Source organism: Lytechinus pictus, chromosome 11, assembly GCF_037042905.1.
Source record: "Lytechinus pictus isolate F3 Inbred chromosome 11, Lp3.0, whole genome shotgun sequence".
Classification (NCBI taxonomy): Eukaryota; Metazoa; Echinodermata; class Echinoidea; order Temnopleuroida; family Toxopneustidae; genus Lytechinus; species Lytechinus pictus.
The window spans coordinates 13,761,536-13,905,714 of NC_087255.1; the positions used below are offsets into that span (position 1 = coordinate 13,761,536).

Here is a 144,179-nt window from a genome sequence, read left to right on the forward strand (position 1 = left end):
AGCGCGAAGCGCGAGCTGAAAATTTTTGACATTCAAACCTAGAAAGGGACATTATAAGCAACTTTCTGTTATCATGTTACATACCTGTCTCGCCAAACAAACAATACGAGCGCGATCGAGTACAAGCTGAAATTTTTGTATATATTGACCCCAAACAGGGACATTTTAAGGACTTTATTTTAGGAATCAATTAAGAGTATACATATCTCACCATATTCATCTAATGCGAGTGACAAGCGCTTGCTGATTTGGTTAGAATTACATCTAAACACATGAAGCACTTTTTGTAGTCATTGTAATCATGATTATCATACGCATCTCACTAATGAAATATTGCGAGCGCGAGCTGAAAATTTTTGATATTCAGATCAGAAAAAGGGACATTTAAGGACTGATTTTAGGAATTCATGAAGAGCAGACATATCTCACCAATCCTTTAATGCAAACGTAAGCACGGACAGGAAATATTTTATATTAAGACCTTAAAATGGGGCGATCAATTTAATTAGTCATGAAAAAGAAGCATATGTCACTACATAAAACAATAATAGCTCGAAGTGCGAGGAAACATATTTGGTGTATAGTGACTTGATTTGACAACGTCACGTCTCTCAAATATACTTGAAAACTATAGTATTCCGAAAAAAATATTTGATCTATTATATCTAGTTAAACAGACAATGCGAGCACCAAGAACAATGAAGACATAGGCCCTGAGCAAATTATGTTTCATAAAGTTATGACAAAAAAAAGTTTATTTATGTAATATACAGTAATATAATATAATTATTATATAAAATTAATAATTTCTTCTTTCCCGCTACGTTTCTCTTCCTTTCTCCCTCCTTTTCTCACTTTCCCCGTTTTTTTAATGGCTAGCCGATGGGGGATGGGGGGGGGGGGGGGGGGGCACGTGCCCCCATTCCCCCCGTAGTTACGCCACTGGTTACCATTATGGTAACTTTGCCATCCAATGGTAACTTGCATGGAATCCTTGATTCTGATTGGCTGTTGATCAGTGTTACCATGGTAGTTACCTGACCCCATAAACATAGGGTTAGACACCACAACCAGGTAAAACAAATCTCAAAATGAAGAAGATATGACTAAAAATGTGATGTACGTACATGATGTGATGTATGTATACATCAAGTACATCACCTGACAAGCAATCAAATTCACAAACTAATTCTAAACCTCAGGAGCTCACTTGTATGACACTATAGATAACATACGGGCCTTGTTATATGTCATGGTGGTTAATGCATGGATATATACAGTGTAGTATGTACAGTACATCAATACCATATAGCACCAATGAATAAATCTCTTTTTTTTAATTTAATAAGATATAATTCGCAAATATCCGTAAACCCCAATTCAGAGGAGTAAAAGCATAAAGCTGTATGAAGCTGCTTGCTACTGTTCAACACGTATTGTCTAATATCCAATAGCCACAAGACGATAAAACCTATTTCCGACTGAAAAAGTGGTCTAAAAATTGGGTAAATTTTGGTAAAATCACCTATGAACTCTACAAATAAATAGTCTAAAAGTGCTACTTCTAGTAAAAACAAATTGCCTACCCCAAAACATAATGAATAGACTCCAAAACCAGGGAAAAGGACCACTAAAAATAGAAGTTGTGGCCAAAACTATGATTACTATTATTATTATTATATTTTTTTTTTGGGGGGGGGGTTGGCAGCCATTTTGGATTTTAGCCTGGCACACTTTTTTCTCGGACCCTAGATAAAAAAATGCCGTTTCATGTTGAGATAAGGTAAAGGAACACACACACACACACAAACTGTTGTCACAGTAAAACCCCAAATCACCCATTTATAGCCCACTCCTAATTCTATATACATATATTTTTAAAAGATGTACTGTATGTGTGGGTGCGTGCGTGTATGCGATAGAACAAAAAAAATCGAGTGAGCCAGAGGGACCGTGATTAAAAGGGATCGATCGAGGTTATTGTGCATGTGGATGGGCAGTGTGTAGGCTATGTGAGGACGTGTTTATTAAAGCTGGGTCTATTGTCTAACTTAGTTTTTTCTTTTAATTCGTTATATTTTTGTCATAACTAATTTTCTCATTTGTCTGATCACGTCGAATGGGCATATTTTTATTAGTATTATTTACTTGGGGCCTCCAATGAACGTCCCGTCCGAGGGACTGAGTGATTCTTTTTTCCTGTACCATACCTTAATTGCGTCTAGAAGAAACAAGGGGACTTCATACACAACACATACTCCAGCAATCCATTCGCTGTCCATGGAGTAAAACCCACGATGTGACTCGATGTTTGATATCGATTTAAATCCAGTCTTGATTGAAAATAGAAAATACAGACTTTACTCCGTCCATGTTTATAAATGACTGAATCTACCATTCCCTGACATTATAAGAAAAATAAAGGAAATATTCTTAGATTTTGTCATTGTCAATAGATGGCCTCCCAAATAACGTGATAGTGATAGCTATATTGCAAACAGGCATGAAAATGTAATTATGTTAGCGTACTGTGTCTTCTCCACGCACCACCAGCCAATGTCGTTTGCTTGATTTTGTAATGAATATTTTGTTTCTCCCCCCCCCCCCCACTAACGTCACTTGTTCCGGATGACAGATTTCATTATATACTTATTTCATCGAAAGACAGAAACAGAATTAGAAACCAGAATGACCCCTTTGTTACACCCACAAATGTAATAATCGCCCACAAATGTAATAACGCCCACAAATGTAATAACACTTTACCCACAAATGTAATAATTTCACCCACAAATGTAATAATGCACTTTACCCACAAATGTTATAATTTTTGATCGCCCACAAATGTAATAATGACTTTACCCACAAATGTAATGAATTTGAAGGGATTTTTGGCGAATCTGTTCTAAACTAAAATCCTATAGTAATGCGTAATAGGTCCATGATATAGCACAACAGTGCAAAGTCTTTTTGCCAGACCCGGTTAATAAAACATTATAGTACAATTCCAAAGTCTTTTTCCAGACCCAGTTGTTTCAAAATTATAATATACGTCCAAAGTCTTTTTTCCAGACCCGGTAAATTCAACAATTATAATGCAAGTCCAAAGTCTTTTTTCAGACCCGGTTGATTAAAAAATTACAATATAAGTCCAAAGTCTTTTTTCCAGACCCAGTTGTTTAAAAAATTATAATAAACGTCCAAAGTCTTTTTTCCAGACCCGGTTAATTCAAAAATTATAATATATGTCCAAAGTCTTTTTTCCAGACCCGGTTAATTCAAAAATTATAATATACGTCCAAAGTCTTTTTTCCGGACCCGGTTAATTCAAAAATTATAATGCAAGTCCAAAGTCTTTTTTTCAGACCCGGTCGTTTCAAACATTTCAATATAAGTCCAAAGTCTTTTTCCAGACCCGATTGTTTCAAAAATTATAATATACGTCCAAAGTCTTTTTTCCAGACCCAGTTGTTTCAAAAATTATAAAATACGTCCAAAGTCTTTTTTCCAGACCAGGTTAATAAAACATTATAGTACAATTCCAAAGTCTTTTTTCCAGACCCGGTTGTTTTAAAAATTATAATATACATCCAAAGTCTTTTTTCCAGACCCGGTCGTTTCAAAATTATAATATAAGTCCAAAGTCTTTTTTCCAGACCTGGTTGAAAAAAACATTATAGTACAACTCCAAAGTCTTTTTTCCAGACCCGGTAGTTTCAAAATTATTATAAGTCTAAACTAAGATACGATAATGATATTCTATTGGAATAAAATGAGAATCGAGCTTAGTCTTTTCTCCAGACCCAGTTAATTAAAATTGGTGGAAAAGTAACAAAGACCCCAACTCTCTTGTAAATGTTAAATAACATGGAAATATAGCGTAGTCTTTTATCCAGACCCAGATCTTTCAAATAACAAATGAATGATAATAATAATAATAAATTAGTAATGAAAAAAAAGCAAACAAAGACCCACGATCCTATTTATGTTGAATAACATGGAAATATATTCTTGTCTTTCCTCCAGACCCAGATCTTTCAAATAACAAATGAATAATAATAATAATAAATTAGTAATAATAAAAAAGCAAACCAAGACCCACGATCCTATTTATGTTGAATAACATGGAAATATAGCGTAGTCTTTCCTCCAGACCCAGATCTTTCAAATAAGAAATGAATAATAATAATAATAATAAATTAGTAATAATAAAAAAGCAAACAAAGGCCCTCGATCCTCTTTGTGTTGAAAAACATGGAAATATAGTGTAGTCTTTCCTCCAGACCCATTTATAAAAGTCATTTAAAACACAACAACAACAACGACAAAACAAAGACCCTGCAATCTTATCAACATTGAATAACATGGAAATATGGTGTAGTTTTTCCTCCAGACCAATTATTTCAAAATAACCGAAATCATTAAAAAGGAATAACAGAATCTAAGGCCCAACTATCCCTCAAACTAAGAACCTTCAATAAATAAAAGTTTAGAGAGTTTTCTTTATTCCAGACCTTGTCATTTCAAAAATAAGATAAATGAAATCCTCATAACTAAGACTCAATCATATTCTTGTGCCTGTTCAACATGAATAAGATGATTGGGGGAGTATTTCATCAACATTTATGTGTGACAAGTTGTCAGATCTGACAACTGTTCTTGCTGTTGATTGGCTAAGCAGTGCTACCAGTGTCGGATAAAACGTCAGTCAACACCTTCTTTCATGAAATGCTCCCCGGGCTCTAAGTTTTGATGCTGTTTTTTATTATAAATTTCTTTGCCTGCAAGAAAAAAATAATGTTTAATTACATCATTTATTACAGGATGTTAGGCTGGAAGAGGGTTAAAAAAAATTGTTCTGTTTTTTTTTATAAATAAACTGGTCTGGTCAAATTACGTATGCGTTATCACAAGGGTTTTATAGTTTGGAAGATGCTGGGGTCTAAGTTTTAAGATTAATGTTTCGCTTAATTTGTATTTTAAAGAGAACTGGTTGACGGGGGGGGGGGGTAAAGACAACACTCTAAGCCCAAGCATTTTAAGTGGGTTTAAGTTTGAAGATTGGTCTTAATTGTGATTTTTTTTTTCAATATTTGTTTATCTTTTAAATAACCAGGTCTAAACGAAAGACTAAGCATGATACTCGTTTTATTCCACAAGAATAAGAATATGACAAAGTCTTTTGTTTTTAAGATTGTTTAAATCATTTTTAAATTACTGGGTCTGGAAAAAGACAACGCTCTAAACATGTGCTTTTCTACATGCATGGTCTTAATTTGAGGATTGTTGGTTCTAAGAATCGTTTTTGGGGGTTGGGTTTTATTGACTTTTTATTCTTGAAATAATTGTGTCTGGAGGAAAGTCGATCTTCGACAATCGGTCTTCATGTTATTCCACAGTAATCAGATTATTGGGTATTCGTTTTAGAATATTTGTAAAAACTATTTTATTTTTTTCAAATAATAACCAAGTCTGGAGAAAGGATGTTTGCTTTACCCATGCATTATAACAATGTTTTGTAGGGGTCGTAGAATTATTTAAAAAAATGGGTGTGGGGTAAAGACATATTTTTTTACTGGGTGAAACTTTGGAAAATTGGTCTTAGATTTGAAGTTTTTTTAATTCATTTTTTAATAGCCGGGTCTGGAGGAAAGACTCTGGACTCATATTTTAATTGTTTAATTATCCAGGTCTGGAAAAAAGACTTTGCACTTTTGTGCTATATGAACGCATTGCTATAGGGTTTAGTTTTTAGTTTTAAGTAACCAGGTCTGGAGAAAAGACTACGCTTGATTCTCAATTTACTCTTAGCGCATATATTCACAATATACGCCGTATAAGTTGAAACAACAACAAACACATTTATTCCAATAGTTTTAATTAACTGGGTCTGGAGAAAAGACTAAGCTCGATTCTCATTTTTATTCAACTAGAATATCATTATCGTATCTTAGTATGGACTTATATTATAATTTTTGAAATAAACGGGTCTGGAAAAAGACTTTGGATTTATATTTAATTTTTTGAAACAACCGGGTCTGGAAAAAAGACTTTGGACTTTATATATTATAATTTTTGAAACAACCGGGTCTGGAAAAAAGACTTTGGACTTATATCATAATTTTTTAAACAACCGGGTCTGGAAAAAAGACTTTGGACTTGTACTATAATGTTTAATTAACCGGGTCTGGAAAAAAGACTTTGCACTTTTGTGCGATACAGTGTATGAACGCATTACTATAGGATTTTAGTTTAGAACGGATTCGCCAAAAATCCCTTCAAATTTATTACATTTGTGGGTAAAGTCATTATTACATTTGTGGGCGATCAAAAATTATTACATTTGTGGGTAAAGTGCATTATTACATTTGTGGGCGTTATTACATTTGTGGGTACAACACTCCTTTCTCAACAAACCCCCTCTCGCATGCAACCTTCAATTCCTTCAAGTTGCAATACTATTCAGGGAACCTGTTTCTTATAATAAACATAATAGATAGGGAATCGTTTTTTTTTTTCTTTCAAAGAACAGATTTAGACTTTGTGACTGTTTTTCGTCTTTATCCATCCTTTGTGGCATATCTTCCATCTTACTAAACAGAATTGTCAGTGATTAGATTCAGTTTAACATTATGTTTAGCTGAGTGTAATCATTAAAATTGAACTATTCCCGAATATCACACTTTATTCTTTTTCTTACTCTAACAGAGAATTTCAGTTGTTCACTATCAAACATGAACGTGTCAATGGCGATGGTTTGTGATGGATATTACGACTGTGATCATTACGAGGATGAATCAAATTGCAGTGAGTTTCAGGTTTTTAATAAGTTTCAAGTTTTTAATTCCATACCTATGAGCGTCAGAATGTTTTTGAAGGTTTGAGGGGGCTAAGTAAAATATGGACGGAGGAGGGGAGGGGTATCGAGCCCCTCCTTCTAAGTTCCGCATTATTATTATTTTTTTTTAAATAATGATTTTACCCCACCAAATCGCATAATCTATGTTAAATTTGTTTCAAATGTTCTCAGTTACTCTATCTAATGTAACTTAATGAGTACTATAATTCTTCATTTTCTAATTTCGTAATTGACCACGTCATGGACAGGCCTACTGCATTCGTTTTGCACAATCACACGAAAACCCAATTCTGCCCAAGAATGTTCTTTCTGAATTTCGTATTCTCACACATATAGTTAGACATTATAGGGACTAAATGTTTATGTCTATGTTATATATATACAACATACATATATAAACATAATGTTTGCTTTGCCCAAATCCTCTTAATTTTCATACCGTAAACATTCCAATGTTGTCAATTTCATTTCTGTCTAAAGTTTCCTCTCCATAAAATTAGGCAATTAGTAGATCACGTAAATAAAAGTTTCAACCCCGAAGAAAATATGAGGGTGACTTCATGCCGACTGTTAAGGAAATATCATGTACTTATTTTGAAACAACTTTCGTTTCTTTAGTCAAAAGATCCAGTTTAGTTACATAACACAACTCATGTTGAAAATCTCAAATTTGGATCTTACCCTGGAAAAAACTGACCCTTTTTCCTTAATTTTTATACCACTTTTTTTCTAATTTCTTCTTTTTTCCCAGATAATCCAGCTATTTATCTAAAGGAAGGGGAATTGCACTCAATCTCCATACCACGCAACTACACAAGACGATTTTACCACCTAACCGTGCTACAAACAAATGATACGAATGGATTTCGAATCGTGTTCCAAGATTTATCTCTCAGTTCTACTAATCAAGTCCAAATAGGGACAGGTACTGATCCAGCTGATCCACAGTCCGTCACCAAAACTATCTCTGGATCTACATCTTGCTGTCCTTGGGATGTCTACATAGAGACCAATAAGATGTGGATTGCTGTCGTAGGCGGACTGACTTACACCAATCTTAAGATTAATGCGGACATCATTGCTTTCAACCTTTCAAGTAAATATGATATCTTACTGACATTTTTAATATCTAGATTGAAATAACTACAAATATTGGTGTAAAAATGATAATACTGTTGAGAATTAAGCCCTTTTCAAGGTAGTGTGAAGAATAACAAGTTGAATGGCTATGAAAAACCCGTCTTCATTACATAATTCAACATAGAAGCGGTGCTTACTTTGAAAAGAGAAAAGAGGCATTCATTTTATATTCATAGTTCATAGACCCCTAAAGACCTTGTTTTTCATTCATTCATTTTGGTTTATTGTACAAAATACTTCCTTGTTAAAACAGTCGGGATATTTATATTATAGTTACATAAGTGAAATGAAATAGTCAAATAATATAAAGTAACAATTAATTAATTGATGTTGGTATATATTGCACTTACAAGGTAATTATAGATGAGAGCACGTTAACAAATAAATTCCAAAAATATTTATAAATAAAAGCTATAATATGGTAATGATAACTGAAATACATGCACTAAATTCAATAAACAAATATATAAGTTGTGAAGAAGGTTGAGATTGGGATATAAAATTAAATCGCAAAGTGGAAGGTTCACATTGAGAAATAAATATGGAATTACGTTTTTTAAATATAATTCTAAGGCTAATGTAAGACATCTGACATACGGAAAATAAGGCATAGAGTACTGTAAATTGTATTATTATAGATTATATCATTATTATCACTGTATATAAAAATATCGTCACTGCATGTATTATTATGTTATATTATTATAATCATTACCATTAACAGTTATCATTTACATAGAGATCAATATCATTATCATAATCATCAAACACATAAGTCATTAATGGCTAGATAAACTACATAACGTAGTATTATATTGCATGTATATCCAATTGGCCTACGTTTGAGTTAGATGTTATTCAAACTGATGGAAAGTGAATCAAAAAGAAATATCTATATTCAATTAAATCCTCAGGAATTAAAGAATTTGTTCTTCTTATTTAATTGTGATATTGTTATACGGTGTTTAATAGCCGTAAGATTTATTTATTTCTTTTTATTTTTTTATTTTATTTTTTTTACGTAAAATGGTTTATGAATACGGAATATATTTTTTTCCTTTTCATTAATAGTTAGAAACATCAAGTGATAACTTATCTAGCAATTAAGCATATGAAAGAAATAAAAAAAATGAGGGTAAAAACGTGTATGATTTCACCAAATACAATTATATACTTTTTAGAGATAAACAGAGATGGGTATTCTTGGCAAACACAACATACTGATTATTAGCATAAAACTACATGGTGTAATTTAGCATTCTAGTTAAGGAGGGAATCGCAGAGTTTTGTATCGTTGGGTTTTGCAACGTGGCAAGTCAAGTGGAGTAGATGAGCATTTCTTAATCCTGAACTACGAATCGAGATGCTTTTTCGAGTGACCTGTAGCGTGACACGATGGCGATCAGATTTCAGGAGACCGCGTCCAAATCGCAGAAGATCATTCCTGCGCTCACACAACATAGGCAACTTAAAAAGAGCAAGCCGTTGTGCATATGAGAGGGGATACGGGTAGCGAAACAAAGCGCACGTTTTTGGATCCGTTCAATTGCATCACTCCGCTTCTTCGTAATTCCTGAGCCCCAAACAGGGACACCAAACTCTACAAGAGGACGGATGTAAGCTCTGTAGATGGTCACAAGATCATGCTTGTCGATTCCGAATTTCTTTAGAACACACAGAATGTAAAGTCTCCGCGCAGCCCGTGATGTCATCTGTTGGACCTGATCGTCCCATTTCAGATCTGAACGAATCGCTACACCGAGTAGGGTCAGAGAATCAACGTTTTTAAGGCGAACATCTGCGATGGTGATATCCAACATGGCAGGAGGATTCTTCAAGAAAGACACCTGCATAACTTGACATTTTTAAAGCTTTGGCGTGACGTCATTTAAGGCGCTCCATTCCCCGAGTTCATCAACGTGATCCTGGATGTTACTTTGCTGATTCGTAGATAATACCTCTACCAAACTCAGGTTGTCGACATACTTCCATCTATATGGTGTAGATAGGGCAGCATCGTTAACAAGAGCAAGGAAAAGAATCGGTCCCAACTTAGTACCTTGAGGCACTCCGCATGACAGGCTCATCGGATTGGATGTCTGTCCCTGGTGTCGGACCACTTGGTGACGGTCGGACAGAAAACTACAAACAATCGGTATTATTGAAGGATCAACTTCTCAATGACCTTCGAATGATTCACAAGGTCAAATGCTTTGGTGAAGACAATAGTGCAAATGTTGGCATACCATCCACGTTGCTCAATATTCTTATAGATGACGACCAGCATAGAGACAAGATAGTGGTTAACAGAACTCCCTCTTATATTGCCAAACTGCGATGAATCAGTGTGGGGTTTAAGGTAATTCATTAACCAGTCGGCAAGGAAACTCTCAAAAACTCCAGCAAGAACAGACGTGATATAATAGGTCTAAGTTGATCCTAACCTGTAACGCGTGTAGACTCGGGGATCGCTGTAACAGATGCACACTTCCACTTCTCCGGAAAATATCCGTTCTTCAGGCATTTATTGAAGATCAAGGAAAGAGGAGTGGCTATTTCCGGCGCAAATTCCTTAAATATGCGAGTAGGGACGTCGTTTGGATGAGGTGCCTTAGACCCCGACTGCGATTTGTTTATTCATTTCATATAATTTGTGATATAAAAAAAGCAATTTCATATAAGACTTATAATATCAGCATTATCTTAAAAATTCAATACCTTAAATTTTGGTTAAGTTCTTTTAAGTTGATCAATTTATTAACCATAAATAATTTTTGACCTTCGCCCATTGACCTGAAATTTCATGCCGATATTTAATAATCGCTCTTACCACAACATGATAAGATTAGATTTACCCTAAATGACCAGAAAAATGTCAAATATTCAGAAATACTTTGTACATCTATGTCCTTAGATTTATGATAAAATTGTAAAGTTAGGATGACAATTCGAAGACTTAACCTTGCGAAACTTAAATTAATGATACTACAACATGGAAAAACTTCATTGACCCTGAATAACCATTGCCCTTAATTATGTGACCTGAAACCCTTGACAAATAATCATTGATACTATTCTTTATAACTCTTGTTTCAAACTATCATTAAATAGATTCATACAATGTCATAGTTATGATGACATTGCAAAAAATGAACTTACGTCCTGCTTTTGTTATACTATGCAGGCGAGATAATATTGAGGTTATCTTATAAATTCAACAGAAACACGGGTAGAATGAAACTAATTGGGAGGGATCAGAACAAGCAAGTAGATCTAGTACGAAGTTGCCTGATCCATAATCCATTTTACTCTCATATGGCCCTATGATTTTTCTTCCCTTTTCCCTTCTTCTTTCCCTTCTTCTACCAGCTCTGTTTAATTGTCCAATGAGCAATATAAACGTGTCATCGGATGTTCTCTGTGATGGAGTGTACCATTGTGATCATTATGAAGACGAATCAACATGCAGTAAGTCAAATAAAGAAAAAAAAATGTTTTTTTGCCCTTTAAGCACCTATGATTTCATTTACAAATTATTTCCATTTTACAGGTCAAGTCCACCCCAGAAAAATGCTGACTTGAATAAATAGAGAACAATCAAACTAGCAAAACGCTAAAAATTTCAGCAAAATCGGATGTAAAATAATAAAGTTATGGCATTTTAAAATTTTGCTTACTTTCACAAAACAGTGATATGCAAAAATCCAATGAGACAGTCGGTGATGTCCGTCACCCACTATTTCTTTCTTTTTTATTTCATTTTTTTTACAGATTTGACAAGTACCAACCCGACTGAATCATATAATAGTAAACAATGCTCATTTATTATGTTCAGGGAAGAATTAATCGTTGTTTCACGTGACAATGAAGAGAAAAATATACCCTATTTAATATAAGAAAATGCAAAAGAAATAATGAGTGGATGACGTCATCAGTCTCCTCATTTGCATAACCACCAGGATGTGCATATAACTGTTTTGTGAAATTGAGGAAAACTTTAAAATTTAATAATTTTCTTATTTTACGTCCGATTTTTATGAAATTTTTAGTGTTATGCTTGTTGGATATTTATAATTTCTATCCAAATCAACTTTTTGTTGGGATGGACTTGTTTTTTAACGATAAATATAGGCCTAGTGATGATCATAAGGAGATAATGATAAAAAAATCCTACATCAATGAAACATCAGCAAAAACCAACAAACAAACAGTAATATGAAAAAAGAGTTTGCTGCACAAAGTAATAATGATTCCATGACATTTGCTCCGATAATTGCTCCGATGGAAAATCTGCACATTAAGTAAAACATAAACCCTATTAGTATCTTTACATTATTATGAACAAAAGCTCTAATACAATCCTGACTCTAACCCTATATGCCCTCTGAGATATTAAGACCGGATCAATTGTCGCAGGAGCAAATGTCGTGTCACCTCAATAATAGGGCTGAAAATAATTATACTAAGAAGGAATGACAATGCTGGTTTAAATGTACATACCTAAGAGTAATAGCGCATCAAAAGTAGTTTGCAAAATATCGGTTATCACAATTACAGGCATAGGCCTATAAATAAGAGAAACATATACCATAACACATACATACATAACAGGTACTTATACTGTATAGCGCTTTACCAAAATATGATCAAAGCAGTTTACAATGAACAATTATGATAATAGTAATATAAAGGTAACACTGAACAGCATTTAAAAGCGCTGCACCGTTTAAGTGTTGTACCATAATCACATTCCCCTACTTGTATCACTAATCTTTGTGATTATCAGCCATTATAAAATGATAGTAATAGTCCAGGATAGAAGGGTTCGAACCTTGTTTTTTTAGATATACAATGTTTTTTTATGGTTTCTTGTCAATTCGAGGGTGCTGATTCCGAATCTGAATGATGCCACTCGTGTAACCTTGAGCATTTTCCGCAAATTGGCAAAATCCAATATGGCCGCCAAATATTCAAATTACCTATGAAAATCATAAAATTGTCCACACATGGCTATAAAGTACATGCAATTGTGCTGCCGGAGTGAAATGATATCTGAAAAAATGATTTTTGACAAAATATTTATTTTCTTAGTATTCAAAATGGCCGCCATAGTCTACTGTACAACATGAATGGGGAAAATTAATTTTCACAAAAGTGAGCACTAAAGTACAAGTAATAATGATCTATGAGTGAAGTAATGTCTGAAAACATGATTGCTAACGATATATATCATGTATGGGATAAATCCTGTATTTTGATATTCAAAATGGCCTCCAAAAGCCCTAACACTATCATGTACAATGTGAATGGTGACAAAAAAAATCACAAGAGTGAGCACTAAAATGCTTTTTGTTAAGATAAACGAGTGGAATGCTGATTAAAAACATTATTGTTAACGAAATTTATTATCTAACATGCCATGTGTGTAATAAATCCTGTATTTTGATATTTAAAATGGCCGTCTAAGGCCCTAAAATTATGATGTAGGCCTACGATGTGCGAGAGGACAAAATATTCACAAGGTGAGCGCTAAAACGCGTGTTTTTGTGATAAATTAGTGGAATACTGTCTTAAAATATAATTTTCAAAGAAATATATTATTCGGGTTTCATGTTTGTGTTAAATATTGTATTTTGACTTTCAAAATTGCCGCCAAAGACATTGAGTGTATTATGTACAATCGTTCTGGGAAAACAATTTTCACAGGAGTCAGCACCATAAAATACATAAATTGTGATTTAAAATTAATTAATTAATTGAAAATTGATTAAAAATATTGTCTGAAAACATAATTTCTAACGAGATATATCATATATTCTGCCAGGTAGGTGATAAATGATTTATTTTGAAAGTCAAAATGGCCGCTATAGACCCTAACGGTAGGCCTATTATGTACTATGCGAACGGGAACATATAATTTTAACAGAATTTGTCTTTGCTTGACTATATGGTGTTGCATGTATATTAGTGAAATATCGTCTGAAAATATGATTTCTAACAAAATAGATCATTTCTTATGTTATTTAGGTGATAAATGCTATATTTTAAAATTCAGAATGGCTGCAATATGCTTCTTTTGTGGAAATTATCTTTCCCGTTTCAAATTTTACATATTAAGATAAGGGACTATTGCGGCCATTTTTCAATTTTAAAATGCAGCATTCATCACCTTTATGACACAAGCTATGATAATTTCGTTAGAAATCGTTGGGTTTAGTCAATACTTAACACTTACATCAAAATTAAGCAATTTTCATAGTAAAAATTCTGTCAAAATTATCTGTCCCCATTTACAATGTACATACATGTACTACTTTGGGTTATGGCAGCCATTTTGAATTTCAAAGTAAGGACTTTATTACCTTCTCGACCAATATGTGATGTATTTAGTTAGAAATCATGTTCAAGACCAAATTTTACCTATACATCACATAGTTACGTGCGATTTTTGGTTCCCATTTGGTGATAATTAGATTCCCTATATGTTACATAATTTAGTAAGGGCTTGTAGCGGCCATTTTGAAAGTCAAAATACAGTATTTATCACTTACATGGGAGAGGAAATACTATATTTCATTAAAAAAATCATTTTTTTGAAGCAATATTTTCCTTATACAACATAATTATATGGATTTCATAGTCAAGGAAATCCTAATTCTTTCAAAAGTATTTGTCCACATTTACATTATAGATAGTACTGTAAGGGCCCTTAGGGGCCATTTTGAATTTTACAATACATCATTTATCTCATGCATGAAAAAAGAAATGATATGTTTCGCTAGAAAACATGTTTTTAGACAATATTTCACTCGTAGATTACAATTACATTCATTTTCTTGTTCTTATACTCTTGTGAAAATTAGTTTCTTCATTCGCTTTGTTCATAATACAGATAGGGCCTATGGCAGCCATTTTGAATGTCAAATTGCAGCATAATTACTGAAATTGCAAGGGAAATTATATGTTTCGTTAGATATCATTGTTGTCAGACAGTGTTACACCAATATTTCGCAGTTATTGGCATTTTGTAGTCAAGCAAATTCAAATGTGAAAAATATTTGCCCCCTTTTATATATTGTACACATACAGTATAAGGGGTCTATGATAGCCATTTTGAATATCATAATACAGCATTATCACATTAGATAGTATACAAATGACATAGTTTTATTAATAATCATGTTTTCAGACAGTAGTCCACTCGTAGGTCACAATCACATGCAATAATAGTGCTCTTGTTTAAAATTTATCTTTCCCCATTCATATTCTACGTAATAAAGTATACAGGGGTTATGGCGGCCATTTTGAATATCAATAAGATAAATATTTTGTCAAATATCACTTTTTCAACGAGTATTTCACTTCTGCACAACAACTACATACATTTTATAGTTGATGTGTGGGCAATTTTGTGATTTTCATGGGTAATTTGCATATTTTGTCGGCCATATTGGATTTTGCCCATTTGCGGAAAATGCTCAAGGTTACAAGAGTGGCATCATTCAGATTCAGAATCAGCACCCTCGAATTGACAAGAAACCATCTAAACATATTGTATATATAAAAAAACAAGGTTCGACCCCTTCTCTATATGGGGCCTATCCTTGACTATAATATCACTTAGCACAGATGAGCGCCATTTTCACATGTTCCAGGAAGATTTCCTTTTAATGTGTTGACTCTAGGCCAGGACCTGGTCTTAAAAAATAAAACATTTGTGAAACATTTCAATCAAACAAAAATCAATAGACGACAAAAATTAGAAGAAATGTTAGTCAAAATGAGCCTTTAACGGGTTGATGTATATGTATCTTCCTCTGCACCATCTTAGATTATCCAGCGACGTATCTGCCATCAGGTGCATCTTATTCAGTCGACATACCACGCAATAGTAATGGAATGTTTTAACACTGCGTATCACAGTGTTGTGATTGTGCGTTCTTTCTGGTAGGTTGGGTCATGCAAACATCTTATTCATAACCTTCCTTTCTCTCGATTTTATAAATAGATTACAGTACTGCGACGTATCTGCAACCAGGTGAATCTCATTCAATCGACATACCACGCAACTACACAAGACGATTTTACCACGCAACCGTGCTACAAACAAATGATACGAATGGATTTCGAATCGTGTTCCAAGATTTCTATATCAGATCTACCAATCAAGTCCAAATTGGGACAGGTACTGATCCATCTGATCCAGAGTCTGTCATCACAACTATCTATGGAACTACATATTGCTGTCCTTGGGATGTCTACATAGAGTCCAATGAGATGTGGATAGCTGTCATAGGAGGACTGGTTGACACCAATCTTTTCATAGATGTTGACATCTTTGCTATTGATCTCTCAAGTAAATAGATTTCATTCTATTTCGCTTTCATGGAGTTTAATGGTGTATAATTGGTAGGACAAAGTTCAAAACATGAAATGTAACCACTTCAATGTTGAATAATGAATCAAATCTTTAAAAATTATCAAAACATTTGGTAGAGGATCAGCAACGTGAATAATGTTTGAATTTGACTTGAAACTATGTTAAATGTCATCACAGCATAGACAAGAGCATTAAAAGTATTTTTATTCAATCTGGTTGGTGATGGGGGAGGAGCACACTCTCAAGGGGAATGTTTCTACTGAACAGGTTAGTCGTCATCCTCAAATGTTGATGACTGAAGAAAAAAAATACACATCTAATTAGTACACTTTTTGAAGTGCATAGTGATACTTTTAAAACGCCCGTCCTACAGGACTTATTATGGTATCACGCTCGGTGTCCGTCCGTCTGGCTGTTTTTTTTTAATACTTTTCCTTGTAAGCGCGATAACTTCAGTTTAACTTAAAGCACTGCAGAAACTCCGGTGTTGATTTAACACCAGCCCGGAATCTACAATTATGTCCACACCAGAGAAGTATTGAAAAACAGTTTGGAATCAAACCGGCGTTGTTTTAATACTAATTGGTGTTGTACAAACACCTAACTGGTGTTATTTAACACTTCTCTGGTGTGGACATATTTAAAGATCCCGGGCTGGTGTTAAATTAACATTAAATAAAAAAAAGAGTTTTTGCAGCGTAATCAAGCAGCATATGTCATGATTTACCGGCTACTTCGACAAATTGGGCAAGTCTGACTTTTCACATTTATGTGATTGGTGACATCACAAGGAACAACTTTCAACTTGGTGACAAATTTTTAATGGTCACCTTGACCATATGTTAGGGGCCAAAATTGGGTCAATATGGATAATTTTTTAGATTGCCCCAATTCTGTCGAGTGACACATCAAAGTGTTTGTCTTGTCATACTGAACAAGAAAATGTACACAATCATATACTCGTGACCTCCCGTTAAAAAGTTATGACCGGAAATATCAAAAGGTCAACAAACTTTCGGTAAATGGCAAATAACACTGAACGTGTTAAGAAAGCTCCTTTTCCGTATTTTTATGCATATGTGTACTTTTCATCTTCGATTTTGATAGGTCCATCGTCAGAAGTCCTTATCCAGAAAATATAAAGGGTAAAGACAAAGTCAGGAAAAGGTCAAAAGGTCAAAAACCTTTCATTCGAAGCCATTAAAGCAGTTAGAATTTTAGAAGTCTTATTTTTAGTGGGTTCTTTATTTTGAAAAGTCTCTATCTATTATAAAGAAGACATTATATATAAAGGGGTCAAATGTGCTTATTTAGGAACAAAATAGATAAACAGAGAGAGATAGGCGTCGAATACATTCAGTGTGGTATCATGGTATTGCATGAATACCTTGAAACGACTTGACAAACCCTTGTACCCTTAAAATCTTATCTTCATGATGTGATAAGTGCAACCAGGTCTTTCCGAGTTTCTTTTATTTAAGAAAGGCAAAAATTAGACTTAGCCAATTTTTCGAAGTAGATGACATATGCTGCCTGGCTATAACCTAGGCTCATATAATTTGGTGTGCATGCCACTAGCATGGATCCCAGGAAGTTTATTGATTTTGAGGTCGAAAGTCAAGGTCGCAGTGACATGTATTCACCTTACCATTCTTCAGTCATTGTAAACGCGATAACTGCAGTTTAACTTAACCTAGGCTCATATATTTTTGTGTGCATGATACTAGCATCGATTCCAGTGATTTTGAGATCAAAAGGTCAAAGGCCACAGTCACAGTGACATGCTTTCATTTTACCCTTCTGCAGCCCTTGTAAACGCGATAACTTCAGTTTAACTTAACCTGGGCTCATAAAATTTGGTGTGTATGATACAGTTGTGCTCAGAAGTATTCATACCCCTTGGAAAATTACAGTTTTTTGCATTTTTAAGAAAAATAAGAGTAGAAATGGAGTCAGTTACAAATCAGTCAAATACATTTTAGGTATCATGTACAAAAGCATGCCATTTTTATTTTCACCTCATTCGCATATCAAAAGAATAGATAACTTTCCTGGATTTTCTGATGTCCAAAAGTATTCATACCCCTGTCATGAACCACAAGTTAATAATCAATTGAATAGCCTTTATTCGCAATGGCTGCCTCCAGACGTCTCCTATAGTTTGTTACTAAGTTCTTGCATGTCTCTACAGGGATTTTGGCCCATTCCTCCTTTGCAATCCTCTCCAAGTCCTTAAGGTTGCTGGGCTTCCTTGTGTTGACCTTCACCTTGAGCTCTTTCCAAAGGTTTTCGATTGGGTTCAAGTCAGGACTTAGGCTCGACCACTCCAGAACGTTGACTGCATGCTCCTGAAACCATGTTTTGACCTTCTTGGCAGTGTGCTTTGGATCGTTGTCCTGTTGGAAGATCCAATTGGGGCCAAGTTGAAGTGCTTCAGCAGACTCTTTCATTTTCTCTTGCAGGATTCCGAGGTACTGCTCCTTCTTCATGATGCCATTGACCTATTAAAAGAAAGAAAGATGTTTTAATTTTACTTCAACATGGCTTAAAAAACTCCAAAGACACTAGGAAAAACATTCATAGGGGCATTTCAATGTAGAACTAAGCATACAAGCTAATTGGCATGTGAGTTAGTACTTAACCAGGAATGTCGTAATTTACCTAAAATGGGAACTTTCAATTCATTTGACTCAAATTTTGGTGTAAGTTAGATATATACTCAAAGATAAGAAAGTCTGTATTATTCTTATTCAATAAAATCATTTCACTACTTGCAAAAAAGAAAAGAAAAAAGAATTGATGCATTGATAATGTAAACTCACGTTTAACAAGATTCCCTGTCCCACTTCCTGAAAAACAGCCCCAGAGCATTATGATCCCTCCACCATGTTTTACTGTGGGCACTGTGTTCTTTGGGTTGAAGGCTTCCCCTTTCTTCCTCACGACGTAGGCGACATCTCTGTGTCCGAAAAGCTCCATCTTCATTTCATCAGACCAAAGAACAGACCTCCAAAACGTTTCATCCTTTCCCAGATGTCTTCTGGCAAAGTCCAAACGTGATCTTGTGTGGTTGGGTTTTAGGAGTGGAGTCTTCCGTGGCCGTCGTCCATTCAATCATGCCTTATTCAAGGTCCTCTCTGGATGGTTTGCCTCGAGATCTTGGTCCCTGAACCATTGAGATCTTTTAGCATCTCATGTGTGGTGATTCTGGGGTTGACAGCAGCAGCTCAAACTAAACATCTCGCTTGCCCTGCAGAGACTTTGGGCTTCCGTCCAGGTCTTTTAAGGTTCTTCACTTTGTTGAAAGTCTTGAACTTCCTGATGATGCTCTGGACAGTAGCCACATGAACCTCAAAACGCTTGGATAATTCCTTGTAGCCCAAACCATCTTTGTGAGCATTCACTATTCGTGATCTCAGATCGTCACTGAGTTCCTTTCGCTTGACCATGATGAAGTTTAAGCCGATTCCGATGAACTGACAAAGATCTTGCCACTTATTCTCAATTTATAGAACCACTGATGTTTCTGGAATTCAAAGACTTTGATTTTCTCAACAAAATTTCATTTCAAAAAGGCGAAACGCCCCCCCCCCCAATCTTGAATTGAATTGATTTTTAATCAATTTCATCAACATGGCAACTAACATCTGGACAAACCTCAGAAAAGGGAAGATTTCTGAGATCTAAGGAATTTCCTCTTCCTGGATACCATGCAACATGGCTTCTTTTGTATTCATGTCTGGCATTATAGGGTCCAGCTTGAAACCATATGGGGGTAGTAAGATATTTGAACTATGAAAAATATGGTGTCTTATACTTGAGAAAGACAGGGGTATGAATACTTTTGAACATTAGAAAATTCAGAAAAGTCATCTTCTCTATTATTATGCAAATGAGATGAAAATAAAATCAGCATGCTTTTGTAGATAATGTCTATTAGTATATAACTACTATGCAAGATATCCAAGTTCAGCTTTCATTTTTAAGAAAAATGCAAAAAAACTCATATTTTCCTAGGGGTATGAATACTTCTGAGCACAACTGTACCAGCATGGATCCCAGGAAGTCTATTGATCTTGAGGTCAAAGGTGAAGTCGCCACCTTCCACTTTTCTTGCTTGACCAATAACTCAATTTTCCGTGTTACAGGCGGGCGTATTATATGCTGGCCCTAGCGACACTCTCGTTTGTTTTATAGGCATGCCTGATGGACGTGGCCTAGTCCCTCTATACATACCTTTATATCTACTGTATTTTCTTAAAATGGCAATTTTGGAATAGTAAATTCATAACATCTCTTCTTGATTGGGCACTATGTTAAATTTCACATTGCTTTTTTGTATTTTCCTTCACATGTACCAGCCCCGTTCAATTGTCCAATTTCCAATATAAATGTATCATCTGATGATCTGTGCGATGGAATATACCACTGCAATTATTATGAGGACGAATCAACTTGTAGTAAGTAAAGAAATATATACCTTGATATTATGACATATCAATATCAATGAAATTATTGTTAAAATTTATAACAATATTATCAATTAATTCTAGAATAATTATTTCTGTCATGGTGTTATTATTATTATTATTTTCAAAACACTATTAACCCTTAATAGACTTGGCTATTTCGATGCCTAAGAAGACTGGGGGGGGGGCTGATTCAGCCCCCCCTCCTTATGATCTCGGCCGTTGATCGCGCGATCGCGACGAAACTTGGCATGCGCGCTACCCATGGCATAATCTACAAAACTACATGATCATTTTCTGTGAAAAATCTCATTGCTAATTAATGCGTAAAATCAAAATTTTGCTTTAATGAACTAAATTATGCCCCTAAAATGCTTATTTTTGGTACACAGACACTTTATATGAATCTGATCAAATGTAAAAAAAAAATCAAAATCACATTTATTCATGTATTTTATTGTTTTCTAAATTTCTTATGTATTTCTTTGTTTTTCGACTTTCTGTTTTTTATTGTTTTTTTCAATGGAAATTGTCGGGGACTTTATTTGGACCATAAATAAGATGGAATTAATTTCAAACAGTAAAAGGAAAAAATAAGGATACATTTATGTATTTTGGCTAAATACTCTATTTGCATTGGATTTTTACACACATGCATTCACGTTTTTGTGCAATTTTGGGTCTGTATGCACTTACAAAATAATGCGTAATTTCTTCCTCTGCACCATCTTAGATTATCCAGCGACGTATCTGCCATCAGGTGCATCTTATTCAGTCGACATACCACGCAATAGTAATGGAATGTTTTAACACTGCGTATCACAGTGTTGTGATTGTGCGTTCTTTCTGGTAGGTTGGGTCATGCAAACATCTTATTCATAACCTTCCTTTCTCTCGATTTTATAAATAGATTACAGTACTGCGACGTATCTGCAACCAGGTGAATCTCATTCAATCGACATACCACGCAACTACACAAGACGATTTTACCACGCAACCGTGCTACAAACAAATGATACGAATGGATTTCGAATCGTGTTCCAAGATTTCTATATCAGATCTACCAATCAAGTCCAAATTGGGACAGGTACTGATCCATCTGATCCAGAGTCTGTCATCACAACTATCTATGGATATACATATTGCTGTCCTTGGGATGTCTACATAGAGTCCAATGAGATGTGGATAGCTGTCATAGGAGGACTGGTTGACACCAATCTTTTCATAGATGTTGACATCTTTGCTATTGATCTCTCAAGTAAATAGATTTCATTCTATTTCGCTTTCATGGAGTTTAATGGTGTATAATTGGTAGGACAAAGTTCAAAACATGAAATGTAACCACTTCAATGTTGAATAATGAATCAAATCTTTAAAAATTATCAAAACATTTGGTAGAGGATCAGCAACGTGAATAATGTTTGAATTTGACTTGAAACTACGTTAAATGTCATCACAGCATAGACAAGAGCATTAAAAGTATTTTTATTCAATCTGGTTGGTGATGGGGGAGGAGCACACTCTCAAGGGGAATGTTTCTACTGAACAGGTTAGTCGTCATCCTCAAATGTTGATGACTGAAGAAAAAAAATACACATCTAATTAGTACACTTTTTGAAGTGCATAGTGATACTTTTAAAACGCCCGTCCTACAGGACTTATTATGGTATCACGCTCGGTGTCCGTCCGTCTGGCTGTTTTTTTTTTTTTTTTTACTTTTCCTTGTAAGCGCGATAACTTCAGTTTAACTTAAAGCACTGCAGAAACTCCGGTGTTGATTTAACACCAGCCCGGAATCTACAATTATGTCCACACCAGAGAAGTATTGAAAAACAGTTTGGAATCAAACCGGCGTTGTTTTAATACTAATTGGTGTTGTACAAACACCTAACTGGTGTTATTTAACACTTCTCTGGTGTGGACATATTTAAAGATCCCGGGCTGGTGTTAAATTAACATTAAATAAAAAAAAGAGTTTTTGCAACGTAATCAAGCAGCATATGTCATGATTTACCGGCTACTTCGACAAATTGGGCAAGTCTGACTTTTCACATTTATGTGATTGGTGACATCACAAGGAACAACTTTCAACTTGGTGACAAATTTTTAATGGTCACCTTGACCATATGTTAGGGGCCAAAATTGGGTCAATATGGATAATTTTTTAGATTGCCCCAATTCTGTCGAGTGACACATCAAAGTGTTTGTCTTGTCATACTGAACAAGAAAATGTACACAATCATATACTCGTGACCTCCCGTTAAAAAGTTATGACCGGAAATATCAAAAGGTCAACAAACTTTCGGTAAATGGCAAATAACACTGAACGTGTTAAGAAAGCTCCTTTTCCGTATTTTTATGCATATGTGTACTTTTCATCTTCGATTTTGAAAGGTCCATCGTCAGAAGTCCTTATCCAGAAAATATAAAGGGTAAAGACAAAGTCAGGAAAAGGTCAAAAGGTCAAAAACCTTTCATTCGAAGCCATTAAAGCAGTTAGAATTTTAGAAGTCTTATTTTTAGTGGGTTCTTTATTTTGAAAAGTCTCTATCTATTATAAAGAAGACATTATATATAAAGGGGTCAAATGTGCTTATTTAGGAACAAAATAGATAAACAGAGAGAGATAGGCGTCGAATACATTCAGTGTGGTATCATGGTATTGCATGAATACCTTGAAACGACTTGACAAACCCTTGTACCCTTAAAATCTTATCTTCATGATGTGATAAGTGCAACCAGGTCTTTCCGAGTTTCTTTTATTTAAGAAAGGCAAAAATTAGACTTAGCCAATTTTTCGAAGTAGATGACATATGCTGCCTGGCTATAACCTAGGCTCATATAATTTGGTGTGCATGCCACTAGCATGGATCCCAGGAAGTTTATTGATTTTGAGGTCGAAAGTCAAGGTCGCAGTGACATGTATTCACCTTACCATTCTTCAGTCATTGTAAACGCGATAACTGCAGTTTAACTTAACCTAGGCTCATATATTTTTGTGTGCATGATACTAGCATCGATTCCAGTGATTTTGAGATCAAAAGGTCAAAGGCCACAGTCACAGTGACATGCTTTCATTTTACCCTTCTGCAGCCCTTGTAAACGCGATAACTTCAGTTTAACTTAACCTGGGCTCATAAAATTTGGTGTGTATGATACAGTTGTGCTCAGAAGTATTCATACCCCTTGGAAAATTACAGTTTTTTGCATTTTTAAGAAAAATAAGAGTAGAAATGGAGTCAGTTACAAATCAGTCAAATACATTTTAGGTATCATGTACAAAAGCATGCCATTTTTATTTTCACCTCATTCGCATATCAAAAGAATAGATAACTTTCCTGGATTTTCTGATGTCCAAAAGTATTCATACCCCTGTCATGAACCACAAGTTAATAATCAATTGAATAGCCTTTATTCGCAATGGCTGCCTCCAGACGTCTCCTATAGTTTGTTACTAAGTTCTTGCATGTCTCTACAGGGATTTTGGCCCATTCCTCCTTTGCAATCCTCTCCAAGTCCTTAAGGTTGCTGGGCTTCCTTGTGTTGACCTTCACCTTGAGCTCTTTCCAAAGGTTTTCGATTGGGTTCAAGTCAGGACTTAGGCTCGACCACTCCAGAACGTTGACTGCATGCTCCTGAAACCATGTTTTGACCTTCTTGGCAGTGTGCTTTGGATCGTTGTCCTGTTGGAAGATCCAATTGGGGCCAAGTTGAAGTGCTTCAGCAGACTCTTTCATTTTCTCTTGCAGGATTCCGAGGTACTGCTCCTTCTTCATGATGCCATTGACCTATTAAAAGAAAGAAAGATGTTTTAATTTTACTTCAACATGGCTTAAAAAACTCCAAAGACACTAGGAAAAACATTCATAGGGGCATTTCAATGTAGAACTAAGCATACAAGCTAATTGGCATGTGAGTTAGTACTTAACCAGGAATGTCGTAATTTACCTAAAATGGGAACTTTCAATTCATTTGACTCAAATTTTGGTGTAAGTTAGATATATACTCAAAGATAAGAAAGTCTGTATTATTCTTATTCAATAAAATCATTTCACTACTTGCAAAAAAGAAAAGAAAAAAGAATTGATGCATTGATAATGTAAACTCACGTTTAACAAGATTCCCTGTCCCACTTCCTGAAAAACAGCCCCAGAGCATTATGATCCCTCCACCATGTTTTACTGTGGGCACTGTGTTCTTTGGGTTGAAGGCTTCCCCTTTCTTCCTCACGACGTAGGCGACATCTCTGTGTCCGAAAAGCTCCATCTTCATTTCATCAGACCAAAGAACAGACCTCCAAAACGTTTCATCCTTTCCCAGATGTCTTCTGGCAAAGTCCAAACGTGATCTTGTGTGGTTGGGTTTTAGGAGTGGAGTCTTCCGTGGCCGTCGTCCATTCAATCATGCCTTATTCAAGGTCCTCTCTGGATGGTTTGCCTCGAGATCTTGGTCCCTGAACCATTGAGATCTTTTAGCATCTCATGTGTGGTGATTCTGGGGTTGACAGCAGCAGCTCAAACTAAACATCTCGCTTGCCCTGCAGAGACTTTGGGCTTCCGTCCAGGTCTTTTAAGGTTCTTCACTTTGTTGAAAGTCTTGAACTTCCTGATGATGCTCTGGACAGTAGCCACATGAACCTCAAAACGCTTGGATAATTCCTTGTAGCCCAAACCATCTTTGTGAGCATTCACTATTCGTGATCTCAGATCGTCACTGAGTTCCTTTCGCTTGACCATGATGAAGTTTAAGCCGATTCCGATGAACTGACAAAGATCTTGCCACTTATTCTCAATTTATAGAACCACTGATGTTTCTGGAATTCAAAGACTTTGATTTTCTCAACAAAATTTCATTTCAAAAAGGCGAAACGCCCCCCCCCCCAATCTTGAATTGAATTGATTTTTAATCAATTTCATCAACATGGCAACTAACATCTGGACAAACCTCAGAAAAGGGAAGATTTCTGAGATCTAAGGAATTTCCTCTTCCTGGATACCATGCAACATGGCTTCTTTTGTATTCATGTCTGGCATTATAGGGTCCAGCTTGAAACCATATGGGGGTAGTAAGATATTTGAACTATGAAAAATATGGTGTCTTATACTTGAGAAAGACAGGGGTATGAATACTTTTGAACATCAGAAAATTCAGAAAAGTCATCTTCTCTATTATTATGCAAATGAGATGAAAATAAAATCAGCATGCTTTTGTAGATAATGTCTATTAGTATATAACTACTATGCAAGATATCCAAGTTCAGCTTTCATTTTTAAGAAAAATGCAAAAAAACTCATATTTTCCTAGGGGTATGAATACTTCTGAGCACAACTGTACCAGCATGGATCCCAGGAAGTCTATTGATCTTGAGGTCAAAGGTGAAGTCGCCACCTTCCACTTTTCTTGCTTGACCAATAACTCCATTTTCCGTGTTACAGGCGGGCGTATTATATGCTGGCCCTAGCGACACTCTCGTTTGTTTTATAGGCATGCCTGATGGACGTGGCCTAGTCCCTCTATACATACCTTTATATCTACTGTATTTTCTTAAAATGGCAATTTTGGAATAGTAAATTCATAACATCTCTTCTTGATTGGGCACTATGTTAAATTTCACATTGCTTTTTTGTATTTTCCTTCACATGTACCAGCCCCGTTCAATTGTCCAATTTCCAATATAAATGTATCATCTGATGATCTGTGCGATGGAATATACCACTGCAATTATTATGAGGACGAATCAACTTGTAGTAAGTAAAGAAATATATACCTTGATATTATGACATCAATATCAATGAAATTATTGTTAAAATTTATAACAATATTATCAATTAATTCTAGAATAATTATTTCTGTCATGGTGTTATTATTATTATTATTTTCAAAACACTATTAACCCTTAATAGACTTGGCTATTTCGATGCCTAAGAAGACTGGGGGGGGGGGGCTGATTCAGCCCCCCCCTCCTTATGATCTCGGCCGTCGATCGCGCGATCGCGACGAAACTTGGCATGCGCGCTACCCATGGCATAATCTACAAAACTACATGATCATTTTCTGTGAAAAATCTCATTGCTAATTAATGCGTAAAATCAAAATTTTGCTTTAATGAACTAAATTATGCCCCTAAAATGCTTATTTTTGGTACACAGACACTTTATATGAATCTGATCAAATGTAAAAAAAAAAATCAAAATCACATTTATTCATGTATTTTATTGTTTTCTAAATTTCTTATGTATTTCTTTGTTTTTCGACTTTCTGTTTTTTATTGTTTTTTTCAATGGAAATTGTCGGGGACTTTATTTGGACCATAAATAAGATGGAATTAATTTCAAACAGTAAAAGGAAAAAATAAGGATACATTTATGTATTTTGGCTAAATACTCTATTTGCATTGGATTTTTACACACATGCATTCACGTTTTTGTGCAATTTTGGGTCTGTATGCACTTACAAAATAATGCGTAATTTCTTCCTCTGCACCATCTTAGATTATCCAGCGACGTATCTGCCATCAGGTGCATCTTATTCAGTCGACATACCACGCAATAGTAATGGAATGTTTTAACACTGCGTATCACAGTGTTGTGATTGTGCGTTCTTTCTGGTAGGTTGGGTCATGCAAACATCTTATTCATAACCTTCCTTTCTCTCGATTTTATAAATAGATTACAGTACTGCGACGTATCTGCAACCAGGTGAATCTCATTCAATCGACATACCACGCAACTACACAAGACGATTTTACCACGCAACCGTGCTACAAACAAATGATACGAATGGATTTCGAATCGTGTTCCAAGATTTCTATATCAGATCTACCAATCAAGTCCAAATTGGGACAGGTACTGATCCATCTGATCCAGAGTCTGTCATCACAACTATCTATGGATATACATATTGCTGTCCTTGGGATGTCTACATAGAGTCCAATGAGATGTGGATAGCTGTCATAGGAGGACTGGTTGACACCAATCTTTTCATAGATGTTGACATCTTTGCTATTGATCTCTCAAGTAAATAGATTTCATTCTATTTCGCTTTCATGGAGTTTAATGGTGTATAATTGGTAGGACAAAGTTCAAAACATGAAATGTAACCACTTCAATGTTGAATAATGAATCAAATCTTTAAAAATTATCAAAACATTTGGTAGAGGATCAGCAACGTGAATAATGTTTGAATTTGACTTGAAACTACGTTAAATGTCATCACAGCATAGACAAGAGCATTAAAAGTATTTTTATTCAATCTGGTTGGTGATGGGGGAGGAGCACACTCTCAAGGGGAATGTTTCTACTGAACAGGTTAGTCGTCATCCTCAAATGTTGATGACTGAAGAAAAAAAATACACATCTAATTAGTACACTTTTTGAAGTGCATAGTGATACTTTTAAAACGCCCGTCCTACAGGACTTATTATGGTATCACGCTCGGTGTCCGTCCGTCTGGCTGTTTTTTTTTTTTTTTTACTTTTCCTTGTAAGCGCGATAACTTCAGTTTAACTTAAAGCACTGCAGAAACTCCGGTGTTGATTTAACACCAGCCCGGAATCTACAATTATGTCCACACCAGAGAAGTATTGAAAAACAGTTTGGAATCAAACCGGCGTTGTTTTAATACTAATTGGTGTTGTACAAACACCTAACTGGTGTTATTTAACACTTCTCTGGTGTGGACATATTTAAAGATCCCGGGCTGGTGTTAAATTAACATTAAATAAAAAAAAGAGTTTTTGCAACGTAATCAAGCAGCATATGTCATGATTTACCGGCTACTTCGACAAATTGGGCAAGTCTGACTTTTCACATTTATGTGATTGGTGACATCACAAGGAACAACTTTCAACTTGGTGACAAATTTTTAATGGTCACCTTGACCATATGTTAGGGGCCAAAATTGGGTCAATATGGATAATTTTTTAGATTGCCCCAATTCTGTCGAGTGACACATCAAAGTGTTTGTCTTGTCATACTGAACAAGAAAATGTACACAATCATATACTCGTGACCTCCCGTTAAAAAGTTATGACCGGAAATATCAAAAGGTCAACAAACTTTCGGTAAATGGCAAATAACACTGAACGTGTTAAGAAAGCTCCTTTTCCGTATTTTTATGCATATGTGTACTTTTCATCTTCGATTTTGAAAGGTCCATCGTCAGAAGTCCTTATCCAGAAAATATAAAGGGTAAAGACAAAGTCAGGAAAAGGTCAAAAGGTCAAAAACCTTTCATTCGAAGCCATTAAAGCAGTTAGAATTTTAGAAGTCTTATTTTTAGTGGGTTCTTTATTTTGAAAAGTCTCTATCTATTATAAAGAAGACATTATATATAAAGGGGTCAAATGTGCTTATTTAGGAACAAAATAGATAAACAGAGAGAGATAGGCGTCGAATACATTCAGTGTGGTATCATGGTATTGCATGAATACCTTGAAACGACTTGACAAACCCTTGTACCCTTAAAATCTTATCTTCATGATGTGATAAGTGCAACCAGGTCTTTCCGAGTTTCTTTTATTTAAGAAAGGCAAAAATTAGACTTAGCCAATTTTTCGAAGTAGATGACATATGCTGCCTGGCTATAACCTAGGCTCATATAATTTGGTGTGCATGCCACTAGCATGGATCCCAGGAAGTTTATTGATTTTGAGGTCGAAAGTCAAGGTCGCAGTGACATGTATTCACCTTACCATTCTTCAGTCATTGTAAACGCGATAACTGCAGTTTAACTTAACCTAGGCTCATATATTTTTGTGTGCATGATACTAGCATCGATTCCAGTGATTTTGAGATCAAAAGGTCAAAGGCCACAGTCACAGTGACATGCTTTCATTTTACCCTTCTGCAGCCCTTGTAAACGCGATAACTTCAGTTTAACTTAACCTGGGCTCATAAAATTTGGTGTGTATGATACAGTTGTGCTCAGAAGTATTCATACCCCTTGGAAAATTACAGTTTTTTGCATTTTTAAGAAAAATAAGAGTAGAAATGGAGTCAGTTACAAATCAGTCAAATACATTTTAGGTATCATGTACAAAAGCATGCCATTTTTATTTTCACCTCATTCGCATATCAAAAGAATAGATAACTTTCCTGGATTTTCTGATGTCCAAAAGTATTCATACCCCTGTCATGAACCACAAGTTAATAATCAATTGAATAGCCTTTATTCGCAATGACTGCCTCCAGACGTCTCCTATAGTTTGTTACTAAGTTCTTGCATGTCTCTACAGGGATTTTGGCCCATTCCTCCTTTGCAATCCTCTCCAAGTCCTTAAGGTTGCTGGGCTTCCTTGTGTTGACCTTCACCTTGAGCTCTTTCCAAAGGTTTTCGATTGGGTTCAAGTCAGGACTTAGGCTCGACCACTCCAGAACGTTGACTGCATGCTCCTGAAACCATGTTTTGACCTTCTTGGCAGTGTGCTTTGGATCGTTGTCCTGTTGGAAGATCCAATTGGGGCCAAGTTGAAGTGCTTCAGCAGACTCTTTCATTTTCTCTTGCAGGATTCCGAGGTACTGCTCCTTCTTCATGATGCAATTGACCTATTAAAAGAAAGAAAGATGTTTTAATTTTACTTCAACATGGCTTAAAAAACTCCAAAGACACTAGGAAAAACATTCATAGGGGCATTTCAATGTAGAACTAAGCATACAAGCTAATTGGCATGTGAGTTAGTACTTAACCAGGAATGTCGTAATTTACCTAAAATGGGAACTTTCAATTCATTTGACTCAAATTTTGGTGTAAGTTAGATATATACTCAAAGATAAGAAAGTCTGTATTATTCTTATTCAATAAAATCATTTCACTACTTGCAAAAAAGAAAAGAAAAAAGAATTGATGCATTGATAATGTAAACTCACGTTTAACAAGATTCCCTGTCCCACTACCTGAAAAACAGCCCCAGAGCATTATGATCCCTCCACCATGTTTTACTGTGGGCACTGTGTTCTTTGGGTTGAAGGCTTCCCCTTTCTTCCTCCAGACGTAGGCGACATCTCTGTGTCCGAAAAGCTCCATCTTCATTTCATCAGACCAAAGAACAGACCTCCAAAACGTTTCATCCTTTCCCAGATGTCTTCTGGCAAAGTCCAAACGTGATCTTGTGTGGTTGGGTTTTAGGAGTGGAGTCTTCCGTGGCCGTCGTCCATTCAATCATGCCTTATTCAAGGTCCTCTCTGGATGGTTTGCCTCGAGATCTTGGTCCCTGAACCATTGAGATCTTTTAGCATCTCATGTGTGGTGATTCTGGGGTTGACAGCAGCAGCTCAAACTAAACATCTCGCTTGCCCTGCAGAGACTTTGGGCTTCCGTCCAGGTCTTTTAAGGTTCTTCACTTTGTTGAAAGTCTTGAACTTCCTGATGATGCTCTGGACAGTAGCCACATGAACCTCAAAACGCTTGGATAATTCCTTGTAGCCCAAACCATCTTTGTGAGCATTCACTATTCGTGATCTCAGATCGTCACTGAGTTCCTTTCGCTTGACCATGATGAAGTTTAAGCCGATTCCGATGAACTGACAAAGATCTTGCCACTTATTCTCAATTTATAGAACCACTGATGTTTCTGGAATTCAAAGACTTTGATTTTCTCAACAAAATTTCATTTCAAAAAGGCGAAACGCCCCCCCCCCCCCCCAATCTTGAATTGAATTGATTTTTAATCAATTTCATCAACATGGCAACTAACATCTGGACAAACCTCAGAAAAGGGAAGATTTCTGAGATCTAAGGAATTTCCTCTTCCTGGATACCATGCAACATGGCTTCTTTTGTATTCATGTCTGGCATTATAGGGTCCAGCTTGAAACCATATGGGGGTAGTAAGATATTTGAACTATGAAAAATATGGTGTCTTATACTTGAGAAAGACAGGGGTATGAATACTTTTGAACATCAGAAAATTCAGAAAAGTCATCTTCTCTATTATTATGCAAATGAGATGAAAATAAAATCAGCATGCTTTTGTAGATAATGTCTATTAGTATATAACTACTATGCAAGATATCCAAGTTCAGCTTTCATTTTTAAGAAAAATGCAAAAAAACTCATATTTTCCTAGGGGTATGAATACTTCTGAGCACAACTGTACCAGCATGGATCCCAGGAAGTCTATTGATCTTGAGGTCAAAGGTGAAGTCGCCACCTTCCACTTTTCTTGCTTGACCAATAACTCCATTTTCCGTGTTACAGGCGGGCGTATTATATGCTGGCCCTAGCGACACTCTCGTTTGTTTTATAGGCATGCCTGATGGACGTGGCCTAGTCCCTCTATACATACCTTTATATCTACTGTATTTTCTTAAAATGGCAATTTTGGAATAGTAAATTCATAACATCTCTTCTTGATTGGGCACTATGTTAAATTTCACATTGCTTTTTTGTATTTTCCTTCACATGTACCAGCCCCGTTCAATTGTCCAATTTCCAATATAAATGTATCATCTGATGATCTGTGCGATGGAATATACCACTGCAATTATTATGAGGACGAATCAACTTGTAGTAAGTAAAGAAATATATACCTTGATATTATGACATATCAATATCAATGAAATTATTGTTAAAATTTATAACAATATTATCAATTAATTCTAGAATAATTATTTCTGTCATGGTGTTATTATTATTATTATTTTCAAAACACTATTAACCCTTAATAGACTTGGCTATTTCGATGCCTAAGAAGACGGGTGGGGGGGAGGGGGCTGATTCAGCCCCCCCTCCTTATGATCTCGGCCGTCGATCGCGCGATCGCGACGAAACTTGGCATGCGCGCTACCCATGGCATAATTTACAAAACTACAAGATCATTTTCTGTGAAAAATCTCATTGCTAATTAATGCGTAAAATCAAAATTTTGCTTTAATGAACTAAATAATGCCCCTAAAATGCTTATTTTTGGTACACAGACACTTTATATGAATCTGATCAAATGTAAAAAAAAAATCAAAATCACATTTATTCATGTATTTTATTGTTTTCTAAATTTCTTATGTATTTCTTTGTTTTTCGACTTTCTGTTTTTTATTGTTTTTTTCAATGGAAATTGTCGGGGACTTTATTTGGACCATAAATAAGATGGAATTAATTTCAAACAGTAAAAGGAAAAAATAAGGATACATTTATGAATTTTGGCTAAATACTCTATTTGGATTGGATTTGTACACACATGCATTCACGTTTTTGTGCAATTTTGGGTCTGTATGCACTTACAAAATAATGCGTAATTTCGGAACCGCATACCCGGGGGGGGGGGGGGGGTCGCAAATTCGGTCTCAAAAGTTGCGCGAGACTTGAATGTAAAAAGTCAGTGAGCGACGCAGTCAAAAAATTTTGCTCGGCGGATTTATCACGAAAAATGTCGAGGGGGGGGGGGGGCTGAATCAGCCCGCCAGTCTCTTTAGGGTTGATATTATAATATTGATAATGGTGACGAAAATTTTGAGTATTATTATTAACAGCAGCAGTTACGAACAGTTTTTTTTCGAGTATGGGAAGGTAGCTGTCATTCCGAAAACCTAACCTCGAAGGGGAGTCACAAAACGTTCCAATTCAGCTTTAAAAAACAACTAACAAACAAAACTACCAATCCATTTATAATTGTTTCCTAACATTAACAGCAATATATAAATGGATATAAAGTCTAATCAACGAGTAGCCAGGAAGTTGAAAATGATTTTCGTTTTGTTTGATTGTGTGATATGCAATAATACCATGCTTGTATGATTGTTTTAAAATCTAAACGAAAGTAATCCGGTGGTCAATTAATATTTACGTAAGCCATGGTGGATTGAGACCCCATTGATAAATGAATGTGTATTTGATTGTTTGAAGTACATGTATATATTTGGCATTTTATCAAGATGTTGTGATGGAAATTACATTTTTTTACAATGTGAGCACAAAGTCTTTCCACTATGATAAAGTGGGAGCAATGCTCACTCTCATGTTAAGGTACTGTGTTGGAGTATTTAGATTGTTGACAAAATACCATACCGTGGAAACGTGTTTTATCTAATATGGCAGTGGATTGACAATGTGAACAAAGGAATGGATTGTTGTGACACTGTGTATTACAGTGCTGTGATTGTGTGTTCTTTCTGGTAGGTTGGGTCAAACATCTTATTCATAACCTTCCTTTCTCTCGATTTTATTAATAGATTACATTGCGACGTATCTGCAACCAGGTGAATCTCATTCAATCGACATACCACGCAACTACACAAGACGATTTTACCACGCAACCGTGCTACAAACAAACGATACCAATGGATTTCGAATCGTGTTCCAATATTTATATCTCTATTCTAGTCATCGAATCCAAATAGGGACAGGTACTGATCCGTCTGATCAACAATCTGTCATCACAACCATCAATGGACATATAACCTGCTGCCCTGTTGATGTCTTTGTGGAGACCAATCAGATGTGGATTGCTGTCATAGGAGGTCTGACTTACACCAATCTTGAGATTGATGCGGGCATCGTTGCTTTCAACCTTTCAAGTGAATATTGATATTTTACTAGCAGTTTTATATTATATAAGTATAGAAAAACTCGGGCCTGCCAACTTACATAAAAAAAATTATAAACCAATTAAAATACTATTTTGAAGTAAATGAGACAGAAACACATTGAAATTGAGGATAAAAATGGTTGTGATCAGAAAATATCAGTACACTTAGAATATAGCATTGTCTGAATTTTGTGCTCACATAGCAGTGCAATTTCTTCCTTTCCCCCTTCTTACTCCTTATCAGCCCTGTTTAATTGCCCGAGGAGCAATATGAATGTGTCATCAGATGTTCTGTGTGATGGAGTGTACCATTGCGATCATTATGAAGATGAATTGGCATGCAGTAAGTCAAATCAAGAAGCACTCCTGTCTCTTGTGTACTTTTTATTTTATTTGCTTTCTATTTTGATTAATTATGATTAAAGTATACTGATAATAAAAAAAAAAATCAAAATCAATATTTTGAGTGAAATATATTTTTCATCCGAAATAGGAAATTGGACGGCCGCGATTTTTTGGTTGCAAACTGACAATATATACCATCATCTGGCAAATAATGTAGAGCATGATACTTATGATGTATAAGTACACCTTTATGGCCGTCACGCTGTTTGCTTTCACCCAGGTGTGCAAAAACCTGGTTATCATTATAATAGGCAAAGGCCTATAAAAACATATACCTTAATCAGCTTCACCTATACTTGTATCATTAGTCTTTGTCATTATAAGCCTTCATAAATCATAGTAATAAGGCATGCACTACCACTTGCACCAGAAGCATTGTGTGATTGGATAACACATATGAGTGCACTTTCCACATGTTGGAGGAACGTTAGATTTGTAATGTGTTGACGACAAACCAGATCCTCATCTCAGAAAGATTTGTATAACATTTAAATCAAACTGAAAATACATTTAATAAAAATTTCCCTTCACTTAATTATACAGATATGAATAAATTGCAATCTGATTTACACTCCTTGTAAGTGCTGCGCTAGCTACAAGCCGTTATGAAATAATCGTGTGCTTAAGAGACAAGCCGTAAATAAGAAGCAAAATGAGTCTTTAACAGGTTATTTTATGTGTCTTCCTCTGCACCCTCTCAGATTATCCAGCGACGTATCTGCAATCAGGTGAATCTTATTCAATCGACATACCACGCAACTACACTAGACGATTTTACCATGCAACCGTGCTACAAACAAATGATACCAATGGATTTCGAATCGTCATCCAAAATTTCTATATCAGATATACTAATCAAATCCAAATAGGGACAGGTACTGATCCATCTGACCCAGCGTCTGTCATCACAAGTCTCTTTGGATATAGAAGCTCTCACGATGATGTCTATGTGGAGACCAATAAGATGTGGATTGCTGTCATAGGAGGTCTGGCTGACACCAATATCTTCATAGATGTTGACATCCTTGCTATTGATCTCTCAAGTAAATAGATTTCATGCTACTTCGCTTTCATGGAGTTTAATGGTATATACATGTAATTGGTAGGACAAAGTTATAAACATGAAATGTAACCACTTTAATAATGAGTAATGAATCAAATCTTTAAAAATTATCAAAACATTTGGTAGAGGATCAGCAATGTGAATAATGTTTGACTTTGACCTTAAACTATGTTAAATGTCACGACATAGACAAGAGCATTAAAAGTATTTTTTTTCCAATCTGGTTGGTGATGGGGAGGGAGCACACTCTCAAGGCGAATGTTTCTACTGAACAGGTTAGTCGTCATCCTCAAATGTTGGTGACTGAAGAAAAAAAATTAATACACATCTAATTAGTACATTTTTGAAGTGCATAGTGATACTTTTAATACGCCCGTCCAACAGGATTTATTATGGTATCACGCTCGGTGTCCGTCCGTCCGTCTTGCATAATTTTGTGTGTATGATACTAGCGTGGATCCCAGTAGCCTATTAATTTTGTGGTCAAAAGGACAAGGTCGCATTCGTCGTACCCTTCTGAAGTCCTTGTAAACGCGATAACTTCAGTATAACTTAACCTAGGCTCATTTTTTGTTTGATACTAGCATGAATCCCAGCGAGCCTATCGATTCTCAGGTTAAAATATTAAAGGTCAAGGCCACAGTGACATGTTTAATCATCTTACCCTTCTGAAGTCCTTGTAAACGCGATAACTCTAGTTAACTTAACCTACAGGCTCATATGATATTTCATGTATGATACTAGAATGGATTCCAGTGATTTCGAGATCAAAAGGTCAAAGGTTACGGTCACAGTAGTGACATGCTTTCATTTTACCCTTCTGCAGCCCTTGTAAACGCGATAACGTCAGTTTAACTTAACCTAGGCTCATAAAATTTGGTGTGTATGATACCAGCATGGATCCCAGGAAGTCTATTGATCGTGAGGTCAAAAGGTCAAAGGTAAAATCGCCACCTTTCACTTTCTTGCTTGACCAATAACTCAACTTTCCGTGTTACAGGCGGGCGTATTATATGTTGGCCCTAGCAACACTCTCGTTTGTTTTATAGACATGCCTGATAGATACTTATATATCTACTGTATTTTCTTAAAATGGCAATTTTGGAATAGTAAATTCATAACACGTACCTTTTCTTGATTGGGCATTATGTTAAATCTTGTATTGCTTTTTTTTTTGTATTTTCCTTCACATGTACCAGCCCCGTTCAATTGTCCAATTTCCAATATAAATGTATCATCTGATGATCTGTGTGATGGACTATACCACTGCAATTATTATGAGGACGAATCAACTTGTAGTAAGTAAAAAATATCATCCTTGATATTCTCCATGACATATCATTATCAATGTAATTATTGTGAAAAATATAAAAATATCAATTAATTTTAGAATGATTATTTCTGTTCTGGTGTAATTGATGTTAAAATTATAAAAAGAAACATATTGTCATTATAATGTTGATAAAGATGATGATAATTATTAGTATTATTAACAGCAGTTACGAACAGTTATTCTCGAGTATGGGAAGGTAGCTATCATTCCGAAAACCCAACCTCGAAGGGGAGTCACAAGACGTCCCAAACCAGCCTAAAAACAAAAACAACAACTAATAACAAACAAAACTACCACTCCATTTATAACTGTTTCCTAGCATGATCAGCAAGATGTATATGAATATGAAGTCTTATTAAGGCGTATCCACGAAGTTGAAAATCAATTGCGTTTTGTTTGATTGTGCGATATGCAATAATACCATGCTTGTATGATTGTTTTAAAATCTAAACGAAAGTAATCCGGTGGTCAATTAATATTTACGTAAGCCATGGTGGATTGAGACCCCATTGATAAATGAATGTGTATTTGATTGTTTGAAGTACATGTATATATTTGGCATTTTATCAAGATATGTACGTGTTGTGATGGAAATTACATTTTTTTGTTACAATGTGTGCATAAAGTCTTTCCACTATGATAAAGTGGGATCAATGCTCACTCTTTAGTTTAGGCACTGTGTTGGAGTATTTAGAGTGTTGACAAACTACCATACAGTGGAAACGTGTTTTATCTAATATGGCAGTGAATTGACAATGTTAACAAAGTAATGGAATGTTGAAACACCGTGTATCACAGTGTTGTGGTTGTGCGTTCTTTCTGGTAGGTTGGGTCAAACATCTTATTCATAACCTTCCTTTCTCTCGATTTAATAAATAGATTACATTGCGACGTATTTGAAATCAGGTGGATCTTATCCAATCGACATACCACGCAACTACACAAGACGATTTTACCACGTAACCGTGCTACAAACAAATGATACGAATGGATTTCGAATCGTGTTCCAAGATTTATATCTCTATTCTAGTCATCGAATCCAAATAGGGACAGGTACTGATCCGTCTGATCAACAATCTCTCATCACAGCCATCAATGGATATAGAACTTGCTGCCCCGTTGATGTCTACGTAGAGACCAATAAGATGTGGATTGCTGTCATAGGAGGTCTGACTTACACCAATCTTGAGATTGATGCGGACATCATTGCTTTCGACCTTTCAAGTGAATATGATATTGAGTTCTTTATCAGGTTTAAAATAACTAAGACCTGCCACTTTTTTATAAGATTAATTAGAATTAACCTTTTCCACGGTAGTATGAGGGGTATAAGTAATATATCTAAAAAACAAAAAACAAAACAGAAACACGGGTAGATTGAAGGTAGCAGTTGTAATCAGAAAATGCCATTAAATAATGCATTGTTATAAATTTGTGCTCAATGACCGTAAGATTTTTCCCTTCCCTTCTTTCTCCTCCATATCAGCTCTGTTTAGCTGCCCAGTGAGCAATATGAACGTGTCATCAGATGTTCTGTGTGATGGAGTGTACCATTGCGATCATTATGAAGATGAATCGGCATGCAGTAAGTCAAATATAGAAGCATCCCTATCTCTTGCGTACTTTTTATTTTATTTGCTTTCTAATTTGAGTAATAATGATTAAAGTATACTGATAATGAAAAAAAAATCAAAATCAATATTTTGGGTGATATATAGTTGTCATCCTAAGTAGGAAACTGAACGACCGCAAAGTTTTGGTGGCAAACTGACAGTACCATCATTTGCTAATGTAGAGCTTGATACTTGATGTATGAGTACACCATTATGGCCGTCACTCTGTTTGCTTTGCAAAAATGGTTATCATTATAATAGGCAAAGGCCTATACATAAGAGAAACATGCAGGAGAAATATATTGAAAATCGTAAAAATGGAGAATCATATATCAAATCAAAGGAGAAAATAAGGAGAACACGATGGTATACATCATTTATCATGGAGACCGACGGAACTCAGTTTATTGATAGTTTAAAGTTCTCTTTCTAAATGCTTCAAACACGCAGAATTACGTCCGCGAAATTGGTGATTTTTTTATGACGTCACTTTCTGTACGAGAGGCGTGATTGGCTCTCCCACGTGAAGCTCCACTTGCATGCAAAACCTGTTGCGAGGGTACGTTTTCTCCACATTGTCACTGAATACTTCGATCACGAAATGAAAGAAAACCCAGAATTTTATCTAGATTTGGATTTTCAAATTGATGATTTTGAAGATGAAGAGAATGATGATGAAGTGAACAACAAAGTGACGTAGTTCGGGTAAATTGGGGGAATCGATGATGAGGAGTCGGACAATTCAACTTGCAACACGATCACATGCCGATTCGCTACCAACTCATGCAGCTGCTAAGTGCTAGCTACACCGCGCGTGCCAAATTGAATTCACGAAAATGACTTACCACACTGTCCAGACAGAGTCTCTTACTTCTGTGACTATGAAGAAGGAAAATAATGATAAAACTGTACTTACAAATAAGTGAATGTAATCCGAACCTGAAGGCAAATCAACTCAACGAATAGCAGCAGACGATATGCACCGATGATAAACTTCATGTGGCTGGGATAGATTGTCACTCGTTCTGTTAGATGTAATTTTTATCTCATTAATTTGACAAAATTACGAAACTCGGGGAATTATTTATCTATATAAAAATACAGTAACATCTCGTATAATTTTTAAATTACGATAAAACGTTTTTGAAGGAAAACGTTGAGGTAAATTAAAATTAGATGTAAAAGATCCCCAACATGCGTAGCTTGATTGAGAGCTGTGCAACCACTGATCAGTGTGTGCAACACGTGCATAGATCTACTCTCTCAGCCAAAGCGAGCAAGCAATACGGCATGTTTGTGATTTTGATTACGATCACATATACGAGCTTTTAAAAGGTTTTATCGTAATTTAAAAAATAATACGAGATGTTACTATATTTTTATATAGATAAATAATTCCCCGAGTTTCGTAATTTTGTCAAATTAATGAGATAAAAATTACATCTAACAGAACGAGTGACAATCTATCCCAGCCACATGAAGTTTATCGTCGGTGCATATCGTCTGCTGCTATTCGTTGAGTTGCCTTCACGTTCGGATTACATTCACTTGTTTGTATAAGTACAGTTTTATCATTATTTTCCTTCTTCATAGTCACAGAGGTAAGAGACTCTGTCTGGACAGTGTGGTAATTCATTTTCATGAATTCAATTTGGCCCGCGCGGTGTAGCTAGCACTTAGCAGCTGCATGAGTTAGGTAGCGAATCGGCATGTGATCGTGTTGCAAGTTGAATTGTCCGACTCATCATCATCGGCGGCGTAATTCCCCCAATTTACCTCCAACTAAGTCACTTTGTTGTTCATTTCATCATCATTCTCTTCATCTTCAAAATCATCAATTTGAAAATCCAAATCTAGTTAAAATTCTGGGTTTTCTTTCATTTCGTGATCGAAGTATTCATTGACAGTGTGGAGAAAACGTACCCTCGCAACAGGTTTTGCGTGCAAGTGGAGCTTCACGTGGGAGAGCCAATCACGCATCTCGTACAGAAAGTGACGTCATCAAATTCATGTCAATTCAGAGACCGATGCGAGGCATATTTCGGAGAGGCATATTGAGCGTTTTTTAATCGGCGATTTTCACCTTATGTATTATTTTCGTTATTTCTGAATGACCCACTGATAATCCCCACATCATTACCTTTCCATTGACATATAATAAGACCACATTCATAATCAATATAGTTCTCCTTTAAAGTAGAACTATATTGAAAATCGTAAAAATGGAGAATCATATATCAAATGAAAGGAGAAAATAAGGAGAACACGATGGTGTAAATCATTTATCATGGAGACCGATGGAACTCAGTTAATTGATAGTTTAAAGTTCTCTCTCTGAATGCTTCAAACACGCAGAATTACGTCCGCGAAATTGGGGATTTTTTATGACGTCACTTTCTGTACGAGAGGCGTGATTGGCTCTCCAACGTGAAGCTCCACTTGCATGCAAAACCTGTTGCGAGGGTACGTTTTCTCCACATCGTCACTGAATACTTCGATCCCGAAATGAAAGAAAACCCATAATTTTATCTAGATTTGGATTTTCAAATTGATGATTATGAAGATGAAGAGAATGATGATAAAGTTTCTAGCTCTAGAAAAACAAAGTGACGTGGATAGAGGTATACATTAGGGGAATTACGCCGGTGATTATGAGTCGGACATTTCAACTTGCATGCCGATTCGCTACCAACACATGCAGCTGATAGGGTCAAATCCATGAAAATGAATTCCATCACGACCACATCCAGACAGAGTCTCTTTCTTCTATCAACAACATAATGAGAATGAAAATAATGATATAACTGTACTTACAAACAAGTGAATATATCCAAACCTAGGCTGAAGGTAAATCAACTCAAGGAATAACAGCAGACGATATGCACCGACGATGAATTTCACGTGGCTGGGAGATTGTCACTCGTTCTGTTAGATGACATTTCTATCTCATTATTTTGACTAAATTACGAAACTCGGAGAATTAGTATTCTACATAAAAATTAAGTAACACCTGGTACTATTTTTTGAATTACGATTAAACCTTTTTGAAGCAAAGAAAATGAGGTAAATTAAAATTAGATATAAAAGATCATCCGCCTAGCTCGCATTCGATTGTAAACAATCAGCAAGGCGAGCACATAGAGTTGGATAAAGCTACGCTCCAACTCTATGGGCGAGCAAGCCACTGAACTGAAAATACGTATTTTCAGTTTAGTGGAGCAAGCTGGCCATGTGCTTTTGATTGTTTGTTTACAATCGCATGCGGCTAAGTGGATGATCCTTTATATCTTATTTTAATTTACCTCAATTTCTTTGCTTCAAAAATATTTTATCGTAATTCAAAGATAGTACCAGGTGTTACTTAATTTTTATGTAGAATACTAATTTTTCCATCCAGTTGTATTCATTGCCAGTAATACCATAGTACTTAAGTTTTGCAAGTATAAAATTGTGAGGAATAACATCAAAAGCTTTGCGTAAGTCCAAGAAAATACCACCAGTAACATGTTTTCGGTCCATTTTATCATACAAAAAGTCTGTAATCTCAGTTAGACAAGTGGCAGTAGAATAAGACGGTCTGAACCTAATTGAGCCATCAGGGGAATCACATCCAATCTACATACCACGCAAAAGTAATGGAATGTTGTAACACTGTGTATCACAGTGTTGTGATTATGTGTTCTTAATTTATGGTAGGTTGGGTCAAACATCTTATTCATAACCTTCCTTTCTCTCGATTTTATTAATAGATTACACTGCGACGTATCTGCAACCAGGTGAATCTCATTCAATCGACATACCACGCAACTACACAAGACGATTTTACCACGCAACCGTGCTACAAACAAACGATACGAATGGATTTCGAATCGTGTTCCAATATTTATATCTCTATTCTAGTCATCGAATCCAAATAGGGACAGGTACTGATCCGTCTGATCAACAATCTGTCATCACAACCATCAATGGACATAGAACCTGCTGCCCTGTTGATGTCTTTGTGGAGACCAATAAGATGTGGATTGCTGTCATAGGAGGTCTGACTTACACCAATCTTGAGATTGATGCGGGCATCGTTGCTTTCAACCTTTCAAGTGAATATTGATATTTTACTAGCAGTTTTATATTATATAAGTATAGAAAAACTCGGGCCTGCCAACTTACATAAACAAAATTATAAACCAATTAAAATACTATTTTGAAGTAAATGAGACAGAAACACATTGAAATTGAGGATGAAAATGGTTGTGATCAGAAAATATCAGTACACTTAGAATATAGCATTGTCTGAATTTTGTGCTCACATAGCAGTGCAATTTCTTCCTTCCCCCTTCTTACTCCTTATCAGCCCTGTTTAATTGCCCGAGGAGCAATATGAATGTGTCATCAGATGTTCTGTGTGATGGAGTGTACCATTGCGATCATTATGAAGATGAATTGGCATGCAGTAAGTCAAATCAAGAAGCACTCATGTCTCTTGTGTACTTTTTATTTTATTTGCTTTCTATTTTGAGTAATTATGATTAAAGTATACTGATAATAAAAAAAAAAATCAAAATCAATATTTTGAGTGAAATATATTTGTCATCCGAAATAGGAAATTGGACGGCCGCGATTTTTTGGTTGCAAACTGACAGTATATACCACCACCTGGCAAATAATGTAGAGCCTGATACTTATGATGTATGAGTACACCTTTATGGCCGTCACGCTGTTTGCTTTCACCCAGGTGTGCAAAAACCTGGTTATCATTATAATAGGCAAAGGCCTATAAAAACATATACCTTAATCAGATTCGCCTATACTTGTATCATTAGTCTTTGTCATTATAAGCCTTCATAAATCATAGTAATAAGGCATGCACTACCACTTGCACCAGAAGCATTGTGTGATTGGATAACACATATGAGTGCACTTTCCACATGTTGGAGGAACGTTAGATTTGTAATGTGTTGACGACAAACCAGAACCTCATCTCAGAAAGATTTTTATAACATTTAAATCAAACTGAAAATACATTTAATAAAAATTTCCCTTCACTTAATTATACAGATATGAATAAATTGCAATCTGATTTACACTCCTTGTAAGTGCTGCGCTAGCTACAAGCCGTTATGAAATAATCGTGTGCTTAAGAGACAAACCGTAAATAAGAAGCAAAATGAGTCTTTAACAGGTTATTTTATGTGTCTTCCTCTGCACCCTCTCAGATTATCCAGCGACGTATCTGCAATCAGGTGAATCTTATTCAATCGACATACCAGACAACTACACTAGACGATTTTACCATGCAACCGTGCTACAAACAAATGATACCAATGGATTTCGAATCTTTTTCCAAAATTTCTATATCAGATATACTAATCAAATCCAAATAGGGACAGGTACTGATCCATCTGACCCAGCGTCTGTCATCACAAGTCTCTTTGGATTTAGAAGCTCTTACGATGATGTCTATGTGGAGACCAATAAGATGTGGATTGCTGTCATAGGAGGTCTGGCTGACACCAATATCTTCATAGATGTTGACATCCTTGCTATTGATCTCTCAAGTAAATAGATTTCATGCTACTTCGCTTTCATGGAGTTTATTAATGGTATATACATGTAATTGGTAGGGCAAAGTTATAAACATGAAATGTAACCACTTTAATAATGAGTAATGAATCAAATCTTTTTGGTAGAGGATCAGCAATGTGAATAATGTTTGACTTTGACCTTAAACTATGTTAAATGTCACAACATAGACAAGAGCATTAAAAGTATTTTTTTCCAATCTGGTTGGTGATGGGGAGGGAGCACACTCTCAAGGCGAATGTTTCTACTGAACAGGTTAGTCGTCATCTTCAAATGTTGGTGACTGAAGAAAAAAAATTAATACACATCTAATTAGTACATTTTTGAAGTGCATAGTGATACTTTTAATACGCCCGTCCTACAGGAATTATTATGGTATCACGCTTGGTGTCCATCCGTCTGTCATGTATAATTTTGTGTGAATGATACTAGCATAGATCCCAGGAGCCTATTGATTTTGTGGTCAAAAGGACAAGGTCACTGTGACGTTTTCATCTTACCCTTCTGAATTCCTTGTAAAGGCGATAACTTCAGTTGAACTTAACCTAGGCTCATTTATTGTTTTTTTGTATGATACTAGCATGAATCCCAGGAAGCTTTTCGATTTTTCAGGTCAAAAGATTAAAGGTCAACATCACATTGACATGTTATCATCTTACCCTTCTGAAGTCCTTGTAAATGCGATAACTCTAGTTTAACTTAACCTAGGCTCATATATTTTTTGTGTCTGATACTAGCATGGATTCCAGTGATTATGAGATCAAAAGGTCACGGTCACAGTGACATGCTTTCATTTTACCCTTCAGGAGCCCTTGTAAACGCGATAACGTCAGTTTACCTTAACCTAGGCTCATAAAAGTTGGTGTGTATGATACCAGCATGGATCCCATGAAGTCTATTGATCTTGAGGTCAAAAGGTCAAAGGTGAAGTCGTCACCTTCTACTTTTCTTGCTTTGACCAATAACTCCATTTTCCGTGTTACAGGCGGGTGTATACTATGCTGGCCCTAGCGACACTCTCGTTTGTTTTATAGACATGTCTGATGGACGCGTGACCTGATTCTTCCAAAGATACCTATATATCAACTGTATTTTCTTAAAATGACAATTTTGGAATAGTAAATTCATAACTCATTTTCTTGATTGGGCAATGTTAAATTTCATATTGTTTTTTGTTGTTGAATATTTTCCTTCACATGTACTAGCCCCGTTCAATTGTTCAATTTCCAATATAAATATATCATCTGATGATCTGTGCGATGGACTATACCACTGCAGTTATTATGAGGACGAATCAACTTGTAGTAAGTAAAACAAATATAATCCTTGATATTCTGCATGACATATCAATATAAATGAAATTATTGTAAACAATTATAACAATATTATCAAATAATTATATAATAATTATTTCTGTTATGGTATTATTATTAGTGTTATTAACAAAAACATTTACGAACATTTTTTTTTCGAGTATGGGAAGGTAGCTATCATTCCGAAACCCAAACCTCGAAGGGGAGTCACAAGACATCCCAATCCAGCTTAAAAAAACAACTAACAAACAAAACTACCAATCCATTTATAACTGTTTCCTAACATTAACAGCAATATATAAATGAATATAAAGTCTAATCAACGGGTAGCCAGGAAGTTGAAAATGATTTTCGTTTTGTTTGATTGTGTGATATGCAATAATACCATGCTTGTATGATTGTTTTAAAATCTAAACGAAAGTAATCCGGTGGTCAATTAATATTTACGTAAGCCATGGTGGATTGAAACCCCATTGATAAATGAATGTGTATTTGATTGTTTGAAGTACACCGTCGTATATATTTGGCATTTTATCAAGATGTTGTGATGGAAATTACATTTTTTTACAATGTGAGCACAAAGTCTTTCCACTATGATAAAGTGGGAGCAATGCTCACTCTCATGTTAAGGTACTGTGTTGGAGTATTTAGATTGTTGACAAAATACCATACCGTGGAAACGTGTTTTATCTAATATGGCAGTGGATTGACAATGTGAACAAAGGAATGGATTGTTGTGACACTGTGTATCACAGTGCTGTGATTGTGTGTTCTTTCTGGTAGGTTGTGTCAAACATCTTATTCATAACCTTCCTTTCTCTCGATTTTATAAATAGATTACACTGCGATGTATCTGCAATCAGGTGAATCTCATTCAATCGACATACCACGCAACTACACAAGACGATTTTACCACGCAACCGTGCTACAAACAAATGATACCAATGGATTCCGAATCGTTTTCCAAGATTTGTATATCAGATATACCAATCAAATCCAAATTGGGAGAGGTACTGATCCATCTGACCCACAGTCTGTCACCACAAGTCTCTCTGCTAGAAGCTTTTCTGATGATGTCTATGTGGAGACCAATAAGATGTGGATGGCTGTCATAGGCGGACTTTACGACACCAATCTCTTCATAGATGTTGACATCTTTGCTATTGATCTCTCAAGTAAATAGATTTCATGCCACTTCACTTTCATGGAGTTAAATGGTATATAATTGGTAGGGCAAAGTTCAAAACATGAAATGTATCCACCTTAATGTTGAGTTTTGAATCAAATCTTTAAAGATTGTCAAAACCTTCCACTTTTCACGCAAAAATTATAAAATTGATGAGAATAAAACCTTTTCCACGGTAGTATGAGGGGTATAAGTAAAATATCTAAAAAAAAAAAAAAAGAAACACGGGTAGATTGAAGGTAGCAGTTGTAATCAGAAAATGCCATTAAATAATGCATTGTTATGAATTTCTGCTCATATAGCCGTACGATTTTTTCCTTCCCTTCTTTCTCCTCCATATCAGCTCTGTTTAGCTGCCAGGTGAGCAATATAAACGTGTCATCAGATGTTCTGTGTGATGGAGTGTACCATTGCGATCATTATGAAGATGAATTGGCATGCAGTAAGTCAAATATAGAAGCATCCCTGTCTCTTGCGTACTTTTTATTTCATTTGCTCTTTAACTTGAGTAAGAATGATTAAAGGGGAATCCAGCCTTGGCCATAAAATGTTGTGTTGGAAAGGAGAAAAATAAATTAAACAGAATGGTGAAAGTTTGAAAGAAATCGGACAAGCAATAAGAAAGTTATAGCTGCTTTAAATTTGAGATCACTAATACTATGTAGATTTCAAATTGGCAACTGAGTAAGTAAATTATGACAAGGGGCAAGGACAACTTTCCCATAGGCCATGTACTTTAATATCAGGGATTTGTGGTTTTTTCCTAAGTACCCATTCCCCTGGGGCAGTAATCTAAATATAACCCAGGTAGTATATTACTTTATGTCCTCATGAAAGAAAAGTATAATTTGAAATTAAACTTTTGGGAAAAATGACATTTTAGCCATAATATGTATTGGAGTACATGGAAGAGTAGTCCTTGCCTTACATCACTATGACATCCCATATGCGGCCAATTTGAAGTCTCCATGTGTATAGTGATTACCAATATCTACAACTTTTTAAAATTCATAACTTTCTTGTTGTTTGTCCAATATTTTTCAAACTTTCCCCTATCAACTTGTCTGATTTTTCTTTTCCTTATAAAAAAAAGTTTTTATTTGGGTTGGATTCCCCTTTAAAGTATACTGACAATGAACAAAAATCAAAATAAATATTTTGAGTGATATATAGTTGTCATCCGAAGTAGGAAACTGAACGACCGCGATGTTTCGGTGGCAAACTGACAGTACCATCATTTGCTAATGTAGAGCTTGATACTTGATGGATGAGTACACCGTTATGGCCGTCACTCTGTTTGCTGTGCAAAACAGGTTATCATTATAATAGGCAATGGCCTATAAATAAGCGAAACATATACCTTAATCAAATTCCCCTATACTTGTATCATTAGTAATTGTCATTATAAGCCTTCATAAAATCATAGTAATAAGGCATGCACTACCACCTGCACTGAAAGCATTGTGTGATTGGATAACACAGGTGAGTGCACTTTCCACATGTTCCAGGAACGTTTAACTTTTAATGTGTAGAAGATAAACCAGGACTTCGTCTCACAAAGATTTGTGAAACATTTCAATCAAACTGAAAATGCATTTGATAAAGATTCCATTCACTTAATTATACAGATATAAATCAATTGCAATCTGAGATTGTATGATATGATTTACACTCCTAGTTAAGTGCCGCGCTAGCGACAAACCGTTATGAAATAATCGCGTGCTCAATAGACGACAAGCTGTAAATTAGAAGCAATGTTAGTCAAAATGAGTCTTTAACAGGTTATTGTATATGTTTCTTCCTCTGAACAATCTTAGATTATCCAGCGACGTATCTGCCATCAGGTGAATCACATTCAATCTACATACCACGCAATAGTAATGGAATGTTGTAACACTGCGTATCACAGTGTTGTGATTGTGCGTTCTTTCTGGTAGATTGGGTCATGCAAACATCTTAATCATAACCTTCCTTTCTATCGATTTTATAAATAGATTATTCAACGACGTATCTGCAAGCAGGAGAGTCTCATTCAATATCCATACCACGCAACTACATCAGACGATTTTACCACGCAACCGTGCTACAAACAAATGATACGAATGGATTTCGAATCGTCTTTCAAGATTCATATCTGTATTCTAGTAATCAAATCCAAATAGGGAAAGGTACCGATCCATCTGATCCAGAGTCTGTCATCACAACTCTCTTTGGATCTTGGAGCTCTTTTGATGATGTTTATGTGGATACCGATAAGATGTGGATGGCCGTCATAGGAGGACTGGCTGACACCAATCTCTTCATAGATGTTGACATCTTCGCTATTGATCTCTCTAGTAAATAAATTTTATGCTACTTCACTTTCATGGAGTTATATGGTAGATAATTGGTAGGGCAAAGTTCAAAACATGAAATGTAACCACTTTAATGTTGAGTAATGAATCAAATCTTTAAAGATTGTCAAAACCTGCCACTTTCACGCAAAAATTACAAAGTTGATGAGAATAATACCTTTTCGACGGTAGTATGAGGAGTATGAGTAATATATCTAACAAAAATAAAACAAAACAGAAACACGGGTAGATTGAAGGTAGCAGTTGTAATCAGAAAATGCCAATAAATAATGCATAGTTATAACTTTCTGCTCATATAGCCGTACGATTTTTTCCTTCCCTTCTTCTCTAAATCAGCTCTGTTTAGCTGCCCAGTGAGCAATATGAACGTGTCATCAGATGTTCTCTGTGATGGAGTGTACCATTGCGATCATTATGAAGATGAATCGGCATGCAGTAAGTCAAATATGAAAGCATCCCTGTCTCTTGCGTACTTTTTATTTCATTTGCTTTCTAATTTGAGTAATAATGATTAAAGTATACTGATAATGAAAAAAAATCAAAATCAATATTTTGAGTGATATATAGTTGTGATCCGAAGTAGGAAACTGAACGACCGCGATGTTTCGTGGCAAACTGACAGTACCATCATTTTCTAATGTTCAGCTTGATACTTGATGTATGAGTACACCATTATGGCCGTCACTATGATTGCTTTGCAAAACTGGTTATTATAATAGGCAAAGGCATATAAATAAGAGAAACATACCTTAATCATGCAGATTCCCCTATACTTGTATCATCAGTCATTGTCATTATAAGCCTTCATAAAATCATAGTAATAAGGCATGCACTACCACTTGCACTGGAAGCATTGTGATTGGATAACACAGGTGGGTGCACTTTCCACATGTTCCAGGAACGTTTAACTTTTAATGTGTAGAAGATAACCAGGACCTCGTCTCACAAAGATTTCAATCAAACTGAAAATGCATTTGATAAAGATTCCCTTCACTCAATTATACAGATATAAATTAATTGCAATCTGAGATTGTATGATATGATTTACACTCTTAGTTAAGTGCCGGGCTAGCGACAAGCCGTTATGAAATAATCGCGTGCTCAATAGACGACAAGCCGTAAATTAGAAGCAATCTTAGTCAAAATGAGTCTTTAACAGGTTATTGTATATGTTTCTTCCTCTGAACCATCTTAGATTATCCAGCGACGTATCTGCCATCAGGTGAATCACATTAGATCTACATACCACGCAATAGTAATGGAATGTTGTCACACTGTGTATCACAGTGTTGTGATTGTGTTTTCTTTTTGGTAGGTTGGGTCAAACATCTTATTCATTACCTTCATTTCTCTCGATTTTATACATAGATTACACTACGACGTATCTGCAATCAGGTGAATCTCATTCAATCGACATACCACGCTGTTACACAAGACGATTTTACCACGCAACCGTGCTACAAACAAATGATACGAATGGATTTCGAATCGTGTTCCAATATTTCTATATCAGTTATACCAATCAAGTCCAAATTGGGACAGGTACTGATCCCTCTGATCCAGAGTCTGTCATCACAACTATCTATGGAACTACATATTGCTGTCCCTGGGATGTCTACATAGAGTCCAATGAGATGTGGATTGGTGTCATAGGAGGACTGACTTACACCAATCTTGAGATTGATGCGGACATCGTTGCTTTTGACCTTTCAAGTGAATATGATTTTGAGTTCCTTATCAAGTTTAAAATAACTAGGAATTGCCACTTTTTACTCAAAAATTATAAAATTTATGAGAATAAAACATTTTCCACGGTAGTATGAGGGTTGTGAGTAATATATCTAACAAAAAAAAACAGAAACACGGGTAGATTGAGGGTAGCAGTTGTAATCAGAAAATGCTAAAATAATGCATTGTTATAAATTTGTGCTCATATAGTCGTACGATGTATTCATTCCCTTCTCTATCCCCCATATCAGCTCTGCTTAGCTGCCCAGTGAGCAATATGAACGTGTCATCAGATGTTCTGTGTGATGGAGTGTACAATTGCGATCATTATGAAGATGAATCGGCATGCAGTAAGTCAGATATAGAGTCATTCCTGTCTCTTGTGTGTTTTCTTTAATTTAGTATGATGTCTAATAAAAAAGTAACACTGACAGTTTGTTGAGTGGTAGTGTTGTCATCCGAAGTAGCAAACTAAACGACCGCGATGTTTCGGTTGCAAACTGACAGTACCATCATCTGGTAATCGATATAGAGCTTGATGCATATTGTGCGTGAGTGCAACTTATGACCGTCGATCTTGCTGCTTTCACCCAGTAGTGCAAAATATCGGTTATCACAACTGGCAAAGGCATGTAAATAAGAGAAACATATACACTACCAGCCTTCATAAAATCATAGTAAGAAGCATTGAGTGATTGGATAATAGAGATGAGTGTCATTTTCACAAGTTGCAGGAGCATTTAATTTTTAATGTGTTGACTCTAGACCAGGACCCGGTCTTACAAATAATTGTGAAACATTTAAATCAAACTGAAATTGCGTTTTGAAAAAAAAATATCCCTTATAAATCAATAATTGCAATATGTAATTAATATTATTTACTCTCCTTGTAAGTGCTGCTCAAACGGGTAAAAATTGCGTATGATAAACTAAATCCCTTATAAATCAATAATTGCAATATGTAATTGATATGATTTCTTCTCCTTGTAAATGCTACGCTTACGGCTAAGGCAGCCGTAATGAAAACAATGGTGTGGTCAATGGACCACTTTCCAAACATACAAATAAGCGGCAATGTTAGACGCAACGATTCTTTGACAGGTTATTCTATGGGCCTTTCTCCTGGTCTTAGATTATTCAACGACGTATCTGCAAGCAGGAGAGTCTCATTCAATATCCATACCACGCAACTACATCAGACGATTATACCACGCAACCGTGCTACAAACAAATGATACGAATGGATTTCGAATCGTCTTTCAAGATTCATATCTGTATTCTAGTAATCAAATCCAAATAGGGAAAGGTACCGATCCATCTGATCCAGAGTCTGTCATCACAACTCTCTTTGGATCTCGGAGCTCTTTTGATGATGTTTATGTGGATACCGATAAGATGTGGATGGCCGTCATAGGAGGACTGGCTGACACCAATCTCTTCATAGATGTTGACATCTTTGCTATGGATCTCTCAAGTAAATATATTTCATGCGACTTCACGTTCATGGAGTTAAATGGTATATAATTGGTAGGGCAAAGTTGAAAACATGAAATGTAACCACTTTAATGTTGAGTAATAAATCAAATCTTTAAAGATTGTCAAAACCTGCCACTTTTTACGCAAAAAATTAAAAAAATGATGAGAATAAAGCCTTTTCCACGGTAGTATGAGGGGTATGAGTAATATATCTTACAAAAACAAAACAAAACAAAACAGAAACACGGGTAGATTGAAGGTAGCAGTTGTAATCAGAAAATGCTATTAAATAATGCATAGTTATAATTTTCTGCTCATATAGTCGTACGATTTTTTCCTTCCCTTCTTTCTCCTCCATATCAGCTCTTTTTAGCTGCCCAGTGAGCAATATCAACGTGTCATCAGATGTTCTCTGTGATGGAGTGTACCATTGCGATCATTATGAAGATGAATCGGCATGCAGTAAGTCAGATATAGAGTAATTCCTGTCTCTTGTGTGTTTTCTTTAATTTAGTATAATGTCTAATAAAAAAAAGTAGCACTGAAAGTATGTTAAGTGGCAGTGTTGTCATCCGAAGTAGCAAACTGAACGACCGCGATGTATCGGTTGCAAACTGACAGTACCATCATCTGGTAATCGATGTAGAGCTTGATGCATATTGAGCGTGAGTGCAACTTATGACCGTCGATCTTGCTGCTTTCACCCAGTTGTGCAAAATATCGGTTATCACAACTGGCAAAGGCATGTAAATAAGAAAAACATCTACACTACCAGCCTTCATAAAATCATAGTAAGAAGCATTGAGTGATTTGATAACAGAGATGAGTATCATTTTCACAAGTTGCAGGAGCATTTAATTTTTAATGTGTTGACTCTAGACCAGGACCCGGTCTTACAAATAATTGTGAAACATTAAAATCAAACTGAAATTGCGTTTTGAAAAAAAAATAACCCTTATAAATCAATAATTGCAATATGTAATTAATATTATTTACTCTCCTTGAAAGTGCTGCTCTAACGGGTAAAAATTGCGTATGATAAACTAAATCCCTTATAAATCAATAATTGCAATATGTAATTGATATGATTTCTTCTCCTTGTAAATGCTACGCTTACGGCTAAGCCGTAATGAAAAAAAATGGTGTGGTCAATGGACCACTTTCCAAACATACAAATAAGCAGCAATGTTAGACGCAACGATTCTTTGACAGGTTATTCTATGGGCCTTTCTCCTGGTCTTAGATTATTCAACGACGTATCTGCAAGCAGGAGAGTCTCATTCAATATCCATACCACGCAACTACACCAGACGATTTTACCACGCAACCGTGCTACAAACAAATGATACGAATGGATTTCGAATCGTCTTTCAAGATTTATATCTGTATTCTAGTAATCAAATCCAAATAGGGAAAGGTACCGATCCATCTGATCCAGAGTCTGTCATCACAACCATCAATGGACATAGAACCTGCTGCCCTGTTGATGTCTATGAAGAGGCCAATGAGTTGTGGATGTCTGTCATTGGAGGACTGACTTACACCGATATCTTTATTGACGTTAATATCATTGCTATTGACCTAAGAAGTAAATATAAGATTTTATTTTTATATATATATATAACAGTGTATATGTATAAATGTTTAGATTTATTTATTGCTATTGATCATGACTTATTCTCGAACAATATGTAAATGTGAACAAAGAAAAAAAAGGTCACCATCTACATGTTATCATATTTTTTTGTCAAAGAATAAAAAAAAAATACCATTCAGCTACATACTATTCAGTCAGTCCGCAAGCCCCTGTGTTAATGAGCAAATGAGCAAGATTTATCCAAGTCCTCTCGTGGCTGAATTCATGTCCCTGCAAAATCTCGTGAATTGTGAGACTTTCTTTCTCAAAGAATTTAACCACTTTCTCTTTGAGTAATATTGATTATTTTTGTACCATCAGACAATGGGCAAGAGTAAATGTTACTCTTTTATATTGGTCATTTCTTTTGATTGAAATATTTTGATAAATAAGTGATTTTTTTTCCTGAAAAGATGCATCAAACATAATATTCTTCCTCTGTTTTCACGTGCAAATTGTGCAACATCTTGTGTTTTAGGCACCAACATTATTCATATCATCAGAAAGCTCAAACTCTTTACTTACTTACAATGTCACTCTTGATATGTGGCATCTTTTAGATGGGTCAGCAGCCAGCTTTTTCCATCAAGATGCAAGACGAGATTTCTGAAATTTCTGAGTAACATAAAATCCAGAGTTCTGATTGGCTGAATACTGTTTTCAAAACAAACAGGCGCGGGTAATTTGAAGAGATTACCACATGGTGAGTGTGACCTTGCAGAGGCCCAGTGTGGGGAACATTGGAATTTGCGTGGGTGTGTGGTCTCTATGACCAATCAGAGCGCAGTATTCTTCTTTTTTGAGCTGCAAAATGTACTTGGCCTATGAAAAGCTGGCTGCTGACCCATCTAAAATACATCTTCTTATAAAAATTATATCATATTAAAGCTTAGATCTTCAGCTTTATCATGATTTAAAAATCATTTGTGCCCAAACAGAAATTAAGTGTTAAAACAACAACTTTTGTTGCATGAAAAAAAATATTTTGTTTCATGTTTTAGATAAAAAGTTTTTCCTATATTACAACATTCTTTTAAAAATCCAAACACATGACCTGAAAGAATGATTCTTCTTCTTTACAAAGATACCAAAAACATAAAATTTGGTCAATATTTAGAGCAGCAATGGCCGAAAAAAAGGTGTTTTGGTTCGCACCAAGCTCATTAACTATGCAAAAACCCTCTAGTCATGAATATCACTTGGATAAAAGAAGCTACTTTTTCAGGGCTTGCGGACTGACTGTATTCAAACTACCTATTCATTCGGATGACAACGCGAAGCGTCGTTGAATTCAATAGACTGCTTCAACTTGGTGTTTGTCCACTACACACATTCTAACTACCATTTTGTACAATCAACATTTCGTCTAATAACCAGTTGGTTCAATGGCCATTTAGTCCATATACATTTGGTCTAATTTGACTACGTGTTAATTGGACGAAATTAATGGAAAGAAAAATGGACATTAGACCAACTAGTTATGGGAAGAAATGGTCATATACGAACTGGTGATTAGACGTAGTGACGATTGGACAAAAAAAAGGTTATTAAACCAAATGGTTGTTAGACAAAATTTTGATGGACGAAATGGCATTAGACTAAACCAAGGTACACCATGTGATAATTAAACGAATTTACGTTTACCCCTTATTACATATGCATTCCTCTCTGTCTTTTAGAATCCTTTCATTGTCCAGTATCGAGCAGAAATATATCAATAACCTTGGCATGTGATGGATATTATGACTGCGATTATTTCGAGGATGAATTATATTGTAGTAAGTAATGGAAATCACTTCTTTGGATGATGTTCTTGTGTTGACGTCTGGTGTTTTTTTGTCAGTGGGATATTGTTATATTGATAAATTTAATTCAAGTTCTAGAACAAACAATCATGCATTGACTAATTATTCTGCCTCACATAATTGCAAATATCAATCCCCTATTCGAGTAATTAATACTTTCTAATTCCTTCCAGTGCAGTTCACTTTTCTTATTAATGAATATTCATTTTTGAAGACATTATGATTGAATAGTTTAAGTAGATTGCTAGACTGTTGTTATTTGATTTTTTTTTAATATCGTAAAAGAAGCGACACATTCATGAATTCATGCCATATAATTTACATGAAGTTAAAATGATCATGCAGATGTTGACAATCATTTTTAGATTATCATTATTATTATCATTGTTATTATATAAAGTACTTTCTCTTATTTTTGTAGTCGCTTATTTGCTTTATTATGATATTTTGTAGATTACTTGTTTTGAGCTCATCTGCGTCTCCATTATTGTATATAGCTTTTTAATATTGGAATTAAGTTTATAGGGACTTGCCTTTTATAAAAGCATTGTTTTTCTTGGCAAGTTCAGTTAATTTATTTTCAATATTTGTTTTGAAATGTCATTAAACTGTCTGTAATATTTTGTATTTGTATTTTGTATTTTATTTATTTATAATCACGGTTAAAAAGCCTGCTTTCAGCTAGAAGCTGCTTTTCAGCAAGGCCGTGGACAAATGTTGAATATGTTACATGCATTACTTCTATTATATCTAAATCTTTTTCTCCCAGCTGTTCGACAATCATAAGTGATAGATTGCGTTGAATTTGATCCTCTTCTCCGAAATCGAAAAAGACAGTGTTTGGAGTTTCAATAACATATGCAGTAAAGAATCATTAGCTTTCACGTGGGAAGATCCATTCAAGATTTAAACACTCGAGACGAGCGATTATCTTTCTATATTCAGCAGATAGGACTGACATTTTTTTGTCTTATTCTCTTCTTTTCTGAAACAACTTCAATTTAGATAACCCAGTTACACACCTCGAGGAAGGCCAATCACATTCTATCAGCACGCCATCTTTCACAAGAGAATTCTACAATACAACCCTGTTGAGAGCAAATACTTCAAATGGGTTTCGAATTGTGTTCCATCGTTTGAATATTGATTCTTATGATGATGAAATCCGAATAGGGACAGGGAACGATCCATCTGATCTCCAGTCTATTGTTACAACTATCCATGGATATGCATCCTACGCGGATAATGTATACATAGATACCCATAAAATGTGGGTTGTTGTTATAGGATCGCAACAGTACGGTCATTCGTCTTATATTGTTCTGGACATGTACGTTACTGTCATCGATCTGCTTAGTGAGTATTTTGAACTTCATTTAATTCCAATAAAAACTGTTTTGTAGCTCAATTTCATGATGAAAATCTAGATTAGAGAATTTGCATTTGAGCATACATGTAATAAGAATTACCTTACATGACACCATGGCAATTTTCAACCAAGACTCAAACAACCTTTTGATATAAATAACCTATTATTGAATTGTCCTCACGTTGATACCTTCAGATTAAATAATTTCACCAGAAATATTACCGTATTGCATGGTATTCTGATAAAGTCTTAAGTAAAACAAGTGTATTTTTTTTACATTATTGCAAGAATAAGGGTTAGCAAACTCATAGAATAATGCATACATGTAAATTGTGGTTAGCATCAGTTTGATAAGCCCCAATATGGCCCGCTATTGGATATTTATTACTTTTCAATTTCAGATTCCTTTCCTTGTTCGTCGTCTTCCATGAACGTGTCAGTGACGTTGGTTTGTGATGGATATTACGACTGCGATAATTATGATGACGAATCATTGTGCGGTGAGAAATACAATAACATTACATTATATTATTATTGAGCTGATATTACATCAGTCACCAACGCATACACCCTACCTACAAAACACAATCACATTTCGCAATCACACCCACCGTACCACAGACCCACATCACATCCACGCACACAAACCCTTGAATACTTCCCTGGATATGGCATCTCCTCTTGATCTAGCCTACATGTAATCTAGGCGGAGTCTGGAGCTATAGGAAACTGTTCGTAGTTTGCCGCATCAGATGATTCGTTTCTTTTTTGTGCAAGCAAAGGCAATATCCCCTACCTGGACTAAAGGCTTCTTTTGAACTCGCATACATGTCTTACGAGAAAAACCAACCACATCACTCTTGTTTCTTTCAAAGAATAAACCCCTTTACTCAACCTGCCTAATAGCTACAACCGCGTACACTTCCGTCCTCCCTGTTTTACATGCAGACTACCTTACCACATTTCTTACTATAACACAAACCTTTTGAAGTACACCCCCCTCCTCGTGCTAACTTAAGTCTGTCTTTCAAACGCACATATCCCTTTGCAACTCTCTACATCCATGCTCACACACCCCGCCCTATTTTAAAAACGCCCACACTGTTTAATATATTCTACACCCACATTTACACCCCCTCTCTTCTTTCCAAACACACAAAGGCCTACTCCTTTGTAATAGTTTACACTCACCTCATCATCTTCTTTAAAATGCCAAACTTCTTTATTGTACACTGACGCACTCCCTAAACACGCATAATCAATCGTAATCTACACACACAACACTTGCATGACTTGTCTTTATCTAAGTTTAAAAAGAACATAGGCCTATATACTATTTCGTAGTATTCTACCCCGAACCCGCACTTCTTTCCATTGATCACACTATCCCATTTGCAATGTTAAACAAACTCGCACGCACACACCCATACGCAAACTCACCCTCATTCACTATTTCATTAAAATGCACACATTCCATCCTAATATTTACACGCACACTTTTAAACCTCCTTTTAAACGCACATACTACTTTCAAATATTCTAAACTTACACTCTCATTTTTTTAATACTTAATATTTTACACGCACATGCACACACTCTTACTACTTTTGAAATGCAGGAACCCACTGTAATAATCTACACCCACATAAACCACTCTCTCTTAATTCCTTTGAAACACCCACAGCCCTTTGAATATTCTACACCAGTGTGCAAATACTCTCTGAAACGCACACATTCCTTCGTCATGTTCCTGATATATAGGGGAAGGCGGGGTAAGTTGTGACTCTTTTAGCATTTTGCATGTTAGAATTGATATGAATAATAATACTGTAGTAATAGTAAGAACCTAGCCTTTAGATTTGTTTCTTGGGAAATATTTTTCACCTATATATAACGTTCTACCCCCACACTGAAAGTCATTGTGACCTTTGAAAAAAAAAACGATGCCAAATGGCTCAACTTGCCCCATCTATGGGGTAAATTGTCCCACCTTCAGGGGTAAGTTGAGCCACAAAAACTGTGTACAAATGTATGCGGGAACAACCAAAATGTAATTTTTTTATTTAAAGTATTTTTACTTGCTAATTCTGTATGAATAGTAACATCCTCTAATAGTAAAAGAACTGTCATGTGAATTTGCTCCTTTCTGCCTGCATATCAATGGCTTTTTAAGGTTTGTTTGTTTTTTATTATACATTACCATAATAATTACTATGGCTCAAATTACCCCAGTCCGAACTTAATGCGATATTTTCACATCCACACATTTCTTGTGCATCCGTCATGTAAAAGACTATGACAAGAATGAGAATCCATACCTGGACTAACAATATTGTTCTTATTTCTTAATTTAAAGACGTGTGCGGGTAAAAAGCACTTATCAATTTTACACCCTTTTTTTACTTTTTGGGCTGAAATTTGTATACCCCCCCAAAAAAAAAAACTTTTTGTTTCAAAGTTGAAAACATTTTGGTGGAGTTAAGGGTTATGAAATGGGTCATCAATACATGACACCACCACAATGTCTGACTCATTCATTATTGGCCTGGGGGTGGTGGCTCAACTTGCCCCTATGCTCAACTTACCCGCCTTCCCCTACATCCATACTGTCTCACACACCCTTTCTTAAAAAAATAAGCAACCAAATTCTACACCCACACACTTCACTATTCTCTCAACTTAAGATCACATGTACTCCTTTGGGAGTTCCTGCTCCCACTATCCCCCACCTTTTTCTTCCTTTAAAACACACCCACAAACACACACACTTTTGTCATATTCTAGACCTGAGCTCGCTTCTTCTCTTCCCTTAATATACCAATACTCCTTCATAATATTTGTACACCCACATCTAAACTCTATTTTTTTTTATGCACACACCCTTTGTAATATTCTACACCCATTTTCACCCATACACACGCACACACTTCAACGTTGTATTGTATTGCAACCCTCACGCACACACTTCATCGTTGTATTGTATTGCTATCCTCACGCACACACTTCAACGTTGCATTGTATTGCTACCCTCACGCACACACTTCGACGTTATATTGTATTGCTACCTCACGCACACACTTCAACGTTATATTGTATTGCTACCCTCACGCATACACTTCAACGTTTTTTTCATTGCTACCCTCACGCACACACTTCAACGTTGTATTGTATTGCTACCCTCTCGCACACACTTCGACGTTGTATTGTATTTGCTACCCTCAAGCACACACTTCAACGTTGTATCGTATTGCTACCTTCGAAATACACTTCAATGTTGCATTGTATTACTATCCTCACGCACACTAACGTTATATTGTATTGCTACCCTCACGCACACACTTCAACGTTATATTGTATTGCTACCTTCACGCACACACTTCAACGTTATATTGTATTGCAACCCTCACGCGCACACTTCAACATTATATTTTATTGCTAACCTCACGCACACATACGTGAGCGCAATTCGTATTAAACACACATTTTTTCCCTTATACTCTTCTTTAAAACGCACACACATACACGCTCTCTCTCTCTCTATCTCTTCCTTTAAATCACTGACACACACTCTTTCTCTACTTTTGAAACACCCAAACCCTACTGCAATCTTCAACAAATATGTTCCCAAAGCATCTCTTTAAAACGCACATCCTTCGAAATATTCTAAACCCACACTCACACACACCCTCTTCTTTTGAAACACGCATACATTTTTAATATCTCTACACCCACATTCCTCACATACGCTCTCTTCGTGTGAAACGTACTCCTTTGGAATATCATACTTCCATTTTGACCCATTCTCATGAACCCTCTTTTCCTTTTACTCATACACTGCTTTGTTATATTTTGGACCTACATTCACGACCTCTCTACCTTTTATACTCCTTTGTCCAGGCATGTTGTCTGTTCTTCTATGTATTAGTATAATAGCACACAGTTCTTTGCAATATTCACCGGCACACACTCTCTCTCACATACACACCAACCCAATATCTTCATCGGTTTGAAACACACACTCCAACGTTATGTTCTACTAGTATACTCATGCACACACAAAACACACCCACCCACACACTATTTGAAACGCACAAATTCCTTATATTTACGCCCACACACTTTCTCTGTTACGTACATATCCTAAACACACACATACACACACCCAATTTCCCGAAAAAGCACAAGGGCCTTTTCCTTTGCAATGTAATAACACAATCTCATTAAAGAACACCCACCCTTTGTAATATCTTCCACGCACACACGCTCTACACACAACATTATACATATTATACGGCCCACACACTAAATTTTAAATATTTATCTGTTTTGTGGAAAATGAACGAAGCTTTAAATTTCATAACTCTTTTTATTAGTAATAAATCCGATTTTGATTAAATGTTCAGTGTTATGCTTGTCTCTTTAGCCTTTATTGATTCAAATCAACATTTTTTTCTTCTGGGGTGGACTTGACCTTTAATGTTACCGAGGTGTAAATACATTCTACCCCACACCCTCCCTGTTCTGTTTAGATCTTACAAACTCTCACCCTTACAACTAAGTGCAACCATAATCACAGTCTCTCTTGTCTTTATTATTTATTGTAAAACATTACTATCTTGCCCAAAGTAAACCCAGATATACATGTTCATGTGACTCCTTAAATGCGTAAGCTGTCATCCAATCGTAGGATTTATTACAGATGATATATTTTTTTGTGATGACATCTATTTTTATGTTCCTTTCTAAATTTCATATGTATTCAATTGGGAGCCTGAAAATTATCATTTTGGTCATCTATATCATGTTTATTTACCATTTACATGGGAATGTATGTGATTTTGGAGAAATTAATCCGTTGCCATGGCAACGGCCGAAAATGGCATTTATAAAGTTAAATTGTAATTTTCTTGAATATTATTCATTGATTTCTGCAATACCCAATGAATGGAAACATTTTCGTCAACATCTTGTTGAGAGTAGAACAACTCAAGAAGATTTGTTGTATAATTTAAATAATGTTTTTAAGGTATGCAAGTTTATCCATAGAATTTCTGTTGATAAAATCTTAAAGTCCCCTACTTCGCAAACAAAATGGGCATCCATTTAAATGAACCGGTTAATAATTGGAATAGATTTTATATGATTCCCTTTAAATGCTGTCTTTCAACAAAACTCCGCTACTTTCAATATCAACTTTTCAATCGGATAATGGGGGTGAACAAACATCTTTACGATATTGGCTTGTCTGAATCTAATTTATGTACATTTTGTTCTTCCTCTGTTGAAAGCATTTCACATCTGTTTTGGGACTGCCCTGTAACTCAACAATTCATTCTTAACTTCCAAACCTCTTATTTGAACAATGACGTGTATTTGAATAAGAATTTATTTTTGTTTGGTTGCCCTGACGCTCAATACTCTACTGTAAACCGTTATATTCTTTACGCTAAATATTTTATTTTTTCGACACGTTGTAAGGGAGATCGGTTGTGTTTTAGTTCTTTTAAGAACGTATTGAAACGCTATTGTGAAATTGAAAGGGTTCTTAGTCAAAAACATCATAATTTTGTTTTATCAATAGATAATAGTACGCATGTACAATTGTTGTAAACATGTTTGCTTCATGATTTTTCTGTAAATTGAATTGCTTTCGTGTTTGATTTTGAATAAAATCTTTCTATTAAAGAAAAAAAAATCTTCCTTCTTCTTTGATATATCCCTTGGTTATAAAGGGTATTGGTCAATAACTCATGAATAAGTACAAATATTATGGGCCTATTCACACTATAATAACTAGTAGGAGTTGTGTATTGTAGTAGAAGTATTGGTATGATGAATTCCTGACAGGGACTGCGACGTGAACGCTCCTTCTTTGGCCCCTATATGTTGTACCCTCCACTGGACAGGACTTGTGTAGTGGCCCGAGGAGAAGAAGACTATACTAAAAAAAATGAGTAAAGATGGAAAGCGAGACAGGAGAAGAAAAGGAGTGGAATGCAACATCATTTGATGTCCGCAGCATCTTAACATCTAATGATTAAAATATGCCCCCCCCCCCTGTTTCCCTCAGATCACCTATTCTGCCCGGAGAATATATCGACCATCGTAGATCCATTCTCCGAGACGGCCACCGTTGTCCTACCGTCGATCGGGGTTGGCGTGGCGACATCTCCGCAAAACGGCTCAGTTTTTATGCAAGGTTCCACACCAGTACTTGTCACTAGAGAAGAGGAGCAATGTATGTTCTACGTATATGTGGAACGTAAGTGTGTATTATGTAGGCGAGGTAGGATTGTGATTAATGCAGCTTTTCTGGGAGCTGTATTTTTGAAAGGTGTATAAATGCTTTGCGTGTTTGTTTGTTTTTACTAAATTATACCAAAGTCGATGCAGATTTGAGATAGTTGGGAGGTGAGAATTCTGTTAATGGCGAAGAAATAAGTTTAACAGTACATGTATATACTGTTAGATAACTGGGGATTTTAGAGGGTTTAATGCTTGTCCCGTATTTGGAACCTTTAAAGGTTCCCTTAAAAGCTTTAAATTACCTTAAACGTTCTTAGGTTCCTTATATCCATTTAATAAGTTTCCAAAGCACGTAAATATTCTTATAGGAAGCCTTTTCCTTACTAGGTTTACCGACGAGTGAAAGAAGAAAGCGATTATTTCACAGGTTTATATCTTCAAATTAACTTGGAAATTAAACCTGAAGGGGAAACAGAATCATTTTCGAGTGTTAAATGATTCAAAATTTTAAGTGTCACATTATTGAAATCTTACTGTTTGAATGCGATGCTTTCCTTATCAGTTGGTTCTTGGATTTTTTATTTTGGTTTAATTCGAATTATGACAGCTGAATTTTAGCCAATTTGTTACATCAATGCAGTCCAACGATCATAAAAAGATTACATCCATTAACCATTGGTGTAAATATATTGGATTATATTGGATATATTCGATCAATTGGATTATTGAGGTTAAGTTCGAACTGCATATATTAACATTTTATTTTCTATACGACCAATGATTTGAAAACTTCAGTTTTATAATTAATTTCGGGCAGCGCTTGTAGTTCTCTGTAACTGTTAATAAGGATTCTACAAACATAGATGTTTCCTTACAATACCATTTCTACCAACTCGCCTACAGCTTTGATACAGCCAACCTGTGAAGATATTTTTCAGCTCTCGCCACTTTCGACAGTCGTCGTGATTTGGTTCGTTGAGGAGCCTACCCAATACTCACTGGAGACCGTTGTAGGAGGCGAGATGGCCTCGTATGTTCCCACGCTAAACATTGCCTTCATCGAAGTGAGCGTCCCTTCTGTGCTGGAATGTGTGGTGTCAATAACTGATCATCCTGACTACAACTGCAGCTTTACTTTGTCAGTTTTTCGTAAGTGCCCTCATTATCACTTGGTTTTCTCATGGTCCCTTCAATTATATCGATCAAAATCCCACTAAGTCAGGGGCTCGCTCCTCGACCACGGCGCTTACGCGCAAGACATTTAATCAACAAATGAATGTTGTTTTTGTTAAACGGAATTGCTGTAATACACACTCTCGCTATATGTATGTATTTGTTTAAGAAAAAATTAAAGCAATATTTTATGTGCTTTATAAAATGCAATTTATATAAAATGTACATGGTGAGTTCACGTTGTGTAACCGAGTCCTCAAATCTTATTTTGGCATTCTACAACAGCAAATTTGTTTAAATGATAGGTCTAGAATCATAGAAATAACACACTTATGGATAAGAACACTTTTTTCATGCTCATAGTAATCTTTAAGTGGATTTCATTTTAAGGAGACTTTTATGCGCAGGGTTGAAATTGTACTAAATCTTACGCTTTTGAAATTTTCAGTCAGGGTAACTGCTCATCTGGTGACATCTCACCGTAGGTTCGATCCGACCTTATTTCATGGTTTATCCATTCGAATCTAACCTATTTAATCCAATACACTTTAATAACTACGATGTTGATTTAGCACCAGCCCGGAATCTACATATGTCCACACCAAAGAAGTATTGAAACAACACCAGTTTGGAATAATTGGTGTTGTATAAAGAACTATCTGGTGTTAGACTAAAACGAAACTGGTGTTGTTTAACACTTCCCTGGTGTGGACATATATAGATTCCGGGCTGGTGTTAAATCAACACCAGAGTTTTTGCAGTGCACAAAAGTAACTCTCTTTTTCCGTTATTTTGATTCAGCATATACTTGCAATGTGACGTCATATCCATCCGAGTATCTTACGGCTCTATCGGCAACAAACCAAGAATTCGATATTCCTCCTGAGGAACAGTGCTTTGGTGAGAGCATGATCACAGTCAACACAACGTGTATCTTTGGGTGCGACGTCGGGTATAATCTCATAGGCAATGAAAGCGTTTCGTGTATTGAGGATGGGCTCTCAGACAGTCTACCAACTTGTGACTGTAAGTACACGAAAGCTGTCACTTTACCATATTACGAGGTCCATTGATCCAAGTTCCATTGATATATAGAATAGAGAATTCAAATCAATGACAAATTCATTTATTCTTATAAATTAATAGTAGAACTTCATGATCTGGGTTCGTTCAATTAGTCTGTGTTTCTAGTTAAATTAATCCGATATTGTTAATTTTTTATCGAATAATGTTTTAAAATAGAGTGGAATACTGTGATATTAGTGTCTAAAGCTTGGTAATATATATTGCTGTCATTCCACAAAGTAATCATGCATTCATGCAATTTGAATTAAACCATAAAGAGAGCAATTTATATTGTAAATAGGTAACATGAAACTGCATGAGCTTATAGTCTGTAGATGAATAAATTTGTAGTTTGAAGTTCCTAACAATTAACACAAAACAATGCTGAAACCATCGGTTAAGAACCTTAATCTCCAAGACTCTTCAGTTCTGCGTTCGACATTTTCCACTCATCAGTATTCTTGTCGAGAATGTGCTAAAATGAACGCTATTTTTTTTATTACGCCCACTGTGAATCTGGTCCACCTTAGAATGGCAATAAGGATCCAGGGATTTAGAGATATAATCTTTACCTTAACATGAAATGGCATTCAAAAATGTGAATTAAGTTCGTGTATTAAAATGATTAAATAGACATGGGAGAGCCTTACATTTGTCATGCATGATTTGAGGAAGTCAGCTTTTCATAGTGGAAGACGTTATGCCAGAGAAGATTCCGTGTCATGGGAAAGGTAGGGGTTCTGAAGTTTCATTAATGACTTAAGACACGAATAATTGTCATGCTGGTAGGACCATTGTTATTATAATAATATGAACACAATTATCTATTTAATTATCGCAGTGGTCACGTGCCAATCGCCTACAATGTTTCCATCCTTCCTGCACACCACATCCACTATTAATAATTGTACGGAAGGAGAGCAGATCGTCTACAACACATCATGTTCGTACGATTGTGAGGTCGGATATAACTTAACAGGGAACAGCGCGGTCACGTGTCTCGAGAACGGGGAACTCTCCAGTGAATTACCTAACTGTGGAAGTGAGTAGTAATACTGAGTAATATACCAGCATATTTTTTGTTGTTATCACTCTTGCAGTAAATAATAATAAATAAAATGCAACATTATTGTTTATCTAGTGCGATTTAGTTGAAATACTCTATACTCTAGAATACCACTATTTTGATTGTTGATTAAGGTTCTGACAGGGAAAATTGAAATATTGAAATATTTTCTAACAAATTTGAATTTTTTCATTTAGACATGTTAACGTTGTAAAATCATTGATGCAATTTGACGACTCTAAAACCTACATACAAACATTGTTAAAGACTGTAAGACGTCATTAGAAATCTATTTCGATCAATGAAGCATTTTGGCAAGATGAGCGTTAATTTAGAGCAACAAAAAGTACAAATCCAAAACCAACCAATATTGATCGGAGCTCAGTTAATCAGTAACAAGAAAGTGTTGGAAAAAATCATACCGATGAAATAAAACTATAAATTAGCTTTATATTTATGAACTCGTTGTATGATTTATATATTTAACTGGCTATAAATTTGCTGTGAATGCGAGATTGTTTATTTGTTATAATGAACCAACTCATCATACTTTGCTACAAATTTCTTAGTTGTGCAGTGCTTTGTGCCAAGTTTCTCAGAACGGCTGATCTCTCTTGAAAGCACTTGTTACGAGAGAATGTACATCAACTTTACTGATAGCTGCTACTTCGGATGCGATGTTGGTTTTGATCTGATCGGTAATGGTACGGTGACTTGCGGGGAAGATGCCCTTCTGTCGTCGGAATTACCAACGTGTCAAGGTATATACAAAAATAGCTTGTTTAACACCTGATATAACATGTCAGTAAGAGGTGAACAGAGATTTTTCCTAAATGATTCATTAAATGCTTGCAGTCGCAAGGATTCATAAGTACATGAAGTAAGACCGTATGAGAATGAGCAAATTAATTCATAATAACTGTAACAAGAATTATACTGTACTTCAAGAATAATTCTGACTTTGAATTTGCATTATTTTAAATGCGTGATATCACAATTGTTTTAGAAATAGGTGGAGTAGTTGAAATTGAAGTTCACTGTCTCCCACGCAGGTCTCTCCATTAATCTCACGAATCCCCTTATTCTATTACCAGTGGTATCCTGTTCCGTACCTGTGCTTCCACCGAGCTTATCGACAATGACGTCACAGTGCAATGGAGGGCTATCAATCAATTACACAGATACCTGTTCATATTCATGCGATGAGGGATATAATCTTATTGGATCTGAATCAGTTACATGTCTAGCTAACACATCACTTTCTGATTTTCTGCCGACGTGTGAAGGTGATTTTTTCACAACTTTGTTCTAGGATGTTTACTCTTGCAAATCCCATGTTCAAGAGGACTGTATATTATAAATAGCTAGTCCTAAGTTTTAATATTAACATGATTAATACAAACTTTAATAATACAGATAATGTATTGGCCTAAAACTGTATTTGTAAACTATAGGAAGCGAAATGTTTTTTATGAAAGATTTTGTTTTCCTACTTCGTGAAATAATCACTGCGGCACAAGTGATTGGAATGTGAATCAGTGGTTGCCTATTATTTAGGCCTATAACACAGGACGATGCTGCTCAGAATGTTGTTGAGTTGGTACTGTAACAGGGTGTTGGTTCGAATCTGCTTTAATTTTTCTTGGAAAATATATATATATATTTTTTTGAAAACTATTTGGAAATGAAGAAGTACAAAAGTTTAACTAAATTTCTTCCTCACAAGTCTCTCCATTAACATCACGTAGTCCCTTCGTTTATTTTCAGTTGTATCCTGTTCCATACCTGTACTTTCACCACGGCTATCAACAATGACGTCACAATGCAATGGAGGACAATCAATTAATTACACAGATACCTGTTTATATTCATGTGATGTGGGATATAATCTTATTGGATCTGAATCAGTCACATGTCTTGCTAACACATCACTATCTGATTTCCTGCCAATTTGTGAAGGTAATGCAATTTTGTAAAATATAATTCTGCGAATTTCAAATATCTTGTGTTAAATAATTACCTTTAAGATATGGAATAGCGATAGGCCAAACATGAAAAATAACAACTTTTATATTTTTTTCTTCTGCCCAGGAACTTTGACAATATATCCTGCAAAGAGACTATACGACTAATAACATTTTTATTTCGATAAGCATTATCTTATATACATTTTATCATAGGACTAGGCCTACTCTCTATTATTATTTATGGTTTTCTTTACACATTAACGTGCATTACCATTTTGCAAGGCCATGTGTTATGAATAAGCGAAAAGAAATATATGAATAGGCATCTTATTCCAGTGTTCAAGGAATGTAAGGAGTCTACTTTTTGCGTTTAGGTCTATATCATATTTTCATTTTAATCCGTATATCCAATGTCTAAAATATTGAACTAACTTTGAAAAAATGAAACTGCCATCAGATCAGGCTGAAGCATTGTGTAATTATTACCAATGACACATCATATTTAACTTTGTCATCAACATTGTGATACAGTTGTGACTTGCAGCGTACCACAACTCCTACCACCTCTTTCAAAATCATGTCCGATGGGACAAGAAGTGAACTACAACACGTCCTGTGAATTTTCATGCAGTCCTGGCTTCGATATTATTGGATCGACATCATTAGACTGCTTAGCGAATGGAACACTGTCCGGTGATATACCGATGTGTGAAAGTAAGCAGACGAATGGTATATCGAATGATAACCCATTTCACAATACAAATTATCATCTTTTCAAGTTACACAGACTATTTCAGAACATATTGGATTATCATGTATTAATGATTCATTTATTTGAATAAGATGTTAGAAAACATCCATAAAGTTTAAATCGGCAAGACAGGGTAAAATGAACAGAGCAGTAATTACGGTCACAATATGAGTATTTAAGAGTACCTTTCTTAAGAAAATATGAATTTAATTTGTATCTGGTGTAAGGAGACAGGACTTCCTATATGATGTGACATAAATGCGAATCATTAATTCTTTTATAAAAGACCGATTACCTGTTTCAAAAAGAGATGGACAGCACTACGGAATCATTTGATATTTTCTTCCAACCCTAAAGTTTCAGAAAATGTTGTTTTTATCACACCTTTAATGCATCGATCCTTTACTTTCATTTCCAGTTGTATTGTGTCAACTCCCTGAAGTATTCCACCCTGAACTGTCTTCGGTGTTGGGAAACTGTAGCGATGGAAGTTCTATTGACTTCAATACCACTTGTACCTTTGAATGTTCAGAAGGATATGATTTGATTGGCAGTGAAATCGTCGGATGTCAGAGTAATGGCACTTTATCTGAATCACCGCCGACATGTAACGGTAATTTATCTACAATACTCTTCTGAATTTGATTTTTACACAGTAATATTTCCATCACACCTATCGACAATGACGTCACAATGCGATGGAGGCCAGTCAATCAATTACACAGATACATGTTTATATTCATGTGATGTGGGACATAATCTTATTGGATCTGAATCAGTCACATGTCTAGCTAACACATACGTTTCTGATTTCTTGCCGACTTGTGAAGGTAATGGAGTTAAAAAGAATGAGATTGTACGACTTTGAGTTATCTTTCAAATAATTACCTTTGATAACATTATGTAGAATAACAATGGATACAAGATCAAAATAAGATCGTGGCTATCCTTCTGTCTACGAACCTTGACACTAATTTGTAGCGAGACTAACCTTGGCCTACTCCCTATAGTACCTATGAATTGCTTTGCGCAAGAACACGCGTTACCATTTTGCAAGGCCATGTCTCATTTACAAAGCAAAATAGTCATATGAGGAAGGGTCTTATTGTAGTGTTTCAGGACAATATTGCAAAGTAAGAAGTCAACTTTTTATAATAGGGTCTTTATATAATATTTTTATTGTAATCAGTCTCTCAAATGCGTAAATACACTAAATTTACTTTGAAGAAAAGAAAATGGCATCAGTTCAGGCTGAAGCATTGGGTAATCATTCCCAATGACACATCATAACTTTGACATCAATATTCTTATTCAGTTGTGACTTGCAGCGTACCACAACTCCTACCACCTCTTTCAACATCATGCCCGACGGGACAAGAAGTGGTCTACAGCACATCCTGTGAATTTTCATGCAGTCCTGGCTTCGATATTATTGGATCGACATCATTAGACTGCTTAGTAAATGGAACACTGTCCGGTGATATTCCAACGTGTGAAAGTAAGCAGATGAATAGTATATAGAATCTTAATTCTTTTCACAATACAAATTATTATCTTTTTAAGTTACACAGACTATTTTGGCACATATTGGGTTATTATGTATCTATGATTCCTTTATTTGAATAAGGTGATAGAAAACATCCGGAGAGTTTTTATCAGCAAGACAATATGAAATGAACAGAGCAGTAATTACGGTAACAATATGAATATTTAAGAGTATATTTCACAAGAAGAATATTTGAATTTAATTTGTATTTGGGGTTAGAAAATAGGACTTCCTATATGATATGACATAAATGCGAATTATTAATTCCTTTTTGAGAGACTGATTACTTGCTTAAAAATCCATTGGTTCCCAAAAGAGATGGGCAGCACTATGGAATAATTTGATATTATCTTCCCACCCTTACGTTTCTGAAAATGTTGTTTTTATCACACTTTTAATGCATCGATCTTTCTTTTTCATTTCCAGTTGTAGTGTGTCCACTCCCTGAAGTATTCCACCCAGAATTGTCTTCGATATTTCGAAACTGTAGCGAAGGAAGTTCTATTGACTTCAATACCACTTGTACCTTTGAATGTTCAGAAGGATATGATTTGATTGGCAATGAGAGTGTCAAGTGTCAGAGTAATGGCACTTTATCTGAATCACTGCCCACATGTAACGGTAAATTATCTACAACACTCTACTGAATTTAATTTTTACACAGTAATATTTTTCAAGCTTGTATTTCATTTTCTATTTCCAGATTTTCTCTGAAAATAACATGTTCAGGAAGGAAACCATGTAGTAATGGAGTAGTACAAATGGTTAACCAAATGCCTTCTGCACAAGTCTCTCCATTAACCTCACAAAGCATCTTGTTATACCATTTATATCCATGTTAATTGATCTAGGGATTCTGTTTTAAAAGAAAGCTACCTAAACAATGCCAACATTCTTTGCACCATTTTATTAATTTAGAACACAGTAATTATTTCAAACTTTTGTTATGTATTGCAAGTAATTCTAAATTCATCAGCTCTTGGAATGTACCATGTTTGAAAAAAAAAAATTGAGAAAATAATGAAGTAGTACAAATGGTAAAAAAAATTCTTCAACACAAGTCTCTCCATTAACACCACGAACTCCCTTTATTTTCAGTCATATCATGTTCCATACCTGTGCTTCCATCACACCTATCGACATTGACGTCACAATGCAATGTCAGAACTTAGTCTTAGGTTGCGGCTGTAACTAGATATAGGCCTAGATCTACTGACTTACTGTTGGTGGTCCAGGACCAAATTTAACAAATGACTCGTTATAGCACTAACTTTTTAGGCCTAGAAACTCACGTTGTCGTTAGCAAGATTTAACATTGTCGTTAGATTTCTCTAGTTTTAGACTCTGGCCTAACGACTTAGACCTCTAATGTCTACTGTCTAGATCTAACGTTATTGACAAAATGCAACACATTAAAAAGTTAGACCTAACGTTAGACTAACTGTTGGATCTAACGTTAGGCGGCCTAGATCTAGGCCTAAATATAGATGTAGATCTACTTACCCAATTTTATCGTCCAAAAGCTCATTTTATTCATTGCTCATCAGCCATCACCACAAATCTTTGACGTTACTCGTTAGGCAAAATCCAAAACTACCGGTAACTGTTAAAAGTTTTAAAACTAAGCTTGTGACTGCTAAAAAAACGTTGGCCCCACTCACCAATACATATCCAGAAATCGTTAAATAAATCCCCAGAATTTCAGAAATGACGGTTATTCCTGTTTACACAAATCTAAGCTAAATTTTAGTATCTGAAGAAGGCCTAACGTTAGATCTAACGTTAAACCTAACTCGTAGTAGGCTAGCTCCTACGTCGTCGTCGTCGAACTCAAACTCCGCATTGATTGATACCAATTGATATCGAGTGTTGATCGATTGCAAACGATCGCTACTTTAGTCCCACATATTTTATTTCCGTATAGTTGGTAACATCTAATCCAAAAGAGGGCGCCATACACGTAGAAAAATATATTCATGGACCAGTTGGTCAATATATTCATCGAAGGTGGACCGGCTGGGAAAATACATTGATTTCAATCATATCACGTGACGCGCTATGGACCAAACGCGCTTGGTTATCTGTCTTGGCTATCTCATATATCTTAATACCATCCAATACAGATTTTTTTAATGATTTATAATAAAATGAAATTACATTGCCTTTATTGCAAAGGGTAACTTAATAATGAACTATTACTTTATTCAGTTAATTTCATGAATTTTGCCATCGAATTATGTTTTAAAGTTGGGACGTGTGGCGTACCACAGCTGCTACCACCTCTTTCAACATCATGCCCAATGGAACAACAAGTTTCATACAATACATCCTGTGAATTTTCATGTGAAAATGGCTATACTCTACAAGGAATGTCACCGTTGAGTTGCTTGGCCAGCGGAAACTTTTCTAATGAGATACCAACCTGCCAAAGTGAGTATATTTATATGTCGCTTAGAAATTCCTATCTGGATGTGTATTACAGCCATGCACCTATTATTCAAAATGTAATATTAAGAGTTATTCTATATTGATGAACAAATTCTTTGTGTGGATTCGAGGCAGCCATTTGGTAAATACTTTTGCCGTATTCTGGAGTTGGGTTTGACTCAGACCATGATCTTGCTCTCATGCTCTGTCCTAAAAGTATGGGAAGCCAGACATGTTAACATTCTGTCTACGTTGTCAACTTGTCATGTTTCCTGTGATTTTTCTTAATTCTTTAATACTGAAGACAGTTATCTCATTTATCCTCCTAAGACAGTTAAGAACGACGTGAGCAAATGAGCTGATAGACCGGACCTCTAATGTTAGAAATTTATGTCACAATTGGCTGGCCATAGTTAAACAAAAATTTTAGACAAGACGTTAAATTACACCCGATTCCAGAATAAAAACCTTTGGGCTTTTCTTGCATTTATCCGTTAAGGTGATGTGTCATTTATCCTTGCTATTCCTGTTTTTTTGTTCAGTTGTGACCTGTCTTCTACCTGAGACATTCTCTCAAGAACTGTCTTCTGTAGACTGTGACGCTGGAAGCTCCATTGACTTTAATTCACTGTGTACATTCGAGTGTTCAGAAGGACACGATTTAGTTGGTAGTAGTACTATTACTTGCCAGAGTAATGGAGAAGTATCAGCATCTATTCCTACCTGTTCAGGTAAGGTTCATCCAAATAATGAATAATAATAATAATAAACTGGTGCTTATATACATGTAGCTCATAATCAATTAAAACTGATCTATGCGCTTTACATAATGCTCTCCAATATTACAATATGGCACTACAACACAAATGGATATGTTTTAGATGTCAAATCAGAGATTTTTAAATTCATCAACACCTTTAAAAATATATCCAAAGACTGTTATGTACAGTCACTGCTGGTAGGATCGCAGTGTGTTCACATCCCAGGACCAAAACCCAGTTAAAACCAATTAGGGCAAAACCAATTGAAACCAGTTGGCCAACTGGTTTCAATAGGGAAATTGGAACAACTGGTTCCAATTGAAAACCAGTTGCCAATTGGTTCCAGTTAAAACTAATTAGTTCCAATTGAAAACCAGATGCCAATTGGTTCCAGTTAAAACCAATTGGGCAACTGGAACCAGTTGGCAATTGGTGTCAATTGGTTCCAGTTGTTCCAATTTCCCTATTAAAACCAATTGACTCCAATTGGAGGCAACTGGTTTCAACTGGAACCAGTTGAAACCAATTGGTTTCCAACTGGATCCAATTGGAACTTCCAGTTGGAATGAACTTAATTAGTTACAAATTAATTAGCATTTGCACTAACTATTGCTCATGCCAACACAGAAGCAGTGTTATATGTCTATTAATGCCAATGTAAAGGGCATTGATAAAATACAGACTTCCATATGTATATATTTATATGGAAGATCTTCAAATATATGTATTTTTATTTGATGTAATTTGGAAACAGTTAGTGTTGTACTAATTATCCTTTAATCTGTTTTTAATTATAATCTATAACATTTATGAACATGGTTTTCACTGCTAAGTATTCTAAATACTTATCTTTAAAAAGTGTGGTACTTGAAATTGAAAATAATTAAATAGATACATTGTTAATGATGATGAATCTCATAAAACATTAATCTGTGCACACTGGCAGATAATATGCAAATCAACTGGTTTCAATTGGATCCAGTTGGGTAACTGGAAAATTACCAATTGGAAACCAATTGGAAATCATTTCCAGTTACCCAACTGGTTCCAATTAGAATTCATTTCCAGTTACCCATCTTTCCAGTTAGAAGTCATCTCCAGTTACCCAATTGGTACCAGTTAGGATATCCAGTTACACAACTGCATGGTTCAAGTTAGGATTTCCAGTTACCCAACTGGTTCCAGTTAGAAATCATTTCCAGTTGGAAGTCATTTCCAGTTACCCAACTGGTTCCAGTTAGGATTTCCAGTTGCCCAACTGGTTCCAGTTGGGATTTCCAGTTACTCAACTGGTTCCAGTTAGAAATCATTTCCAATTGGAAGTCATTTCCAGTTACCCAACTGGTTCCAGTTAGGATTTCCAGTTACCCAACTGGATCAATTTGTTTCAACTGGAAATTGTTAAATACCAGTTAAAACCAATTGAAACCAGTTAAAACCAATTGAAACCAATTGAAACCAGTTGGAAATCCAACTGGTTTCAATTGGATTTTGGTCCTGGGATAATGTGATTAACATGATTAAATGTTCATATTTAAAAGTGCATGGATAATTGTCCACAGTGGACACCTCGGCAGTGTGAGTGCTCAGAGTATGATGAATAAATGGACTATTTGATATGTTTCACACTGCTAAAATACTCAAAATCAACAATGTGAGGATTACTTCACACTCTGGACACAACAACAATGTGGGTATTCATAGTGTGTTCACATAGTGGTCTCAGTGGTCTTTCCAAAATGGTGATTCATACTGTTATAAGGCTGAAATTCAACAGAAAAAGGCTGATTAAACATGGCGATCCTTAGTGTAAACACGCTGTGAACACACTGTCGAACACTCTGTGGGAAATTGTGTTCTTTTGCCGTGACATCAAGGTACTGCCTAATATTAAGTAATTTATGTTTCTCTTGTCATAACAAAAAAATATAATTTTATTCATCAATATTGATCCAAATATAATTCTTGATGAAACTAAAAAAATCAATTTACCGAAAATTAACATATGTATAAGTAATCTTGCAGTCGGTTCATCCAAAGAGCATTCCTACTTTTACTTATATTTTTGACAGTTCCTTTATAATAATAATACTACTAATAATATAGGTATATTTACCCAGGGTAGCCGCTTCAGTTTCGAAAACTGTTCTACCAGTGGGCCCTGCTATTATTACCCCGGCTTTAGCTGAGCTGCCTAGGCGCTCAAGCATTCAAGGAAATTCTTCCTACTGGGTACCCATTCACCTCACCATGGGTGAGTGCAGCACAATGCGGATGTGTTTCTTGCTGAAGGAAATTACGCCGTCGCTGGGAGTTGAACCAACGATCCTCTGTTTCATATTCAGAAGATTAATCCACTGGGCCACAACGCTCCTTAGAAATCATACGCTTTATGTCTTGCAGTTTGTTTGGAACTGAAGTTCTAACGGACATATCTTTATCACCTACATGTAATTAAGAAATAAATCCATATTCATGTTAAACTTGCATATCTATTTTAATGAATAGGGTAAAATCATTCTGCTTTTTTCTGCTTATAGTTGTATCCTGTTCCATACCTGAGTTTCCATCACGCTTGTCATCTATGACGTCACAATGCAATGACGGACAATCCATCAATTACACACAAACCTGCTCATTTTCATGTGATACGGGATATAATCTGGTTGGATCTTCATCAGTTACGTGTTTGGATAACTCGTCTCTTTCTGACAGCTTGCCAACGTGTGAAAGTAAGTTTGGACCTTGGCATTCCTAAGAATATTTTTAAGAACCCAATAATAAGCGATTCAAAGTTTGTTAACACAATAGTCTGGTGGTATGACATAACCTGAGACATTTGCTTCTGTCTAAATATCTCAGAGGGCATAGGGTTAGAGTTATGATTTTCCATCTGAGCAGTTGTCGCCAGAGCAAATGTCTAGGAACCCTAACATCTCTCTTAAATAATAACATTTTTGATGATGTACAGTATAGTGTTAGAAATGACGTTACATTGCGTACATTGCCTATAATGATGCTCATTTGGTAACTAAGTATTTATTACTTTATAGTTCTTTTACCTGTACTGAATAATGTTATCGAATTCTGTTTTACAGTTGAGACGTGTGGCGTACCACAGTTGCTATCACCTCTTTCAACATCATGTCCAATGGGACAACACGTTAGATACAATACATCCTGTGAATTTTCATGTGAAAATGGCTATACTCTACAAGGAATGCCATCTTTGACTTGCCTGGCCAGCGGAAACTTTTCTGATGAGGTACCAAATTGCCAAAGTGAGTATATATATATAAATATGTTATGCTGTTTCAGTTTTTCTATTTGGTAACATGTATGCATTTTTGCATTTAATGTAGGATATTTATTTGACGTAAATCGATGAATTGTTGTGAGGAATTTAGGATGTCATGACATAAATACTTAGGATCTATGGTCCGTATTCTGAACTCTGATCTTAAAGTTTTGGTTTAACTATGGATTGCCAATTGATTGTGACAGGTATCTTAAATGTTTTTTTCAACTCATTTAATACTCAAATAACTCATAATTGACTGGGAATAAATATTGAAATGGATTTATTCATCATGTTCATCATTTAAAAATGAGGAAGGAACCCAGTAAGGACAGAAAAAATGAAATGTAATTTAAGTTTGAAAGATTTGACTTCTTAAAATTTTAGAATAATCTTCCGAGTTTTGCTTTATTTTAAACATCTGTTAAAAAACAGCCGGACCTGGAATATTTGATAGCTAAGAAAAAAAACACAAGTTGCCCGTTCACTTTAAGAAGTGGCGATTTACTTTATAATTGGTTTTCGCAAAATGTCAGCAGGTTACATGATCACTAACATTATATATTTTGTGTACCAATACTGCACTATATTGACATATTTCAATTTTATGGTCGTAGACATCAGATCTCAAATTTTGTCATGGAACTTGTACCTTAGTTTCCTCAATATACTTGTTCGTTTAAAAACCTTTTTATTATTTTGTCTTAGATAACCAGTTTCTGTCTTTGAATTTCATCAATATTTATATCAAATCACCTAACTTTGTATAGATAACACTGATATTAAGTCATCAATTTGCTACATTCCTCTTTTGGGGAGGAGGGAGGGGATAAGTGGGTAGGGGATATGAATTAAGATTATTCTATTATTGTTTTTGTTATTTTTCTTTTTTGTTTTTTTGTGTAACCAATTTGTGTTTATGTGCTTTGCAATCACTTAATAATCATTTATAAATTTTGCAAATGACTATAATTTGCTATAATAAAAACAGAATTTAAAAAAGAATTGGCTTCCTATAAACTTAACACAGATGATGTACATATTGTGCAAGGAATTACGTTACATTGCATACATTGCCACTAATAATGCTCATTTGGTAATTAAATATGTATTACTTTTCAGGTATATTACCTGTACTGAATATTGTTATCGAATTATATTTTACAGTTGAGACGTGTGGCGTACCACAGATACTACCACCTCTTTCAACTACATGTCCGATGGGACAACAAGTTGGATACAATACATCCTGTGAATTTTCATGCGAAAATGGATATACTCTACAAGGAATGCCATCTTTGAGTTGCCTGGCCAGTGGAAACTTTTCCGATGATTTTCCAACCTGTAACAGTAAGAATTCACCCAAATACCGATTATAATGTGCTGTGCGAACTGGATGTTTTATAAATTATAATATTCATTATCGTGGGTAAATTATTTTCTATTAGAAAAAAATCATAAATTTGTGTTCATTTTTTTAAATTCGTACGTATTTTTTCATGGTACAAGTAGTATTTTCAGTCATGAATCAGTGGAGGATGAGAATATCAGGAAACTATGTGATTATATTGGCAAATCCTTGCAATTTGATCTTACAATGAGCATTTTTACTTTCATTTCCAGCTTAAAATAAAAAAAAAATGATGGGAGATTCCTGGTCGATATCATTTTGTCCTGTGCTTTTGATTTTACATTTTCTAAAGTTATTAGCGATTGAAAATAATGCTCAAAATGCATTTTGTTTTTGTAAAATATACGTTATGATTTTTTTTTGTTTTTCTAGGCATTGTTTAGTTTTGTAATACGTTGGGAGGGGGATCATAAAGTGTGATGCATGATTTATTTTACTTTTTCTTTTGGTGTTTGTCTTTTAAGTTGTATCCTGTTCCCTCCCGGAGGTATTCTCAGAAGAATTGTCATCTTCTGTCAACTGTGATGCCGGAAGCACCATAGTCTTTAATACAACTTGCAGTTTTGAGTGTTCCATAGGATATTCTCTAATCGGTGTTGAGAATATCACTTGCCAGACTGATGGTCTTCTCTCAGCCGCAGTGCCTTACTGTAATGGTAAGACTTGCTTTGTATTTGGAGCACTCAATTGAAACGCTTGTAAACCACAGATTGTGAAATTAAGAGCATGAAATATTTGACCCTGCATAGACACCACTTATAGCAACATGATCAAATTTATAGCACGCATTCAAAAGCTTTTCCCACCACATTTCCTTATATTATCGGCAAACTTGTAAAATGTGAATCAATGGTAAACTAAATCAACCACTAATGTAAAAATGGGGGAGGGGGACTTGAATAGATTAAGAAGAAAAGAGAGAAAGTTAAAGGAAAAGGGTAAGCTATGACTCGTTTCTAAAATAGAATGACATATGTATCACTAATTAGATTTTTATTTTGAAAAGGTCAAAATTTTTCCTTGCTTTAGACCTTTAAGAGATTTTGTCTCACACGTCATTTTGTGTCCCATCTAACTTTGGGGGTTTCGGTTAATTTTTTTTAAAACAAGTGCACACCTAGTTACCAATAATGCATATAGCATTTCCATTTATTTGAAAGCAAGATAAAAGACCATTGTAGATTATTGTAGATTAAATGCCTTGCTCACGGGCATAGGTGCTGCGGCCGGGGATCGAACCCCGGACTTTCCATGTATAGCCAGGCACCTTAGACCACTCGGCCACGGCACCTCCACACACTGGAATCGATAGTAATAGCAGTGACCCACATATTACTGTGTCCATACTAAATCATATTATTTTCACCTTAAGTATAGACCTACACGTACCTTCATCATGGGCATTAAATTTGTGAAGATGTGTGCCTTTTATTATTTACCTGTATGGTGGTCGGATGCGCATGAAATAGGACAATAGAACGGTGTGAATTGGATAGTGCACTGGACTTTATTTGTTTTTTCCATTTAATATCAAACACAGGTAGTTTCAATACGATGTTGCGCAGTCTAGAGAATGTTTAAATTTTGTTAAATAAGAAAGTGTTCATGAATATATTAAATTATAGAGCATTAAGCGTTTGGAAACGTAATCATTCCTACCATTATCTATCCTAATAAGTTCTTCAGAGTCGCCCTACCTTGCCCTTCTCATTGAAAATGGGGTTTGTGTAAAAATCATAAGTTCTGTTTTTTTATGTATTATCAACCTCGGCAGTTGTGACGTGCAACATCCCAATGTTCCCAGCAAATCTGACTACACCAAACACACAGTGTGGTGAAGAGATAATGATAGACTATAACACAATGTGCATGTATGAATGTCAGCAGGGATATGACCTCATCGGCAACGCCTCTATCGGTTGCCAGGCTAACGGTGAACTTTCCACTGATCTACCCACTTGCCAAGGTATATAGACATGGGTTTAATTAAAAAAAAAAATCGTCAATCATAAATGCAACTGTGACAAATTAAATCAGCCAAATCAAATGCCAAATTATTAATGATCATCGAGGTTCTAGAATTGAAATGCGTTTTAATGAAACGGCATCCTTATCATACTGATTTTGTTGTGTTGGATTATTTCTTTTATTTCTGATTAGTTTCCTTAATGGTGTTTTGACATTCGTGTGCTTTGTTGTTTAATATATATTCCAAAAATTTATGGGACTGTTCATAATTTCATCTTTGCGCGTTGAAACATAATCATAAGGCTGGTTTTCATGAAGCCTGTTATAAATTGTACGGATTATTATTATCATTATTATTATCATTAATCTTATCATTATTATTGTTATTATTGTGAGTAGTAGTAGTAGTAGTATTGTCATTATCAATATCCCAAAATCTTGTTAAGTAATAATTATACATGGTTTCTTGAAGTCATATTTCCTATCTTAATACGACTGATGTAATTTGTAAATGAATAAATCAATATCAATCACGGTTTCAAAAATACATTTTGCCCTGCAATATGCCAAGTCTTATTTATCAAAAATATACAATTTTTTTGTTTGATATCCCCATAAGTCTATAAAATGTTAGCTTTTGACTGCTGTGTTGGACTTCCATACGGAAAGGGGAATATTCAATCATAAAAGCGATGATGAGAGCTTGTATCTTATTTTCATTCCTCCATAACCATCTCATTTGAACAGTGATAACGGAGAAATCGTAAATGTCATATCCACAGAGTTGATTTGTATCATATATCTCTCTTCTGATTGTATCTCATTCTAGTCATTGATATATGCCAAAGATTCTCCCCTTGCCCTACGGTATCGACATGCAACGGGGGCATCAGCACCTTCTCTTGTTCGTGCGACGCTGGATACACGACGGATGTCACCATAACGAGTGACACAACCACATATACATGCGTGAACATCAACGAATGTAACGCGTCACCTCCCGTGTGTGACAGCAACGCTCGATGTAACGATTTAAGTGGCAGCTACCTGTGTACGTGTATGGAGGGATTCTCCGGCAATGGCACATTCTGTGAAGGTACGGAGTATCATTCATGTTCAATGAATGTTTTCGAAATTGAAAGCAATAAATAATCCTGCTAAAACTTTCGTTCTTGTTTCCATGGAAACAAAGGTTGTAATTCTTGAGGAGTCTCGGTCTTAATGTCATAGTCAAAACGGCGAAATTATTTGACATGGGATATGTAATATGTAGGCCTTAAATCAATAGCCATTATGATCTTGACCTTGTTATTTTTTTAACGTGATGATATCCAAGTGTTTCTCAGTTTCTTATCATGTAACCATGGTTCTGACAACAGGAAACGGTTCAAGCTCTTTCGTGACCTTTTACGGTTGACCATACATTAGATTTTGTTTCATAAACCTGTGTACAAAATTATTTTTTTCCCCCAAAGGAATTAATGAAGGAACTCTATGTTTGATTATGAACAACTTTCTGAACTCTATTTAAATAACATATAAAGTTCGCTCTCATAAGCAATTCATGGTAATGGCCAAATAAAGAAACTTGTATTAAATAATGTTCGTTATCTTAGTATCAATACATATTAATTTTCCGGAATTTTTAAAATAAAGTTGGGTTAAATGTTAAAGGAGTCGACTTTTCTATACGTTAAATTTTTGTGCAGGGAAAGAAATTATGAGAACTGAAATCATATAAATACTCTGCATACATTTTTAAGGCCTATAAATACCGCCAATGTGGTAAATACTACCCCATGCACATTAAAATATTTAAGTAAACCAACTAAGTATCCCTGTCTTGATGGAGACACTTATACTACAGCACTCTTCGTGAATTTAAAATGATGACCAAAACTAATGTGTTTCCTTCAGTGAATCTATTGAAACTCAAAGTAGATACCTTTTACGCAATGCATCCTTGCCCAAATGGAGTGACTGGTACTAATACTTTATGTTCCAAAATATTTCCAAGCTCCTTTGCAGTATAGATCTGACTGTAATTCACTTTACCTACAATTTCACCTACAGCTTTAGAACCTTGCACCCTATCACCTTGCCAAAATGGAGGAACATGTACTAATACTGATGACGGATCATCGTATGTTTGCACCTGTCCACAATCGTTTACAGATGTTAATTGTAACACTGTGATTGTAGAACAAGGTGAGAAGAAGTATTCTGCCTAATTATCTTTTTTTTGGAAGAGGGGGGGGGGGTGGAGAGCATTAGTGGATGAAGATGCAATTGTGTAGTTTGAAGAGGAAGAAAGTGTTATTTCAAACCATAAGAAAAGATCAAAGCTTTACTTTTAATGACAAATGAACCAAGTTCATTTGTGCTACCCATATCGTTTACAAAGCCATACACTTTACTCATTTTTTTCCTCTAAAACATTTGTCACGGGAAGATCTTCTGGCGCATATAAGTATAAGTATTATATATCATTTCTACTGGTACGTCATAATAATAATAATACTGATAATAGTTACATTTATGTAGTACTTCTAACTTTGTTTCTTATCGCTTTACATCGTAATTAGTAACAATTGGTGTTTGTGATAGCTTTGATTGGGATGATGAAGATGATGATGATGTTGTCGATGATTATTCACGCCATTTATATTAGAATATAAAGACGAATTGAGCCTGCAATATAAACCATATATATCACTATTGAATTATATAGTTACTGAGCTAGGATCGAATATGACTTTTGTTTGCAATATCATATCTCATTTTTAGAGCCCCTTGCGGTTGTCACCAACCCCGTGTCTCAGATGGTTGATTTTGAGGATCGGGTCACCTTCTCGTGTTCTTTCCAGAACGCTCAGAGCTTCAGGTGGTTCAAGGATAGTGCCCCTATCCCGAACAATGAAAACCAATCTCCATTAGTGATCAACCCAGCTCTTGCCGAAGATCAGGGATATTATTACTGCTCTGCTATCGGTGAAGATGGCACCACTGCTACAACGAATCAAGCCTTGCTCACGGTTAACGGTGAGTCATTGTTCTAACCTGTCGGAGACTGAGTGATTTTGCTGTAACTCACGTTATCAAGAGTCCCTTGCCTGTATATCCTGTTAAAATATTGTTAATAAATAAATAAATAAATAAATATGCGGACTCAGTCTCAAATAGGAGTTTCTGGCTAAAAGATTGCACTTTAAAAAGTGTGCTGCAAGGTTCCGTCTTCTTGTATAGTATAATCTTGCTTCATGATTATGTCTATTGAAATTCTCACCTACTCTGGCCTTCACGTCCTAAACTAAGGCAAATGTATTAAGATGATTGAGCATTGTTTCTGGGGCACCCGTCAGTTGAGTGAAAGGTGGTAGTGTTGTCTAAATTGTATCTGATTATTTAACCCCAGTTTCTATTACTGAGAAGCCGTTGTATGAGTCTGTTTTCATCATATCTACTCGGATGTACAAGTCATGAAGAATCTTTAGTGCGTGCCCAAAATGGAGAAGCTGCAGAAAAAAGTAGATTCTCTTAGATCTGCAACAGGATTTAAGTCCGTGAAGGACTGTAACGCGCAGACTTGTTCCATGTAAGCGTCCACTCATCCATACGCTACGTAGTCTTACGAGATAACTCGTGGGACTTTGAAGTTGCCAAATGTTGAAATCTGTAGCAGTGTAGTGAGGTCTGTTTAAGAGCCCCAGATCTTCACCATTTCTGCTCCACTGGAAGTTCTGTACATAACTTACCGAAAGCATGCTACAATGTTAACTTTTCAGTACTTATCAGCTTGTGAATTGTATCCAAGGTTTACTATCCAATTACTTAGAAATAGTTTTAGTTTTCCTTTCTGTGCAACTCTGCAATAGTTTTTTATAAGTTGTATGTCATCATTCAACTTTTCACCCACACCTTAAAAATGATACACAAAAACTATATATTTTTCAATCATACATGGTAGGAGCAATTGATAGTTTATGTATTATCTTTTTTTTTAGGTGTTGATAACTATGTAGTAGTAGCTACATTTTTAACCAGGACTTTCAACAATAGTCTATTGGATAGAACATCTTTATACTTTTTTCAGCTGTCCAATGAATTGATCAATTTCGTGAGTATGATTATGTAATATTTTATTAACTCATATGATGCGTTACTGCACCACCCGACTGCATTTTACTGTTTTGTTACTCTGAAATACCTTTAACTTTCATATAGTGCTGATCTATATCCTTATTCTGCTGGGGGAGGTGGGTGTTACTTGGAGGAAGGATCATAAATTTCTGGTAGTAAGTTAAAGGGACGAATGTGAAAGCTGTCCTTATCTCTTGTCAATATCTATTCACAAAATTGCCAGTTCAAGCAACTGTACCATTTTGCTTTGTTTACCCTTCAAATATATAGTTTAACAAGCACTCAAACAATTGACCTTTTACTTGTTGGTTACAGATCACGACTCCTCTGCAGAATAACTTCGATTCCAGTGTTGCAGCAAGCATGAATACCTTTTCTTCTGGAAGCGTTGTGGCGGAGTTTGGCGTCTACGTATACAATGGTTCAGTACCAGACAGTGAGCAGTTATCCATCATCCGTTCGACGATGACAAATCTTGCTGAAGAAAATCCTACCTTCCTAGATCCAGCATCCATTCAGACATTCAGTGCAGGTGAAGATTATCAATATATTCATGTGAAAAAAATTACAACTTCCATTTATATCTATACAAGGCTCCTACCGGAGCCGTTCCCTGCCTAAGATCCGGTGTCTTTTAAATCCAAAGCTAGATTTTGTTCCCTCCACTGAGCATGACTTGTGAAGAGACCCAAGAAGAAAACGAATGAGGGCTTAAATCAATACAATGCCATCCACGTCCATGGTCTTAGATGCCCTAGTGAACGGCTTCAATGTCCCTGTCACTTGCCTTGGATAATCTCTGAGCTCCTTTTGATTTTTCGTATTTGTTCTATGCTATAAAGCATGTCATTTAAAAAAAGGCCTTGCCCTAAGATGTAGAATATCAAGGCCTGACGATATGCATGGGTGTATTGTTTGAAGATGTGACCCTATTCAGTGAGCATGTAATTAAGGAGTATTGGCACTGTATGGACATGGTGCAAGCTGCCCCCCCTGGAGGATTTCACCGGGAAAATGAAAGAAAAATAGGAAAAAGAAAAAAAGGAGGGAGAAAGAAAGGGAAAGGGAAAGGGAAAAGGAAAGGGAAAGGGGGAAAAACGAAGAAAAAACACTTTTTAAAATGGAAAATGTACGAAAGAAGAACATTTGAGAAAGAACAAATCATTCCGAAATAGGCCTATGTAATGCGATAGCACGGAGGGAAATAAATTAAAACGGCAAAAAATAGCGAAAACGAAGGTAGGATGTAATTAATCAAAAGCTAAATTGGAAAACAGAGAAAAGGGACAAGAAAAAAAAATAACACGACCGGGCTGCCGATAATTGAAATTAAGAGCGGGAAGAAAAGATAAATTTCATGCAAATAAGCTACCGGGGCTTTGCCCCAGACCCCACGCAGTCGGGGCTCTTCATTTATAACCTTCAAATTGCTCTATAACGCCCCCCGTTCAATCACTTGCATATAGGCGCGGGGGGAGGGGGGTTGGTCTTGGTTCCACACCCAAGAGGAAATAAAAGTAACTATAGGAGACAACGTATAATGAAATGAATAGAAACAATGAAATGTGTTATTTGCTGAATATAATGGAAAAAATCTATCACATAATTAGAATTTAATTTCAATAGGCAATTTCTTTTTTCCAGCTCGCTTTGCACGCTGGCAACTTTTTACACATTTTTTCCCACATTGCTATGTTTTGCCCCCTCAAAGTATTTGGTTCATTACGCAACTGGGTCGAATGAATGTGTTGTGTAAAAGCTATATTATGTATATGCCCGCGATTTGATTAAAAATAATAGCGGCAATCTGCAAGGTTTGATATCAAGAAATTCCGGACCCCAACCGCACAGCAATGCGTATGGAAGGGTTGGGCCATGGCTCCAAAAAGTTCTACAAACAAGAACCAAAAAAAAGGAGGAAAGAAAAGCAAAGGAAAAGTGTGGGATATGATTTTATTTACTGAATATAATGTCAATAATAGCTCAAAGTTAGATTCTCATGAAAAGGTGATTTTTTTTCTCGCTCGCTTCGCTCGCTCGGGACTTATATAAAGCAACTTTTTAGCACATGTGCTATACTGCACCCCTGGTTTTTTTTTTTTACTCTCACGCTACTGCCGCAAAGAATCCTGTTCACAGTGGCTTACAGACCACCGTAAAAAAGGGAATCTAAAGAGAGAAGAGTGACATTTGTTATTCTCTGGATATCATGTCAAAATTGGATTTTTGTATCAAAAAGGTCAAAATTTTTGCTCGCTCGCTCGCAATTTTTTTTAAAGATAAATTTTGCACGATACGCAATATCTGGCCTTTTCAAAATAGTCGCCTCATTACACCATTACGCCTGTTCATACCATGATATGACCGGGAAATTTTTGGCTCTTGCCCCCCCCCCCCCCCCCCTGGCCACCGACCCCTGTTACGCCGCTGCTCGCAAGTTACGAGCCACTTCATGAGCGACGTCACTGGTGATAATTTCCTTGTAGTAAATTATGTGCGCCAAATTTTCATTGTTGTTGATTTAGCTTGTAATAGGACCTTCAATCGTTCGTAAAGTCTCTCGTAACTTACGAACATCTTTATGAAACATCCACCAGGACAACTTAATTCAAAGAGAATAATTATATTCCTTAATATGGTAGAATTGGTGTTGTTATTGTATGGATGATTGCATTTCTTTATCCCCCCCCCCCCCAAGTCTAGTGTTAGAAAAATTTTGAAGATGTGTTTGGCGTAACTTAATATTTTTCAGTTTGAATTCTTAAGCAGCATAGAGCTGCAACTCTTTTTTTCAATTTTAGAAATCATACCTCCAAGAACAGATTCTCAAATTTAAGTGATTTTGTTCGATTTCTTTCCAGTGACCTGCCCAGCGGGATCTTACATAACAAGCTATGGTTACGAAGCCGTGTTTGATACCGGAGACATTGGCAGCAGGGCTAACTCCACTGATGCCAATTGTCCTGATTACACCATTAATAGTATGTTTTCTTACTTTTATGAGGAGGACGTTACAAAATACTAACTATAACGATATTGTGGCTTAATTGTTTTGTGAAATGATGACTTAACGAAATATCTGGACGTATTTAAGCTGTTTGTGGTCTATTAATAAAGGTAATTATACATGAAATTGCATACGGTCGTTTTGATATTTGAAAGAAAATACCTTTGACATGTTTGAATGGGTAACATGTCACATTCAGACGTTGGAATTATAGAATGAAGAGTATTCTTCGGCGATCTGGCCTATTTTCAAAGATATACGAATTAATTTTAGAAATAAAATAATTAGATGATACATTTTTGTTTTAATTGATTTTCATCTTGCTTTGCTTTGCAAATATCATACAAAATATACAATACGATTTGAGATTCTCCGTACTGTGTTCTGTTTATACAGGGGACTATCGTATAGAAGCCATCTGTGTTGGTGATACAATTCGTCCTTGTATTTGGGTACCCCTGATGAACTGTGGAAGGAATCTGACTGCCGATGAACTACTCAAGATTCTACTACAGGTTCGTTATGCGCCGTCTCTTCACGACAATAAAGCCAGGATCTATGTTTAAATAACTTGATACAGATATTATTTCAGTAAAGAGTAGGAAATATTTTGTATGGTGTAGGAAATGAGCAAAGTAAATGCAAACATTATAATTGTTTTATCTAGTCTATTATCCATGGTAAAACAGTCCTGCCTTGTGTAGTAGCAGCTGTGTTATAAAAAAATGCGATTGTTAATCATTAGAATGTCGAGGCAGTGATATATCCATTATAATAGAACGTCAAAATTGATTTCCATTGAGTTTAATAATATGATCCCTTGAGCCAGAGTCCGCTAATAGGAAGTAAGTCTACTATTTTATCAAAAACATTACAGAATTAGCTGTAGTTCGTTAGCTCTGACATTGTACAAAAATCCGTCGAATTCAGAAGCGCACATTGCAATATTATGCATTAATTTGAATATACAAGCAGTAATGATAATCTTAACTTAGCTGAAAATTTTTGCCTATTTTTTATTGTGACTACTTAGTGTTTCGGCCAAAATTTACCGGAGTCCAAAAGTGATTTTAATATTCCATTCACCTTTGATTTAACAGGAGGAAGTTACCGAAGACAACGCAGAAATGGTGGTCGAGGAAGTGGCAGAAATTACGACCATGACCGAGACCATCTCAACAGAAGGCTTGGAGATCGTGGCAGATTTCCTGGAAGATATCGTAGAATTAGATACTAGTGACGTAAAAGTAGGTAGCCGAATAAGCTGACCAATGATTCTGGATACTATTAATTAATTGATGTTTAAGTAGACATATTTTCATCATCGGAGATATTGAGTTATCTCTTCTTAACTAGATAAACTAGATATATATCCATATGCTATTGAAGTTGAGTTTGTTCTTAGACGGAACTTTGCATTCACCTGCAAATATTCATGACCTTGTACCCGTTACACAAAACATTTATCATTATTGTTATTATTATAATTGTTATCTTTACAATAATAATAATAATAATTAAAATAATAATACTAATAATTAAAATAATAATAATAATGTTATTAATAATGATAAATATCATTATTAATATTGTTATTGCTATTATTATTATTATCATTATTATTATTTATTTCATTATTATTATTAGTATTCAATTCGTCATAATCAAACATAAACCTTAAAGAACATACCAGCATTAGAGTATTGAGTACATTTACATGGATGCCTGGAAGGGGGGGGGGGCTAAAAACCTATAACCCGAAGATCTTTCCAATCTGCGTGACTTTCCCAAACAACAAAGTAGTAGATTGTAAAATATAATTACTATACATGTACTTCAATAAAATAATACATGGTAAAACAATCAATTAAAAAAGGGAAAATAAAAAAGTCACCCTGGGTACAAGTATTAGGTACTATATACACAACAGAAAATGAGCTGTAAATGTGAGTGTATGTACCCAGACTGACACATTACCATTAATTTGATTTGTGCAATCAACCAGTAAGATTAATCCTCGGACCACTCGCTAACCTATGAATTCAGAGGCTTCTCATGTTTCTCATTGATTTGTACGATTATTGAAAACAGGTGACTGAATCGTTTGTGGCCATTGCCAACAACTACGCGGATGTAGCAGAGGAAACACGTGATATGGCTGAAGATGAGAGCGGTGCTTCAAGCCGTGTCGTAGTATCCTTAGAAACACAGCTCGCTGTAGTAGAAGTGCAGAATGACTCTCTCCGGATTATTGAGCCAAATATTGCCGCTGAGGTGAGAAAACTTGATACGCAGTTAGTCTTTGTTATTCTTACAGTGCTGCTTGCTAAAAATTGTATTGCTGAAATTACAGTCATTTATTGTCATTACTATTATCATTATCATCTACCTAAGGGCTACCCTACCAGAGGGTATCGCTTTAGACAGAACGATGGGCTTATTCCTTAAAACAACATTCAGCTGACGCCAAAGAGAACCAATACGGTCGGGGAGATTTTGAACAATGTTTGAAGAAAGAGAATTCCCCCCACCCTTGATGGATTTTTTTAATGATTATTATTATGTTTGTAGTTATCATTGTTTATTTTTGTTATTATTATTACCACTTTTCTTGTTATTGTCATTGTTATTATTTTTTATGACTATTATTATTATCATTATCATTTAATTATTGTAAATATTATTATCATTTTCATCCTCATTGCTTTAAAAAAAATTTATCTAAGGTACTTGATGTGACTGCGAACGAAATCAGTCAAGGCTTTACCGTTTACATGTCTGTTACACCTGACGGAGATAGCATTTCCGGTGATGACTTTCAGGTAGAGCAAGGCGATCAAACCACGCAGCCAGAGGTGCTTCAAGCCCAAGCCACTCTGTTGTTGCCGCCGACATTAGGGGACAAGTTGACAGGGTCTACCGGCCGTTTGGTCATCACCATTCACCTGGACACAGCTCTCTTCAGGGACAGAGAACTGACAGAGTTGAACGAGAACCAAACGGAGTTTGGACGAGAGTTGAACTCGAGGATCATAGGTGCGGCGGTGGATAATGAAGAAATTGAAGACCTAGAGCAGCCAGTGGTTCTATCATTTACTCCGATCAATCCAGTGAGTTGGCTCTTTGACCCGTATTCTGGAATCTGAAGCCCGGTTTTACTTAGGACGTGGCCTTACTCTGTTCTAAAATTATGGGAAGCCAAATATTTTAATATTTGATTATGTTTCCTATCTTTACTGCCCCTCCCTCATGTTTTGATGATAAAGAGAACCATTTTGGTAATTATTCCCGGTCAGTAATGAATTGAGTCTCAGATTGTCTGACAAATTGAGCTTGTCCTGTTAGGGATACCTGTCACAATGTGCTTTCCATAGTTTAACAACTTAAGCCCTGAATTTAAATTTAACCCTTGTTATAGTAAAAAAAAACGTAAACGTTTGTTGACCAGGGAACACAAGATAAAGTAATAGATAAATCATAAAGATATACAAAAGGTAATAAAAATGAATGAATATATTGAGAGAGAGAGAGAGAGAGAGGGGGGAGGGGGGGGGGGGGTTAATGCGTGTGCGTGCCAGTTGTGCGCGTGTGTGTGTGTATGTTTGGGAGGGAATGGGGATGAAACTGGGGGAAAGCAAGGACTCCTATTCATATAAAAAAAATATATATAGTTAGATAGGCCTGTATTTGATGGAATGAAAAGAGACAAAGTAAATTTGGAGCATGATGTTCGTTTTGTTGATGGTATCATGAATTGCGCATGCTGCAGACTCCCCTTTTGACTTAAATGGCGTACTTAGATGATAAAAACAAATAACAATAATATACTGTCGATCTTTGTTGCTAAAAAGGTAAAGAAATTTATGAAGGAAGTGTAATATATATTAATATTGGGATAGTGAGAATAATGGTAATATTTCATTCGTCTTTTTTTATTGCTTTCTATTCTAGAATGGGACGAATGCTACCTGCGTGTCCTACAACTTTACCGAAAAGCGATGGTCCACGAGAGGGTGTAGAAAGACGAGCAATGAAAGCACAGACAGGATTACTTGCGAGTGCGATCACCTAACCAATTTCGGGATCCTGATGGTTTGTATTATGTTAACTAAAGGAACGGAGTGGGGGGGGGGGGGGGATGGTTACTGATGAAGGCCTATAGGAGAATAGCTGAACTCGTTTCGAACGGTTAATTTTTTTATATGTAGCACTTTTCCACACTCCCGAAATGGGGCCATATTTTTTCATCTATTATCCGTTGCATTGCGATACCCATCATCCTCTGCTATATACTGACACTATTAGCTCATTGTTAGGATACTTAGTTTTATATTTTCACCATTTATTGTGCGCCTCGGAATAGTATATTTCTTAGATAGATCGTGCTATATAAATGCATATCACTATCAATAATATTATTATTATTAGTAGTAGTAGTAGTTGTAAGCATAATCTCAAACAAAATAAAAAAGACATTATGTAAACAAAACCCGCTAAACTGGTCATTAAAAATTGTAATCATGGAGGAAAAAATATATACGAATTAAAAAAAAATTGCAGTTACAACCGACTACATGGCGGCTGAGGTATCTCTTGTTATGGTTTATTGTTAATTAATTACAATAAACCAAAAGCGTGTGTGATGCCTTTGTGATGGTAGTAAGTTTTGTGTGCAGGATAGGTCTACGAGACCAAATAAAAACCTACCTACGTCTTGTTTTATGCATTTTTTATTCATTCAAAATACCCTTTTCTCGTTAAAATATTCAAATAATGTAGACGGTTTTTTTTCAAAAATCGTCTTTTTTTTTACTTGTCCAACGTGATTAGATGTAAGTGATCCATTATATTCGGCAAAAGAGTAGAATATTATGAATATGGTGTCAAGATACAAATTATCTGTGAAGTGATTCATCAACATTTTTCTTCTGACAAGTCGTTATATGTGACAACTTTCCTTGATTTTGATTGGCTGATCTCATTGTTGATTGTCGAGTAAAACGGGACTTGTCAGATAAGATAATACACTCTGAAAAATATTGGGTAAAAATGCTCCATGAGGGTAATTATGTGTCCAACCAACATTGGGCATTTCTTTTTAGGCATTTTATTCATCCAGTGTAATGAAAATTTGCCCATTCTAAAGTAATTGTTGCTTACCTTTTTAATCTTACTGGACAATATGCTTCCCGCATTGGGTAAAATACTGCCCCAAATTGGTTGGACACATAATTACCCCCGTGCTAGTTCAAATTTTACCCAATATTCTTTTTAGAGTGTACGTCCGACAAATTCTTTCATGAAACGCTCCCCAGTATGTGATGATTAGGAAAGGTCTGGATACTGTTACATGAATCCATACGATTGGAAATATCATTTATATATTCTTTATCTTCTAGGATATATATGGAGGAGAAGGGTTGTCAGCCCGAGCTGATTTAATCCTCGACATCATAAGCTATGTAGGCTGCTGCATGTCAATATGGGGTCTGGCTATTACAATTCTAACATATGCATCAAATAAGTGAGTATTACATTGTTTAAAGTGATGGGCATCAGTAATATGTTAGGTGGATGTGGAAAATCTAATGTTCTTAGCGCAAAATTTTATATGGGTCAATGTGAATAGTAATTCCAATATGTTGATGATAGGCAAAACCTGCTGGGAATTGTTCATAATTAGAACTTCTGTTATTAAAGAAATGAGGTCAGAATTGTATGATCAAACCTGCTTTATTGATGCTAATCATATTTTTCTTATGATCAATGATAAATTTCAGGACACATCTAAAAAAAAAATGTCTTATCAGCTTGCCTGATACCTTGACAGGTATATGATTATGCTCTCAAACCGAATGCAAATTACCTTACTCAGTGAACTTTGTTTTTGGTGTATTATAAGTGTCTTTTCGCGTAAATAATGAATTGGATGTATAGGAACAACGCTCATGATAAATGTAACCGACTCTTATCAGTCCTGACGTCACGCTGCCATTGCTTTAATTGAACATGGCCCTCCAACAGTGTAGACGGGATTGATTTAAGCAGTAGTAGCAGACATAGCATTTAGCTGTTCAACATTTTCGTATGCTTATGTATTTGATTTATTTTCTTTGTATATACCTACCTGTGCTATTTATATCATGAATGTACATATTTTGATGCTTTTTATGGAAAAAATGAACGAATTGAATTGAATGGTAGAAGAAATAATGAGTTAATCCATTAACAACTGGAACCTGGTGGCCCATAGGCAAAGTCTACTCTGACAGTATGAGAATGACAAAATTTAGGATTCAACAGGTTGAATAACACTGTTTTGTGCTTTATTCTAGAAAACTTCGCGATCGTAAGCCCAACCAGATCCTGCTGTCCCTGTCCGCATCCCTGCTGTGTCTTTACATCGTCTTCCTCGTCATGATATCGGTCGATACGGAACGAGGGGTGGAAGAAATACCCCCTCTACCCTGCTGTATTCTTGCCGGTTTCCTCCATTATTTCACCCTGACATCCCTTTTCTGGATGGCCGTGGAGGGCTACAACATGTACATCCTTTTTGTACGTGTTCTCAATACGCATTTCCCTCGTTTCTTAAGGAAGGCATCGTTGTTTGCTTGGGGTAAGATTTTAGCCATTTTCTAATAACTGAATGACTGCTATAAATTGAGTAGGGAGAAAGCTATGTACACTGTTAAGATACATAATATTAAAATGAGATGAAAAGTTAAAATCTCCCTCGCTTCTTAAAGAAGGCATCGTTGTTTACGTTTTGTTTAAATTTCTGAATGACTTGAACAATTAGTGAGGAGAAACTATATGTACAAGTACTTAATAGATTGGAGCATCAACTTTTTTGAGGTAATTTTATCCCAAAATGATATAGCGAAACAGCAAAACAATTCCATATAATGTCAGTCACCAATCAGTCAGTCCGTTATGTAATTTGGTTTAGCCCAGACTACGGGGGATTAACCGTGCACCACTAGCGTACCTAAGGGGGGGGGGGAGGGGGGGGCAGACTCCCCCCCCCCCCCGACGAGTCACAACTGATGCAGGGGACGTACCCCTGCTCCCCTGACGAGTCACAACTGATCCAGGGGACGTCCTCCCCCTTTTGAGAAGCAAAATTAATAATTTGTAATGCAAAATTGCAATGAAAACAGACGTGAAGACCTGTTTTATTTTTTGCTTGTCAATTTTTTTTTCTGGTACGAAATCCCCTTTTATTTGCGGTTGAAGACCTTTTTATTTTTTTTTGCTTGTCAAATTTTTTCGCGGACGGAATATCCTCCAAAAAATGTGCCCCCCTTTTCGAAAAACCTGGGTACGCCGTGTTACAACCGATAATGTCGCAGCAACGCATAATGTCGCAGCAACGCATTATGTCGCAGATTGCGACATTATGCCAAGAGCGTCCGACGCATAATGTCGCAGTCAACGCATAATGTCGTAGTTTTTCTAACGCATAACGTCACATGTCGCAACGCATAATGTCGCAGCGGTATTTTCTTCAGGACTCGAGCTACATATAAGATATGAATATGCTTTCACTAAGTATTTTGAGACACAAACTGAATACTTTATGGCCAAAAAAAGAAACAAGCTCGCTTTACATTTTAAAAAATGGAGATTTGAGCTTTGAAGAAGTTCACTTGTAAAACACGTTGCATTTTTTTTTATACCCCGTAAGTACAGGTTAATATTTTGCCACGGCTCATTACCTGATATAATGATTGTACGTATGTGTTCAGACTCTAATTGTTTTAGTTTGTTCTGGATGATGTTACTTGTCACTTTTTTTTTCTTTTTTCTTTATCAATTTTGTTGTTTTATTTTTGTTTGTTTACGATCATGTCTAATTGTGTAAATATTGTGATTTCCTGTAATTGATTGTTTATGAAAACAATAAAAACATAATAAAAAAAAAAAAAAGTATTTTGAGACACGAGAAAGAGAATTTGGAAATCAGGATTACTCTTTGTATGGACATATCGGTTTTGCCATTTCGTCTACTGCCTTTTCCCCACTATCGCATGGTCTGATATCATTTCGTCTACCATTAGTTAGTCAACAACTATCAACATAGTCCAATAACCATTTCGTCTAATTACCATCTCGTCTAATAGCCAGTTGGTCTACTAGCCGTTTTGTTTATTATCATTTAGTCTAATTGTATTTTTTTCCAATTGGTCCAATATCCACTTTGTCCAACCCAATATCACCACGTCTATTACCTTTTGGTCTAATAGCCAATTGGTCTAATAACCACTTGGTGTACTCTCATTTCGTCCATGTTCCATTTGGTCTGACTTCAGTTGGTTCCCTATCACTTTGCCTAAACCCATTTCGGCTAACAATCATTTGGTATCGTTGCCATGGGTCCAATCACCAATAAGTCCAATCACCGGGATTTTATTCAGGACTCGAGTTACATAACTACACAATTGACGGCAGCGCGAGCCGAGAAAAATAGATTTCGGATCTAAGAACAGGACACTGGCTTTTAATGTTTTGTAAATCGTATCTCGGTATCTTCCTACATTAATGTTAATAATGCGAGCAGAAGTTTTTGTATATTCTAATCTGAAACTGGATAATTCCAGCACGTTATAAATATATAGAACAAGCTGCGTATCTCAATAAACTTGGGTGCTGAGTGCGCGTTTTTTTTTAGATTTAGACCTCGAATTTAGGCAGTTTGAATACATGTTTTAATCATTTCATTTTATTTCCGTTTCACATTGTTGTATATAATGAACATATCATAAAAATAAAGAATATAACAAAACATAACATCTTATAAAACATAATAAGGCCTATACATTTGATAAACACAATAACATTAAGCTGCCTTAAATAATTTTTTTTTTGTATTTTAGAGTAAAACGGAGGGGCTGCCGAAAATAAGCAATGCTTGTATGTGAGGCCAGCCCCAAAACTTAGTTTCATTACTTAATTTTACGCAAATGCATAAATATAACTTGTTAATAGTAAAAACAATAATAGTAATAATTATCGATGTACACTTTGCAAAGCAAATCAGAACTGAAAAAGCATAAAAATATAAAGCGAGAGCGAAGCGCGAGCTAAAAATACTTCATATTTCATTTTATTTCCGTTTCACATTGTTGTATATAATGAACATATCATAAAAATAAAGAATATAACAAAACATAACATCTTATAAAACATAATAAGGCCTATACATTTGATAAACACAATAACATTAAGCTGCCTTAAATGATTTTTTTTTTGTATTTTAGAGTAAAACGGAGGGGCTGCCGAAAATAAGCAATGCTTGTATGTGAGGCCAGCCCCAAAACTTAGTTTCATTACTTAATTTTACGCAAATGCATAAATATAACTTGTTAATAGTAAAAACAATAATAGTAATAATTATCGATGTACACTTTGCAAAGCAAATCAGAACTGAAAAAGCATAAAAATATAAAGCGAGAGCGAAGCGCGAGCTAAAAATACTTCATATTTCAGTCCGAAAAGGGGTAAATTTAAGCACTTTTTTTTTTTTTTTTTAAAGCAGTATTTCTGCATTTATTAATAAATCAAAATTACAAATTTATAACAATGATATAAAATCAAACATACATACTGATCAAGTTACAAAGGTGACAATTATATAGTAGTTAAGTAGATATATAGACATAATATTCATGTAAACAATAACAAATGAATTTAAATGCAGAGGCCAGCTATCGTAAGCTGAAAGCTTGAAATAATAGCAGCCAGGGGAAAAGAGGCTACATGGAAACCATAATAAAAATACCGGGTCTTTATTATTTAAAAGTGATGTCACTTATATTGCTTAAAATATAATAAAAGGAAAGGGGGGGAAGTGAGTGCAAGTGAGTGCGAGTGCAGGTGAGAATTTATAAGTATTTAGATAAAAGGTACCTCTTTAGTGAAGCTTTAAATGATATAAGAGATGCAGCTTGTTTGATATCATTCGGAAGGTTGTTCCAAACATCCGGGCCGTGATGCCGTATTGTTTTGTGAGCAATTATTAGTTTTGGGTTTGTTAAATGAAAGTCAGATGAATGTCGAGTAGGGTATGAATGAATGTCTCTATTATAGACAAAAATATTTCGAAAGGGTGTTGGTATAGTGTTGGTGGAAAATTTGTACATAAAAATAGCAGTTTGATAAGTGTGAATATCGTAGATCTTCAATGTTTTAAAATCATGAAATATAGGATCAGTATGAGCGAGATAATGGGAGTGATGACAAATGCGAAGTGCTTTCTTTTGAAGGCGCAATATTGAATCGATTTTGATTTTGTTACTATTTCCCCATACAATATTACAATAAGATATATGCGATAAGATAAATGAGTTATAGAGCATAAGTAACGATCTTTGAGAGATATAATATTTTAATTTATACAAAATGCCTATGCCTCTTCCTGCCATCATGCTTATATTACGAATGTGACTACTCCAAGTTATGTTAGCATCGATCACTACACCTAAAAATTTAGTTTCTTGTTTTTCATTAATGGGTATATCATTGATATAAATATTATCGCGAAATATATGTTTAGAATTAATGTGTTTGAAGTACATGAAATTTGTTTTATCTATGTTAAGTGAAAGTTTGTTTGATTTAAACCATATTGATAATTTCTTTAATTCTTGATTGAGAGTTGCAACAAGTATGTTTAAGTTGTGGTGTGAATAAAATATGTTGGTGTCATCTGCGAATAAAACATATGTAAGTAAGGGTGATGTGTTCACAATGTCGTTCATATATATTAAAAATAATAAAGGTCCCAGGATTGAACCCTGTGGTACTCCACATATTACGGGGCATATATTAGATGATTTGGATTTAAAATTAACATATTGGCGTCTATTAGCTAAATAATCTTTAAACCAAGATAGTACGATCCCTCTGATTCCATATGTCTTTAGTTTACTTAGTAATATGCGATGGTCCATTGTATCGAACGCCTTCGATAAATCCACTATGCATGAAAATTCTGAAGTGGATGTGGATGCGAGCGCGAAGCGAAGCGCGAGCGAAAATTTTTGCCTATATAGTACATGGTGATTTTTTTTTACCTGGTTGCTAAGAAAGCGTGAATGCTTGTAAGCAAGCAACCAGAGAACCGACGGCTTAAGGTCCTCTCCAAGGGACCTGGTAGGCATAATTACTATTATGCCTTACCAAGGGACACTAACGCACCAATTAGGAATCAAATGCATGTCACCGGAATCAGAAACCCCCGTTTTACCGACTGAGCTATCGCGCCTCTTTTGAGACATGAAATATTTCTTTTTATTTTCCAAGTCTTCACCTCACCCTATTTTATTCACTCTTCTGTCTCCTCTTATTTTTCCTCATTTCCCTCCTCTCTTTCCCCGTTTTTTATCTTTTCTTTCGTTCCCCTAATTATGCGGTGGCGGGCAGGGGGAGCCGGGCTGAACCACAAATCAGGAGTAGTACTGCAACAAGTCGGCAATGATACATAGAGTCACCGTATAGAGGTCTAGTGCCAGTAGACCATTATGGTTATAAGATGAAATGAATATGCCTATCGGACGAAATGATGATTGGACGAGATGGTGATTGGACCCATGGCAACGATACCAAATGATTGTTAGCCGAAATGGGTTTAGGCAAAGTGATAGCGAACCAACTGAAGTCAGACCAAATGGAACATGGACGAAATGAGAGTAGACCAAATGGTTATTAGACCAATTGGCTATTAGGGCAAAAGGTAATAGACGTGGTGTTATTGGACAAAGTGGATATAGGACCAATTGAAAAAAATACAATTAGACTAAATGATAATAAACAAAACGGCTAGTAGACCAACTGGCTATTAGACGAAATGGTTATTGGACTATGTTGATAGTTGTTGACTAACTAATGGTAGACGAAATTATATCAGACCATGCGATAGTGGGGAAAAGGCAGTAGACGAAATGGCAATAAACCGATAAATATCCATACAATGAGTAATCCTGATTTCCAAATCACTTAATTCTCTTTCTCGTGTCTCAAAATACTTAGTGAAAGCATATTTTATATCTTATCTGTAGCTCGAGTCCTGAAGAAAATACCGCTGCGACATTATGCGTTGCGACATGTGACATTATGCGTTGACACTTTGCTGCGACATTATGCGTTGCGACATGTGACGTTATGCGTTAAAAAAACTACGACATTATGCGTTGACTGCGACATTATGCGTCGGACGCTCTTGGCATAATGTCGCAATCTGCGACATTATGCGTTGCTGCGACATTATCGGTTGTAACACGCCGCTGCCGTGCACTCGCATAAATCACCCTCGCCCCTCCAACACTTTGCTCTATTCAGTGTATCCTCCTCCCTCTATACCCAACCCTCCTACTCTCCTCCACCACTTGTTTCTTCCATGTCTTCTTCAGTCGCCCCCTTCCCTTCTGTCTAGTTACCTTAAAGGACAAGTCCACCCCAACAAAAAGTTGATTCGAATAAAAAGAGAAAAATCCAACAAGCATAACATTGAAAATTTCATCAAAATTGGATGTAAGATAAGAAAGTTATGACATTTTAAAGTATTGCTTAATTTCACAAAACAGTTATATGCACATCCTGGTGGGTATGCAAATGAGGAGACTGATGACGTCATCCACTCTTTCTTTTGTATTTTATTATATGAAATAGGGATTATTCTATTTTTCTCCTCATTGTCGAGTGAAACAATGATTAATTCCTCCTTGAACATATGGAATGAGCATTGTTTTATACTATATCCTTTGTTCCTTATTGTCAAATTTATAAAAAAATGAAATATTGTATTAAGTGTCATAACTTTCTTATTTTACATCCGATTTTGATGAAATTTTCAGCGTTTTGCTGGTGTGATTTGTCTCTTTTTATTCAAATTAACATTTTTCTGGGGTGGACTTGACCTTTAAGCTCTTCAAGCGTCCTTCTCAAAACATGACCGGTATCCCTCCTCAACACATGCCCATACGAACGTAATCAGTTCACCTTCGCCATCTGATCCACCGTCTCTTTTATTACCCCAACATCAGCATCAACACCTCTTTTCTCTGTCAGCTTCACACCACACCACACATCGCTCTCTCTCAGTCTTCAAAATGCCCATCTTACAAAACGACCATGGCTTAAGAAGTAAAAATGCCCGAGGTCTTCTCAACACCCCTTCAGGTTACCTCAACAGGTTACCAAGATGAGTGGTAAAAGGGAGATTAATTATCTGTAGTTATATACCACTTATTTAAAAAAATCAAATAGATTAATTTCACTTTTGCTTGTTTTGCTTGGATACAGGGACCCCTATGTTGATAGTTGGAATCACAGGAGGGGCATCGAGGCAATATTACGTACAGACGGACTTGTAAGTAATAATTATATATTTTCGAAGTTTGCATAAAAATAGAACAGGTGAAGAAACATTCTAAAAAGGAGAAATTTTTCATCTCTTTTTGTTTGCCACTCTCTGTTTTTCTGTTTCTTTCTCTCGTAACTTTGCTTTAAGACTTGATAATTAAAAACCTGTAATGGGCCGAGGAATATATTTAGGATATTTGTTTCCAAATTAATTTTTTGTTCCACAATCATTTTTGTATACTCTTTATCTCTAACGGATCTAATCAATCAACAGCGGCGTTATGAGCCAAACATTTGAAGAGACAAGATATGGCGTATGAGGCGAAATTTCTAAGAAGCTGCGGGCGATGGGATCAAGCAAATTATGATTTTGTTTTTTAATTCATAAATCTAATTTTAGTTTTGAAATAACAATCCAGAAAAATATATTATGATATTCCATCATATTCCCTTTTCTTTCTTTATCTTCCTTCTTGGTCATGAAACTTTTATTTTTTAGGGGGGGGGGGGGCATGACCCTCCAAGCCCCCTCCTATCTGTACGCTAGTGTAAACCATTGCAAAGTTAACGTTGAAGCCTTACTCCCGAATGGTGTAGGTCTACCGCGCCAATGCATCATCGTGTCAATCCATTGGTGGTCAACCTATTGAACATGTATGCGTATTTCTTCAAAACAAAAAAAATTATCTCGCATGTACATTTATCATCATCACATCACTATATTCGTGATAAATCTATAGCAAAATACTTATGACAATGTTTTTTATTAATATAATATTTTTATTCAGTTGCTTTCTCCGATTCTGGCCTCTAATTGGTGGACTTCTGATTCCAATTGGCTTGATCATGATCTTCAACTTCGTTATCTTCGTCCGCGTCATCCTGAGGCTAAACAAAACCATTAAAGGGAAGCAACTTGATAAGACGGAGAAGCGCCAACGCCTGCGAAGATTCCAGAATGCAGTGTGCATCCTTGTCCTCATGGGGCTGACGTGGGCTGTGGGTTACCTGAGCATCATCCAGCCTGCCGCTGAGGTTGTTCAGGGAGTCTTCACCATCCTCAACTCTTTGCAGGGCTACTTCATTTTCATGCTCTACTGCGTCCGCCAGCCTCAGGTTCGCCGCGCATGGCGCTCGCAGTTCAGCTGTTGCTTGCCCAAGTCCTTCGGCGCGTCGAGCGCCTTCACATCAGCTTCCGGACAGACAAACTCCACGTCCAAGAACAGCTCTGCGAGGCTCATGGCTCAGAGAAACCAGCAGAATAGGTTGTTGGCAAACTCTGAATCCAATGGTTTCCGACCAGAGACAATAATGCGTACACCACCTGAGAGACTGCCTAGATCAGCTGCCTATAATAACGAAGGCGGCGACTGGTGATTGAAAAGTGTTTTTAATCTTGCTTAATTTTTTTTGTTATACATGTAGAATAGTGATTTACATCTTACTCAGAGAATTTACATAGCTATCCTATATTCCGGCACATTGTCAATGAGCGACATACAGTGAGCAAGGTGAACATAATTCTTCTGTTTTGAAGCTGTTCCATGTACTAAAGCCTGTGGAGAGAACTAAACGAACAAATTTCGCTGTTTTCGAAGGATTCCAGAACGGCTCCAAAGCAGCTTTACAAAGGGAGAGAAAAAGGGGCCACAAAAAGACTGCAAAACATTTGTACAAAGCGAGAGAAAGGGGCTAAAAAGTGGCCACAAAATGGCTACAAAATGGCAAGTTTTTACCGCTTTTTCAGAAGTCATGCTCATTTTTCTTTTACGTCGGGGTATGCTTCACCTTGTTGACAGGTTCAGTAACCGACTGAGTCATACCAAACACTTATGAAAATTGGACCTTCTGTATTTTAGCTAGTTACTCTTCATGTAGATTCGAGAAGAGTCGTAGTGATGCCAATTGGCTGTAAGGGCAGTTTCATGAGTTATACATGTAGATACCATGGACGAATAAAACGTCATTGAAATTATTCATATTTCAAAGTAGTTATGTCATGCGCAACAATAATGTACAAATAGCGAATAGGCATGAGTGCGATGGTGCAAGATTTTGCATGCGGTGAAAGAAAGATGCTCTATTCAACGAGGCGTTAGCCGAGTTGAATAGGGCGTCTCTTTCTTTCACCGAATGCAAAATCTTGCACCATTGCACGAATAAGACTATTCGCTATTTGTGTTTTACAACGCCTCGGAAGTTAGCGAAAATATGTAAAAACAAGAGTTTTCCCCTGCAGTAATCTATGAAAAGGGAGCAAAAAATGAAAGCGAAAAGCAAAATCCCACAAGCGCACATGACATTGGGCAGCAATGCGCATTGAGCCAGCAGGCTTATACGCGTATCGCACCTTCATTTTACTGAGCGCAATGAATTAAATCGTATTGTGACGTCACCTCCTAAAGCCGTGCAATGGTACATTTTGGATGGTACGTCTTGTGTGCAACGGTACGAATGTTTGACATTCAGCCTCTCATTTGCTCGCGTACAACAAGCTAAGCAGGCGTTGTACAAATATCACTAGCAATATTGCTTATAAAATATATAAAGCTTGTGAAATTCGTCTAAACTAGCTCTTTGTGAATATGTTGGTACAATGTTGTAGTCCATGTTCCCTTTGCTGAAAAGAAAATTATATTGTGCTTATATCATTGTAAAAAATACCTGCTGAACATGCTCTTATATCGTATTTCGCAGCTGTAACATGTATTCGATCTTATTGCTTATGATTTATTTCCTTAAAAGCATTCATGCCTTTGAAATATTCCAGTCTCATGTATTTTCATGTTTTGCATTGAATTGATTTTAGATTGTGATTTTACCTGGGAATTGGATCTTCGTTTGAGTTAACTGATAGTGCAGAATATTTTTTTCTGTGAGCTTCGTAAAATCAAATCGTCATTATTATTGGTCATCTTCTTTAATGTATTGTAATCCGCAATTCCTTATGTATATCCTTACACATGTATCTTCCTTTTGATTTCCTTTTGTTTGGTCAATGATGTTCATTGTAGACCAGTAAACAAAGAAACATTAATCAAATATTAAAGTTTCCATCAGCTTAAATTGAGTAAAATGAATAGAACAAAAATCAATATTGTATTGAAAATTTCAAGAATATCAGATGAAAATTGAATAATGACGTTTCCATTTTCGTTTATTTTCATACAAGAGTGATTTGCAATTGATAATCATCATGACAGATTACATAGTCTTGTGAAATATACTCTGAAGTTACACAACGAAGTCATGCTCACCAAATATGCATTTTAATGCACCGCTTGAACATCCTTTAGATAATAATAATCTGAGGAATCATTTATTTGTCACAAATGAAACTATTATGTTAATACTTACCACCTGTAAAAAAAAAAACAATGTAAAGCAGTTCATATATAGGTAGATCTCATCAGTAGATTGTACCTAAGTGGTAAACGGGACTTGCTATTGAAATTTATGGTTATCTTACAATTTGGATAAACGGGAGAAAAAATCAATTGAAAACATATTAGCAACGGATAGATTTATTGGGACTCTATAATGGGGTGTTGCAATAAACTTGCGATTGAACGCAAATCGAACGCAACTCCCAAAATTGAGCCGATTAAACGCAAATCTGCAATTGAACGCAAGTTACGTTCAATCCTGTTGCAAGAAGTAGTTGCGTTTGATCAATTGAACGTAGATCAAGCGCAAGCTTTGCAATTGATTGCAAATCGAACGTAACTTATGTGATATTTTAGAGGACGCGCTCGATTGCGCTCGATTTACGTTCAATTGATTGTCCATAGGCTTGTGTACTTATTCTGCCAATTTTTTTGTTGTTGTTGAAATCTTGAGTTAATTATACCAGTTTCAATTTCCCATAGGTTTTTTTCAAGAAAAACTTAAAATAACGTTATTTTCAACCTTCCTATGCCTCTACAGTAATTATGCCATTATTTTCACAAAACTTCACTACATTCTATCCTAATATAATTTCAAAGTGTGTCAATCACCAACAATATTCTGCTCTCGTTATCAGAGGTCATGAAATATTCAAATTGTGATTTCTGAAATAATTTGTATGAAGAAATATTGAAGAAATAATAACTCTCCATAGCCACAAAAGCCACTCTTTATTAAAACACTTCATGCACTGGCAAATGCTTATCAATATTTCTGAGGGTTTGCAGTAAATACAACTCAGATTTTTTTGGCAAGAGCACCAAATTGCTTCAATGCTTTCATTCATACATAGCATAATGAATAACATGCCCAATTAAGTTATTTTAAGTTTGATTTTCAAATTAAACATACATTCCAGGAGATTGCTACACTTCAAAATCTGAAGCTCTCTTGTTTCTCCTCTTTAATCATGAGATTGCATCACAGATATATATCACACTTGCATACAGGGATGAGGTCGAGGGTGATTCCTTAGAGTCATGAGGCAGCTTGAGAGAACTTCTCATAGATTCTGTACAGTGACTCGGACCGAGGCCAGTAAAATGTTGCCTCGAGGTCAGCATTAACTTCATCCCTGCTTGGAACTGAAAAGATCCATTGATCTGTGCACAAAAAAGAACACTGCTCAAGACATTCATTATTGATGGACCTTTTATTTTTATTTTTCATTGTTTCTTGCTCCCAAGGAATTACTTCTGAGATTCAGTTATACCAAATAAAATTTAATATCTTCATCAAGTGTTTCACCACCGAATGTCTTGTTTGAAATTGACGTGTCTCATGCAGAAGACCACAGTCCTTAGGGTTGGCATAAAGAATCCATAGAAGTCCAGTCAGGAAAGCCACAATCGTCTCTGCTTGAAGGAACAAATCTGGTTTCATGAAGCAGTCTAATTTGAGATGAATTTGGAGAACTCCATGGAGTAAATTTTTTTAAAGCAGCAACGCCCTCATTCTGAAATCTTCTCTTCCAATAATGATGTTACTACAGACAGGAGCAGCTCTGAATTAAGTTCTGATAATCAACCTGTTCATAAAACAAATATTAATAAGGAAATAATGCAAGCCCATAACCATACATAGCTTGGGTTAGTTCAAATTTTGTCCTTTCAGTGCAAGAACGCCCTTAGCAAAACATTTTTGTGCACCCCATCGGTGCAGAAATGCCCCTATGCCTGCTGGTAAGGGCGTTGTTTGCACCGACATGATGATATGATAGAGGGATAGTGGCTTACTCCTGAGACCATAGTAATTGGCAATTTGCCATGATGTAATCTAAAAAAGTGTGAACTGATTGTTTTCCCCCAAATAAATGAATCATGGAAATTAAATTATGCAATAAATTAAATCAATGAAAGCAAAATACACACTTCCATACAGTACACATTGGATGAGCACAACAACCCCCTCCCCCCAATCAATGGGGTGTCTTCATTGCTGAGAAGTCCAGTCAAGATAGGGATTTGTGTTTGCCTTTTTCATTTTGCATTATTCTTGGGTCAATGTGTACAGATTTCACCCCCATCCGCATTACGATCATGGTGAATTATTAATAATAATACAGTTTACAAGTAATACATGTAAACTGTATTGTAACCTACCATTTAAGAGTTGATAAAACGAATCAATCAGCTGGTTGCAATAACACACATTGTAGCAGACACAGTTATGGTAGTTCTGAGGTTTCTTGTTTATTCCAGACTTCTTTGTCATCATAACTGTAGTAAGCAATTAGAAGCAAAAAGCAAACAGATAAAACATGTTCATTAAATTAATATACAAGTTAAGCTCAGTTGCCAGTGTGTTAATCATTATATAAGTCCCAGGGTGTTTTGATTAAAGTCACTTCTGGCCTGGGGAGGGGCACTGTGGTTCCTCAGCCATGGGCGGCGCAATAAAAAAATTATAAAATCATACCTTTTGCTTTAATTTACTAAAAAAAGCTTCTAGTAGAATACTAAACTTTGGTGTACTTATCCCTTTCTAGAGCATTGCTAACAACTTTATTAAAAAAAAACCGGTATAAAAAAAATTCCTTTCATGTTTTTTTTTTAATATTTTTTCTGAACTTCTTAAATGTATTTCTTTAATTGTTATTTTTAAGACAAAGTTCATTAGTGACATTACCAATAAGAAAATTACCCAATTATGAATATTGACTTTTTACATGTAATCATGTTTTTGTCTGACATGTACTTAAACAAACACAATGTTGCAAAATTTCCTGACCCTGTACCTGGGAATTGCAAATTTGGTCTCAAAAGTTGCGTGAGACTTGAAAGTAAAACGTCAGTCAGTGGTGCGGTAATACAATTTTGATTGACAGATTTATTCTGAAAAATGTCAAGGGGGACCATATGCCCCCCCCCCGAGTATTGTGCTTGATGTAAAAGGATGTAAAAAAAAATCATGATTATGCATTCGATATTAATAATGATGCACCATATGAGACACCCTTTTACTGTAAGCAGCTGGAAAAGCATTGAAATCATCCATTAAACAATTTAAAGTGAAAAAAAAAATTGTCATCTACATTATATAGCACCTCATGTGATTGCATAAAAATCAAGTTAAGACTAGAGTCAGTTAAATAGTAGCACGGGGGGGGGGGGTACTCACGAAATAATGCATATGGGGATGTGCCGCTGGAATGGGTCGCCTTTTTGGAAGAAATCCATAAACATGGGATATGGTTTTATGCTGGAAAATCCCTAAACATGGCCCAATTTTTAGATACTGGCCTTAAACATGGGTCCATATTCTACTCCAATGTCTTAGGTGCAAATACAAAATTACCTTACATTTTGGGCGATAAGCTTTTTCTTTTTTTTTGCTTGTCAAGTTTTCCAGGCGAAAATGTGCCCCCCTCTTTTGGAAATCCTGGATCCGCCCCTGTAATGAATCCCTAATAATGGGTCCCTTTTTAGCCAAAATGACCTGTAAATATGGGTACGGGTTTCAAACCTTCAGCCGCACACCTTTGTCCAAACCAAATCTAAGTACCCCCCTCCCCGGCATAGTAGATCTACATATTGAATCTAAAAAATAGATGTATTTAGGCTTATATTTTTTTTATTTATTTGTGATGGATATTAAAAATGTGACTCATACGGCACATCATTACAAATCAACGACACAAATAGACTGTCCTTGCAAAGAACCTCTTGTGCAATCTGCCCGTAAGAAATTCTGAAAAGAGCCCCGGGCGGGCAACTCCCTATTCAATGTTAAAACGTCCCCAAGAATGAGGCAGATGTGGCCAATAGATTCTGAAAAGTAGTCAAATATATGTAGACCCCCTTTTTATACCTTTGTTTTTTTTTCTTGTCTGGCGAGATATGTGGAGTCTGGAGACCCCCCCCAAAAAAAACAAAAAATAATAATAATAATAATAAAAAAAAAAAAATAATAATAATTTTTTTTAAATCCTCCTAAGACAAAAGTCGAAAGTCGAAACAGCAAAATTTTCACTTTATCCCAGGCCAGGCCAAGGAAAGTCATAAAAAGGGAGGTTAACGTTAGACAGACTCTTAAAACCTTTAAAAGAGAGAGATAAATGGAGAGGATTTTTTTTCTTGTGGAAAAAATAGAAGGTAATGGAATTAAGTCTTTAATTTATATTTACTGGATGGCTATTCACCTGTAGTAAATTTGCCATGTACCTGTAGTACACTATTATATATGTATTAGTCTGTGTATTAGTCTATGTATTGATCTATGTTCATGTATATTAAGTATGTGTGTATAATATGTGTATGTGAGTAGCTCTGGCGTAAATCCCGGGGGGATGGGGGGATATATCCCCCCCCCCACTTTTCGAGGAGGGGGGGGGGATGGCTTGTACAAACACCCCCCCCCCACTTTTTACGAAAGAATTGAAAAAAAAATCACAAGAGATAATTGTTTTATTGGTGAAAATTCTTCCAAAAATACCGCTTAACAAATAAAATAATATTATTGAATCAAAAAATGCAAATAAAGAGCCAGTTCACCATTTCCAAACGAAATACTTATGTCCTTATTATAACATTGCAGAGAAACCCCCGTTTCTTCCAATTCATCAATGTTGGGGTCTTTGGGAAGGGATTAAGATGGAATGTCAAAAATTTGTTGAATGTAATCTCTAATAAAACCATTAAACCATCATGTGGTAAAAAAGATAATAATATTGGAGGGGTATTTGCCATATGGACATACAGTGGCGTAACTACGGGGGACATGGGGGGCACATCCCCCCCCCCCCCCCCATCGGCTGACCAAAAAAAAACGGGGAAAGGGGGAAAAGGAGAAAAGAGGGAGAAAGGAAGAGAAACGTAGTGGGAAAGAAGAAAATATCATTCATTAGAATGTTATATTATATTATAACTATGTTAAGTTACATTACATAAGAAACATTTTTATCATAACTTTATGAAACATAATTTGCCCAGGGCCTACGTCTTCATTGTTCCTGGTGCTCGCATTGTCTGTTTAACGAGATATATAATCCTGTTGTACTAAAACATTCCGTTTTCAAGTCAATATAAACCAAATATATTTCCTAGCACTTGAGTTATCATTGTTTTATGTAATGACATATGCTTCTTTTTCATGACTCAAAAGTGATTGCCCCATGTTAAGGTCTTCGTATATATGAAACATTTCCTGTCCGTGATAACGTTCGCATTAGTGGATTGGTGAGATATGTCTGCTCTTCATGAATTCCTAAAATCAGTCCTTAAAATGTCCCTTCTTCTGATCTGAATATCAAAAATTTTCAGCTCGCGCTTCGCGCTCGCACCATTTGGTTAATGAAATACGTATGGTCCTAGTTAATTCCTACAAAGAAACCTTAGAATGCCCCACTTCAGGTCTGAATTATCTAAGTTTTCAGCTCGCGCTCGCATTGTTAAGCGAGACAGGTACCTATCATGATTACACAAATTTGATTATAATGTCCCTTTTTAGGTGTGAAAATTAAAAAAATTCAGCTCGCGCTTCGCGCTCGCATTATTTGATCAGTGAGATACATATCCGTTTAATGACATTGTCCTTAAAATGTCTCTATTAGGTCACTCACTCAGTCATTCAAAAATTTTGCTGGTGCCCCCCCCCCCCCCCCCAATGCCGTGACCCACGGTCGCCACTGTGGACATATCAATGACAATTCCTTGCATATCTAAAAACATGATTGCAAAAAATGCCAAAATATTTCAGTCATCCCCCCCACCCATCAACACGGATTTACGCCAGTGGTGAGGAGCGCTCTGATTGGAGCAGCCATAATGTATGCTCCTGTATTCAATTGCCTGCTACGTGCGTGCGTCACACAGCACGCACACAAGTTGGTGCCTGGTGAGTATAGAGAGAGATTGGATCCACGTATGTTCACGGCCTCAACTCAGTGGAGCGCGCCATTCAAAGGCCTTCTCGCCTAGCCGTATTTTTAGCGACGTTCGTTAGCATCACTTTGCTCACTCTCTAAAATGTCTGCGACATTAAAATCCTAAAAACAATGGAATCGTTAAATTTTGGTGAGGCTATGAACGTTTATCATTTACGTTGACTATCAATGTACCAACATATACCAAATTTACAAGCAAGTGTGGGTAAGACTTCGAATTATCAGTCATTTCGATGCAATCCCAAAATTGATGAAAATATAACAGAAATTTGATATAGCATTGCAAAATCCTAATTTTCAAATCCCCTTAAATTTTAATTTTTTTCAAAAGCATGTTAGTACATTTCCTAGAATTTTTCATAACTGATAACGGTGGTGGATTATTGATTCCAGTTAATGGCAGGCATTTGAACTCAGGTAAATTTTTATTATATTTTTAAAAGAAAATCGTTAGATTCGAACAACTTACTAATAGCTCTCCGAAAGAAGGGTTATATTCTATTTTTTGTGTGTAAATGATACATGACGATAAACTTTACGAGTATATCAATGCATGTTAGATAACATTTTCCACGATAAGTTTCGTAATTGAGAGAAAAGTCAAGTTCATTCCTATCACGCGAGCCGCAGAATGATAAATTTTTGCGTGCGCACACGGGCTGATCGCCGTGTCTGCGGGGACTGATATCTAGTCCCATACTGGTGTAAGGTGGTATTTTCCACGTACCTTTTCCCTTTGTAATGACCACTTCGCACGTTAGTGCTTAATTTTGACACTTAATCTGTGAAATTAATGGTTTAACGATTTTGGAAAATGCTCGGAATATACCTGACACGTAAATGATTTCATTTTCGAGAATTTATTATTTCTTTCCTGAATTACCAAAAGTCAAATTTAGGTCAAGATTGCATATGTAACATACTCACATTGACTGTATACATAGCGCATATCTATTATAATTATATATATATATATATATATATATTTGTGTCTATTATTATATAAAATTGTAAATATATGTTATATATATAGAATCATATTGTATGCAAAAATCATGATGGGTGTCATGGTCTGAGTTTTCTTTGTGTATAACAAGCAAAATACTGCATGATTCCAATTTTATTTGAACATGTCATATGTATGCAATGGCAATTTTAATCAATCAGTTTCTAATTTTTCTTTTGTTTAGTCAGCGTTTATTCTTCAATGTGCAGAATTGATTTACAAGCGGTTTGTACACCGTGACCAAAGAGCTCATTCCTGGCATTTCGACTAAAGATGGATATGATACTTTATTAATCACGGTTATCCATTTTTAAAAACAATATTTATTTACTATACAGCCAACGAGATGACACAATTTATTTCTTTGACCATAAACTACATTATGAATGTCCCCGGACGGTCTTAAGATAAAAAAGAAATACATTTTTTTCGCAAACGAATATAGTTTATTAGTTGTAGCTGTAAAATAACGTTGTCTTCCTTTCCTCTTAATCTTATATTTTAGTATTTCATTCACATAACCTAAATGAAGGAGGATTCGGAACGACTATTGTTTGGTGATTGAAAGGACCCCTCCCCCCAAAAAAACACTTATAATGAATAAGAATAAATAAATAAATAGATAAATGTATAAATGAATAGATGAATAAATAAATAAATGATTAAATAAATGAAATTGAATTAATTAAAAATAAAATTCAGTAATCTTTAACAGGATAGTTCGAAAGCTTATTTCCATTGCAGTGGGGTCCTCAACACGTATAGAATAATGATTATAAAAGGTAAAATCTGTTTACACTATAAAAATCAATAGGAATTACTATTAAGAATAAATTTGAGATGGTATGTACAATAAGTATATAAAAAAAAGACAGAAGAAGAAAGTTGAAGGTATAATGTTGTCTCAAGCGGATTGGGAGAAGGGGGTGCTCCTTTACCACTCTCTTTCCTAACCTGGTGAGTTATATATATCTCAATATTAAATCTATAACAAACTACATAAAATCCCCATTTCATGACAGTTTATCAACAATTTCGGCTTGCGATTTTCGCTCGCATTGATTGTTGAAAAAATATTAACTCGTGCATCATAATTAAAAAAGTACTTTAAATGTCCAGTTTTCAAGCCATAATATTAACAGATTTCGCGCTCTCATTAGGCTTATTAGATTAATAAATAAGATATTAATTTAATAATCACTATGTCCTTTTTTCAGAATGGAATATCGACAAGTTCTGTTTCGCGCTTAGGAAGAGAAATAGGAAGATAGTCATCATTTTCATTTGATGACATAATGTTCTTAGGATGTCCCGGTCCTACATGTATGTCAAAGCTCAAAGGAATAATATTAAAACATATCAGCTTTTTTTAAACTGTGATCCATATCCACCTCACAATTTTCCTACAAAGTGCTTGAAATACAGAGCTTAAATTGTCCCTTTATCAGATCGAAATATCAAATATTTTGAGCTTTCGCTTCGCGCTCGCTTTATTGATTTCCATGATGAAAAAGGTATTTAGAATGCCCAGATTCTAGTTCGCGCATGTTTAATCAGATACGCAGCTTGTTTTCTATTTAAATTATCCAATATATATTATCAAACATTTTCTGCTCGCGCTTTGTGCTCGCATTATTTATGTAGAAGGATTTCCAATTATCATTTTCATGATTTACAAAAAATGAACAGAGTGTCCCAATTTAGGTGTAAATCTCGATTTTTTTCCCCGCACGCACTTCGCGCTCGCATCAATTGCTTAGATATATACTTATCGTTATCACGATTACAAAAAGTACTTAGAATTTCCATACTTCGTCTAGAAATGTCTAAATTTTTAGCTCACGCTTTTTGCTCGCATTATTAAAAAATGTAAGGTCTTCATGGCTAACTGTAAGCAGCCGTTAACAGACCCCTTTTTGAGCAGATCAAAACATATGTTAAAATTTTCTGTTCGCGCTTCGCGCTCGCAGTAATTATTTAGTTGGTGGATACACATCTGGTTTCAGGATCACGACCATTGCCCAGAATATTTAAATTTTAAGACAAAATACTTGAAAAAAATAGCTCGCTCTTTGCACTCGCACTATTTAAATAAGGCTTATGAGATTATTATATATTTATGTTGATTTATAAGAATAAAGCTTACAAATGACTATTATAAGACTACCCGTTCAAATATACAAACAAAAATCAACTTCGAGTGGCCGACCGGGAAAATGTGGCTGAAAAAATTTCGGCTCCCCCCCCCCTATTGGCAAAGGCTGGATCCACCTCTGTCTACTGATAGCTCTTGATTGGGGGGGGGGATGGGTTAACCTTAAATATTATTGTTGAATTTACAGCTCAATATATTGCTTTGACCCCCACCCCCTTCACACACGTTTTATATATCCCCGTCTACTAACAGCTCTTGATGGAGGGGGGGGGGGGCACCATTTTTTTTTTAGCTCAATACTAGTATATTGCTCTGACACCCCCCCCCCCCGATCAGATGAATTACGCCACTTGACGTACGTGATTTCAATTGCCATATAGCCCAAGATCCACTGACTATTTATCTAGCTTACACATTAAAAAAAAACTGGAAAGTTGTCAAACTCAACACAAATATACAATAAAATAACAACAAAATTACATCCTATAGAAAGAAAGTATTAAAAAAATTGAGAACTTAGTAGAATAAAGAGAATAAAATGTTGACATTTTTTACCCACGTCTCCCACACTCGATCTATTACGTATTAGACAATGATATGAAATTAGGCTGATCTGCCTTTATTTGTGCACGATATTCTTAACTAAAGTCATGATATGAACATTGACATATGGGTTATAAATTTCCATAGTTTGATCACACCATATCCGCTTTAAATTCCGGAAAATTCCAGCAACAATGCATGTTGTCATGGGTACGACACACATTTTCTTTAATGAAAAGTATCACGACACCAACGTTGAAACTATGCAAAGGCCTTTAATGGCGAACTCCGCTGGGTTAATACATAGCCTATGGGTGATGAACATACGTGGATCCAGACACCACAGAGAGAAGACCCCGAGACGCCATCGAGTGTGGACATGCATCCCAGCTGCTCTCCACTCGGCGCCATGGTCTTGAGAAGCAACCTAGCTGTAAGTTATTAGAAGGCTGAGAAGAAACCTGTAATCTGTATCTACCGTGTGGCATCGTTTGTACAAGTGTCAGGTGAGTATTAGTTGTTGTCCTTGTCTTGAACCGTCGCAGTAACCCATTCGTGATACTCGTGAGTCGTAATCCTTGTCAGTGTAGTACTTGTAATTAAATGAGAATGAAACCCTTGAAACCAGCTGAATCCATATCAAAGAGAAAAATCAAAGAAACATATTGTTGAAAGTTTGAGGAAGATTGAATGAATAATAAGAAAGTTATGAGCACTTGAATGTCGAGATCACTAATGCCATGTAGATCCTTACATTGGCAATGAGACCAAGATCTGTGATGTCACACACGTACAACTCCCTCATTACTTTAGTACTTATTTCACTTATATTCTCACTTTTATAGAGTCTATCACACAAGGTGAGGTGTTCTCTTTATGAGAGGACAAGTACAGAGGTTTCACAACATTATATCATTGATGAATCGTTTGTCATATGATTAGAATGAGCAAAAAGAGATGTTTTGGGGTATATTTTCAGTGTCCAAAAGGGGAAAGCTGTTCATCTGTGACATCATAGATCTTGGTTGCATTGCCAATGGGAGGATCTCCATAGCATTAGTGATCTCGACATTCAAATGCTCATAACTCTTCTATTGCTAGTCCTATTTTACTCAAACTTTTGTTGATCTTATTCTTTGATTTTTCTGCTTTCACAAAAGCTAACTTGCTCCAAGAGTTTCATCCTCCTTTAATCAACCACTCGTGCCATCGTATGTGTCTGGTGCCATCATTAACACACCCTCACACACAACATTCATTTTTACAACATTGGCGATTGCGAGTTTTCGGATCGTCCTGTGCGCCTATCATTTTTATTTTCATCATTTCATGTCCGTTTATACTTCATATTTGCTCATGAAAGTAATTTGTGAGTGATTTTGAAGTGTATAACGAACGGAGAGCGAGTCAGAAGTTTTCCGTTCTCTACCGAGAATTGTAAATTTGCGTGCCGTGATTGCGTGGATTCGCATGCATCTCGCACACATCTTGTTTTAGTTTTATCATTTTTCCGTACATGATATCATTTCTTGTTTGATACAAGTCGATTTCGGTATATTTTTGCCATATCTGGGAAGTTATTTCATGTCCACTACGTTGCATTTTCATAGCAACGCACGTGGTATTCTCTGTGCGCACCAAAGGTGCACACGCCCTAAATTCATTGTTTGGTTGCACGTGCATTTCTTATCGCATTCTTCGCGAGTCTCTTCTATTGTTTGGCTCGCGATCAAGAATTTCGTTCCTTGCATATTTTTGCGTAGCTTACCATCTCGTTGCTTTTGTTTGTGAATTCTTTGAAATCTGCTTTTAGGCTTGGATATTTTTAGTCCGCCATTGTCTAAGATTTCTTCCGAATTCGGAACATTCACACCACACCATTAACAAAAAAAGTCGGGTGTGAGTATTTGGTGGATTTATTGGATTGGAAAATTTAATTTGAATTTGAAATTTTCTCTCGATCCTCAGTAATTATACCAGATGGTATAAGTTTCCTAGAATTTCATACTCTTGCATATCAGGCAGTGCACCAGTATTTTGAGGGCGTAGAATTGATGTTCATACATTTCTATAAAATTTCCAGTATATATATCTATCGACATTTGGCAAGTGTTTTTTACAGCCAGTTCTGTACATATTGAGTGGCAGAAAGAGTGTTAGAAGTTCTAATACTCCTGGTTGCCGAGTTAAGTAATCTGAATTTACTTCAAATTTTTACTCAGCTCGAAATTACACTTGTGTCGGTGGTACGTTAGAGGTGGGTTTTCTGAACTTCAGATCTTACCTGTTACTATAAAATAGGTGGGTTTTCTGAGCTTCGGATCTTACCTGTAACTTGAAATATATACTCTTGATTTTTGTTATTAATTAATACACATTTTGTGAATTTTCTTCAGTGCATTTCATTCACCACATCTGATATTGTGATTGTTTCTTCACTTTCTTGTAATAATAAACTGTGATTGTCATTGTCTAAGATTCAATTGTGTGAATAGACTTCTATAAATAATTCCAGTGTCAGACCCGTTGGGACTGAAAAAAATAGACGTCTGAATTATTTGTGTGAATAGACTTCTGTATAATAATTCCAGTGTCAGACCCGTTGGGACTGGAAAAAAGAGAAGTCTGAAATATTTATGTGAATAGACTTCTGTCAATACCAGTGTCAGACCCGTTGGGACTGGGAAAGAGAAGTATTAATAATCTTATCTTCCCTATCAAATAATTGGTAGTTTGGGCTGATTGGGTGTAGGCTCCATAATTTTTTGAAATTGTGTAGTTTTGCAGAGAAACCGGTAGGCTATTAATTTCTTGATAACTTAGATATATTATTCTCTATGTTCTTCATGTTACATGTTTTTATGTCGTTTTGATTCGAAATTAATTGAATCATAACTATTGGTAACTCTATGTGCTGATTTTTATTGCCATTGATTTGGAAGTCAAGAAGTAATAGATTGTTTTTGACCAAAAATTGACAATCTACCCTCGCTCGGCGTATAATTGAGTGAGTTATCACTGTCGAGCCGAATCATCACGTGACTTCTATATTTTTTCACTTGAGCGAGAGATTCTCGTTGTAAACACAACAGTCGATCAGAGTTAGAATTTGCAAAATTCTGATTTTATACGATTATCGTATTTGACTGTTGATTTATTTTAAAGATTAGTTCTAAGTAGGAACTCGTAGAAGTTGATTTTGTAATTGGATCATTCTTTATTAGTTAATTTTAGATCTAACGTCGCGCGGTTTCCAACCAACACCAGCGCAGCGCACCTCTCCGTCTGGCCCGTAGCTCCAGGCAGGGGTAACGTTCACGAGCCGGCTATCGTCTCCGTGAAGGCAAATTCTGAACGAGTTTTCTTTTCGTCAGTTTTTATTTAATTAATCTTCTGAGCTTCAGATTATTTGATCTTAACAATAAAGAGGTCTAGTCTTTTTGGATCTTTAATTTTCTTAGTGGATTAGTAAATAAGCACTGTTGTCCTGATTACTAAAAGTCTTGGAAGTTCAATTTCTAACCCTAAAATACTTAATTTAGTCCAGGTTAGAAAAATCATATTGTCTGAATTTAATATCAAATTCCATTATTACTTAGGATTTTTTAGGAGTCTTTGCAGCCGATAATATTGTTTAATCTCTCAGGTGTTTGTAATTTCCTGACTGTATACCTGGAGCCAACAAGTGCAGTTGTTTTGCTTTGCCTTTTGACTCGGTGTACACTTGTTTGAACGAGGACTCGGAATTTAATTTCAGGCCCTTGGTTCTTTGTAGGAAATTTTTCTTGGAGGTTATCCTGGATTGTCTTTCTGTCTGTTTGAAATTCAGGTTTTCTTAGTTGATTACTTTTAACAAGCATTGTTAGATCAGGAATTTTTCTTTGGAGTAATTCTTGCTTGTGAATGTAATTAGATCTTAACTGAAGGTACACGAAAGACTGAATTAAATTTTAATAAGGCTCTTGAAAATACTTATTTTAATCAACTCTTGATTCTGACTTTGAAAGAAAAGTACAGATACTATCAATCTTGGATATCAGAATCAATGTTTGATATCAACATTTTTTGAAAAAAAAAATCATTTTGTTCATACGGTTTGTTCTGTTGTATTTTTGGAGCATCATTCTTGCGCTGATAATTTGCAAATTTCTATTCAGGCTCAAGAATCCCATTCATCAGTGAAGTACAAAATTAACTGCTGTCATTTTGCGCAAATTGATTTCTAAATAGTAGTCTAATCACTTTAAGTTGGTAACTTATCCCCATTCAAAAAAAAAGGGAAAAAAAGAATGTCGGATGTGGGATAAATATGTTTGTAAATTGAATTATTGCATTCATCAGGAATAAACGATTATTATTTAATGCTACTCCTGTAATCGTTGAGGCTTCGATAAGTTGATTCCTTGTTAGGTTCTTTTTAATAGTCATAGAGTAAGTAAAACTTATTGACACTTCTGCGATTACTCAGAGTAGTAGAAGTTTGGTATTCTATTCTACAAGTATAGTTTCTGAAACTTGAAGCTGCACTGTAATTTGTAAATATACTTTTTTCTGAATTCATCCATTACTACAGGAGTGGAGTGTGTACATTTTAATATTCAGACGCTTGTTCTTAGCAGTACAAGTATTGCAATACTTCACTCTTTCCTTGGCAGTAAGTGTATTCAGTGACACAAGTATAAACAAACCTAGTTAAGTTCTTTCACTGATCTGCAAGCTTTATTCTGTTAAGTTTAATACACTGTAGATCATTGAATTTGAATTAATGAAAGTATCATTTAAAATATGTTTAAGAATATGCCTTTGAATCACTAGGGTGATCATCAATAATACTTTCCTGAATTTATCTGGAAAACATAATGATGCAAAGTGAAATCGCCAGAGCAAGACAAGGATTAGTTGAAGACATTATAGACAGTCGTAATACTAGTAGGGGATACTTATATGAGTATTCACTGGCAAATAATATGTACAAGCTTGGTTATCCAAGAAATTTTGTAGATGAATCTGTTTGAGAGGTTTGATTGTTCAAGGATACATTATTTATCTGATCTCGATTTAACAGATCTTGTATATGAATGTGCTGATAAATGCCAATATAAATATGCTGACCCCAATACTGGTAGAAAGCATCAGGCTGATAATATGCGTCTTGATGCATCTAGTTATTCTAGGACTGATCATCATGAAGATTGTTCAAGGAATTTCAGTAATATTTCATATGGTTCTTCCAAGGTTGATCAGGATAGATATCATTCACAATATACTGATCACTCTAGATATGCTCCTGGTACTCCCTATACTAGTGAGGATTCCAAACATTTACATTCATCTTATACTAAACGTGAACCCAGATCAAACAGTAGGGTTCAGATTACAAATAAACATGATTCTTATCCACAATCTTCTTGTCATACTTCTAATGATCATTCCAAAGATGATGCTTATATAGCAATGATGATGCACTGTATGGCTGTTTAAATGAAATTATTGTCAGAAGAACTGAAATCATCTCGGCATTCATCTGATCTAGATTCAAGGCTTATGTCCTTAGATCGAGGTTACGATGCCGTGAGATCTTATTCTCGTGGGTGTACTCCTGGTGCGCGAGTGTCCTCGTTGCCCAAGTCCGTGACCTTCGATGGTTGAGGATGTTGGCACACTTTTATACGTAATTTCCAGCTATATTCGGAAGATCGCGGTTGGGGTCAAGCCCAACAGCTCAATGAACTTTGCTTTTGTCTTGAGGGAAGCGCAATCAAATATTTTGCATCAATTATTGTTTCTTCCAAACTACACATTCCCTATACAGATATTGTCACGAAGCTTGAGCAAAGATTTGCTTCCAAAGAATTTCCTGTCGCACAATTGCAATTCGATTTTGCGCAGCAGGCAACAACCGAAACAAAGGGGGAATGGGCCGACCGTGTCCTATCCTACACCTCACGCGTCTTTGACGGATTGCCTGAGGAGATTTTTGAGAGGCAAATAGTGCAAAAGTTTTGTCAGGGTTCATTAGACCATGAAGCGGGAAAATACGCTATCAAATCACGTCCTCGGAATCTCGATGATGCCATTTACTTATCCCGGTGGTTTCAGCATCGGCTAAAGTATGCAAGACAAAGGTCTTACGATACTGTCGAGGAGGATCCCAGAGTTAACCGTATGGGCATTTCCGGGCATGCCTCTCATGCTCAGCAGTCCTCCCGTCAGGACAGTCTGGAGGACCGAGTGCCCAATCTGGAGAAGAAGGTTGATATTCAATCTGCTCCAGGGGCACAGATGAAGTCCTTCCAGTCCTCAGTCCAGGGATCGGTAACTGCTGTCCCAGAGCTTAATATGCATACACACTCTCTTTCGACAGAAGACACTGAATCCAAGTTGTCTTGTCGTGATGTTTGTTTTGCATGTAACAAATCTGGACACTTTAAGACGAACGAACTGTCCAGAACGGTTAGCAGTAAAACATATAGATATCTTAAGTGTAAATGATGTAACTGTAAATACCACATGTGTAGACGATGTAACTGTCAATACTACATGTGTACGTGATGTTACAGCTAATACCATAGGTGTAGCTAATGTAAGTTTTGTAACTGTGTCAGAGGACAGTCGAGCCTCTACTGAGGATGCCAAGCATGGGCAGAGTTATCTTGAGCAATTGCTTTGGGGAAGTACCCCTCCTAAGCTGTCCATCCTTGAATTCCTCAGTTCTCTCCTCTGGTGGAACCAGAGGTATGTCTGTAGTTTAGGTAGAAGCCAATTTCTTATATCTTATCCTTGGCTCCTTCCTCCCTGGCCACCACCCCTAAAATGGAGTAGTATCTCCTTGATCAGTTGCTGAAAGTCGTGCAATTGAAATTTATGTTAGGCATTATAATTCATTTCATGAACACAATAAGGTGAAGGCACACCTCTTATTTTCAATAGCTTTTATCTTTTGAGGTTCAAACTCTGTTTATGCAATAGATAGCTCTTTTATATTTATATATATAATATATAGATATTTCAACCACAGATATTTTACCTTGTTTGCAAAGGCTTTATAAACAACCCTGGAAATATTGTCATACAGGATGTTGAAATAGTAGTAGTTTTTTCTCAAGGGAAAATACTATGTATGTATGTCAAGTCCAGGTTGTTATATTTATTTGCACCAGATCTGGTTGAATTATCCTTACATGTACATGCTTTTTGAGAGCTCAAACATATTACCAATCATCATATTTGTAAAGGTCACATTGTACAGGCCTATATTGGTAATAGAGCTCCAGCCAAATAGGCTTTATTTATTTAATTGTCATTCCTTTAATAACAATATACAACTTAATATAAAACACTGATATTTTTGTATCAGTACATAGACAAGACTGGGCCAGACTGGCCGGATTACTTACCATTAGCTTGTTCTTGTTTCTTCAAGTACATATTTGCTGGTCTCGAGTGATAAGAGATTTAATTTTGCTTGACCAGCAATCTTTTTTAAATGAACAATTGTTATTGAATAATTCTATGTCCTCAGATCACACTTTTTATGTACGGTATCTGAGGTATTTTATTGATGTCATGTATTTAATCAGTTTTAATCATATAAGCATATATTACATTCTTCTGTCAGAGTTTTTCATATTTGTTTTATCTATTGAGATTGCACAATATAGCCAATTAATGGATTTGTCAATATATGTCGCAATCTGATGGAACCGGGAGGAATGTAGTAAATTTGCCATGTACCTGTAGTACCCTATATGTATTTGTCTGTGTATTAGTCTATGTATTGATCTATGTTCATGTATATTAAGTATGTGTGTATGATATGTGTATGTGAGGAGCGCTCTGATTGGAGCAACCATAATGTATGCTCCTGTATTCAATTGCCTGCTACGTGCGTGCGTCACACAGCACGCACACAAGTTGGTGCCTGGTGAGTATAGAGAGAGATTGGATCCAGACACCACAGAGAGAAGACCCCGATACGCCATCGAGTGTGGACATGCATCCCAGCTGCTCTCTACTCGGCGCCATGGTCTTGAGAAGCAACCTAGCTGTAAGTTATTACAAGTCTGAGAAGAAACCTGTAATCTGTATCTACCGTGTGGCATCGTTTGTACAAGTGTCAGGTGAGTATTAGTTGTTGTCCTTGTCTTGTACCGTCGAAGTAACCCATTCGTGTATTCGTGAGTCGTAATCCTTGTCAGTATAGTACTTGTAAGTTTTAACCACTCGTGCCATCGTATCGTACACCTCTCATGCCGTCACATCTGTAACCCTCACCACCTCCTTTAGTTTTTACAACACACCGTTGAAACCGATATAACTTGAAAAATCATTTCCAATAGGAACACAAATTATCTTTAAAGGTAATTTTCGATGTTTCATACATAATTAGAGCCTACACATTTACTTGCTTCAGGGTGATTTTTAACAGCACTGCACCGGCAATGACCTGCCGTGTTGTTGATACAACCGTGCATTACCGACACAAAAAGTCAAGTGTGGGACTGGGATTAAAAGTGTACGGTAGAAAATTTGTTGAAGGTGAAATTTCGACCGGCGATGAAGATACATTTTCACTTTTTTCAAAATAATTTTTTCCCTGGCATAGGTCTAAAATATATAAATTCTCTGAAAACATACATAATGGAGAAAGAATTGTCTGAAAAATGAATATTTTCTACTTACTCTCTTCCAGGTTCAAGATTGATGCACGCCAATATTTTGCATTTTCGGCTAGTCTTGTGCTGCAGACCCTGTTTACAGCTGCAAATCGTCTGCAAATCAGCTGCAACTTGCGTTCAATCGTTTTCTTGCAACGCAAATTGGCGATTGATTGCTAGTTGCAGTCAATCGGGATCGGCTGCGAAGTTGCAGTCGATTTGCAATCAATTGCAACGTAACTTTCTGGCAACGCCCCATTAGTGTACAAAGGAGCGGGGTAATATATAATTGATGATTACGCTCAAACCCCCGCATTTTGAAAGCATGCATAGCTTAGCTGCTGTCGCCAATATGCGATTTCCAGATCGCGCATTTTAGGATCAATTATTTATTTGCCCCCTTAGGGCTTACCTTTTTCCGGACTAGGTACCTTTTCAATTATTTTGCCCTTGATAGCTGGTGCTGGGGCTTTTTTCATTTCAATATATTTGTGTGCAATATTAATAAACAAATACTGAGCATAATTTTATGGTGAAGAAAGGGATGGAATGTTTCATATGTATTTAAAATCTATTTTTACGATACTCTTAATCAGGTGAAGTGTTATTACTTCTTATTTATTTTATGTTCTGTAAACTGTCTAATACGGGATAATAAAGTCACATCCCTTATTTTAAGTTTATCTGTATCTTTACCTAATGTTTTATATTATATTTTTACATGAATAAAATCAACGATGAAAATGGGAGCAATGAGTTTCATTTTCTAATTCTTAATTTATCCATAAAATGTGCCTGGGAAGCGGGGTTTTTCTAGGGGTACTGCGTATGGTATACACCATAGGCAGCATTGAACCCCCCCCCCGGAAATTAGGTTGGTACATGTATGCTAAAAGGTAGACATTTGCCCCAAATCCCCATATTTTTTACATACCTGTCAACTTTTCCGATTTGTGCGTAATTATTCCTATCTTTTCATTATAGTTCCGAGTTGCATTCTCAATATTCCGAATAAAAAAAAATGAAATATTAAAAAACGGCTAGAGCACCGACTGGAAATCAGGTTGGTATGCTAAAAAATAGATATTTAACCCAAATCCTTGTGGAGCGTTGTGGCCCAGTGGATTAGTCTTCTGATTTTGAAACAGAGGGTCGTGGCTTCGAATCCCAGCCATGGCGTGATTTCCTACAGCAAGAAATTCATCCACATTGTGTTGCACGTAAACCAGGTAAGATTAATGGGTACCTGGTAGGAATTTATTCCTGCCAGGAATGCCACCGCGCTGTAAATGGATGCGGGGCTAAAGACAGGGTAATAATATCCAAGTCCTCTGGAAGCGCATGGGGACTTTATGACATAATGTGATATGCGCTACAAGAACTGCGTTATTATTATCATGATTATTATTATCCCAATTTGGGGTGAAAACCTTTCTTTCTTTATACAAATATTCATTTCTTATTGAAGGGGGATCAAATAATGTGTCTGATGATTATATTCCCAAATGAAAGTACTTTCAAATTCAATGGGGGAGGGAATGCCATTTCACACGATTATAGGGAAGTAGCTCGTCTCTGACATAAAATAAAAACTTTTCTTCCGATTTCACAACTCGATTATTTTTTCACGGATTTCCATCAAGCCCTAATCAATACTTAGTTTTCTCTTTTATGTTTTATTTCATTTTATTGATTAATATATTTATCATGTTTATCATTTAAATTTTTATCATCATTATTATTATTATTTTTTTTTTTTGGCGGGGGGGGGGGGGGTTGGGGTTGTTATAATCAACTTTGATACTACACCCATCCAAACACAATTACAAAGAATACTGTTGATGCAGAAGAAGGCTCTTAGAATAATTTTTTCAAACCCAATTCAGATCACACACAGATATACTAACCTTCCAAAATAATATTCTTAAAGTGAGTGATTTATATCTTTTCCAACTCGCCCAATTTATGTATAAACTAAACAAAGATGATCTCCCAACAATTTTTTCAAATATGTTCTGTAAAAACTCCTCTGTACACGATTACCCAACGAGACAACGTAATTGTTATCACCTACCCCCTACCCGTACTATATTAGCGAAAAACTATTTTATCTTTTTTGGACCTGTGTATTGGAATTCCCTGCCCAACGACTTTAACGAATCTACAAACCTTAATATTTTTAAACGCAAACTTAAAAAGATGCTCATTTGTCAATACTCCACACCAACAAGTCAAGCTAACACATAACATAAACTAAAACTACATAATAACTTTTAAACTGCCAATAAATTTGTCAAACTTTACTTATAAAAACAACAACAACACTACAACATGATACAATACATTACGACCTGTGCACCTGCCATGTTCCTCTTTTCATTTGCACTTTTTATTTGCACCTCCCTTATCTCCCTCTTTCTTTCCTTTGGCACTTTTCCCTCCCTATTATGATTTTGTAAGTACTTTTTTGTGTGTTACCACTGTAATTATTATTATTTGAATTACTTTCTCTTATTTTTGTTGTCGCTTATTCGTTTTATTTTCATATTTGTGGATTACTTGTTTTAAGTTTGTCTTCTGTGTCCGTCTCGATTTTTGTATAGAGTTGTATATATAGTTTGTTTATAATTAGTATTGAAACTTAGTTTAGGGGCTTGCCTTCTCTACAAGCTTTTGCTTTTCTTGGCAAGTCCCTCCGTTCATTTCTTGTTTCTTTTCATTGATAATATTACTGCAACAAATTGTAGTTTTGTTTAATTTATATTCAACATTTGTTACGAAATTTCATTGATTTGTCTGTATTATCGATTATATTGAATATGTATTGTTACTTTGATTATATTTTGAAAAAATTGTTGAACGGAAATAAAATCTAAATCTAAAGTGGCTATGACATTTATTGATTCGTTTATTGTCATACGGGAATGGGCTTCAAAGTTTACTTCTCGAAAATGAAAATGTATACTTTTAAGTACCCCGTACAAAATGATTTTAACAAGGTTTTTAATGTACTCTAGATAGGCATGAAGAAAATCACTATGTTGCAATATGTACCCTTTCAACCCGTTCCTTATTAATACTGAGCATGCTGAGAGGTGTTTTTCTTATTTCGTCGTTTTATTTTATTGGTTAATGATATTACCGAAGGAATCTATTTACAAAGCGAAGTATAATTAAGGGAAGTGTTTAATTCACTGTTTTAAAACAAGTTCAACAAATCTTGCATGGTGGAGCAGAGTGGAGGTTTCAGAATTGATTTGAATAGGGACCTTATGCGTTCGGCATATTATACAGAGTGAGTCAGAAATATGTCACATTAGTATGAAGTTAATAGTCGTGTCTTAAGTATGAACATGCCATCATAGATTTATTTACATGTCCTGATAGAGTTATTCTCCCGCTCATTTTAGTACCATTTTCATATGGAACTTTGCATGCATGACTGACTGGAGATTGTCTCGTAGTCAGTCATGCATGCAAAGTAGTGTATGAAAATGGTACCATAATGAGCGGGGGGGGGGGATAAGTCTATCAGGACATATCAATAAGTCAATGGCTAAATGTTCATACTTTAAACAAGACAACTTCAAACTGATGGGATTTTTTTTCTGACTCACTCTGCACTGCAATGTTGATATTGAAATGTACTTAATTTCATTTTTTGAAAACATTGCATTAATCTATTTCGTCAGAAAATTACTTTGATTCCTTCATGATTTAATTCTTGAATAAAACAGAAAGCCTTTACGATTTTTTATGCAAATTAGGTAGCCTTGGATATTGGATGTTTTATAATTATGTTTAAATCAACTATAACATACTTTATATGATTTTTTATATATAATAACCTAGAGAAAGTACCATCTATATATGTAATTTATTCTACATGATGTGTGCCACTTTCTTTCAAAGATACTATATTTAAACAGGGCTCTGAGAACGAATTTTGACTGGGGGTGCTAATGTCATTCTGACAAATAAAACAAAAAATTGTTTTGCAAAATAGACGTCATTTTCGTCCCGAAAAATTTCACAAGCCAAAAAAAAAAAAAGAGTTTCTGTAAAAAAAAAAAGTTATCATTTTGGTTACATTTCTCCATTTTATAAGAATTCATTGGGGTGCTGCCTACGGAAAATAATTCACGCAGCACCCCCAAAAAAGGTTTGGGGTCCTACAGCACCCCCGCTTCCCATTGATTTAAATAGGTATAACCTACTGTCCCTCCTGGAAAAAGCACATCTTGACCACAGTGTGTCAATACAGTCAACACAACGGCAACTGTATGAACGCATGACCACAGTGTGAACGCAAAGTGTGTTGCGTGTTTCGCATAACAATGGCTCACAGTTGATTAATATAATTAATTAATGGAATTAATACAATATATAGGTTATTTGAATGTTATGCGAAAATTTTGGGTTCGAAAATGAATAGAGATAAGACTTTTATATTACCATTGGGACCCCTCTTCAAAGAAAAAGTTTCAATTCCTTTTGGGGAAACTAGTAGAATTCATTAAAATATTAGTATAAAGATATCTAATGTAGGGAAGGAACAGTTGGTTAATAATATAATACTGTTAATCAAATACATGTCTTTTTTTATCTTTGTTTACAGTAGGAATAAAAATAAACCCCCTCACCTCAAGAAATACCAAAAAAATATAGAAAATGAACACGAGGAGAAAAAAAACTAGCTGAAGAGAGAGGCACTTTAGTGCACCATCTCAGAAAATGGAAAAATTTTCACCAATAGAGGTGGCAAGGCAGCCACGGATATCATGGATTTATATGGTAGTACAGGAGGCTATGTACTTCCGAGGCTGTGTGTATGGGGGGGGGGGGCTGAGCGGGGTCGGGATGGTGTTCGATGTGTGTAGGTGGGTGTGTGTGATGGGGTGTTTTGAAGACATTAGACTTCTCTAGGTCCTTCAGTTAAATTATGTTGCATGTTTATTATGTTTGAACGATATTCAATGATGTATTTCTTTTTATGAAAAATGAAAATGTTTTGTTGATTGTACTATAAAATATGCTTTTTTGATTTTGGAGAGAAATAAAATATTACTTAAAAAAACCCAACAACATCAAAAATAAGTCCCCCCTAAAGAGCCCCATCAAATCGTCCATTATAACAAAACATTCAAGTTGAAACCAAGCATGGAATATTGCTATGGTTGTTAGGAAATGGTTTTTTCGAAAATCAGCGACATCCGTGACTTAACGGCTAAATGAGCACAACATGAACATGCGTTTTAATGATTTGTTTTGTGAAGATTACAGTAATGCTTGCTTTCGAGGCTTCAGAATCACAAATTAAAGACAATATGAGTAATTTAAATTCGCAAGAGTGGTTTGAATTCATTTTAGTTCATTTTCAATGTGATCAAACATAAAGTGAAATGCAGTTTAAAAGCATTGCCAAGGTTGCACCATGTGCCATCTAGTCAAATCCCTTTTCTTTCACGATCATGCTTAGCCAGGATTCCATTCATTGGGTAATACAATTAGGAGGCATTCCTGAGATTATGAATAATTAAACACAAATTCATAACCATAATGTGGTAACAATGAGAACCAACACTATTCCTGACCAACAGACAGTCTTTTACACCAAACACAACACTTCCATTGCACTAAGTGACCATGCCCAAGTTATCTGATCAGGAAATGGGAATTGCAATTGGCTTGTTGGAGGTTGGAACCTCTGTCAAAGCACAGATTTTGCTGTTTTTAAAAATGCGTCATCTTCTGCTTGTGTCGTGCTCATTCAGCCGTTAAGTCACTGATATCTATATAATTTTCGAGAATCTGATTACTAACAACCCTAGCTATATCCAATGCTTGGTTACAACTTGAATAATTTGTTACACTGTCAGATTTGATGGGGTTCTTTAGGGGGAACTTACTTTTGATGTTGTGTTTAGTTGACACACAGTGAAAGGGTGCACACTGTGGGACCTAAATTCTTCACTGTGTGATAAAGACAAACACGCAGTGTTTACATAGTCGGTACGTAAAAGAAACTTGCAACTTTGTTTGAAATTCATTTTTCACTGGGTGAAAATCCAGTAACCGGGTAATGAAGATGATTTTATATACGGGACAAGAAAAAATCATTGTGTCGCATTCATTAAGCAGTGTGTTCATAAGTATACGCAGCGAACACACTGTCAGAAAAAAAGTGGGGCGTTTGGCAAGCACTGTGTGATCACAGAATAAAGATAAATTATGCATATTTTTATTTGATACGCATCAATGGTCAATTACATATTTGGAGAAATCGTGAAAAATACATTTTCGTTTTGCATGTAAATATTTCAGAAATATCTCATTAAACTAAAAGTATTATTTCCTTGGGAAAATTATAATAGAAACTTTATAATCGCTTCCCAATTTACGGTAATGATATAAATGCATTAATTTACTTATCATTACTAAACCAAAAAAATGAATATGGGTATTATACAAATATATCAGGCTTTGAGAAAGTATAGCGGGAATTATTTATCCGAGGTTGGACTGGCAATTACTATTTTTCCCGAGGGGCGAAGCCCCGAGGGAAAAATAGTTACATTGCCAGTCCAACCGAGGATTAATAATTCCCACTATGCTTTCGAAAGAAACGCCTGATATATTTGTTTTATATCCCTCTTTAACTTGGTGGACCTAGTCCTTGCTGATTTTTAACCAATTTCGAACAAATCTAACGTTGCCGGACCTAGTCTTACTCTATAGGCCTGTCGAGCTAATTGCTAGACAGTTCATGGGTAGGCTGCGCGGCTTCTACCCGACTGCACTTAATAAGAGGTCCGCTGCGCTGCGTTGGCAGTTGCTGCAGTGGCACTCAAAATAAATACCGGTACGCGCAGTTAAAATGTATGCTCTAAAAATTAGTATCGGATCTTGACTCATCTTGTTAGTTATGTTTATTCCATATTAAAGGATCCTGGGAGTTTATGAATGGCTGTCGGAATTAGATTTTCTGCATTGTAATCTAGACCCAATTCCACACTGTATTTCAGATTGTCGGCACGGTATTTGGGCGAGAGCTTGTATTTTACTTTATTTACTTTTTGCTGATGATCGATATATCTGGGTCAAGTCAGGGAGCATGCGCAATTCAAAGTTGAGAGAACATATCGAGCATGAGCATGCGCAGTTCTGCCCATGAAAGTATATCGAAAAATATACGGAGCTAATTGCAGCGATGTGTTTTCCTATTGAAATTATACTTTGTCACATGATCACGAATTGACCAATCGTTTATCTAGAATACTCATGAATATTCATAAGAGGGATATAATTCCTAATAGTCTGACTAGCACATGCGGATATGTCGATGCGTGGCCACAATAACACACAATGAAACATAACGTCGCCTTTCCGCACAAAGGCCGTAAGCGCGTAGTGTTCACTGCGCGATAACGGCCCTTTCGCGGAAAGGCGACGCGCAGTGCGCGTGAACGGCCTGTGTGTTTTTCACATTGTTGTCACACTGTGTTTATATATTTATTCTACTTAAATATAAAGTTAAAACACGTTTTTACATCCCTCTGATCAAATTTACATAGTAAATTCACAAAAAAGGAGGGGAAAATCCATAATTTTCGCAGTGTCAACACGTGAAGAAAAATCAATCAATATTCTACACTGTCTTCACGTAGTTTCCACTGTGATAAAATAGGGACACTTATTCATTCATTATTTAAAATAATAATAATGTGCAAGCGATAATTCAGTGTTGACACACTTTGTAGCACAGTGTCAAAAATGTGTACTTATTTCTCGCAGTGGAATCACTATGTAAACACAGTATGAAACTCAATGTTATCACTGTATTTTCCAGTGTGGTGACCATAATTACTATGTTTACTTTCAGGTCAGGCTGACTTTCACATTATTTTGTTTGATCAATGCTACTCAGGCACATTAAATTTTATTGACTCGATTGTGTCAGATGTTTGGTTAAATACAACTCAGCTTTAGATAGTGTACTGTAGATATTTTTCAGTTGGCCTTACTAAATAAGATTAAGGATAATTTAATTGATGATTTTTTATTCTTTGGAGATGCCGTTATTGATTTAGATATTACAATTTATTGTGTTACATGCAACACGCATAGCTGATCTTAGAACAATTTTAAAAAATAATTCGCAAGTTAGTGCGACGAGGACAAACTTATATTTCATCGCTTGGTAAACGTACCAAAGTATATGTAGTAGAATTGATGATTGTTTTATAATCGACGAGGAATGGATACATTGTCACTTTTGTTTACAAATTTGCCAATAAAATATTAAACCATTGATATTGCTTTTTGATTAAAATGCTTTCAATTCTGACTTATTGTGTGTGGGAGCCTACGTCGGTGAATAGGGGCGCGGTGAAAAAGTATCAGATCGGGAACCAGACAGCCTATACTGACGTAATTTGAGTGTTACACGACTCACACGATCCTCTTTTAATTAGTCAAGGTTCCTCCTCTTCTCCCCATGTTTTTACAAGTTAAACAAAATCATGAGGGTAGGCGCCCCGTGCCCCCTGTTGCACCACCGAATGGGGCATCATTCTTCGACCTCCCTCCCTCCCTAGCGAAAACAATATCTTCTTTGCCTTATCTTTCTTAGCAAACGACGTATAAACTTCATGGTATAACTTATTCTTAGGTTCCTTATGTTTTGGTTTGGTAAATATAGATGTAATTTAAATGAAAAGACGTTCTTTATTAAACATTTTCTTCATCATGATTTTAGGCAGTTAGTTGTGACGATGTATGTTCAGTAAATCAATGTCACTGGCCTGATTATTATCAACGCAAGATCCTATTCGTGTTGTTTTATATATTCTGTACTAGGAAATACTTCTTTGTAAAGATAGGACTTCAAAAATCAAGACAATAAGTAAATCTTCGAAGTTTTACTGCTATTGCCAAATACAACTTTGTTACATGTTCTATAAAAAAAACCTTATAGTTAATGGCTTTACTCCGCGTAATATAAGTAAGATCATTGAAAGCAATATGGAGCCGTCCTCTTTTTAGAAGGTCTGTATACTGCAATTTAAGTCATAAAATGCATCGTAAATATACACCATGAATTTAAAATCGGGCAAAGAATTATTTATTCGAAGCCAGTCATATGGAAAAGGAAGTTGTCTCGAAAAATTTCCACCACAAAACTACCCAATATCATTTTAAGAAATTAACGTCATTCTTTTGGTAGATATTTTTCAAGTGATAGACAACAATGTAATTGGTAAGGGTTGCGGCAGTAATAACTAGTTCACCCCTTCATTCAACAGCGGCAATTATTTTTGCATTGATAAACAGGTAAGACTTTTGTATTTAACAACAAGTAGAGTCTATTAGGCCTATATCACGCTTACTGTAATTAATATGAGTGAAATAAGAGGACCTATTCCCGTTTTATGGTGTCGGATAGAGTTTTTTATTGTATATTCTCCCTTTTTTGTTTAATTTGTTTGGTTAATTTTCAGTATTTTTTCAACTGATCACTTTCTCGATTCCATTCAATTAAATTGAATCAAGGGTTGAAATTTATGAATATTAAATTCGGTTCAATGAAATTTGATCCGGCAACAATTGCTCCGTTGAAAAATCTGCACGTTAAGCAAAACATAAAATTTAACCTCCAAAAGCACAATGTAAAAATAATGGGTAAAATCTTAACCAGCACGAGGGTAATTATGAGTCCAACCAATTTAGGGTAGTATTTTACCCAATGCGGGAGGCATATTGTTCAGTAAGGTTAGAAAATAGGCAACAATTACTTTAAAATGGGCAAAATTTTCATCACATTGGATAAATAAAATTGCCCAATAGAAATACCCAATGTTGGTTAGACACATAATTACCCTCTTGAAGCATTTTTACCCAATATTTTTTAGAGTTTAGATAAGCCCTTATCTTTATCTTCACATTATTTTGAACCATAAACTCTACCACAATCCTCACTCTAACCCGATGCCCTCTGATATATTAACAACGGAGCAAATGCCGTGTTACCTAATTGTATAAGCTTATATCTGTCGTTTTAGATGTTTAGTGTGTAATAAAGGAAAACAAAACTTTTAGAACTTGTAATAGTTCTATTACATATTGGAAAGTAGATAAAGAAAGAAGGGATGAACGTTTTATGCACTCACATGAAGCCATATAACTTTTTTTAATTATCTATACAGTTTCATGGTTTTACACAGACATATTTAAGGTGCAATAATATGGATATACAATTTCTTCTAGTCAGTGACAATTGAGATTTATAGCACATTTTCTTTAGATAGATCAACTTTGTCCTTCAAAATAAACCCTTTTTTAAAACTATATCTACTAAACAGATACGCACAATAAAAATATAAATTAGATTTATACGAAAGAAAGAAGAAATGCATACACTCAGAGAGATACAATCTATTTTAGGAGAAAACTCATTTTATCTTTCAAGCTTTTATTTCTGTCAGTGATTATTATCAGTATCTGTTGAGTGACCACTTTCCAACTTTGGCATCGATTTGGAGTTTAACAAGATAAATAATCAAGATCACATAAAATAATAAAAAGCTAATGCATGCACAAATTCACACCCATCCACCGTCACACTCAACTGCTCACCGGTACGCATAAGATACCCTTTAACCAGGGAGCCACCCCACATACGCCGTTAAATACACAACTACCATCACATGCAGACACCCACACACCCTCACACTCAACTGTTCAACAGTCCGCATAAGACACCCTTTAACCAGGGAGCCACCCCACATACGCTGTTCAATACACAACTACCATCACATGCAGACACGAACTTACCCTGGACTCTATACACAGCAAAAACTGTGGTGTTAACCGGTGTACATAGAGGACCACACCAGTTATTTTACACCGGTGTTAAATTGACAGTGTTAGTTAAACACCTACAGGTGTTATTACAACACCTTTGGTTGTAACATCAACACCCTTTGGTGTTATGTTCAATCCCTAGGGTGTAATTTTAACACCTCAGGGTGTGGTCCTCTATTAACACCAACTGGTGTCAGTTTTAACACCTCAGTTTTTACAGTGTAATACACACACACACACCTTCGCCTTGAAAAACCATGATAGAATCATAACGCATTCATTCCAAAGTTTAAGTGATAATGACAATAAATTTGTTTAATAACTACGTTGATTCATTTCTGTTTAGAATAAGATCCAGGATGATTACTTTGAGAACAAGATCCTTCTTCATTGCATTGTTCATCTCGGTGAATGTTTGTGGTAAGTCCTTCGCTGTTATTATTCGTAAATCATGTGCTAATGATCCAGCGCAAAATAACATATTTTTAAATTACAATTACAATCACAATTTAATTACAATTTACATACAATATGTACATCGGTCAATTATTATCAGATAGTCTTATGTCAGTGGCCCAGTCAGTGGTCGAATAAACCCACTTTTCACATTTCGAACCAGACATAATCCTTAACGATATATTGCTAATTCCGTTTTGCACATTTCCCATGAAGTCAACGTGAAATTTCCCTTTATCGCAAGAATGACGTAATCTTAAAACATAATTTTTTTTCGATGAGTTGGGCGAGTGAATGAAAGCGATAATACAAAAATATACGCGCTAAACTTTCGGGGCAATGGAAGACCCCTGTCGGACCTCCCATACTTGCTTAATAGTGTTCGATTGTGAGTTTCACCCCCCTTTACTTCCTTAAGGCGTAGTCTAACATTACGAAGGTTGTATTAAAAATTGATACTGGACGTGCCATCTTGCCATAATATCTGTACTACTGTAATATAGCACAGGGAGGCTGTGCAAAGACTTTAATATTTAAATATAATTTTTTATTCTTCAAAAACAAGCAATACGAATTATGTGTGATTTACATCCTTTCCCACACACTTCTCCTGTCTTCAGAAATTCAGTATATTAACATTTTTTTATATACAAAAGCAACAGTTTGCATCTTTATGTTTTCTTTACTCCAAAAATATACTTCTGAAGTTTTTAGAAAATTGTTTTGTATATAACAAAAATGTAAGTAAACATGCAACCCGTCAATCAAATATTTTCCATCTACCAACGCTAAATTATAATTTCTCGAGAACTACCATTATTCAGGACCCAAGTTATGGGAACAAATTACCACAAGAAATCAAAATATGCCCTACTTTGAATATGTTTAAAAGGAAAAAAACCTACTTGAAAATGAAGCCTATAATAAAGTAGTCGAAATATGCCTATTAAGGGTATCTGGTCGTCTTTTTGCTATTCTATTCATTTTTATATTTCTGAATGCAATGTGTAAGTGTGTAATTTTTTTTCTTTTCCGTGATTTGTATGTTAAACATGTAATTATGTATATGTGTAAGAAACGTTTTATGTAAATTTTATTACCTTTGGGTATAATCCTGATAGGCCTTTGTCAATTCCCATCACATTATGATTTCGAACTGAATATGTTTCATCTTAAAGGAAACCAAAACCCAAGAATAGAAGCAATTTTATTGGAATGAGTAAAATGAAAGGAACAATTTAAAAAAAGTTTCATTACAAATTGGTTATGAAATAAGCAAGTTATGGTTGTTTAAAAAGTCTTGTTGTACTTTCTTTGGGGATTCTCAAATTGGCAAACGTACTTCAAAATTTCTGATTTTATGGAAAACTCTCCATTTGCTTTGTCCACAAATTTTCAGATTGTCCGCATTCTTTCAAATTTCAAATTTCATTCTCATCTTTCAAATTGCATCTTGACTCCTTCTGAGCACAAAATATGTCATGGGAAAATATAATTCACACCACATATGTCAAGGTCAGGAGGAGATAATGTAAAATAAAGGGGGAAATCTGAAATTTTGTTAACAAAACAAATGGAGAGTTGTCCCCAAAACAGCAATTTTGAAGAACGTTTGCCAATTTGAGGATCCCCATAGAAAGTACAACAAGACTTTTTAAACGTCCATAACTTTCTTATTTCATAACCGATTTTGATGAAACTTTTGAAATTGTTCCTCTCATTTTACTCTTTCCAATAAGATTGTTTCTCTTCTTGGGTTTTGGTTTCCTTTAATGTTTTATTGTATCTGCTTATGAATTTGTACTTGTCTTTTTAATCAGATGTGGGAATAAATTAAAACTTCATTTTAATTTGACTTTGATTCAAGTTGTGTAACACATAAATAATGCCTGTGTCGTGAAACCTATTTCTTCAGCGGATAAGATTTTCCTCACGGACCTCACAGACAGCGCCATTTGTGTGGGCGACAACAGTGGACCGAACTTTTTCTCATCTTCCTTCCAGAAGCTGCCTGTTTCTGTGGTTGAGGACCCAGTTGGTGTGGATTATGATTACAGGAATGAAATGGTCTAATGGACGGATGAGAGTAGGGGGACAATCAGTAGGGCAAAACTTGATGGCTCAATGCAGGAAGTATTGGTTGATGAGTTTGAAGGGGTTGGAGGTAAGTTGGATGTAATCCGGGTAAGGAGGGGTGGGGGTTGAGTGGAGGGGATTCACCATCCGCATAATACATCCAAAAAGCTTCTTGGAGGGGGATGGTCTGTACAAACGTCCACTTAAACTGTCGCTAATTAACAAAACAATCTTTTAAAAAGTACTTCAATAAATGAAGACTTCATTACTTCTGTGTAAGATAATCATTGCTGCAGCACATGTAGGGAATCGTGAACCTGTTAGGATACATGTATGAAATTTCATAAAACAATGGGGAAGGGGGGGGGGGGGGCGTGGCTTGATATTAAAGCCCACCTTTTGAATATTCGTTAAGCCGTATATATATATTTTCCCAAAAACATATTGCTAAATTTTAAAATTTGATTGCTTTGCTATTATCAGACTTTGATAAATTTTCAGCTGATTGTTCGATGAAATTTGATCTGTTTTATATAATTACTTTTAGTCCAGAGTACCCTTTTAAGTCTTACAAGTGTCTGATATATTGTTAGACTGTGTGTGTGTTGAGAGTGAGACCAGGCTTTATGTAAAAACACACTGTCAATACATACCGTGTACATTCTAGTTAACAGATCTATTTCGAAATATTCTAGTTCCCGAAGGACTAGTATTTGATTTGGAGGATGAACGGATGATTTGGACGGACACCTTGCTTGAGAAGATCGAAAGTGCAAACTTTGATGGCTCATCAAGGAAAACTATCATCAACACCGGTCTTTACCTCCCATGGAGTATCACGCTTTCATACAAGAGAAGGTAAGAGTCAAGGACCATACACTGCAAAAACTCCGGTGTTGATTTAACACCAGCCCGGAATATATATATGTCCACACCAGAGAAGTATTGAAACAACACCAGTTTGGAATCAAACCGATGCTGTTTTAATACTAATTGGTGTTGTATAAACACCTTTCTGGTGTTAAACCAAAACGAAACTGGTGTTGTTGAACACTTCTCTGGTGTGGACATACATGTATATAGATTCCGGGCTGGTGTTAAATCAACACCGGAGTTTTTGCAGTGTATAAACTGGTTCCAACTTAGCAGCAATCGGGGCCAACGCCCCATTCGGCAACAAGAAAGAAATTGTAAAATATATTAATGGCATAATTCAATAACCAAACTGGTATTTATACTTTTATTTCATATCGTTTATCTTCTCACTACATGTATGTTGTCATTTTGTGAATGTCCCTCGTTCACTAGCATGATCGTTCTTCATAAATCGCAGACCCCTTGATATGGAGGTTTCTAAGTACACAAGTTAATCCGAGTAATAATTCAAAACCATTAAAATTTGAATAACATCTAGACAAGCTTATATCTATTCACAATTTTAAGAATGATCAGATCAAATAATCATTTTTTCAGAAAATGTGTCCGGCTAAAAAAAAGCTGTCGATTATCAACATTTCGGTATATTCCAACAACTGAAGGATTAAGTCATCTTCGGGGAAATTGGGCAGACACATATTCATTAACAACTCAAAATATATAAATCGAAAGTCAAGCTTGATTTTAAGATATTCCACGAAGTTTAGACGGAAAACATCCAGATTCATCAAGCGGTTTGGCCCATCCTGCGCGGGAAAAGTTCAATACTTCCGATTTCACGTGGTCCCCTCTCTTCACCAGATGCTGGGGTACACAATCTGTGATCGTAACTTGATCGGTTCAACAAGGTAGTTTCGCGTGAGAAAGCTTATATGAATATGAAACAAAGTTTATATGAATAGCTCACTTGCAAAAGGGGTTAGGTCCATTTTTCATAAATTTTATTGTTTTCTGTCTCTAAACCTCTAAATTCTTAGTCACTCTGATGATACCAAAGACAATTTGAAATTCAAATGAAAACGTGAATGAAAGTGGCAAAGAAAACTCACTTTTTTAATCAACAGAGATTGGATCCATTTCAGTTTACTTGCAAAAGGGGTTAGGTCCACAATGATAAATTTTTTTTAATATATAGAAAAAAATATAGAAAAAAAATCATGTTCACATGATAGGGTATAGTACATCATGACAATTTAGTTTCTCTTAAGAATATTGCAATAAGTGAAAATAAAAAACATCTTCTCGGAATGGTCAAAAGTGGACCTAACCCCTTTTGCAACTTAACTCTTCATATGAACTGATCGAATGAACAAAACGAGTTAATGTTAAACATGTTCATCTGTCTTCTGTTTGCGACCATCAGAAAATCAGATTGATTTTTTATAAAAAGTTTATTTGCTTCGTTACATACTTCTGTATGTTAATATTTGTTGGATTTAATAGTTTACCTTTTTACTTGTTACAAGGATGCTGTATTGGACTGAGCATGGAAATGACGAGTACGGAAATGACGAGTACACCAATTCAAAAATTGAAATGGCCAACAAGTATGGTTTGAACCGTCGTACGCTTGTCTCAACTAGAATCAAACAACCCAACGGCGTGGCTTTAGACGGCCAAGGTATGAATAAATGAATAAATAAAAAGATAATTTTTATTTTCTCAGGGTAGCCACTCCAGCTCTAACATGTCTATGAACTGTTATCCCAGCGGGCCCTGTAGAGCTTAGTATATTTTGAAAGCAAAGCAACAAAGAAATAATAGTGCAAATAAAAATGGAGGATGCATTTATCTTTTCCTCTTAGAAATTGTATACTGTGGAGCATTTGAAATAATGGAAGGATTTTAAAAGTGTTTTTTAAAACCAATAATGATTGTTTTAAAGGAACGAAATCATTTATTTCTTAAAATGAAATTGCAAATTTTATTGGTTTCTATTTGTCAGTGTTACAGTACTAGACAAGATCCATATGGGGAAATTTTAGTTCTAGAAGCATTTTGGGGTAAAAGTTGGGAACCGGTCTATTTCACACAATTATAAACGTGCTTAATCTGATTAGACCGGTACCCATGCTTATTTTTCATGTCTTGACCACCTAATTTGCATTATCATAATGGCTGCCAAATTGGCCAGAATCGTATTTCTACAATATTCCTGATATTCGCTTTTTATACTTATTGGATGGGTCAAATGGAATACACAAAATATTTAAAAAGTTTCGGCACTTACGAGTGGAATATTTCATGAAATAAAGCCATCCAATAAAATTATTATCATCTATCACACCCCTCCCTCGAAAAAAGAGGGAGAAATTTGATTTAACAAGTCATATCACTGATCACATTATTATGGCATCATCACTTGATAGGATCGGTTTCAGTCGTTGAAATGCTACATTCAGGTAGTTCAACGTCACAGAGCGTAATTGTTATCTACGCTGCGCATCGCATTACTTTCATTGTTGTACGCGTTATATATTTCACGCATTTGCGCATGCGCACTAGACTGTTGAAAATTATACAAATAGTGAATGTTCATGAGTGCAATGTAGAGAATACTTCATGGGGTGAATGGATAATGAATTTCATCTTTCACAAATTTGCTGTTAGAAGTAAATGGAGTAAGTTGTTTGTTGGGGAAATTTAGAACATCACAGTCTTGCTTTTAAAAGTTCTAATTGATGAAAAATTCGATGGTTTATACGTGGGTTTAGTTCTGAGAAGTTTTTACAAATTTGGACAATTTGACCAGCATTATAGAGAAATGCACAGGACATCTCATTTTCAGAAGAATGTTTTTACTTCATATTTCAAACGAAAAACACGCTAAATATATGTAATCAGATTGTGTTGGGCGGGAAAAAAAACTACACTAAAGGGTGTAAAATACAATCGATTGGGCAAAACAAAGGAACTGAGAATTACACAGTATTACATGTATCTTGATTTGAATTTAGTATTAATCATATAAAATTATAAATGAAGAGTTTAGTTGCAAAAGGGGTTAGATCCACTTTGGACCATTCCGAGAAAAAAATTGTTTTTTATTCTCACTTATTGCAATAATCTTATGAGAAACTAAATTGCCATAATGTACTACCCTATCATGTTGAACATAAAATTGGGTATAAAAGAAATCTACCTGTCTTCAATTTTTGTCTATATATTTTTGAAAAAATCATTGTGGACCTAACCCCTTTTGCAAGCAAACTGAAATAAATCCAATCTCTTTTGATTAAAAAAGTGATTTTTCTTTGCCACTTTCATACACGTTTTCATTTGAATTTCAAATTTTCTTTGGTATAATCAGAGTGACTAAAAATTTAGAGGTTTAGAGACAGAAAACAATAGAATTTATGAAATATGGACCTAACCCCTTTTGACAAATGAGTTCTTCAGAAGAGTTTAATTGCAAAAGGGGTAAGGTCCACTCCAAGAAAATCATTTTTTTAATTCTCCCATATTGCAATATTCTTATGCAAAACTGAATTTTCATGATACCCTACCATGATAACATAAAATTGGGTATAAAAGAAATCTACCTGTCTTCATATTTTTAAAGATATTCTTTTCGAAAACAATTCTGTGTGGACCTAACCCATTTAGCAACTAAACTGAAATGGACCTAACCCCTTTTGAAAAAAAAGTGATTTTTCTTTGCCGTTTTAGTTCACTTTCTAATAGGAATTTCAACTTGTATTTGGTATCATCTTATAGAGCTACTAAAAATCTATACATTGAGACATAAAAATCAAATTTGATGAAAACTGGACCTAACCCCTTTTGCAAGTGAGCTCTTCAAATATGGATGAATTGATCAATCTTTTAATTCAAGAAACCATTTTATGATTTAAATTGAAGTAATCAATAAACACATTCGCTTTAAATACAGACAGGTTTATAAAATTCATTGGATCACCACGAGTGTAATATTGAATAGAAAGGCAAACCTTGCAAGTATTTTACTTTGTATGCATATGCCAGTGTGGGTACATGACTGTGTGTGTGTCCATGGATATATACAAATTAAGAGTTAAACAAAAAGCGTGATTAAATAATTAGATTAGTGAAGCTAATTATTTGTCTGTATTTGATAATCAATACTTTGACATAAATTATCTCATAAAAACATGTACAAAACAAATATAAAATACAAATAAATATATAAGAAAGTCATAAACAATAAAATTATAATAATAATATGGGATTTGTATAGCGCACGTATCCACTTTGCTAGGTACTCAAGGCGATTACCCAGGCTAAGCTAGTATACCGATTCTGGTGCACACAGCTTTTTGAGAAATTACTTCTTGTCAGTACCCATGTACCTCACCTGGGTTGAGTGCAGCACAATGTGGGTAAATTTCTTGCTGAAGGAAAGCACGTCATGGCTAGGATTCGAACCCACGACACTCTGTTTGAAAGGCGAGAGTCAGAACCACTAGACAACGACGCACCCACAAATACATAAACATTGACTGTAATCATTTTTAAGGGCCGTAAAATTATTCATGATGATGAATATGCTATTAAAACTCAAAATTATAAAGGTTTGACCTGGAATTAACAAACTAAAGCAAACTATTCCAAAATATGCATACATTTGCATTAATCATTAACCGCAAAAAAAATAGTTTACCCGAATGGTACTCGTTATGTATGCAGGATTTTGCAGTATCCATATCAGTGAAAGCGAATATCATAAAAGAATACGGTAGAATTGAGATTCTGAATAGCCAGATAGCCATTTTGTTTATGCTATTGAATTGTGTAAGATAGTCCGGTCCCCAACCTTTACCCCAAAATACCTCTAGAAGTTTATCTAGGCCTCTATTTTCCAGAGCGCCTCTAGTCTATATTGGCGCATTCTTACAGGCAAAACCCTGTCGTAAACCATGTAGTAGATTGATACATGTATAATGACTGAGTTTCATTGGTGCCAATTACACAAAAAATATCTTTATATTATAGCTTGTTTGCGGGTTTTTTCACCTATTCAGAACAGCGCCTCTATTGGACAGAAGGATTTTATGACGTCATAGAATCGATAGATCTCGACAATTTAGATCGTCAGGTGCATGTTTACGCAGAATCCGGTGATATATTTGTTTGGGGATATCCCTCTACTTCGATTCAATCTACTTTACTGAATGGGGGTCCTCGATGCTATATGAAGCTGAACTTGGGGAAGAAGAAATACGGAACGTGAGCGTCCATGCATTTCCTGTTCATGTAAAAGTCTATGCAGGTGAGTGGCAGGGCCCATGGGATGTTGGTATAAATTTGACAAGCAAAAACAAAAAGAAAAAAAGGTTTTACTAGAAAAAGAAGGCGATTTTGTTCAAGGAAAATGTTACCAATAACAAAAAAAAAGGTTTCACTTTGAAATTTTATTCATTTCTAAAACATTTCATTTTTTTTTACATACATTAAAAAACAACAAATATCACTTTGATTTGTGTTTAATGATTATATTTTTTTTGTTTGCTTGAAGTTTGAACTTTTGTCCTCTTTCTTTCTTTTCTATTCTTCTTTCTTCATCCTTCTATCCTTCCTGATTGCCCTTTTTGTCTCACCTGCATAGCAGAGTGAGACTATAGGCGCCGCTTTTCCGACGGCGACGGCGGCGGCGGCGGCGGCGTCAACACCAAATCTTAACCTGAGGTTAAGTTTTTGAAATGACAGCATAACTTAGAAAGTATATGGACCTAGTTCATGAAACTTGGCCATAAGGTTAATCAAGTATTACTGAACATCCTGCCTGAGTTTCATGTCACATGACCAAGGTCAAAGGTCATTTAGGGTCAATGAACTTAGACCATGTTGGGGGAATCAACATCAAAATCTTAACCTAAGGTTAAGTTTTTGAAATGTCATCATAACTTAGAAAATATATGGACCTAGTTCATGAAACTTATACATAAGGTTAATCAAGTATCACTGAACATCCTGCATGAGTTTCACATCACATGACCAAGGTCAAAGGTCATTTAGGGTCAATGAACTTTGGCCGAATTGGGGGAATCTGTTGAATTACCATCATAACTTTGAAAGTTTATGGATCTGATTCATGAAACTTGGACATAATAGTAATCAAGTATTACTGAACATCCTGTGCAAGTTTCAGGTCACATGATCAAGGTCAAAGGTCATTTAGGGTCAATGAACTTTGGCCAAATTGGGGTATTTGTTGAATTACAGCCATAAATTTGAAAGTGTGTTGGTCTAGTTCATAAAACTTGGACATAATAGTAATCAAGTATCACTGAACATCCTGTGCGAGTTTCAGGTCACATGATCAAGGTCAAAGGTCATGTAAGGTCAAAGAACTTTGGCCACGTTGGGGGTATTTGTTGAATTGCCATCATATCTCTATAAGTGTATTGGTCTAGTTCATAAAACGTGGAAATAAGAGTAACCAAGTATCACTGAACATCTTGTGCGAGTTATAGTAGTTTTCAAAATCAGCACTGCTGCTATATTGAATCGCGTGATGCAGGTGAGACGGCCAGAGGCATTCCACTTGTTGCTCCATCTATCTCTATTTCCTATCTTTCTTTCCTGATCCTATATCTCTCTCTCTGTTCATTTTTTTTCCCTCTTTCTCTTTTTTAAATTTCTTTTTTTTTTCTTCATTTTTTCTTTCCTTAAACTTTTATTTGCTTCCTTCTCCCTTCCACTCCTTTTTCTTTTCGTTCTTTCTCTCCTTTATTTTCTTTCTTTTTCATTCTCTTCTT

The 144,179-nt window shown here is 35.6% G+C and overlaps 1 protein-coding gene and 1 long non-coding RNA gene across 3 annotated transcripts; both read left to right on the top strand.

The window, feature by feature from the left end:
• Positions 1–6,708: 6,708 nt before the first annotated feature.
• Positions 6,709–11,467, top strand: LOC129271800 (uncharacterized). Its single transcript, XR_010295135.1, has 3 exons — positions 6,709–6,807; positions 7,611–7,955; positions 11,369–11,467. It is a non-coding gene; the product is annotated as an uncharacterized LOC129271800 (long non-coding RNA).
• Positions 11,468–16,013: 4,546 nt separating this feature from the next.
• Positions 16,014–106,105, top strand: LOC129271801 (uncharacterized). 2 transcript variants are annotated; one of them, XM_064106825.1, is made up of 61 exons: positions 16,014–16,355; positions 20,741–20,839; positions 21,759–22,106; positions 26,497–26,595; positions 27,517–27,864; positions 32,258–32,356; positions 34,015–34,359; positions 34,615–34,713; positions 35,477–35,818; positions 37,038–37,136; positions 38,051–38,395; positions 38,658–38,756; positions 42,534–42,878; positions 43,133–43,231; positions 43,995–44,336; positions 45,567–45,665; positions 46,511–46,849; positions 47,204–47,302; positions 48,855–49,196; positions 49,551–49,649; positions 50,583–50,927; positions 51,194–51,292; positions 52,075–52,416; positions 52,782–52,880; positions 53,662–54,006; positions 55,734–55,832; positions 56,865–57,215; positions 57,630–57,728; positions 63,299–63,490; positions 64,378–64,623; positions 65,449–65,673; positions 66,554–66,754; positions 67,348–67,539; positions 67,873–68,064; positions 68,546–68,737; positions 69,277–69,459; positions 69,915–70,109; positions 70,812–70,994; positions 71,469–71,663; positions 73,290–73,472; positions 74,012–74,200; positions 76,771–76,962; positions 77,329–77,511; positions 78,696–78,878; positions 79,404–79,595; positions 80,714–80,905; positions 81,737–82,003; positions 82,981–83,115; positions 83,695–83,949; positions 84,912–85,024; positions 85,363–85,579; positions 87,909–88,028; positions 88,451–88,569; positions 89,155–89,301; positions 90,146–90,328; positions 90,781–91,164; positions 92,006–92,146; positions 93,454–93,578; positions 94,390–94,673; positions 101,360–101,426; positions 102,208–106,105. In XM_064106825.1, the coding sequence occupies exons 1-61, from the start codon at positions 16,277–16,279 to the stop codon at positions 102,794–102,796; spliced, it is 12,600 nt and encodes a 4,199-aa protein (XP_063962895.1). In that variant the 5' UTR covers positions 16,014–16,276; the 3' UTR covers positions 102,797–106,105. The 2 variants fall into 2 exon arrangements, with proteins under 2 accessions (XP_063962895.1, XP_063962896.1); XM_064106826.1 differs by lacking the exons at positions 38,051–38,395; positions 38,658–38,756.
• The last annotated feature ends 38,074 nt before the right edge of the window (positions 106,106–144,179 follow it).

Coding starts and splice junctions, on each gene's coding strand:
- LOC129271801 (XM_064106825.1), top strand. CDS start 16,277: ATGTGGATAGCTGTCATAGGAGGACTGGTTGACACCAATCTTTTCATA. Junction 20,840..21,758: donor TGAGGACGAATCAACTTGTA/GTAAGTAAAGAA, acceptor TTTTATAAATAG/ATTACAGTACTGCGACGTAT. Junction 68,738..69,276: donor TTTCCTGCCAATTTGTGAAG/GTAATGCAATTT, acceptor ATTGTGATACAG/TTGTGACTTGCAGCGTACCA.